This window comes from Hemiscyllium ocellatum, chromosome 12, assembly GCF_020745735.1.
Source record: "Hemiscyllium ocellatum isolate sHemOce1 chromosome 12, sHemOce1.pat.X.cur, whole genome shotgun sequence".
NCBI lineage: Eukaryota > Metazoa > Chordata > Chondrichthyes > Orectolobiformes > Hemiscylliidae > Hemiscyllium > Hemiscyllium ocellatum.
In genome coordinates, this window is record NC_083412.1 from 39,560,105 (window position 1) to 39,704,283 (window position 144,179).

A 144,179-nucleotide genomic window follows, 5' to 3' on the forward strand; every position below is an offset into this window, starting at 1 on the left:
TCTACTCCATCTTGCCCACTTACTCAACGAAGGCCACAGGTTAGATTCCTGCAGGATTCATCCGATCTCACTCACTTACCCCGTTTATATTACTTTGCAAGAAAATAGCGAGGACTGCAGATGCTGGAGATCAGAGTTGAGAGTGAGGTACTGGAAAAGCAGACAGGTCTTCATCCTGATGAAGGGTTTATGCCCGAAACGTCAATTCTCCTGCTCTTTGGATGCTGCCTGACCTGCTGTGTTTTTCCAGCACCACACTCTTGACTATATTGCTCTGCACTCCACTCATTAGGTCGGCACGGTGGCACAGTGGTTAGCACTGTGCCAGAGACCCGTGTTCAATTCCCGCCTCAGGTGACTCTCTGTGTGCAGTTTGCACATTCTCCCCGTGTCTGCATGGGTTTCCTCCGGGTGCTCCAGTTTCCTCCAACAATCCAAAAAAAAATGTGCAGGTTAGCTGAATTGGCCATGCTAAATTGCTTGTAGTGTTAGGTGTAGGGGCATGGGTCTAGGTGGGTTGCGCTTTAGCAGGTCGGTGTGGACGTGTTGGGCCGAAGGGCCTGCTTCCACACTAAGTAATCTAATCTAATCCTCACTACTTGCCTTTCCAGCAATTTTGTGTCATCCACAAAGTTGGTTATGGTACGTTTCACTTTCCACATCCAAGTCAGTAGTATATATTGTAAATTATGCCCATTGATTCTTGTGACATTCCACTCGTTGCAGGGTTTGATTCCTGGAAATGCCTTCCTTATTCCAATTCTTTGTCTTCTACTAATTAGCCAATCCTCTAATCATGTTGATATACTAAATCCAACATTATCTTATCAAATACCTTATCAAACACCTTCTGAAAATTCAAAATATATTCCATCCACTTCTTTCTCTTTATCTATCCTGTTTGCTCCCTGGAACCAGCTGAGGTGCATTTGATAGATTTACTGCCATCAATTCTTCTTCTTGGTATTAATTCGAGCTGACATCAAATGCGGAAGGATGTCCACAAGAGGTCTTCAGCAAACGTTAGGCTCAGTCTTAATTAACCAGTAATATTTCTACAAGCTATTTAATATTATGTCAGACATTGGCCTCAAATTAAGTAAGCATATAGTACTATTCCTGAGACTTTTAGGTACACACGAGACTATACTCAATCATGAGTTATCTGCTCCCTGCAACAGTTGTTCATGTTGGAAGGCAGTTATAGGGATGTCACTGAGTCAGTCTTGGCAGACAAAATGTTTTGTCCAAATGTAGAAAATGAATCAATTCAATTTCTCCAAATTACATTTAACATCAGTTCAGATAAATGGATAGCTTAGAGTATCTAAGGTAGAGTTAAATTTCCTTTGTTACTAGTTGCAGCACCCATGGGTTTCTTGAATGATACAAATGTAAACTTTTTGCAAGATAGCACAATCTTTGTGCGTGTGGAGGAACGCTTTAACCCTGCTACATTCATTATAAATTAACATACTGGCACAATTCAATTAAAAAAAAAATCTAATCATGAGGACAATAAAATACTTCAGAAAACAATGAGCACATAGACAAAATTTTAAAAAGCCTATCTGTTGTGGCATTGTATACAAGGTATACAAGAATGAAGTACACTGGAATATTTTATTTTGATTCCAAAATGAGCTGTTAAAACAACACAGCAGAAACTGACAGTATAATGAAACTTTAGCTGAAATGAAATAAAGAAATTAAATTACAACTTGCTGCTTTGATTTGGAGAATAAACAAAATATACAAAATAAAAAACATAACACTGACAGAAAGGAATTCATAATTCTCCTTGTGACAAAGTTTATGGAAATGAAATATTTAATAATATTATGAACATAAATGTCAAAATCTATGAAGACAAATTAAGCCAGATTTTAAGTAGCACATTTGCTTTTACAGCCACAGAAATGTGCCTTTTCATCCATGTTGAGTAGAGATTATGATTTCCATTAACAGCAAAATTGTTAAATGAATAGCACAGAATTGAAGAACTACATTTTTATTAAATATTTCATGAAATTAATCAATACAAGCTTAAAATAAAATATTTGTACATTGAAATCAGCATCTCAAATAAACATTTAAGATCAATGTAACTATTTTAACTAATAATTACATTTTCCTCTTTAAAAATTAATCTCCCCCATTTTCACTTAGGTTTATTTCAGAATAGGTAATTTAAATGAATATTTTGTTTTGAGTAATCCCTATTCTACTCATTCCTTTAAAGCGTTTTGAAAAAAGCATGCTAATTCACACCTCTCAACACTGCATCATTCGTATGTATTCATAGTTACCATATTCATTGGATAATCCTGACTGTAGATTCACTTGAATTATGAGACTCAGTTGCACAGTACCATATCATGCATGTAGAGTACTGACTCTGGGTACATTGAAATATACTGTTGGATAATTTTATAGCAGCTTAAGCAATTCCAGAAGGAAATTCAATGAAATATTCTTAAAGCAAACTTGTACTCCTGAGAAGTAGCATCAGTTCGATTAATTCATTTCTAATTTGTTGTGAAGTCATAAGGCTAAATGTAAATCTTTAAATATATAATGAACTGTCCTGTCCCAAGATTCAACTTCCAGCAAGCAGGATTCTTTCATTCTAAAGTGATGCTAGGGTTCTGGCATGAGAATGCTGTTGATAAAATTTGAAGTTTCTGACCACTCACTAGAAGTTTGAAAAACAAACAATGAGAAAAAAATGCATCTTAGTGTTTGACTGGATTTGTAATTGCACTGTGAAGCACAGAGAGGTGAAAAGGATACATTCCTTTTTGGCACCTGACAAGATATATCAAAGGATTTTTCTCATCAAACCTATACTAATTGTATAGGTAACACATACACTATTACTTTATGACTGCAGGAAGTAAAGTTACTTTGTTATCATAGGTTTTGCTGTTTGTGGCAATTCCAGATTCAATTGGGATTCTAAAACGGCCGCCCAGTCAGTGTCAGCCTAACTGCTATTTAATATTTTTAGTCAGACACAATTTTACCTGTGCAATTGATTGCCAACATGAAGCTTTTCAGCAGTGTGCAGTTATATATAAAAGTAAAGGTAAAATTGTCATTATCCCAGAAGACCACAGGGCTACTCTCACATAGAGAGAGACAATCAGTGATGAGTTTAACCTGAGGGTCACCTTAGGTGAGGTGGAGAAAGTGAAACCTTCATAATGACATCAGCTGGTGTGAGAATTTAACCCACCCTGTTGCTGTCACTCTTCAACACAAACCAGCCAAATGAGCTAACTAATTCCCTGCAATTAGAGGTAAAGTTTGAAGCAGTTAAGTATTTCACATTTTGTATATTTACTATTTTATTCACTTTGTGGGGAGGATTTTTAGAAGTATGATAATCTGTGTTTTCATCACAAATCAATTATTATTGTATCTTCTGCCATAATTGGTCAAAAGTCCTATAATCCAAAATAAATTAAATCTGTACTACATAATTATAACTTCATGTTCTTGAGGTCTTTGTTAGATTTCAGGTTCACTGTTGAGATTAAAGAATTCTAATTTGCTGGCATTATATGACCTGCAAATATAGTTTGTTGAACTGTTTTTAACAGTAAAAGACAATCCTGAAAATAAAGGTAATTAACTCTTTGCATAGACTTTGATGACTTTCCCGTTGCTGTTTAATTAAAGTTTGGAGAGAATAAGGTGAAACCAAATGTGCAATTTTCTAAAACCCATCAGATTGTTGTTAACATGTTTTTATAGTCATTTAAGTACTTAGAAAGTCAGTAACTTGGATTATCTGGTTCAGGGTCCCTCAAACCTTTGTGTTTCTGAACATCATCTATACCCCCATCCCAACTCCAACCCTGAATTAAGACATTCCACCTGTAAGAAATTATTATGTTTCAATCTAAAAAATTAAAAATATATATTACTTTTTGTTTTATTTACAACCTGTTATCCTCCAGTCTTTCCCTTTTTGGGATTGCAATTCTGTCTTCTTCATTTGCTGACTAACCAGAAACATTTCATGTAATCATCCTTCCAATGTGCAAGTTCTTTGCACCTAAATAAGCATTTTTCAAAAATGTACATACTGTATAAATATGACTGATCACAATTTTAATTTCCAATTGCAGGGCAGACAGTTAATCTACTGTATTGCTCCCACTCTTACAAATTAACTGATGGAATTATAAAGTCATATAGTACATTTCAGAATCTGCAACAATGACTTAATCTATTGAGTTGCACAGCAATTATGACAAGCTCTGTCTTGACCAGTGTTAAATGACAGTTGCACATAGAAATTCCATGCACACTTACAAAAAAATTGTGGTATTTTGTGGAATAGCTTTAATCATCCAGCACAAGCTTAGCCTTTGCTAATTTCTGCTTCTGAAACATCCTAAGTAACCATTTTACAAAATGGCCATGATGTTTTAAGTTCCAGATCCACACATGCCCCACAATCAATCTCTCTGTCTGTGTATCCAACACCAATTGCCTCTGCTGTCTTCCCTTATGCTCTCTCTTTACACTTCAGCCAATCTGTGCAACTACAGAGAAACTGCCAGCTTTGATACACAATCATTGGACAACATTCCTTCATAGAAAATGCATCCCGGCCATTTGTCCCAACTTGGATTTTGATTGGCATGATTTTTATATTTGTAAGATGTACAGGATTTTCTTTGAAACCTGCATACCATAGAAATCTGGTTGAGAACCCCCAATTGAGTAAATTGTCTCAATTCGGCTCAAAAGTAAATGCTTAATTTGTATTCAGAAAGAGTAACCTGTTCCAATTATATAGCCATGCGTCGCCACTTACACTCTCTGCAATCAAAAACAGACCCAATTATATATGTGCCAATTAACAAGATTTTTATCTACATTTTGAAAGAAAATTAATTTGTTCCGAATCACATTACTTTTTAATAGTCTCAGAAGTAACTGTGGTAGCATGTTCCTGCCTTTAAATTAATCCTGTAGATAATTTCAAGATATACTTTAATTTTACAGTCAGCATCTATACTATTCTTTTGTCTTGCCCATTCTATCTTTCCATCTAGTTTTTAAAAATTCATTTGTGGAAAGTGGGTATTACTGAGTATCTCCATATTCTTACTTCCAAACTGGCCTTTTATTGAACTGGCATTTAATGCTATCCTTATGCCTTATCCTTTTAAGCAAGGGTGCTTTAGCAAATCAAGAAAATAATCTACTGCTGCAGTATAATCCAATTACAATCAATAGCTTCTGGAAAGAATCAGGCACCAAAACAGTCAGTGAAGTACAGTCACAGTTTGTATGTGCAAAATTGCAAATCCTGAACGTTAAAGAATAGACAGTACATTTGGTAACTCCATAATAAGGTTCTTTGAATTTGCTTCACCACATTTGATTTTCCATTGCAATTCCTATTTCAATAACTTTTTTTTGTGTGTTCTGAAATATGTACTTATATTATTGTGTTGTGATCATACTGAAAAAGGCACTTTCAATTAAAGCTGTATGCCCAGACACCACAAGGCATACTTTTAATAAGGAAATAATGCTGGTAATTCATTTTTTAAATGTAGAATTCTCAAGCATTTCTAGCACTACACTGTATCTTTTTATCCAGTTATGTTGCTTCTATCAGCATTCTCCAGTGCCTGGAAAGAAAAGAAAAACAGTGAATTACATAGTGAATGTGTTTTGGACTCAGATATAATTACACACCTTTGGAACACATAGTACTTGAACTCGGATTTCTAGGCTCAGGGTTAGGGACATTACCTCTGCGCCACAAGAGGATCCCAAGCTGACTGATAAATGTAGATATTCATCATTATGTTGAGTCCTCAATCAAGCCATTAAATTATCTATATTAGAGTTTTATCAGCACAATATGAAACATGCATGCTTCCCTAATCCAGATTGTTTTGTTGCAGAGGGTCAAGTCAATTTCTCCAGCACTTACAAAAACAGAGTTATGATGAATGTTTAACCACCTAAAACCAACAGCATATGCTTAAAGGTGAGGTTTCACCATCTCTGATAAGGTAATAATATGCAGAGTTGACTCAAGCACTGTGGAAGAATTATGGCCTGAGTTTTGCCCCTCAGAGTTCAATTAATAATACAGACAGACTAGTTAATTAATACTCCTTTGGAACATTACAAAATTTCCAGCATAGCTACTCACTACCGAAACTATCAGACAGTTTACTGTACTAACACGACTGGGATGTAATGTTCTTACAGAGATTATGTGCTCTCTCTACAACCCAAATCAGATGTGTAGGAAACCCCAAATGCAGAAGCATATGTTCCCTTAAGAGTTATCTGGGTTATATTTTCTAGCATTGTCACCTTGAGCATTAAATACTCTATCTTCCTCTGGGGCACAGACATTTTGGGCGATAATAAAATACATACTATAACAGAAACATCCACCCACCAGAAAACACATTAGCAAAACATAGAAATAAAATTAGGAAGTCAGAAATTAAGACCCAAAAATATTAAATGACCACCAAATTGCTATCACAGATCATAAACCAGAGCAGAAGCTAATCATTTCACAATCCATCTTACTGAATTAAAAAATCTGGGTTACTTTGTAAATAGCGATTGCTGGTATTATTACAAAAATTCAAAACAGTGGCCCATTCATTTTTCAATTTATCTCCAGTTGATTGCAGCTAACCACACATCACTTTGCCACCTACTTCCACTATGACTTGAATGTGGCTCTTCATTAGCAACAATTTGTACTATCACCAATACATTGGTAGACATCCTGAATAGCATTTAATTCCATGGGCTTGCAAGATAACATCCGTGTGGACAATATATTATGTGGGATATTTTTGCCCTCGTCATGTTACATTTGATTTCACAGGGAATGGGGACATTGGATTTTGGGCCAGGTGGAAGCTATTTGATCCTTTGAGCTTGCTCTCCTATTCAACAACATCATGGCTCATCTGTATGTGGGTCTGCAGCAAGCAAATTGGTGAGGATGAGGTCAAGTATTCTTTCCTTCTTGTTAGCTCTCTCATCGCATATTGCAGACCCACACTTGTACATAGAACATAGAACATAGAAAGATACAGCGCAGTACAGGCCCTTCGGCCCTCGATGTTGCGCCGACCGAATCCTACCTAACCTACACTAGCCCAATAACTTCCAAATGCCTATCCAATGCCCGCTTAAATGACCATAAAGAAGGAGAGTTCACCACTGCTACTGGCAGGGCATTCCATGAACTCACAACCCACTGTGTAAAGAATCTACCCCTAACATCTGTCCTATACCTACCACCCCTTGATTTAAAGCTGTGTCCCCTAGTAACACCTGACTCCATTAGCGGTAAAAGGTTCTCAGTGTCGACCCTATCTAAACCCCTAATCATCTTATACACCTCTATCAAATCTCCCCTAAACCTTCTCTTCTCCAATGAGAACAGCCCCAAGTGCCTCAGCCTTTCCTCATAAGATTTTCCTACCATTCCAGGCAACATCCTGGTAAACCTCCTCTGCACTCGTTCCAATGCCTCCACATCCTTCCTATAGTATGGCGACCAAAACTGCACACAATACTCCAGATGAGGCCGCACCAGAGTCTTATACAGTTGCAACATGACCTCAGGACTCCGGAACTCAATTCCTCTACCAATAAAGCCCAGTACACCATATGCCTTCCTCACAGCACTATTTACCTGGGTGGCAACTTTCAGAGATCTGTGTACATGGACACCAAGATCCCTCTGCTCATCCACACTACCAAATAGCCTACCATTAGCCCAGTAATCCATCTTCTTGTTACTCCTACCAAAGTGAATGACTTCACACTTAGCTACGTTGAATTCTATTTGCCACATTTCTGCCCAGCTCTGCAACTTATCTATATCCCGCTGTAACCTACCACTTCCTTCCTCACTATCCACAACTCCACCGACTTTTGTGTCATCCGCAAACTTGCTTACCCAGCTTTCAAGCCCTTCCTCTAGATCATTTATAAAGATAACAAAAAGCAATGGTCCCAAAACAGATCCTTGTGGTACACCGCTAGTAACTGCACTCCAAGATGAACATAGTCCATCAACTACTACCCTCTGTCTCCTTCCAGCCAGCCAATTCCTAATCCAAACCTCAAATGTATCCTCAATGCCATACCTCCGTAGTTTTAGCATTAGCCTACCATGGGGAACCTTATCGAACGCCTTACTAAAATCCATATACACAACATCTACTGCTTTACCCACGTCCACTTCCTTAGTCACCTTCTCAAAGAACTCAATAAGGTTTGTGAGGCACGACCTGTCCTTCACAAAACCATGCTGGCTATCCTTGATCACGTTATTCCTATCCAGATGTTCATAAATCTTATCCCTTGCCATTCTCTCTAAGACTTTGCCCACCACTGAAGTCAGACTCACTGGCCTATAGTTACTAGGGCTATCCCTACTCCCTTTCTTGAACAAGGGGACCACATTCGCTATCCTCCAGTCCTCTGGTACTATTCCCGTTGACAATGACGACATAAAAATCCAGGCCAATGGCTCTGCTATCTCCTCCCTAGCTTCCCATAGGATCCTAGGGTAAATGCCATCAGGCCCAGGAGACTTATCTATTTTCATCCTCTCCAATATTCCCAGAACCTCTTCCCTGCATATTTCCAGGCCATCCATTCTAAAAATGTAACTATGCCCTTGAGAACTTTGCAGTCCAGTCAGTACTGGTGCTAATATGCCACATCTTGGTGATTGACAATGACGTTCCCCATCCAGAATACATTCTGCACCCTTGCCATTGCTTCGTCCAAGTGGTGGAGCAATGATTCATCAGCTGGGGAGGGTGAGGTGTGGTAACCAACAGGTTCTCTTGCCTATGTTTGATTTAATGCCATAAGATTTCATGGTATCTGCAGTCAATATTGAGGATTCCCATGGTAACCCCTTCCCAACAGTAGACAATGTGCTATCACCTTTGGTGGGTCTGTCCTGCTGATGACGCAGCACATGGCTAGGGACTGTGATGGTGGTGTCAGGGACATAGTCATATTCACAGAATAACACCTTACAGACAATGTCAGGCTGTGCTTGACCTGTCTGTGCTATAGCTGGCCTAATTTTGATGCTAGCTCTCAGATGTTAGTGAGAAGGACTTTGCAGGATTGACAGAGCTGAGTTTGCGATTGTCGTCTTTGGTGCTTGGGTCAGTGTCAGATGATAGGTCTGATTTCATTCCTTTTTTCAGATTTCTTAGCAGTTTGGTATAATTGAGTATGCTCAGTGTTTTCAGAGGGGAGTTAAGAGTTGACCACATTGTTTTGGGCCTGAAGTCATATGTTGGTCAGACCAAGGAAGGCTTGCAGATTCCCTTCCCTCAAGGGCATAACAGAACCAGATGGATCAAGGCATATATTTTCATGATTCCTTCCCACAGAGACAAGTACAGCATAAAAGGGGAAGCTCTTTTTGAAGTGCTTTCTAAAGGTTGCTACCTGTAGGGAGTTCGATAGTATGCCCCACCAAGAAATAGGTGATGATTTACACCAACTATCCCATTCCTGCTAGTCTTTCAGCTGTAACAACAGTGAAATTTGCTAATTTGTCACTATTGTAAATATAAAATCTGAGCCTATGCTTACTATAGGAATAGATTTGAACAAATTACTTTATGAGGAATTAGTCACTACATCTTGACATTCTCATAGCTTCAGGTGTAGAAACACCATTAAAGTTTGTGTTTATGCAAAACATCATCAACAGATATGAACATGAATGATAGGAAGGTCAATAGGCTGGCAATTTACTTGTTACAGTGTAAGTTTTTTTTTCTGGAACTGGGTGCAAAAATAGACATTGTCCATTTATTACACCACATTGTATTTACTTTGTATACAACTCTATACATTAAAGGTAATGACTTTCATTCTGTTATATTGCAAACTCAATACAGGAAGAACTTGATTCAACAAGTGCTCCTTTTCTAAATTCCAAAAGCAAACCTGTTTGAGGTGTAAAGTACATACATTGCTGGAGTGAAAGGAAGTAGAAAACAAAAAAAGACACCCAAACACATACCGATGAATTAAAAACACATCAATAATATGGACCAACAATTCAGTACATATAAAATAAACAAAAATCACAGAATTCTAGGATACAAGATTCCTCACTTTCTTGAAGATAATGTTGGTCAATGGATTAAAAACTGCTGCTCTGGTGGTGAAGTCGGGTGTCGGGGATTGGAGTTTCAGGTCAACGGTTGTATTGAGTGTGGGGGCGGGTGCTGGGTGTCAATACGTTGGGGACACAGTTTAATAGTTACTGAACAATTACAGTAGGTTTTTAAATTTTCTCAAGTTTCTTGGGTGATTATTAAGTTTAAATGGATTGAAACATTGAATTCTCCAACTTTTAAGAGCTTTGTCAGAAGGTTCCAGACAGGAGAATTGTCCACTGGATATTTCAGTTTCCAAGGTAATTTCCTGGAGTCAGCTGCATCAGGATTTCTGTATAGTCCCACTGCAAAATGCAGTGGGAATATTTGACCATGTCAATGTCTTTGTGTGTTTTGCCACAATCTTGCTCAGTGTTCACCATAACCATTATAAAATTAATTCTTACCATTGCCATCACTTTCTGTGTTTTCCCAGCCTCGTGATTTTTCAACAGCTAGCTTCCACTTTGCAAAACGTTGGTTACTTTCTGAAGATTTAAAAATATGCTCATTAGGTAATTTAAATATTATTTTTAAATGATTACTTGCAGACGCTAGATCATAGGACAAGCCAAATAGTGAACAGCCAGAGAATTTCTAGAAACATGACACTCCTGCACGGATTCCATCAACAAGCACATAAAACTAGACCCAATATACCAGCCAGTACAATGAACAACTGGAAGTAATAGGAACTGAACCAAATAAATTCCAGAAGACACAATACATCAGCATTTCACAGGAGGTTCTAAAGCACTGACGATGTTACCTAGACAGAGAACAAAACATTTGCAAATCAACTTCCCAGTTTGGTGAACATACTCAAAACTATGATAGAAATTTTTATTAGGATTCCCAAATCAATTATGGAATGAAGTGATCATTTTTTGACTAGTTGACCTCTATCCAGCTCAGTAAAAATACATTAAACAAATTGACCTTTTAAGTTCTGGGTGGTAATCAATGATCATCACCTATCAAGATGTCCCCCTATAATTACTGAAAACCACCAAATGAAGACAGTGTCATTATGTTGCAACTTTCTGTGGATTTTACTACAAAATTAAACAAAATCAATACCAATCAATTGAATTAATGGGAAATAGTACTTCAAAATAAATTTAACTTTAAATAATTGATATAACAAAAATACATTTACCTAATCACATGCATTCCCATTCAGCATATGTAGCATTATGCAACCAAAAAGTTTCAAACATACATTGTTCTTTACTCATACGGGTAGATTGGGTGTCCTATTAGACAACAACTTTCACATTCAAGATCATGGGGGTACCATCATTATTAACATGGTACAGAACACAAATCTTTTCTCCATCATGTTACAACAGACCTGAGGGTGTAGTTTTCCAGTTTCTTTTCCACCAACTGACAAATACCCCATTTTGACCACTTCTGAAAAAACATCCAGCTCTTTAACGTCTTCAAGATATTCACTCAGCTTTCCAGGTTTTGAACCTTGTTAGCCATACAGAAAAACTGACCTGTGCCTGAGAGTGACTTGCTTCCTATCCTCAAGAATTTTCTGTCTATATCCTTGCTTTCATCCTCTAACTCTTCTGCTTGTAGCTCTTTGTGCCTGGCTACATTTACTTCCTGTGAGCTCTGGTTACATGGACCAGCATTTCTTCTTCTTAAAGAAAATTGCAATTGATCCCTTTGCAATTGTGAAAATTCTTCAGTGCTTCTCAAAGATGTTACATATTTTCTTGATCATATACTTTGCATTTCCTTGGAAAAAGAGAGCTTTACTCTGATAAGGATTCTCTTATGACTGTGTTTGAAATAGGTTCTTAACATTATTCCTGATGAAGGGCTTATGCCTGAAACATCAACTCTCCTGCTCCTTGGAAGCTACCTGACCTGCTGTGCTTTTCCAGCGCCACCCTTTTCGATTTTTAACATTATTAACACAGCATACAACATTATGATATTTTACATAGACAACAGATGTGTATCGTATTTACAAAACAAGTTTAATCACAAATATATAAAGTTATTTCAAAATTTAACAAAACTTAATCTGTTTCTCTGACTTTAAGACATTGTTGCTGGCTTTTATTCTTTAAGCTTTTGACAAGGGAACTGCAGTCACATTCGGTAGGATTTAATACCCTTCCTCATCGTGAACTGGTGGTTAAGAAGGCAATTCATTAGACAGAAGTGAGGACGCTACCTTCTTTCCACACCATCCCAATTTAGTCCATGATGGTAATGCCCACGGTCACTATTCCCACTTTGCTGCTAATTTATATCAACTTAAGAGCTTTATCCCACCTTTACTGGTATTAACCCAGTGGCTGGCAAGAATAACAAATATTCAAATTAAGAAAAATGGTAGATCTTTAGCACCTTAAGTTTTTTTCCACATTAAATAAGGTCATGGCTGATCTGACTGAGGTTGCAACTCTATTTTCCTTTGACTCTATATTTTAACTAAATCGGAGTCTGTTTGTTTGCCCTCTCTCATTCAAAGACAGTACGTGCTTGACTGAGGGAACAGGCATTCAGATGGGAGCAACCGCTGCTGTCCCTGCTACTGTACCAATCAGCTCTTCCACCATAGCTCACCCAGAGTAAAACCACTCTATCTTCATTCATCTTTGGCTTTTGACAATCCATGATCTTATTTCTTAGTTGGCTGTCTCTCCCTAGTGCTACCATTGTTCAATAGAACATCTGGCCTCTAACTGGCTGGCAGCCCTTGACAGCTGGCACATGACGTGGCAGGCCTCTACTAAATGGAGTGACATGGGGCTGCCATAGGATCTCTAGCTGCCAAGTGAGATTGCTCTCCAGCCATTAAATATTTTGGACAATGCCAACATGCACATTTTTTAGTGTGATGGCTATACCAACAAATTCCACCAAATACATCTTTAGTATTTGATTAGCAGATGGTGCCAGAGTTTTTAATTCTTCATATTGTCTTTAAAAATCTACTTTGGATTGTGTATAGACTTGACCCTTGTGATGGAAACAAATGTATTGGATGAACTTTTTTTAATGGTTAATTTTGCAAAATACAACATCGCTGAATGAAAGAAGCCATTTACTTTCTGGGTGTTGTTGGTTTTGAATTGGAATTCAAGAAAAAATTCCATGTCACACTGCTTTTTACCCTCTGGTTACAGCAGTTTCCTTTAAAGGTTCAGAGTAAATTGTCTACAGGAATTTCACTTTTTGAAGCAGGCCGTGAAATACTTATACAGTCATACAGATGTACAGCACAGAAACAAACCCTTTGGTCCAACTAATCTATGCCTACCAGATATCCCAACCTAATCTAGTCTTATTTGCCAGCACTTGGCCCATTTCCCTTTAAACCCTTCCCATTCATACAGCTATCTAGATGCCTTTTAAATGTTGCAATTGTACCAGCCTCCATCACTTCCTCTGGCAGCTCATTCCATACATGTACCACCTTTTGCATGAAAAGGTTGCCCGTTAGGTCCCTTTTATATCTTTCCCCTCTCACCTAAAACCTATGTCCTCTAGTTCTGGGCTCCTCGACCCTAGGGAAAAGATTTTGTCTATTTACCCTATCCATCCGCCTCATGATTTTTATAAACCTCTAGAAGGTCACCCCTCCGCTTCCAATGCTTCAGGGAAAACAGACCCAGCTTATTCAGCCTCTCCCCATAGCTCAAATCCTCCAACCCTGGCAACACCTTCGTAAATCTATTCTGATGCTTTCAAGTTTCACAACATCTTTCCGATAGGAAGGAAACCAGAATTGACGCAATATTCTAAAAGTGGCCTAAACAATATCCTGTACAGCTGCAACATGACGTCCCAACTCCTGTACTCAATACTCTGAACAATAAAGGAAAGCATACCAAACGCCTTCTTCACTATCCTATTTACCTGCGACTCTACTTTCAAGGAACTATGAATCTGCACTCCATGGTCTCTTTGTTCAGTAACACACCCTAGGACCTTACTATTAAGTGTACAGGTCCTACTCTGATTTGCTTTTCCAAAATGCAGCAGCTCACATTTATCTAAATTAAACTCTATATGTCACTCCTTAGCGCATTGGCCCATCTGATCAAGATTGCATTGGAATCTGAGGTAATGTTCTTCGCTGTCCAATTTTGGTGTCATCTGCAAACTTACTAATTATATGTTCTACGTTCACATCCAAATCTTTTATTAAATGACGAAAAGTAGTGGACCCAGCACCGATCCTTGTGGCACTCCATTAGCCACAAGCCTCCAGTCTGAAAAACAACCCTCCACCACCCTTTGTCTTCTATCTTCGAGCCAGTTCTGTATCAAAATAGTTAGTTTTCCTTGTATTCCATGAGATCTAATCTTGCTAACTAGTTTCCCACAGGCAACCTTATTGAATGCCTTACTGAAGTCCTTATAGATCACGTCCACTGCTCTGCCCTCATCAATCCTTTGTTACTTCTTCAAAAAGTTCAATCAAGTTTGTGAGACATGATTTCCCATGCATAAAACCATGTTGACTATCTCTAATCAGTCCTTGCCTTTTTCCAAATATGTGTAAATCCTGTCCGTAAGGATCCTCTCCAACAACTTGCCCACTACTAACCTCAGGCTCACTGGTCTACAGTTCCCTAGCTTGTCCTTACCACCTTTCTTAAATAGAGGTATCACATTAGCCCACCTCCAGTCTTTCAGCACCTCACCTGTGTCTATCAATGATACAAATATCTCAGCAACGGGCCCAGCAATAGTTTCCCTAGCTTCCCACAGAGTACTTGATTTGGTTTTGAACTTTTGATCTTCATCTTCTTCCAACAATGCATTTTTAATGTTTCAGATTTGAAAAATTGAATTTACCTCAACTTGTATAAATTCAGAATCATTCTTAACTTTGAAATCTTCTCCATGATTTAACTTTTTAGATTTCTTTATCAAGAGACACATTTAATATGATTGCCTTTTATGCACGCAATTCATTTTTCTGTCAAGTAAAATCTGTTTTAGCTACTTTAAAAACTCCATTAAGAAAAAGGATTTGACATTTCTTTTTATGTGATTCACAATTTTCTCAATTGATTATTTAGCCTAATTCCTTTCTAGGAATTTCATTTTGAAGTTTTCATATTTAGCTACACAGCCCCTTCTTTGTAGCTGTACAGTTTCAGCACTGAACACAGTTGTTCCACTCTCCCTCAAAGCATGTTTTTCCTTTTTTTTTCATCATTAATGTTTACTGCCAGTATTGCTAGCTTTTCATTCCCTTGTTCACACCTTTTTCTTTGAATTTTTAATTTTGTTTTCTTTCTTTCATTTCCAACTACCATGAGGTTTTCCTGTTTAATTTTATGCTCCAATATCATTTTTTAAATTAAATGGCTGAGTTTCTGACTGTGGATACACTACATCTTTAATTAAAACATCAAGTAGTATGAAAAGAAAAGAAAAATTGGTTAATCAGGTTAGCTAGTTTTTCCAGTAATTTTTCAGTTTCACCACCCTTCACAAGCTTTCCTGAAACCACTGGAGAGAGAACAGTAAAGTGGTAATGTCAGTAATCCAATAACCAGTCAAATAGTGGTAATATCAAGTAATCCAGAGGCTCATGCTAATCTCTGGGGTCAGGGTTTCAAATCCCACAATGGCAAATGGTTCAATTTAAATTCAATTAATAATTATGCAGTTTTAAAGTTAGACTAACAAAGGTTACCAATGCCAGCTATTCCTGACTTGTAAAAATCTATTTGGTGGACCATTGTTGCTAATTCTTGTCTTTACCTGGTCTTCCAACTACTGAAGGTTAGCAGTGTGAATTGGAACAATGCACTATACCTCACTGAGAAGACAATCATTACCTAAATTTGCCTGTTCTTTCACCTGGGAGGCAGAAATGAGAAACAAACACAGGACTCCTTGCTGAAAATGGGCTTGAGAGGTCTGAAGGAGCATGGGGTCAAATGCTCTGTACCACTGACCTCAACCAACTATTAAGGACCCCATCTGGGAAATCCTTACCTCCATACTCTTTCTTTCAGGGAAAAAGAATTGCTTTATCCACTCTCATGGTGCTCCTTACACCTGTCCGTAACCCTTGAACAGATTGGCACAAAGAAGCCAAAATGAGACTATGTGGTTGAGTAGGTCCTGGTATTTTTCGATGTAGGGTGGGAGATTCTACTGCAAACTTCATCAATTCAGGTATGATATTCAGAGTTTTCATACTTATGATATCGGGGGGCAAGTGAAGTTTGACCTGTGGGGAGCACCTTACCTGAGCTACGAATAAAGAATGGCTGAGGCTCCAGGCCTGTAAATGGAGTTGTACCTGCATGCTAGTATGTTTCCTGAGCAATAACTCGGGAATCTTTTACTTAACTTCTGAAGTGGGTGGAGTCAGACTGTGTAGGAGAACACATCCTAAACTGCTTGGCTAAGTTGGAAAGGAATTGTAAGAGTGGTATCACAGAAAGTTGAGAACTGACTGGTTGTTGAACAGCTTTGGTTAGGCACGGTGTTTAAATCCCAGAAATTATTAAAAAGTGTAAATGTTAAAACCAGTACAAGGAAAATAAGAATTCATCGGCACAGGCCAGGAAGCTGATGTTAGTCAGGGTGAAAAGTTTATGGAATTCTACTCATCTACAATTTAGAGTTAATACTGCAAGAAACTTAAAAACTTTTCTTTCTCTTTTTACTTGGCTTAATCTTTTAGTTAAGTATAAATTAACTTCAGATATGGCAAATAAGCTCAAGTCCAGTGTATTGCATTTGTGAAAGGTTTTATTTGCTCTTGGCAGTCTGGATGACCATATTTGCAGGAAATACCATCAGTTTGAACAGCTTTAGTGCTGAGTATCAGAATTTGAATGTCAAGGGTAGGCACAATGATGCACTGAAGAGGCTGGGAGTCAAACGGATAGCATGTTTAAGATGGGGACACTCTATTGTTTAAGGAAGTGAAATCAGAGAAAGAATGGGTGATCACCAGATAAAAAAGAAAGGTAAAGTCTCAGAGTGCATCTGCCTCAGTAATACCTTTGTTGGAAAATGGTCATGGTTCCTCTGAGGACTGAAGCGAGAGACAAGGTACACAAGCCAAAGGTGGGGACAAACAGAGAAACAGCAATAATAATAGAGGTGACTCAGTGTAAGGGGTAGAATGTAGCTGTTTGTTGCATTCTTGGAGCTCGAGTCAAGGATGTCACTGAAAGCTGCATGGCATTCTAAAGGGGTATAGCAAACAGTCAGAGATCATGGTAAACCTTCGTACAATGATGTAGGGAAAAAAAACAGGGATGGTGATCTGCAACAAGAATTCACTGAGTTGACTAGTATAGGAATAGGCAGCTAGACCAGTGAGAGTTATACAGAAATAATGTAGCCAGAGTGCAGGGTGAACAAGTTCCCACAAAAGCAAAGGGTGGGAACCAACAAATCCAGTGAACTCTGATTATCGAGGAATAAACATGAATGGATAATTTAAAAAAAAGGCAGCTTATGGCAGACACAAAGAACTAAAAAAAGAATGTGGGCTTGAGGTACATAAAAAGTGCAAAGACCTACTTAAAAAAGAAATTAGGAGAGTGAAGAACAGGTATGCAAAAAAACACTAATGGGTAAAATACAGAAGGCCATTTACAAATATATTTTGTGCAAGAGAATAATCAAGGAAAGAATAAGACCATTAAGGTCTAAACTGGCAAGTTGTATATGAAACCAGAAGATGGTTTGAATGAGTACTTTGCATCAGTATTTATAATCAAGAACAATGGTGCAGGTATAGAAATCAGGGAGGTGAAAAATTTCAAAAAATTAGCATTGAAAGGGAAAAGATATTAGCTGTTTTAGCAGACTTAAAACTGGAGAAACTTTCAGGCCCTGATGAAATGTATCCCAGGCTATTGCGGTAAGCAAGGAAGGAGATTTCAGGGGACCTAATGTTAATTTTCAAATCTTCTATGACCATAAGAAAAATGTCAGATAACTGGAAAAGAGATGAAGTGACACCATTATTCAAGGCTAGTCATAAAAGAACTGCAGGTCAGTGAGTCTAACATCAATGGCAGGGAAATTTTTGGAAAAATGTTTTTGAGTGACAGAATTAATATCCACTTGGAAATTGTTTCTTGGACTTTAAGATTTTATAAAAATTTAGATTTTGGTGGAATACTATTTTAATTTTACTTTACCATGGTACTAAACTCTTAAATATTATTTGTTTTCTTTCATTGTTCAAGTAAATGCACCCTGCACAAGTCAGTAAGAATAAGTCTGAGAAACTGACCATTTGGTATTATATATTGTAAAAGGTCTTTATTGTTAACAGTTTCTTGTTTTTTCTTTTGGTATGCCAGATAAGGAATACAATGGCCCAAATATTTCAATGGATAGATAGACATGGGAGCAGTGCGAACTAAATTGCCTGTTGGGGCCTTTTGGAATTCCAGTAGCAGGAGACTCCATGGGTAATGCCCAGGAAATTAAGATTCTGCTTAGCCATGTCCCTGCATTTATAATGCTGCAAAGAAAACCATTTGAAATGGGAGAATTCAAAGGGTTTGATTCCATTAAGTTACTAGTTACCAGGAAGATAATAAAATAGCAAGTATAACTCTCGGGTAAACATCAAGTTGAATCCCCAATTTACCACACTTCCCCAAACTACACCTTGCCCATCCTCTTACATCTCCCAGGCCCCACTAGCACCCCAACCTCATCCCACAAACAGCGAAACACCAACTTAAGAGAAGTCCACCCCCAACCCCCTGGAGCTGACCACCAATCCACAACATCAACCTCAACTCCCCATTTGATGTCATACCTTCCCACCGCTTCAGAACAACAGCGACCCACTCACTCACTGATACTGTCATCTCACCTTTGGCCAGTTTGAAAACCTGCTGTTCATCTCAACATGCCCTAACCACTTTTCCCCACCTGGTACCAATTCGCACCCCAGCTGCCAAGAAAACCTTAAAGCACAACCATCCACACCCCTGAAATAGAGTCATAGAGATGTACAACATGGATACAGACCCTTCAGTCCAACCCATCCACGCCAACCATATATCCCAACCTGTCAGCACCCGGCCCATACTCCTCCAAACCTTTCCTATTCACGTACCCTTCCTATTCATTTACCCATCCAAATGCCTTTTAAATGTCGCAATTGTACCAGCCTCCACCACTTCCTCTGGCAGCTCATTCCATTCACATGCCATCCTCTGTGTGAAAAGGTTGCCTCTTCGGTCTGTTTTATATCTTTCCCCTCTCACCCTAAACCTATGCCCTCTTGTTCTGGACACCTCAACCCGAGGGAAAATACTTTGTCTATTTATCCTATCCATGCCCCTCATAATTTTGTAAACCTCTGTAAGATCACTCCTCAACCTCCGATGCTCCAGGGAAAACAGCCCCAGCCTGTTCAGCCTCTCCCTATAACTCAAATCCTCCAACCCTGGGAACATCCTTGTAGATCTTTTCTGAACTCTTTCAAGTTTCACAACATCTTTCAGATAGGAAGGAGACTAGAATTGCACACAATATTCCATTAGTGGTCTAACCAATGTCCTGTACAGCCGCAACATGACCTCCCAACTCCTGTACTCAATACTCTGACCAAGAAAATAAAGCATATCAAACGCCTTCTTTACAACCCTATCTACCTGCATCTGCTCTTTCAAGGAGCTATGAACCTGCACTCCAAGGTCTCTTTGTTCAGCAACACTCCCCAGGACCTTACCATTAAGTGTATAAGTCCTGCTAAGATTTGCTTTCCCAAAATGCAGCACCTCACATTTATCTGAATTAAACTCCATCTGCCACTTCTCAGCCCATTGGCCCATCTGGTCAAGATCCTGTTGTAATATGAGGTAACCCTTTTCACTGTCCACTACACCTCCAATTTTGGTGTCTTCTGCAAACTTACTAACTGTACCTCTTATGCTCGCATCCAAATCATTTATGTTAATGACAAAAAGTAGAGGACTCAGCAGTGATCCTTGCGGCACTCCACTGTTCACAGGCCTCCAGTCTGAAAAACAACCTCCACCAACACCCTCTGTCTTCTACCTTTGGGCCAGTTCTGTATCCAAATGGCTAGTTCTCCCTGTATTCCATGAGATCTAACCTTTCTAACCAGTCTCCCATGGGGAACCTTGTCGAACGCCTTACTGAAGTCCATATAGATCACATCCACCGCTCTGCCCTCATCAATCCTCTGTTAGTTCTTCAAAAAACTCAATCAATTTCCCACGCACAAAGCCATGTTGACTATCCCTAATCAGTCCTTGCCTTTCCAAATACATGTACATCCTGTCCCTCAGGATTCCCTCCAAAACGTTGCCCACCACCGATGTCAGGCTCGCTGGACTATAGTTCCCTGGCTTGTCCTTACCACCCTTCTTAAACAATGGCACCATGTTAGCCAACTTCCAGTCTTCTGGCACCTCACCTGTGACTATAGATGATACAAATATCTCAGCAAGAGGCTCAGCAATCACTTCTCTAGCTTCCCACAGAGTTCCAGGGTACATCTGATCAGGTCCTGGGGATTTATCCACCTTTATGCGTTTCAAGATATCCAGCACTTCCTCCTCTGTAATATGGCCATTTTGCAAGGTGTCATCATCTATTTCCCTACATTCTATATCTTCCATATCCTTTTCCACAATAAATACTGATGCAAAATACTCGTTTATATCTACCCCATTTTCTGCAGCTCAATGCAAAGGCCGCCTTGCTGATCTTTGAGGGGCCCTATTCTCTCCCTAGTTACGCTTTTGTCCTTAATGTATTTGTAAAAACTCTTTGGATTCTCCTTAATTCTATTTGTCAAAGCTATCTCCTGTCCCCTTTTGCCTTCCTGATTTCCCTCTTAAATATACTCCTACTGCCTCTATACTCTCTAAGGATTCACTCGATCTATCCTGTCTATACCTGACATATGCTTCATAGAACATAGAACAATACAGCACAGAACAGGCCCTTCGGCCCACGATATTGTGCCGAACATTTGTCCTAGCTTAAGCACCTATTCATGTACCTATCCAATTACCGCTTAAACGTCACCAATGAAAGGCTTCCTTCTTTTTCTTAACCAAACCCTTAGTTTCTTTAGTTGAAAATGTGTTGCTGGTTAAAGCACAGCAGGTTAGGCAGCATCCAAGGAATAGGAAATTCGACGTTTCGGACATAAGCCCTGATGAAGGGCTTATGCCCGAAACGTCGAATTTCCTATTCCTTGGATGCTGCCTAACCTGCTGTGCTTTAACCAGCAACACATTTTCAACTGTGATCTCCAGCATCTGCAGACCTCACTTTTTACCCTTAGTTTCTTTAGTCATCCAGCATTCTCTATACCCACCAGCCTTCCCTTTCACCCTAACAGGAATATACTTTCTTTGGATTCTCGTTATCTCATTCCTGAAGGCTTCCCATTTTCCAGCTGACCCTTTACCTGTGAACATCTGCGCCCAATCAGCTTTTGAATGTTCTTGGTAAAAACAATGACTGCAGATGCTGGAAACCAGATTCTGGATCAGTGGTACTGGAAGAGCACAGTAGTTCAGGCAGCATTCAAAGTGCAGCGAAGTCGACGTTTTGGGCAAAAGCTCTTCATCAGGTTTATTCCTTGAAGGGCTTTTGCCCGAAACGTCAATTTCGCTGCACTTTGGATGTTACCTGAACTGATGTGCTCTTCCAGCACCACTAATCCAGAATTTTGAATGTTCTTGCCTAATACCGTCAAAATGAGCCTTTCTCCAATTTAGAATTCAACTTTTAGATCTGGTCTATCCTTTTCCATCACTATTTTAAATCTAATGGAATTATGGTCACTGGCCTCAAAGTGCTCCCCCACTGACACCTCAGTCACCTGCTCTTCCTTATTTCCTAACAGCAGATCAAGTTTTGCACCTTCTCTAGTCGGAACATCCAAATACTGAATCAGAAAATTTTCTTGTACACACTTAATAAATTCCTCTCCATCTAACCCCTTAACACTATTAAAAATCACACAACACCAGGTTATAGTTCAACAGGTTTAATTGGAAGCACACCAGCTTTCGGAGCGACGCTCCTTCATCAGGTGAAAGCTAGTGTGCTTCCAATTAAACCTGTTGGACTATAGCCTGGTGTTGTGTGATTTTTTAACTTTGTACATCCCAGTCCAACACCGGCATCTCCAAATCTTAACACTATGGCAGTCCCAATCGATGTTTGGAAAGTTAAAATCCCCTACCATAACCACCCTACTATTCTTACAGATAGTAAGATCTCCTTACAAGTTTGTTTCTCAATTTCACTCTGACTATTAGGATGTCTATAATACAATCCCAATAAGGTGAACATCCCTTTCTTATTTCTCAGTTCCACCCAATAACTTCCCTGGATATATTTCCAGGAATATCCTCCTTCAGTACAGCTGTAATACTATCCCTTGTCAAAAACGCCACTCTCCCTCCTCTCTTGCATCCCTTTCTATCCTTCCTGTAGCATTTGTATCCTGGAACATTAAGCTGCCAGTCCTGCCCATCCCTGAGCCATGCTCCTGTAATTGCTATGATATCCCAGTCCCATGTTCCTAACCATGCCCCGAGTTCATCTGCCTTCCTTGTTAGGCCCCTTGCATTGAAATAAATGTAGTTTATTAGTCCTACCCTGTCCCTGCCTGCCCTGACTGTTTGACTCTCTACTGCTCTCAACTGTACCAGTATCAGATTGATCTCTTTCGTCACTGTCTCCCCACCCCCCCCATCTTACTAGTCTAAATCCTCCCAAGCAGCTCTAGCAAATCTCCATGGCAGTATACTGGTCTCCTTCCAATTAAGGTGCAATCTGTCCTTCTTGTACAGGTCACTTCTACCCCAAAAGAGATTCCAATGATCCAAAAATGTGAACCTTCTCCCATACACCAGTTCTTCAACCACGCATTCATCTGTTCTATTCTCCTATTCCTGCCCTCACTAGCTCATAGCACTGGGATTAATCCAGATGTTACTACTCTCAAGGACCTCCTTTTTAAATTCCTGCCTAACTCTCTGTAATCATCCTTCAGCATCTCAACCTTTTCCTTTTCTAGATCATTGGTTCCAATGTGGACAATGACTTCTTCTGGTCCCTCTCCCCCTTGAGAACATTCTGCACCCTCTCTGAGACATCCTTGATCCTGGCACCAGGGAAGCAACACACCATTCTGATTTTTTGCTGCTGGCCACAGAAACGTCTATCTGTACCTTGGACTAGAGAATCCCCTAGAACACAATTGATGACTTGGAATCTGACGTGTCCCTCGTTGCATTCGAGCCAGTCTCAATACCAAACACTTGGCTGTTCATGCTACGTTCCCCTGAGAATCCATCACCCCCTACATTTTCCAAAACAGCATACTTGTTTGAAGTTGGTATAGCCACAGAACACACCTGCAGTAGGCATCTACCTCTCTTACCTTTCCTGGAGTTAACCCACCTAGGTGACTGTATCTGAGACTTCCCCCCCCCCCCTACTTCCTATAACTTCCATCCATCACATACTGTTGCTGTTGCAAATTCCTCATTGCTTCTGTCTCTCCAACCGATCCATTCAATCTGTTAAGATTAGCAACCTACCATTTATTGCAGGTATAACCCGCAGAAACCCTTAAACTCTCTTTTAACTCCCACATCTGCCAAGAAACACATATCACTCTACTAAAGGCCATTTTTGCTCCTTCACAATCTGAAAATAACACCATCTTATTCCTCTACTAAACATTGCCCCAGGTTAGATTAATAGTTACGACTTATATTTTAAGTTTAATCAAGAGACATATCTCAAAAAACATATCATCAAAAAAAAAACCCACTCTACTCACTACTGCAGAGTTTCTGTAGGCCACTTAAAACAATTAACTTATCTGATTCTGTGCTGTGAACTTCGCCCAAATAGTTCCTCCAAGATCAGTTGTGAATTTCACTGTTTGTTAATTTTCCCAGACGCACTCCGATGTCCAGCGATACATGAATTCAAACAGCAAAGGCAGTAACTGCGCAGGTTCATTTTGGTGTCAGTTTCTTTTTTTTTCTCTCTCTCTCTCTCTCTCTCTCCTGCACTGACCTCACCATCTGCTTCCTTTGTCTGTTCTTATAAAACTGTTGTTGTTTTGATTTTTTTTTTCTGAAGTTCCAAGACAATGCAATTGCATGTAAAACAGTAATTGCTGCTCCTTGAATTTGAGGAAATCACCTCCAACACCTAAGATACCTCAAAAAAGGAGCAGCTGTTACAGCCAGAAATTTTTCCCATCCTCCATCTTGGAAATCCCAAACCTTGCACTAATCTAAAGTCCCACTGGTCCTGACACCTAACTTCTCGCATTTAGCCTGAAGCCCCAAGACTCAAAAAGCCTCCAGCCGCGCAAATGGCCTGGACACTACCTTCACTCGTCTGTTCTGACAAGTCCTTACCCCCAACTGTTGATATGCCCCCAACCCCCACCTCTGCCAGCCCTGACACACACATCCCCAAACTACCCTAAACACCCCATCCCTTATCTGCCACCATTACCCACCCTACTCTCACACTACTGCCACCCTAGGCCCGCACTTAGCTTTACCCTTTCCCAGCGGCTATCAAAGTTTCTGGATCTGCTATTAGGCATTAAAATCCGAGAACAGGGTACAGCAAACTTTTTATTAACCAACATCTATGGGACCAGGAGTGTGCTGACTGATCAAACATTGTGGTTGATCAAAAGATTCACATACTACCTAATAGAAATAAAATGCAGGAGTATACACATCACAGTTATACTTTATTTACAGCATAAATCACTTAAATAATAATGCAACTTTGCCTTAAATAAAACTTAGACCAGAAGACATAGGAGCAGAAATTAGACCATTCAATCATGCCTTGATCCCTTTGATACTCAAGACCTAGCTATCTCATCTTAAATATACTCAATGACCTAGCTTCCACTGTCTTCTGTAGCAATGAATTCCATTGCTTCACCACTCTCTCGCTGAAGTTTCTCCTTATCTCAGTTCTGAAAGGTCTTCCCTTTACTCAAAGGCTGTGCCCTCAGGATCTAGTCTCTCCTACCAATGGAAACTCTGTCCAGGCCATTCAGTATTCTGTATGTTTCAATTAGATTCCCGCTCATCCTTCTAAACTCTGAGTATAGACCCAGAGTCCTCAAATGTCCTTACTGGTTAAAGCTTTATATCACTGGGACCATTCTTGTGCACCTCCTCTGAACACACTCTTGGGCAAGTGCATCCTTCCTGAGATATGGGGCCAAAAACTACGTATAATACTCCAAATGTGATCTGATAAAAACCTTTAAAGAGGCTCAGAAGTACATCCCTGCTTTTATATTCAAGTCCTCTCAAAATAAATGCCATCATTGCATTTGCTTTCATAACTACTGACTCAACCTGCAAGTTTACCTTGAGAGAATCCTTGGCTAGAACTTTTAAATCTCTTTGTACTTCAGACTTCTGAATTTTCTCACCATTTAGAAAATAGTCCATGCCTCTATTCTTCCTACCAAAGTGCATGACCGCACACTTTCTCACATTGTACTCCGTCTGCCACTTCTTTGCTATCCAAATCCTCTGCAGCCTCCCTGCCTCCACAATGCTACTTGACCCTCTACCTATCTTTGTATCATCTGCAAACCTAGCCACAATGCCCTCAGTTCCTTCATCTAAATCATTAATGTATGAAGTGAAAAGTTGTGGTCCCAACACTGAGCCTTGTGGAACACCACTTGTCACTGGATGCCATCCTGAAAAGAACCCTTCTATTCCCACCCTCTGCTTTCTGCCAGACAGCTAAGCTTCTATCCATGTCAGCACCTTGCCTCTAACACCATGGTCCCTTATCTTATGTAATAGCCTCTTGTGTGGCACCTTGTCTAAGGCCTTCTTGAAGTCTAGGTATATAACATCCATTGGTCTCCTTGGTCTAACCTGCTCATTAGTTCTTCAAAGAATTCTAGCAGATTTGTCAGGCATGACCTCTCCTTGCCTACTTTGCCCTATTCAGAAATCTCATCCTTTACAATGGATTCCAGGATCTTACCTATGACTGAGGTTAGGCTCATTGGTCTGTAATTTCCTATCTTGTGCCTTACTCCCTTTTTAGGGAGTGTCACATTAGAAATTTTCCAGTCCTCCGGGACCCTCCCTGATTCAAGCGATTCCTGAAAGATCACCACAAATGCATTCAGCTATCTCCCTTAGAACTCTGGGTTGTATTTCTTCTGGTCCAGGTAATTTATCCATCTTCAGGCCATTCTACTTGGTGATGGCCACCATATGTAACTGTGCTCCCTCACTCTCTTGAATTTTTGGGATATTAATCATGTTTTCCACTGTGAAGACTGATATGAAGTAATTATTCAAATCCTCAGCCATTTTCCAGTGACCCAATGTCCACTTTTGCCTTTCTGTTGCCCTTTATGTATCTAAAGAAACTCTTACAGTCTTCCTTTATATTACTGGCTAGCTTACCCTCATATTTAATCTTCTCCTTCTTTATTTCTTTTTTTTTGTTCCTCTGTTGATCTTTGTAAGATTTTGGTTTTCCACTGCCAGTCGCACACTACGTGCTTTCATTTACTTTTATGCTATCCTTGACTTCTCTCATTAGTCATGATTGCCTCACCTTCCCTGTACCATGCTTCTTTCTCCTTGGGATTAATCTCTGCTGTATCTCCTGAATTACTCCCAGAAACTCCTGCCATTGCTGTTCCACTGTCTTTCCTGCTAGGTTCCTCTCTCCGTCATTTCTACCCAGCTCCTCCCTTATGCCTCTGTAGTTGCTTTATTCAGCTGTAATACCATCTTCTCCCTCTCTAATTGCAGAGTAAATTCAATCATATTATGATCACTGTTCATAAGGGTTCCTTCACGTTAAGCTTCCTTATCAAATCTGCCTCACTGCACAACACTAAACCCAGCTAGTAGGCTCCACAAACTACTCCAAAAAGCCATCTCATCGATATTCCACACATTCCTTTTCTTGCAATCCACTTTCCCAGTCCACCTGCATATAGAAATCCCTCATGATTACTGTAACTTTGTCTTTCTTACACATCTTTTCTATCTTCTAGTCCATCTTGCGTTCCAGCTCCTGAATACTGTTTGGAGACCTGTACATAACTCCAACAATGTTTTTTTTTAACCTTTTTTGCGGTTCCTCAATTCTACCCACACACATTCAACACCATCTGACCTACTTTGTTTCTTTCTATTGATTTAATTGCATTTCTTACTAAGAAGTCAACCCCACCCCCCTCTACCCACCTGCCTTTTTGGTAGGATGTATATCCTTGAATATTCAGCTCCCAATCCTGATCTCCTTGCAGCTATGTCTCTGTGATGCCCACTATGTCATACTTGCCAATTTTGATCTGTGCCGCAAGCTCATTTACCAGCAGACAGCATTCTCACTTGCATCCTCATCTGATTATTCAGACATTGTGGGGGTCATGATACTACAGTAAACTTCTGGTATTTGGTGTACATAATCTTTGCCAGTTTATTCAGAGTGCTGGTTCAAACAAAGTTTGCTGTACGGTGATTACTGCAGTAGGTTAGACTTCCCCAGACTACCCTGCAATATTATCAGGGAACTGTGTTGATTTTCACTATGTTTCCTATTTCTGAAGGAGCTGGGATCAAATTTTCAGTTTGAAATGTAGATCTTAATTCTAACATAAAAAAAAGCGTGAACTGGCAATCCAACTGTGACTGTCAATCTTCAGAATATCCAGTCCACTATGTTGCTGGTTACATTTAAGGAACAATGATGGGATTATAACTCTCTCACTTTTTGTTAAATGAAAAACCAAAAAAAAATTCAACACATTGAATTTTCTGACAAGTATTTCATAATAAATATTTTCTTACCAGCAGGTTCTATCTGAGGTTCAAATGTCTCCCATACTACTGCTGAGAGATCATCAGGAGATAGACTCCACACGCCAACACCATCTGCAGCGCCAGCTGCCATAGCAGCACCTAAAGCAGTTGTTTCTGCCATAGCTGGCTTTACTGAAACAAACAAAACATCAAATATGTTGCACATGCTTTCTGTATGCTTAGATTACTGCTACATTGTTTGTAAATGTAAGTGCAATCACAAAAGTTATCAGACTTTATTACTATGTGCAGTATATTTTGCATATAGATATCACAAACACTCCTTGTCCAAACAAAAACATAACTTGCAGTGCTTTTCACTGTATTTCAGTATGAATTTAGCACTGTTGGAGTCATTGACCCTCTATCACCACATTCATGTGAAAAAAAAATCTGCTTGAAAAGAGGCAAATTATGTTAACTTTGCAACCCTTAAAAGGGAAACACCACAATATGCCAAGTTCTAATTATTAAGTATGAATTCTGTTTTCAAAATGGGTTAAACCATGTCAATTCTCATACATCCATTAACCCTTTGCTCAATCAGTTACAGTGGTTCCAGTCAAAAATACACCCATCTTCTGATCAGCAGCCAATCAGGAGATCACTTTCCACTGTCACCCATTGAAAATTCTCATTCTCCTCCTTGAAACAGTGACAAAGCTTACCTTTTACCCAGTCCATTTCAATGATCACCTTCCACACACATCCCCCAACAATACATATTACTTCCTTCACATCAAACAATGCTCTTTTGCCCTCACCCCACATGAAAATTCTGCCCCTTCCTGACAATACTTCCACTAGCCCCCTCACGATAGTGATTCCTCTTCACTCCCTTGACAATGCTGCCCCTTTAACCTTTAAATAATGCTTCTCCTTCTTCCTGACAATGTAGCCCCTTCCCCTCCAGGTGATTGAGCTTTATCAGGGCTGGGAAGACTGCTGAGTGCTATATTGGAGAATAGGAAGGATGGTGCTGTGTCGATAGGTGGCTAAAAACTGTCAGGTTGAAGCTCTGGGTAGGTAGGCAAGTTCTGTCCTCAAATGGTTCACTTTTAGACAGAACAAAAGCGCTGAGATTTTATGCTTCTGGAGGAATATTATTCAGTATTTGAGATCAGTTTTTTTTTAAAGGTTTGGAATAGTGCACCCTTACCTACTGGTATACAAAGAACATCTGATTGGAGTTGCATCATTATTTTGTTAGCAGTCATTCCTCCATCTACCTGGAGACTGCTCTGATCGATTCCAGATTCTTTATTCATGGCCTCAAGAAGCTAAAAAAAGCACACACAATGACTAAGCAGTCACAAAAAGTAGTAATAAAAGCACAATTAAGTTAATATTTGTTTTTGTTGTCCTTCCAATGTACTCTTTGTTAGCCTCATGCAATAAAAAATGTTATGAAATAAATGAAACTTCAACAGTATTAGTGTGCACATTATACATAATCTAAATTAAATTTGATTGGAAATGGTAATTTTTAAGATTAAATGGTCATTCCCAATATTGAGTTTACAACAGAATGCAGTTTAGACAACTAAGTGCTAATTTCACCATCCACACTTCATTCAAGTATGGCTTCCATTGTTAACATGGAATGACTCCAATTACCTTGTCGTGTTTAAAATTTTAACACCGTTTTAAGAACTGGTTTCATTACAAATGCCAGAAAAGTATGGAACTAATGCACAGGAGCTAAAATACATATGGGGAGCAAATTGTAAAATATTTGGGATAAGAAGGAATCGGGAGTGACAATAATTTTCAGAAACTTGGCTTCATTTCTTTGGGAGTTGGAGGTAAACTTTCCCTTTTTTTTCCAACTAAAAAGACCCAGTTATTTTTTGAAGTTCTGCCAGGATATTGTAAACTGAGGTGTCTTCAATCCAATTGAGATCAATTATAAATACTTTTATGTGGTGAACCATAGACACTTGCTGTCATTATACTTTCTTCGTTTCTTACAGACTTGACCTGTGCCAGAAAGTGATAGTGATACTTCTTTAAGAAAATGCTTTGCAAGCTGATTCGGTTATGATTTCTATGGACTCTCCACTCTATTAAAGTCCATTAATATAAATTACACAGACTATGGATTCATGAATAAAGGCCAAATAGCTATTCTTTAAATTCTCAACTTCAGTCTATCTCAAAACTAAACAAACAACTTAAAACAGAACTTTATAAAACTTGACGTTCCTAAGCTTTTCTGGGTTTGGATACTTCAGACTAACATTTGTCACCATCAGCACTGATGCTTTGGTCTTGGACTATAGGTGTGAATTCATTGCATTTTCTCTCCAATAAAATTACCTGCTTTCTCCCTTTACTCACTATTGCCTAAACTACCCGCTCGTCTGGCAAAAGAATTCTGAACAGGATATACAATCCCTTCATTCAATTTTCCCCTAAATGATAGTCCCAAAACATAACAGTCTCACAAAAGGCTTTTCTCATCAGTGATGGAAGAACTTATCAGCAGAACTATAAAACAGCAGTTAGCAAAAACCCCTCAACTACATTTAATGATTCTGACCACGACAATTTTGTAAAATAAAGTTAAACTTCAATCTAGAGTACCCATTAGCTTACCTCACGGGTTTGAAAGGCAACAGCTTCTAGTGCAGCAAATGCAATATGATTTCTATTTGTATACTGGGTAATGCCACATATTATTCTACAGGAAAGGAAAAATAAGGTAAAGTAAATATGCAGATACTATTTGCATGGCATAAAAGGTATCAATATTCTACGATTTAGAAGAAATTATTATTGAATAGATTTATTTATCAACATTTACCATTAATTATTAAGGAGTCTGTTCCCTATGTAAATCAACATATTTTGAGGTGGTGAACAATTTTCACCTCAATACCTAATCACTTTGTGTATTTACTAGATAACTGCAGTTGGGGTACAGCAAACTATTTTAGCAACAGAACTAACTACTTGAAATTCTATGACGTATTTCAAAGCTGAAAATCTGTCTATAATATTGGATAACAAGCAGGAGGAGAAGAGGATGCCTGAGAATTTGTGCAAAGTTAGAAGGTTAACGTGGTCAGCTAGGGCATACTGGGGATTAGTTTACCAAGTTTCAAGATATTTACATTTTAATATTCTTACTGTTGAACAATTAGATTTTTGACAGCATATGATTTAGCTAGTCACTTTACTATTAGTATTACTGTACAACTCCAGTATAGTCAATTTGCTTATTCAAAAAAGCGAGAGATTTAAGAAATCATTGTTGATATTACATATTTTTATATTTAAAATAGTGAAATAAGTAGCTATTGTCTTTGGCTAACAAAATAAAAGTTATTAAACAGTGATTACAGATTTAAATCAGAATCAACAAAGCATGTAAATCTGATTTAAAATTATAGATTAGACATTTTTAAAAAGTGAGCACTTAATAGAGAATGCCAAAATAACATTCAAAATCATGTACAACTACAGGATCAGAATGTGAAATGTTGCGTACAATCGCACAACAGTATAGGTTCTACAGTACTGAGTACTGACCACAGAAACAGCCAGTGCTTTTCAGAGATCATGACATTGCATTTGCTATTATGTTAAGACTGCTACTGCATACTGAAACCAAATCAATTTACAATGTTTTATGACATTGGTGAAAAAATAAGTTCTTACCCTCTTGCAGTAGTATCCCAATATGGTGCGTATAACCCTGAGAAGGCCGGCACAAAATAGCAACCATGGGAGGAACCCACAGAAGCAGCAAGTTTCTCTGTAAGAAATTGGATAAAAGGTAGCAATAGTTCACGTTGAATAAAAGCAAAAATACAGTTTTCAAATGAAAAATTGAAACTATTTGCTCAAAGTAAGGTTTAAAAATTACTGCCTGTTAAAAGTAATGCTTTGTGATCCTACATTCCTGTGCATTTTCACACCTTTTATTTAGTGTAATAATATCCATATGAAAAATATGCTTCTCTCAAAAATTAGAATCAGCATTAAGCAGAGGCAAGCAATGTGTTCACAAAATTTTCAGTTAGCAGTTCCATTTCATAAGACAAAGGTTTGTGTTTAGAGGTCAATTCTAAAAAAAATTGCTTGTTGTAGGTCAGGGGCCCCACTCCAGAAATTTGGATTTGAAATTGCATGAGCTGTAAACACTTGGCACTGATTTGTGTGCTCCTGCATATAACACAAAACCTGCCACCTCCAGAATAGTTTATTTAACTTATTATTTAAATTATTAAATTATCTGTCAAAGAGAGAATAAATCACAAGATAATGATGGTAGTAAAGGAGGCAGCACATTAGTTATGGGTGACTTTAGTTTTCAAGTAGATTGGGATAATCAAATAGGCAAAGGTATCCATGTGGAAGAATTCAGAGTGTCTACTGGATAATTTCTAGAACAATGTGTTATTGATCCATACAGGGATCAGGCTATTTTGGATGTGGTAATGTAGATGGTAACATTCAAATAAACTATTTCAGAGCAAATGATTCCCCAAAGGATCAGTAACCAAAGAATAGAGAATATAGAAATTTAACATTCAATTTAAGAGGGAGAAATCTGGGTGGGAAACAACAGTGTTAAGTAAGAGTAATTCCATTGATAAAAGCAAATTTGGCTGGATTAGTCTGGGAAAACAAGATTAGCAGAAAAAACAGTTGAGGAACAATTGTAGATACTTGAGAAAATAGTTCATGACTCAAAGTAAAGATATACCACAACAGAAAGGAGGAAAGATTCTATAGAAAGGGGATAGACCGATCATAGTTAACCATGGAAGTTAAGGAAGTAAAAACAAATTGAAAGAAAAAAAAACAACGGACAATGTAGCAGATTAGTGGTAAACCAGAAGATGGACAGTGTTTGCAAAGATTGCCAAACCATAATAAAGGGGGAGTAAAAAGGGAGAAACTAAACAATGAAAGCTAACTAGCAAGTCAGAAAAAATGGACAGATACAGCATCTAAGGAGGAAAAGAGACCAACAAGAACAGAAGCCCCTGAGAGAATGAGGCTGGGAATTTGAAATGGGAGCTAAGAAATGATACTTTGCATCAGCCAGCACAATAGAAGATACTGATAACATTCCAAAAATACTAAATAATCAAGGGGCAAAGAAAGGTAGGAGAGAAAATAAATACAATAATTACTACTGGAGAAAAAAGTGCTAACAAAACTAATGGGGCTAAAGACTGATAAGTCCCCTGGATCTAATGAGATGCATCCAAATATATTAAAGGAAATAACTACATACAGAGTGAACATATTGGTAGCAATCTTCCAGGAATCCTTAGGTTCTGAAAATATTCTGGGGCAGCATGGTGGCTCAGTGATTAGCACTGCTGCCTCACAGCGCCAGGGTTTGATTCCAGCTTTGGGTGACTGTCTATGTGGAGTTTGCACATTCTCCTCATGTCTGCATGGGTTTCCTTTGGGTGCTCCTATTTATTCCCAAAATCCAAAGATGTGCACGTTAGGTGAATTGGCCATGATAAACTGCCCGTAGTTTTCATGAATATGTAGGTTGGGTGCATCAGTCAGGGGTTAAATATCAGGGAATGGGTCTGTGTGGGTTACTCCTTAAAGGATTGGTGTGGACACTTTGGGCGAAGGGCCTGTTCCCACACTGTAGGCATTCTAATTCTAATTCTGATTGCAAAACTGATCATTTAACACGTTTACTTAAAAAGGGAAGGAGATAAAAAACAGTATCTGAGAGACCAGATAGCTTAACAACTGTAATTGGGAAAATGCTACAGTCTCTTATAAAAGGGGGCGGGGGGTAATAGTAAATCATTTGGGAATGTCGAATGTGATCAAGCACAGTCAGCATGGCATTTCAGGGAGAATTAATGCCTGACAAATTTATGATAATTTATTGAAGAGATAAGAAAAAGATAAATAAAGGGGAGCAGTGGATGTAATACATCTAGTTTTTCAGAAGGTATTTAAGAAGGTACCACACATTTGGCGACTTAAGATAAAAGCTCATTCTGTTGGAGATAGTATATTAGCATAGTTAAATTGGCTAACAATTAGAAGATAAAGATAAGGGGGCATTTTCAGGCTGGCAACCTGTAATAGTGGAGTGCCACAGGAATTTGTGCTGGGATCACAATTAGGACAACTAAGAACAGGCAATAAATTCTGGACCAGCTGGCCACATCCATGGTCCATGAGTAAATAAAAAATAAAAACTGACTTTGGATGCTGGAAGCGAATGTACTATGATCAAGCTTTTGGATGACATAAAAATAGATGGGAAGACAAATAGTTCAGGATGACATAAAGAGACTACAGGGGGATAGAGCCAAGTTATTTGCTCAGATATTTGTATCATCAATAGTCACAGGTGAGGTACCAGAAGACTGGAGCCTAGCTAACATGGTACGATTATTTAAGAAAGGTGGTATGGACAAGACAGGGAAACTAGAGACCGCTGAGCCTGAATTGATAACTGAATTATTAGCTAATAAACCATAAATAGACAATTTATCAGGTATTCTTTTGAAACATACTCAGCTGGGGGAAAAGGAAGCAAGAAGTAAAACAGTAATCTAACAGAGACCTTTATAATTATGAATTTTAAACAATCTGGATGCAGGCAGAATGTTTTCACTTTTAGTGAAGACCATAATTATATAGCATGATTAAAAGATAGTCATCAAGAAATTCAATAGGAAATTCAGAAGAAACATGTTCCCCAAAAGGTGCGAATGCCGAACTCATTATCACAGGAAAGTGGTTAAAGTAAGGTAAAGCTATACAAGGCAGTGAGGGATAAGGATATGGAGGATTATGAGGAAAAACTGGAGACTCAATTACAGCATAAATGTTGGTTTGGACTGGTTGGACAGAACTGCCCCTTTTTGTGTTGTTTGTCCCACATAAACATATGGTCCGGAATCTTTCCCATTTCCACACCCCAGCACATAATGGAGTCTTCCTTATGCTTTCCAAACTCACATTTCAGCTTTAATTCTCTTCCTGATCACTTATCTTTCTGCATCTTTTCATGGGGAACTGCTGGCATAATATTGCTCATATGAATTTCTCTTCACCCCTCACTCATTTTAACAAATCTCTCTTTTAGTTTTCTATAATCTCTATCGACCAATACTCTTCTTTATGTTGCTAAATATGTCTCACCTTGGACAACTTCTTAACTCAAACTGCTCTCACCAAATAAAACATGTCGCTGTGGGAATACTTTGGGTCCTTATATTTGGCTTTTGTGGGATGTGTGGAATTGTCTTTGTTGTATTCATAGGTAAAGACCCTCTCTATAACAGAGATTAAGATTTTTTCACAAATACTTGGAATAAATGAAGTGCAGATAAGAGAAACTAAAGCTCCATACAGGGTATAAGTGGAGAGTGTATGAAGCGATAAGGAATACTTGCCAACTTCCTCTGCTGTGGTAATGATATGAAGGTTGTCTCGAAGCCAGCGAACCAAAGCACCACCTATGGCAACTGATCCCTGAACAGACATGAAAATAAAGCAATTGTCAGTGGAGTAACTATGCATTTATGGGATTTAACCTCACTATTTGTGTGAATGATCTCTTAAAAATAACACCACTGGGAAAGATGTGATTTTGTCCATATATCAATTATATTGTACACACAAATTAGAAAGTGATCACTCATCAAATAGAGTAATGAGTGTTGCTTTCTGTCTTGGTCAAGATGAAAAAATAAATTAACTTGCTACCTTGCAACAAAGGCCATTCTTGTAAAGCCCATTAATTTCTATTTAGCTATAATGTCTAATATTTAGTAAACATTCTCTTCAATGACAACAGGAAACCACTGTGGGTAGTCCATTATCCTCTAAATTATTTGAAAAGATATTGTTTTTAACACAGCACATTTTTCAGCAGCCATGTCCTGTGCTCAGTCCAAGGTCACAATAAATATACACACTTAACACATTCCAGACAGTCCAATATTTTGCACATTATATAACATATTACACATGATATTTAATAAAATATTGAATGCAACATGGCAATGAATGCTTGAAATCTGGAAGACAAGAGGCAGTAGTATAATGATTATGGTACAAGAACTTAATGGAGTGGAGTAGAATTGGACCAACACATTTATGGGCTATTTTATTTGAAAATGCAACAAAGTAAATCGAATTAATAAAAGACTTACGTAACAACAAACATAAGACTACCTCTACTGATATATTGACAAACCTTCTGTTCTTGAAATATTTTCACAGTTATAGAGTCACAGAGTCATAGAGATGTACAGCACGGAAACAGACCCTTCGGTCCAACCCATCCATGCCGACCAGATATCCCAACCCAATCTAGTCCCAACTGCCTGCACCTAGCCCATATCCCTCCAAACCTTTCCCATTTTTATACCCATCCAAAAGCCTCTTAAATGTTGCAATTGTACCAGCCTCCACCACTTCCTCTGGCAGCTCATTCCATACACATACCACCCTCTGCATGAAAATGTTGCCCCTTAGGTCTCTTTTATATCTTTCTCCTCTCACTCTAAACCTATGCCTGCTAGTTCTGAACTCCCCGACCCCAGGGAAAAGACTTTACCTATTGACCCTATCCATGCCCCTCATAATTTTGTAAACCTCTATAAGGTCACCCCCCAGCCTCCGACGCTCCAGGGAAAACAGCTCCAGCCTGTTCAGCCTTTTCTGAATTCTAACCCTCATGGATCAACAGTGCTCTGATAGGGTGAATCTCACTGGAGTCAGCCAATTAGGGAATTATATACTGGGTGAGTTACAAAGGCAAGGGTGCCTAAATTGAGGGTCATCAGTAATGGAAGAATAGCATCCCCAATTCCTTAGTGGACATTGCTGAGTGGGCTTGGGGAGCATGAAAATTGAGGTAGTCTTGGAGACTTGCTGAAGATTTAAACATAAGGAGGGATGACAGGTCTTAATGCTGCTGTTTTGTTGGCATGTTTCTCCAAGCCAACTGCTGTGGCCTGGGCCACATCATTTGGACTGTGTGAAAAGATCTGCCACCCTGCCAACCCAAAAAAGGCCCACAAAAGCTAAACTGGCCAACAGCAGACGGCACGGTGGCACAATGGTTAGCACTGCTGCCTCACAGCGCCAGAGACTCAGGCTCAATTCCCACCTCAGTTGACTGACTGTGTGGAGTTTGCACATTCTCCCCGTGTCTGCGTGGGTTTCCTCCGGGTGCTCCGGTTTCCTCCCACAGTCCAAAAATGTGCAGGTTAGGTGAATTGGCCATGCTAAATTGCCCGAAGTGTTGGGGCAGGGATAAATGTTGGGGAATAGGTCTGGGTGGGTTGCGCTTCGGTGGGTCGGTGTGGACTTGTTGGGCCGAAGGGCCTGTTTCCGCACTGTAAGTAATCTAATCTAACAAAAAAGCACCAAAAAAGCACCCAGAATGCCTCAGCAGGGACCAAGCAGACTGACAAGGCAAACTAGACAGTACTTGCAGCAATTCAAACTCCCACTAACAATGTCAGAACATCACAGCTATCCCAAAGCCCTGAGGACAGTTTCACAACCCAGCAATACCAAGCCACACAAAGAGCAGGTCAGACAGAAAGCACAGGCAAGAGCATTGCTCCCAGGACAAGACAATGGAAGCACCTCACCAATTCAGAGGAGACATTAACACCTACTTGTGAAGAGGAAAGGAATCATCGATACTGTCAGGATGTTGCATTGTGTGAAGGAACAGGACATTCATCCGATAACTGTTTTCCAATTAGCATCCTTGTAACTAGATTACTCCATTTCCAGATACGTTGTATTTTCCCCATTTCTAATTAGCCTTACTGTACAAGATTATTATAAAAACTGGTCTCATCCTCAGCTCTGAGCAGAGAATCCTCGATTGCCTGGGCAGACTGTCTGTACTGTTTCAGCTTAGTCAGTTTCTCTTCAGTGATATTGCCGTACTAATCAACTGTTTGTCAATTTCACTTTGAACTTTGCTTTGTGATCTCTAACTTATTTGGAAATTTGTCTGACAGTTTGGCATTAGTCAGCAGGCCCTTTTCTTCCTCTCTCAACAAGGTAAGCGAATCTCACATTTTAAATTTAATCTGATTCATACCTGGCGGCCAGCCCTGCCCAGCGGGTCAGACCAGAGAAAGGTTGGACGACTGCGGAGGGTGACCACAATTCTGACCTGCAGCGAATTGGCTTCAGCTACTGCAGTTTGGAAATTGAGTAATGACTTGGCCTGTGAAGGCAGTCACTTGGCTCTTATAGTGCTGCCAGGACTTGGCCTGTGGAGGTAGTCTGGTAAGCGAATAAATTAATCACCAAATTTAACTATTTGGCAGCCGGCTGCGGCTGCAATTTGGAAATTGAGTAGTGGCTTGGCCTTTTCCCCCATTCTTATTGTACAAGATTATAATAAAAACTGGTCTCATCCTGAACTTTGGGAAGATAATTCTCAACTGCCTGTGCAGACTGTACTGTTTCAGCTTAGTCAGTTTCTCTTCTGCGATATCTCCGTACTGTTAAATGGTTTGTCAATTTCACTTTGAACTGTGCTTTGTGATCTCTAACTTATTTGACAAACTTCTCCGACATGAACTCATGTGGTTCGATAACAGGACGTGAAATTAAGAACTGTTATTTCAGTTACTGCCAGCCTCCATTCTCAGCAAGGTGTCAGTCTGATGCTGAAAGAATCCTAATAGTGTTTGCATCTTGAAACTAAACATGCCCTTAATTGACTATTATTCTTGATGCACAAAACAGTTACATAATTAGCAAATTAATTTCGATATAACTAATTGTGAAGTGACATATTTTGATTGGAAAAATGACAAATCTCCATGACCATCTGAAAAAAAAATGAAATTTTAACTAGACAGATAAGCAAAGGGATCTGGGGATACAGATAAACAATCATTAGAAATAATGATACAGATTAATGAGGCTATAAGAAAGCAAACAAAGCTTTGGGCTGTTTAGAACATAACCAAATGCTGACATTGATCTGTTGGTCAAACGACCTGTTTCTGTGCTGTAATTTCTATGAATGTTATGTATGTAAAAAGGCAAAACTGGAGTTGCATAACGATAAGCTTAACAAAAAGAAAACTTGCCTCTAGAGCATAGATTGCAGGGTTGTTCTTGCCCAGTTTATATGCTAATGTTGTAAGAAGGCCATGTTTGGATATAATAGGCTGTAAAGAATACACTTGTTAGTTCAATCATAAAATAATGTATGGAATTTGTAAAGAAAATTATACATAGGAATGCTTAATTATATTGTCCCACAAACTGAATACATCAGATTTTAGCCACTGAAGTTATTAACATAGAACACTTAGGTTAACATTTTATTCAGTTTCTTGCTCACAATTTTACAAAGGAAACAATGCACTTTACTTCCGCCCAAAACTGAGATAGTAAACAGGGACAGACTCACCTTCTCGCCTGTATTACTAAGGAGGAAACAACCTGTTCCATATCTGGAATGAAACAGACGATATACTTGCAACAAATTAAATAAGTAAGTACATTTGAACAGTGCCAATATGAAGGAACATGTTGATATCATATAACATAATCATCAACTGTTCTTTATTTCAATGGTAAGAGAACATTCTGCTCTTCTTTGAATTGTTAACAAGACTTCAATTTAACATCTCATTGAAAAGATAGCAACTCTAACAAGAGAATGCATCCCGGAAATTCTGATATCTTTTGTGCATGTGATAAAGCCAAATAGCAGTCAGCATGGAAGAAGAATAAGTTTTCTGTAACACAAGTGTTTTACTACAACATAGTTTGTAAGAAAATGAAAATTGTGAATAGATATTGAGAAACGATGAAAAAGCAGAAATCTAGGTAGATTAATGAGAAGGTAAAAGATAATTAACCAATGGGAATGTGTTCTGATCATCAAGATTACAGAAGCATTGCACGATACAAACACAGGAAATGCAGGGAAAGGTCTTGTTGAAAATATATAAATTCCATTATTTTGCAAATCAGCCAGCAAGTTGAAGAAATTAAGATGCACATCTTGAGGTGCGAATCTCTGGAATGAGTTATTGATTTATAGTGCTTGGTTGCTTGCTTTGTGCAAACAGCATCTGGCTCTTCAGATTAATTTCAAGAACTTGTTGGATTTTGGCAGCACAAGTACCTTTATTAAAAAGTGATAAATGTTAGCACAATACTAATCATCATCATAGTCCAAAAAAGGAACTATATTAATGTTGAACATCTGGCATTTAATTGATTGCTGTTGAATGTTACTGAAATAGTTATCTTACTTTGTCTTTCTGCCTCTCTTTTTCTCCCTTAATTCAAATTTTCTTTCCTTCTTTTTCTTTGTCAACCTATGTAGTTTGACTTGTAATAAGTCGCAAATAACTTTTGTACCACGTAAGTGTCAGGCAATGATCATTTACAACAGAAGGAATGAAATCTAGCTGTTATCCCTTGAATCACCATTACCATCACTGAATCTTCCACATAAATAACATTCTGGCCTAGAGTCTGAAATTGACCAGCCAAATAAATACTGTAGTTACAAGGGCAGATCAGAGATTAGATTACTTACAGTGTGGAAACAGGCCCTTCGGCCCAACAAGTCCACACCGACCCGCCAAAGCGCAACCCACCCATACCCCTACATTTACCCCTTACCTAACACTATGGGCAATTTAGCATGGCCAATTCACCTGACCCGCACATCTTTGGACTATGGGAGGAAACCGGAGCACCCGGAGGAAACCCACGCAGACACAGGGAGAATGTGCAAACTCCACACAGTCAGTCGCCTGAGTTGGGAATTGAACCCGGGTCTCAGGTGCTGTGAGGCAGCAGTGCTAACCACTGTGCCACCGTGCCACCCACATGGGAAGTCTGCAGTAAGTAATTCATTCTCTGGCTCTCCACTATCAGTCCATTATCTACAAGACACCTATCAGAATTATGATGGAATGCCGTATACTTGCCTGGACAAAGGTAGCTCCAAAGCCACTCAAGAAGCTCAACACCATCCAGTACCATGATTGGCAACCTCATCACCAACTTAAACATTCATTCCTGACATACAGGGAAGAGGGAGCACTGCATACCACACATAAGATGTACTGCAGCAATTCCCCATGTCTTCTTCGCCTTCAATTAAAATCTGCAACCAACTTGAAGGACAGTTGGCAAATGAAAGGGAACATTAACAGCCAAGAATTCTTCTCAAGGCACAGGTCATCCTGACTTGGAAGTAAAGTGCTGTCTGTCACTGTGCTGGATTGAAATCCCAGAACTCCTTTCCTAACAGCACCATGGACAAGCTTGCACCAAATGGACTGCAGCAGTTCGAAGCAATCATGTGCCACACTGTCTTAAGGGCAATTAAAAATGGGCAACAAATGCTGATCTCCTTCTCCTTCAATTCTTTCTTAATCATTACATTTATTATTTAGAACATAAAACAGTACAGCACAGGAATGAGCCCTCTGGCCCACAGTGTTGTCCTGAACATGACGACAAATTAAACTAATCTCTTTTGCCTGCGTTGGTCCATTTCCTTCATTCCTTGCATATTCAAAAAGTTCCTTAAATGCCCCTATCATACCTGTCCCCACCACCATCCCTGGCAGCCTTTTCCATACACCCCTCGCATCTCGTTTGAACTTTCCCACTTCACATTAAATGCTTGCCTCCTAGTTTTCAACATTTCATTATTGGGAAAAAGCTTCTGTCGTCAACTCTATCTATGCATCTCATAATTTTATAGACTTATACCAAGTCTCCCCTCAACTTTCCTTGCTCCAGAGAAAACAACCTGAGTTTTTCTAGCCTCTCCTTGTAGTTCATACTTTCTAATCCAGACAACATCCTGGTAAACCTCTTCTGCACCCTCTCCAAATCCTCCACATCCTTCCTGTAATGTGGTGACCAGAATTGAATGCAATACACTAAGTTTGACCTAACCAAAATCTTATAAAGCTGTAACATGACATCCTGACTATTGTACTCAATTCCCTGACCAATAAAGTTAAGCACGCCATATGCTTTCTTTACCAACCTATCTACTTGAGTGGCCACTTTCAAGGAGCTATGGACTTGAACTCCAAGATTCCTCTTGTACAACAATGCTGTTCAGCGTCCTGCCATTAACCGTATACTTTTCCTTAACATTTGATCTTCCAAACTGCAGCACCTCACACTTACCCAGATTAAACTCCATCTGCCATTTCTCCACCCATAACTGCAACTGATTTATACCCTGCTGTATCCTTTCATAACTTTCCACAGGACCCATAACTCCATCGATTTTTGTATTGTCTATAAGTTTACTAACCCACCCATGTACATTTTCATCTAAATCATTTAAGGTGATACTCTGATAGTCCCATTGTTTACTGAGACCAGAGGTGCCCTTTTGCCTTTGCCATTATCTGACTGAAAACCCAGTCACATCACAAAAACTGATGAGCTGAAGAATGCAGAAGATTCAAACTAATGGCATACCAAATAATATGTTGAATAGTCTCGCTCAATACAAGCATTTATTGTACATATTCATTTCAATAAAAAGGCAGCTAGAGCAGAGAATACCTCTTCTATGTAAATGTATTCAAAGATTATCTATCACTAACTAGTGTTGAAATGCAAAATATTTCCGCAAAGGTGCAAACTTACGTGTTTTTTGATTGTCCCGGCTTAAAACACATTTGTCCAACTAAAGCAGCATGTTGGTCACCTAAACACTGAAAAAGATAGCATGTAAATGTAAGTGCAATTACATTCTCTGAATGGTACTAAATTGCAAAAATAAAATGTTTGGAGTGGAGCATAAAATGGTTAACACAAATTAAGGTTTTCTCAGCTATGAAATTATGTTACAACTTGATTGTATACAAGGACAACCACCCATAATTTATAGGAATTGCCGTGTAATTTCTCTTCATCTAATTCTAAATAGAGTCATAGGGATGTACAGCATGCCGACCAGATATCCCAACCCAATCTAGTCCCACCTGCCAGCACCCGACCCATATCCTTCCAAAGCCTTCCTATTCATATACCCATCCAAATGCGTCTTAAATGTTGCAATTGTACCAGTCTCCACCACATCCTCTGGCAGCTCATTCCACACACGTACCACCCTCTGCATTAAAAAGTTGCCCCTTAGGTCTCTTTTATATCTTTCCCCTAATCTTGTCATTCAAGTACATATTCACTTGGAATATTTACCATATTTATCTGCATAAATAGAAATACATGACAAGGAATAGGAGGATAGAAAAGGAATTGGCTAACTAGCCCAATTAGTCTATCCTGCCATTGAATAACATCATGGCCAATCTGTGATTCGAGAGTGTGGTGCTGGAAAAACATAAGCAGGAGAATCGACATTTCAGGCATAAGCCCCTCATCGGTATCAACCTTTGAAACCATTCAATGGACTATTCTTCAATGAGCCAAAAAACAAGCTGTTTACAGTTTTGCACAATTCCTGATGAAGGACTTATGCCCGAAATCTTGATTCTTTTGCTCCTTGTATGCTGCCTTATCTGCTGTTCTTTTCCAGCACCACACTCTGGACTCTGATCTCTAGCATCTGCAGTTCTCACTTTCTCCTCCTCCATGGCCAATCTGTGATCCAGATTCATGTATACACCTTTGCTATATCTCCCATAATATCCTTAGTTAATCAACATCCTTCAGCGTCACGTGTAAAATTAACAATTTATCAAACAATAACTAGCATTTACAGAAGAGTTCTTTGCTTCTATCATTTCCTGTGTGAAAGATCTAACTTCAATATGTGCAATATTCTCCAGTCCTACGCTGACCAATTAACGAGGTAATATTACTTTTACTATCTAACCAAATAATTTCAATATTTCAATTAAAATCCTGCCTCAGTCTTCTAAATTTCAGGAAAAAAAACCTAGTTAGTCTAACTGCTCCATGTGGTTCAGGTACTGTTCTGATTAATCTGCAGTGCGCTTCCTCCAAGGCCGATACAGATCCTTCCAAAGATGTAATGCACATAAGTGAACACAATACTCTATTGTGATTTAACTAGGACTTTGTTCAGCTACTATAATACCTGCCGTTGTAAATATTAGCCAAGTCTATAATTGAGGATAGAATGACTGAGCACCTTGAAACCTTGCAATATCCAGCTGATCTGAGTGACAATGTGGAGTTGTGAAAAGACTGGGGGTCATAGCAGCCAAACCTGAAATTGTTTGTGAACATAACTAAAATCCTAGACAGGGGAACATTGATGGACATTATTTATATGGCATTCAATAAAAGCCCTCATAAGATACATGGACTGAGTGTGAGGAGACCAAGAAGAACATCTGATAGATACACAAACTGGCAGGATACAATTAGAAGTGGCCTGCACGACTTCATTTTGCTTTTTTCATAATTTGGATGGTCAGATAATAAGCCATATATTCAATTTGACAATGATACATTCTGACCTTGGCAACTGAAATGATGATTGCACAAACGCTGTTGTTGATGCTAAAAAGTCCTCCTTCCTAATTTTGGCTTAAGCTAAAATTAGAAGAACTACCCCAGAGATTAGTCAAGCATCAGATTGACAAAGTCACATTCACTCACATACCTTATAACCTACGGCCTAGACATTGCCATCCTAGACACTGGATATGGCCTGTTTCACCAGCAGGATATACCCAGGGGCAGAATTTAAATGGTATATAGGTGGGAATCTTCAACATTGGCTGTGGATCTCGTGAAGTCTCATGACAACGGCGGCACGGTGGCACAGTGGTTAGCACTGCTGCCTCACAGCGCCAGAGGCCCGGGTTCAATTCCCACCTCAGGCGATTGTGTGGAGTTTGCACGTTCTCCCCGTGTCTGCGTGGGTTTCCTTCGGGTGCTCCGGTTTCTTCCCATAGTCCGAAGATGTGCAGGTCAGATGAATTGGCCATGCTAAATTGCCCGTAGTGTTAGGTAAGGGGTAAATGTAGGGGTATGGGTGGGTAAATAATCGTACTCCTTCACATTGAACATTACTTGGCACTGAGGGAAGCAAGGGCACAACAACGACCTGCTTAATGATACTCAGCTTGGTTTCTCCATGGCCGTACAATTCCTGACCCCATCATACCCTTGTATGTGGATAGAAGAGCTGAACTCAATGCAAGGTGAGACTGACTGTCCTTGACATCAAGGCAGCATTTGAATAAACGTGACATAAAAGAACATCAGCAAAATTTAAGTAAATGAGAATTAGGGTTGAAGTCCGAGAAGAATTGGAAGATGATTCTTGTTCGAAGCCAATTATCTCATTCCTAGGGCATCTCTGCAGGATTTCCTCAGGGTGGTGTACAAGGCCCAATTATCTTCAGCTGCTTCATCAATGAAGTTGGGATGTACACTCAAGATTATGCAATGTTCTGTACAATTTGTAACCTCATATGTTAACAAGACCTTGACAACATGTGGACTTAGGTTGATAACTGACAAATACTTGTACAACATGTGCCAGTCAATGACCATGTCCAACAAGAAAAAATCTATTTCCCCATGACATTCAACGATATTATCATCATTTGATTTCCCACCATCAATATCCAAGGGATTATCATTGAGAAGCAAAAGAACAGATCATCCATATAAACACTGGGGCTATAAGAACAGATCAAAGGCTTTGAATTCTGTGGCAAATAGTTTATTCCTTAAGATCTGTTCACTATCTGTAAGGTAATATTTAGATCTGGGATGACGAAGTAGGAAAGGTAAGCCACAATCCTCAATTTTAGAGATTGCCAAAAACATCTCAAAAAATGCCAAGAAATTTCAAATTGCCAGTTTAAGAAATCTGAAAAGAAGAACATAGAACATAGAACAATACAGCACAGAACAGGCCCTTCGGCCCACGATGTTGTGTCAAACATTTGTCCTAGCTTAAGCACCTATCCATGTACTTATCCAATTGCCACTTAAACGTCACTAATGATTCTGACTCTGCCACTCCCACAGGCAGCACATTCCATGCCCCCACCACTCTCTGGGTAAAGAACCTACCCCTGACATCCTCCCTATACTTTCCACCCTTCACCTTAAAGAGCCATAGAACAGCAGATAGAGTTACTTATGGAAAGAAGTGGAGATGCGACATCTCCTCAATCCTTGCAGGAAATGTATTCTAGAAAGAAGCACGTTTCAGAAAGTTTTTTTGGGATTATAGCTAAACTAATTTCAAAGCATTTAGTGACCCCTGAAAAGTTGTAACATCTTATCGGGTCTTATGCTGTCAGCTAGCAATAACCCTTCACAGCAAATGTTGTAAGAGAGAAACAAACAGGAACCATTTCTGAGGTCACTCGATGACATTCTAGAAGAAATCTGCCTAAAAGGAGTCATACTATATCCTGAATGTCCAATGTAATATTGCATCCTGTCATTGTTCAAATTGGAGCATAACACGTTGGAAAACCTTAAAACATTTGAAAATGTTAACATCTATTATACAACAGGAGAAATGATGAAAAACAAGCAGAAAAAAACCTGTATTTGCTTACAAAAATAATTAGGGGCTGTTTTTTTTTGACCAAAAAGTCAATATTTTGTCAATGATTGCTCACTTCCCCCAACTCACGTCTCTTTGAAGTGGGTGTCAATACATTCACTATAATTTACTTTTCACTGCTCTGTAAACCTCTGAGGTGCATGCATTACAAAGACATGCATGAACAGAAGACTTTCATCAGCATTCCAAACAACAGTATGAAGCTTCCCACCAGCTGGATAGCCATGCAGCTTAGTAGGAATATTGGTGTCAATTGAGTCCTGTGTCTTGTTGCGATTGGTGTTGTACTAATCTATCATGCTGAGTGCAATAGTCACACTGTTTAACGTCCTTATTTCCTTCTTGGAAGACTGCTGTCATTCTCCCAGTTCTTCAGCATCCTATCATTTCCCGTTTGCTTGCTCCAGTTGTGCAGGACACAGAAAGCAAGGAATATGCAGTATATTCAGTATGCAGTGTACCACAAAGGCCACCCGGACCGATCCAAGCATCAGAATCTCATCTTCAGGAGGCCAACTGTCTGCTCCACCATGGTGCTGATGAAAGAATAGGTTGCATTGCATCTACACTCAGCCTCAGGCAAATGGTTGTGTTACAATGTTTTCAACAATGAATGCAGAGGGTAGCTAGGCCTCCCAGTAACCATACTGTAAAATATTTAACCTTTGAAATGAAACAGGAATATGAAAGTGCTTCAAGTATATGGCCATTGTCACAACTTCGAGATGTGGTACCGATGATCACAGACGATGTGCACATTGATGGAATGGCATTGTTTTCTGTTGAAGTAGGTTGTTTTGATAAGGAGTTCTCAATGCAATACAACAGTCTATAGCACCCTGCAACTGGGGAGTGCTAGTTATGTCAGCAAAGTCTCCTGTCCAGGCAGCACTGACATCACCACAGGGGAAATGATCTGCGATAAATTGCATAAGTATTATACTTGATACGTTTATGAGTTGGGAATTAAGCAATACCAGAGGTATCCAATGGATCTTTCTTTGGAAGCATAAAAATTTACTGCAGTTATCATCTTGACAGACACAACGATCAGATGGCCACCCATCCCATCGGTTTGCAAGTTCTGTTGCAGCAGATGGCATAATTCAATGATGGTTTTCCAGGACATCCAACTCTGAGGTGACAATCCAACCCGCTCAACTGGAGGAAATGACTAGATAATAGACTCTTTTCTTTCTGTATCTCTGCTGCATCCTGAGGGAACATACAGTTGTAATATTTTCACACTGAGGCTGTTCAGCAGTCTCTGGAGATTGCTGCTAGTCCCAGGTTTGCTGGCACATTTGTTTCTCTTCTGTGCCTCTATGGCACAATGGCCACAGTAATGATAATTGCTTTAATGTTGGATTCATTGATTTCAGTTCCAATAAGCTTACATTTAGAATGTTAGGAACAAAGTTATTTATTATGTGAGCACACAAATGATGATTTCGCATAATCCTTGATATAGTGGGAAATGAAGGACTTTAACAAGGATGGCTGTGGGATGTCTCTAAATAGACTTCGACATAGTGGACCTTATTCCAATGCACATAACTCAAGCCATCCATGCAACTACACCAGATGTTAAGTGTGACATAATTGTTAAAATCTATCCACCTTCTCATCTGCCCATCAGCATAAAAGGCAACATTGCACACAACAGCATGTTGGCTCATACTTACAGGTCAAGGTGAGAGGATATTAGCTCCATGCCCTTGTGAGCCTAAGAGACCTTTGTGAAGTGTGGCCTGCAAGTGACAATTTTATGGTTGTCTGTGATATTCCTGTTTCATAAAGATGACTATGGTCATTTTGTAATGACCAACGATATGGTCAACATTTCTTGTGTCCAGGAATTGTACCCCACTTAGTTGGTCACTGCATGCATTTTGCAGGTAGGATTCTATGATTTCAGATGTCTTTAACCAGTGCTGTGTGAGTACTTGACTAATACATTTGCCTTGAAGGCCTCATATCATTTATAAATAAAACTGATGCTTTCAAACAGAATATCCATTTACTCTACCTATTTGAAGTGTGGTGGCAGCCATTTTTCATTTCCATTGTACATCAGCTGAGAATGGAAAGGGTCACAGAACATGCTTAGACCATAAGACATAGGAGTGGAAGTAAGGCCATTCGGCCCATCGAGTCCAATCCGTCATTCAATCATGGCTGATGGGCATTTCAACTCCACTTACCCGCACTCCCCCCATAGCCTTTAATTCCTCGAGACATCAAAAATCTATCAATCTCTGAGATTGATAGTCATCTCTGCTTAATAGAGAGTGAATCACAGCCTCAGCATGGTAATCTAAGGGACCTTTTCAAACCTCTATGTTCCTCTCTTCCTTGTACTTTCTGTCATCTCCATCAGCTATAAGCTTCCACATGTTTTCACCCTACTCTTTAATTAATGCATTCATTTCCTAACATTACCCTCTGAACGCTGTACGCACGGGTTAGTCATGCCAACAACTGTGCTGCACTGTCACCAACACCCCCCCACCCCCCATCGAAGCCAGGGTGCTGGTGACTATTGATGACACTCCTTCCCACAGTAACCTGTATCCCCCACTGCACCATTGTCTCCCATCCTTAATTGATTGCACTGGATCTGCAGGACTGACCATGATTCACTCTCTAAATTGTTAAGATATGGAACCTGTAACTGTCCCAAATGGCCAAATGATCATGGGCAGGGTGTTTGAAAAAAGGAAGAAATGCAGTTCTCTTGTAAAAAGCTGGGCTTTCATTATGTGGTAATAGAGTTTAGAAAAATAAGTCCTGTGGAAATGAGCAGCAATTTAGTTATAGTGAAAATAGACGGAAACTTGTGAGGAATCCATTGTTTCGAATGTTTTAACTGTGGGAGTAGCTAGAGAGGCAAAGCTTTAAATATAAATCTAATATAAAGGGAGGTTTTTCAATTTTTGTCCAAGAAGAAACTAAAAGATTGTTATTCTGCACAAATCATTCAGCTCAAAGCTTGATGTTCACACAGAGAAAGAGACTTTTCACAGAATGAAAGAATCCTTACAATCCACACCGACCCTCTAAAAAGCATCCTACCCATACCCGAACCCCTACCTTATCCCTGTAACCCTGCATTTCCCATGGCTAATCCACCCAGCATGCACATCTCTGGACACTATGGACAAGTTAGCACAGACTGTCCCCAAGGTTAGAATCAAACCCCGGTCCTTCGTACTGTGAGGCAGCAGGGCTAATCAATGAGATACCATGCCACCCATAAGTGGTAGTATAATATCAGTGTAATAACTGTTTTCAAACAATTCCCTGAATAAAGTTATATTAGTAAGGAGTATTAATGTGAAATGCATTTCATTGTATACAGCAAATTTAAATTGTACTGTGATAAAGGGGTCTATTGTGGTTGACATCGTACTAAATTGTCCATTAAAAACATAAATCTTTTATTTAAAATGATTGGGCATAAATAATAGTGCCTGCAATATCTGGGACAATAAATGAGTTCTGGAATAATTCCTGTGAGTAAAAACATATTGTTTATCTGTAATACATTTCTGTAACAAAGTAATGTAAGAAAACAAATACTCAGAAAATACAAAGGTAAAATAACTCCAGTAACAGACACATCATAGGGAGAACTGTCTACAGAATTTCAAAATAAAACAAAATATACTTACACCTGAAATTGGTACTTGAGCTAATGACCCACATCTCTATTAAAAACAGAAAAGAAATATATAAGAAATACATGTCAGTAGTAGGTCAAATTTTAAATAATTTATGTATTTAAAAAAGTCAGTAACAATATTTAAAAACTATATTGAGTCAGAGTTTTTACATCACAGAAAGAGACCCTTCAGCCCATCAGGTCACTGCTGGTTGTCAAACCTTCATCTATTCTAATCTCATTTTATGACATTTGGCCTGTCGCCTTGCATTCTGTGGCAGTTCTTAAGAGTCTTGAGGGTTCGCTTTCCTTAAATAATTTTTGAATGCCTTATACTATAGCAAACCTATCAACAAAGTTTCTTTTCAAGCCTTTTCTCTATGATAATCTTGAAATAATGTAGCTGATCTTACTCTTAGATGTTATTAATGTAGTTCCATTTGGTGAATTCATAGTCATATACTTTATTGCTTGTCATTAGTCACAATGTTAAGATCATTTGCATTTCTAACAATGAGTAAATTAAAAGTTTATGAACTAATGTTCAAATCTCACCTGCTCCAGAGGCATGTAATAACATCTCTGAACAGGCCGCTACAAGTCTTTGAGTAGTGTATTTAAAGTGCATTTTACTTCAAACTTTATTTGGTTTTGCTGAGTTGTCTTCAACTGTTTTGTACTATTTTTGTCAATACATTCCACCATAAACTTTGTTGTGTAAATCATACAAAATGATGAGAATCATTGTTCCTTTGCAGGATCAATATATGCTGTATAATTTAGATAGAGAAAATTTAGATGCAAATAGAAGATTGCATCAGCAATAATGCCCAACACATTTTGTCTACACCAGTTGTTCTCATGGAACTTGTGTTTTTAGATTCCTTTACAACTACAAAACAGCTTGAAACCTATCTTTGTTAGTTCATAAGACAAGTGAGTAGAGCTAAAATATTTGCTGTAAGGCAATTCAGAGACGACAGAGGTTTGTAGAAAATTCAAGCTATTTTAAATGGGTAGTAAATATGCTCTGTGCACATCAACAGACTAATCACCCAATTGGTGTTGAGTGACAATTCTTGATATGCAATAGAGTTAGGATCCACATTTTGACCCAGACATTGATGGACAGACTTTTCCATTCAATCAGTGCATGTAACAGAAGTCTCTCATCCCTACCACTCCTTTGAAAATTGTTTCTACATCCTTTTCAAACTTTGACATCCTTTCTAAAGTACGTTGCACTGATTTGGACATAATGGGGCAATTTTCACATGGGACAGTTCATTCGATTGAATGTGGGTGAGGTTTAGAGTTGGAAAGATTCCATGCGTCTGGAAGACAGCTCTAATTCACCAGCCTCAGGCTTTACAGGAAAGTAAAAGGGATGAGCAGCCAACCTGTTCCACAAGACATAGCATTATTCTGTTTGCTCTGTGTGTCTGGTTGCAATATGTGAGAATACCATTTATTGATGAAGTTTTCCCCACAATTTGGGTAAAGTTTACAATAATAATAAAATATAGTAAAGCATGTGAATAATGTTGCGAGGAGCTCATATTTATCATGATGAATTAGCAACTTATATTACTACTAATTAGACCTTGGTTTTTAGTAATTTGAATTGGCTCACCATTAATCCGTAAATTTCTGATGAACTTCTCACTTCTGGGAGAATACTCATTGGAATGTCAAAGAATCTAGAATAGCACACAAATTAATTACATGCGAGAAGAATCACCACTCCAATTAATTATATACATGGATGTTGCCAGGGTTGGAGGATCTGAGCTACAGGGAGAGGCTGGGGCTGTTTTTCGTGGAGCTTCGGAGGCTGAGGGGTGACCTTATAGAGGTTTACAAAATTATGAGGGGCATGGATAGGATAAATAGGCAAAGTATTTTCTCTGGGGTTGGGGAGTCCAGAACTAGAGGGCATAGGTTTAGGGTGAGAGTGGAAAGATATAAAAGAGACCTAAGGGGCAACTTTTTCAAGCAGAGGGTGGTACGTGTATGGAATGAGCTGCCAGAGGATGTGGTGGAGGCTGGTACAATTGAATATGAATTATGAGGTATATGAATAGGGAGGGTTTGGAGGGATATGGGCCAGGTGCTGGCAGGTGGGACTAGATTGGGTTGGGAAATCTGGTCGGCATGGATGGGTTGGACCGAAGAGTCTGTTTCCATGCTGTGCATCTCTATGACTCTATTTGATCTTTGATATTTAATGCTGCATCCAACAAAGGACAACACAGAAATTTCCAAATTCTAATATTTAAAGATAATCCAGATGCTCTGTGGCTATCTCTACTTCCTCTTTAAACATTTTGTTCAAAAATTCACTGTTGTAGCAATAATGAATGCATCTTTCACAACCTACAAAGGATATCAAATGAAAAATTATTCCTATGGATTCAACCATTATTGCTGAAAAAAAGTACACATTTTATTGAAAGGTTTTGTCTTACACTCATTAGGATAATTTGGGGAAAAAAAAATCAATGTAAAGGGAAAACAATGCTCAATCTGTCTGACAGGAGAGAGCTGATTGATTGGGAAGTGGACTTTAATTAGTAGAGGCATTATCATGGAGAATGCACCAGTTAGATAATGATCAACAGCTAATAGGTAAACATTAATTTTAAACAAAGCAGGTTGACTCTGATTCAAGAAGATATTGCCCTGCAACTGTACTAGAGAAAAGCTGTCACTTATTTCAGTTGAGAAAAAGTGCAGTGTGTTTGAATATTCATTCTGTGGCAAAGAACAGAGCCCTACACTAAAATATGTACCTTCCAGTTTTGCAAATGATTGAGATTCATATACAATATTATTATATTTTCTGGTAGGCAAAATAGCTGAGTATGTGAAAAATTATGCAAAAAAAACAAATTAGAATTTTCAGCTGTGAGCGCAGTGAACACCTCCTCATATGTATTGTAACACACTATCCTGGGGCCATAACAGATCCAATTTCCATGTATCAGCATGAGGAGACACAGCTAAGTAGCCTCTTCATGCCATTGACTTCTATTTATTGTTTATGTGAAAATGGAAACCTGTACATATGAAGTGTGGTTTATAAGTACTCATTTAACAATACTTAAAACCTTCATTTCAATTGTTAAATTCAACTCACTATAAATGGCATATAATTAAAATTCAACATTAAAGTTTGTTCAACTTAACTTTGATAATTTTGATCAATTTCTTTATATGAAGATTGGTCATATTTCATCATATATAACTTACTGACAAAGTTCAGGATCCCACTTCAAGGTATGGATGTTGAACAGCATAGTTCTGCTAGCATTGGTCACATCTGTACAATGAACACCACCCTCATGTGCACCTGTCAAACACTAGAGCCATAGACAGCACCATATATTATCAAAACAGATGAAATAACATTACAAGCCTAATGACACAATAAATAGACCAATATTTTTGTGACAGAACTTTCTACGGTGGATACTTTGGTAGGAATATTTGTTCATACCTTCTTGTTAAAAAAAAAGTTCCAACATGTACATATTTTGTGGGGGTTTTTTGCACTACTTCAGATCAGGCTTCAAGATTACAGTTTTGAGTAACTGCAGCAGGGATTGATATGGAGCATTCATTACTCAATTTACAACAGACATTAGCACTTTTGTCTGAACAGACCAACACTTCTATTGGTTTTATTCACGGTGCACTGCATTATAAATATTAAACATTTTTTCAGGACGAGACGGTATTGTGCAATGAAGGATTCTCAAAGCAGCCTGGTGTAACACTGGAGAGACAGGGTAAGAACTTTAGAAATGGCCTGAGCTCCAATGAGCAAGTTCTCAATCAACTTTGTTTTTCTGCCCATGATTCCCTTCATTTTGAATATCTGTCAAATTCCATCTGGAATGTATCAAGTAACCGAGCATCCACAGAGTTCTACAGGAGAGAATTCAAGATTCAAGATATTTTGAGTGAAGAAAGTTTCCTCATCTGAGCCCTAAATGATTGTGACACTTAGTCTTGACTCTGTAACTAGGGAAAACAGCTTCTCTGTATCTACCCTCATATAATTCCTAGAGAGTTAGATATGTCAATCTCCCCACCACATGGGACAATTCTCTCAGTCAGCAATCAATGTGATGGATTTTCATTGTGATCCCCAAGGCAATTAATAGCTGATTCTAACCTTTTAAACTGTTACTAATGTTAGATCTATGGTTCCCTCTTTTTCCGCTCCTCCTTTCTTGAATAGAGGGGTCCATTTTGCTACTTTTCAACCCACATGAACTGTTTTAAAATTTAGGCAATTCTGGAATATCAACTAATACATTAATACATGAGTGGCATGGTAGCAATGGGCGACATGGTGGTACAGTGGTTATTACTGCTGCCTCACAGCGCCAGAGACCTGGGTTCAATTCCTGCCTCAGGTGACTGACCGTGTGGAGTTTGCACATTCTCCCTGTGTCTGCGTGGGTTTCCGCCGGGTGCTCCGGTTTCCTCCCACAGTCCAAAGATGTGCAAGTCAGGTGAATTGGCCATGCTAAATTGCCCGTAGTGTTAGGTGAAGGGGTAAATGTAAGGGTATGGGTGGGTTGCGCTTCAGCAGAAAGGCCTTTTCCACACTGTAAGTAATCTAATCTAATCTGCTATCACTGCAGTCACATCTCTCAAAATCCTTGGGTAGAGGACTTTGGTACAGGGACCATCAACTTCTAATCTCAGTAGTTTTTGACTACTGTCTACGAAGACAATTTTTTTTTATTAGTATTTACACCTACTTTAAGCTCCTCATGTAATTTGATCTATGGATCCCCACAATTTAAGTTTTTTTGTGTCTTTGATTTCGAAGATCGACACAAACCAAGTGTTCAATATCTCTCAAGTTCACTTATCACAATATATTTTATCCAGTCACTGACTCTAAGGCATCCACATTTACCTTTGTCAACCTTTTCATTTTCTACACACTTATAAAAACTGTCACAATTCCATTTTTATATTTCCTGCTACTTTACTTCCAATCTACCTAGGAGGAAGGTATGCCTATTGCCAAACTGTACTTCGAAAGACATTTGACAAGGTATCGCCTAAACAATACTGCACAAAGTAGGAGTTCAGGATGGCAGGAGAGAAGATAGCATGTAGAGAAGATTAACTAACTGGCAGAAAACAGCATTCATATAAATAGGTTTGTTCCGACTGGCAGGATGTGACAAGTGGAATACTTCAGGGGTCTATGCCGAAGACTCAGCTTTTCACAATTTATATCAATAACTTGAATGAATGAAGTGAAGGCATCATAGCTATATTTTCAGGTAACACTGAGTGATTGGGGAAAACATTGGCAGATGGAGTATAATGTGTTGGTCATTTTGAAAGGAAGAATAAAAAGTAAAATGTTACTTAAATGGAAAATTCCAAGGTATACAGGTAGAAAAGGTAATTAAGAATGCTAATGGAATTCTATCCATTTATTATGAGGGGATTTGAATATAAAATTGTGCTATGCTTCAGTTATATAGAGCAATAATGAGACCATATATTGAATACTGTGTGCAGTATTGATCTCCTGGTTTAAGAACATAAATATGTTGGAAGCAGTTCAGAAGAGATTTACTGCCTTGATTGAAAGAACTGTGGATGCTGGAAATCAGAAACAAAAACAGAAATTACTGAAAAACTTGAGCAGATCTGGCAACATGTGTGGACAGAAAGCCCAGTAACCGTACGTCAACAATTTTTGTTTACTAGATTGATATTTGGAATTAATGGATTATTTTATGAGGGAAGTTGTACAGACTGAAGTTTAGAAGAGTAAGGGGTGGGTTGATTGAAGTCTAGAAATTTCTAATGGTCTTAACAAGGTGGATATGGGAAAAGGGGAAATCTTTTCTTTCAGATGGCCGTGTGACTTTGGGAATTTCTATTCAGAAGGCTGCATAGGCAGAATCATTGAGTGTTTTAAGGTGGAAATAATTAGATTTTTTTAAGACAATGGAATCAAAGATTGTTAGGGGTAGATGGGAATGTGGAATTCAAAACAAACAGATCACCCATCATTTTATTGAATAGTGGAGCAGGTATGAGGAGCTGTATGGATTACTTATGCTTCTAATTTTCACATTTGTAAAAGAAAAGCTTGAAAAGAAACTTTTTCATAACACTGCAAAAGATAAGATAAGTAAGTAATAATTAATAAATACATTTCTTAACAATTTTGCAAAGAAAGTATCATTTTCTGGCAAATTAATTCTTATAAGAATTCATATTCATCATGAGTGGAATCAGTTGCAGAAAGACATTTCTATTACTTCAGCTTATTACACATTTTAAGTCAAAGTTGGTACTGCAAAGCAACAAGAATCAAAATCTAAGGCCTGCATGCAAATGTTAGATAAAAGCTATCATCTGAACCACAATTTTATCCTTTTTCTACTTTATTGTTCATTTTTCTATTGTTACTTATGTCCTATGCAACAAACCACTATACGAGCATTTAAAGGTAGTTGATTAATTCATCAGAATGTCTTCCTGAAACATCTGGATTTTAAGTATCAGTAGCTTTACCCATATAAGCCAAGAATCAACCGTTCCAAACATAGCCCGACCATCTGCGACAGCCTTCCTAACTTTCTCCACATTATCTAGAAGCCAACGTAATTTCACAGCACTGAAATAGGTGCTAATTGGTAGGCCAGTTTTTTCCTATAAGAGAAATAAAAACCAGAAGCTAGCCAAAAACATTAGTCATTCAAAGTTTAAAATGTTCATCAAAGTTTTGTACATTGCTAAGTTTGTGAATAAAACTACAAATCACATCTGCAATTGTCTTACTTGGAGCAAAAACAAGAAATATTTTAAAGCTGATTAAACCACATTTTGGGGCTGCTTTAAATTGATTAGGATTGCTGAAAGAGAAAGGAAATTGGAGACCAAAAGACAGACAAAGAGCAGGGAGGCAGCGCAGGTGTCCCCTGTGGCCATCTCCCTCCAAAGCAAGTATACCTGTGATGGCTCACCAAGGAAAGGCAGCAGTAGCCAGGGTCAAGGCACTGTGGCTGGAAAATGAGTGGAAGGGCTTTAGTCAAAGGGGAGTAGATAGGATGTTCTGTGGTCAAAAACAAGACTGCCGAATGGTATGTTGCCTCCCGGGTGCACAGGTGAAGGATGTCTCAGATCAGCTACAGGACTTACTGAAGGGGGAGGGTGATCAGCCAGTTATTGTGGTGCATATAGGCAACAAACTGGTCAGGTGCTTCAAGTTTCATTCGGAGATTAATTTGCGAATAGTGATCACAATTCTGTAAGTTTTAGAATACCGATGGACAAAGACGAGAGTGGTCCTAAAGGAAGAGTACTAAATTGGGGGAAGGCCAGGTAAAGCAAAATTTGGCAGGAGCTGGGGAATGTGAATTGGAAGCAGCTGTTTGAGAGTAAATCCATTTTTGATATATGGGAGGTTTTTAAAGAGAGGTTGATTAGAGTGCAGGACAGACATGTCCCTTGAAAATGAGGGATAGAAATGGCAAGATTAAGGAATCATGGATGACAGGTGATATCTTTGCAGCATTCTTGATGACAGATGAGGTCCCAGAGGGCTAGAAAATCGTGAATATTGTCTCCTTGTTTAAGAAGGATAGTGGGGATAATCCAGGTAATTATAGATCGGTGAGCCGCGACAGTGGCAGGGAAGCTGCTGGAGAAGATACTGATGGTTAGGATCTATTTATATTTGCAAGGAAATTGGCTCATCAGTGATAGGCAGCATGGTTTTGTGCAGGAAAGGTCATGTCTTACCAACTTAATAGAATTCTTTGAGGAAGTGACAAAGTTGATTGATGAGACAAGGGCTGTAGATGTCATATACATGGACTTCAGTAAGGTATTTGATAAGGTTCCCCATGGTAGGGTTATGGAGAAAGTGAAGTTGCAATGAAGTCCAGCGTGAACTAGCTAGATGGATAGAGAACTGGTTGGGCAACAGGAGATAGAGGGTAGTAGTGGAAGGGAGTTTCTCAAAATGGAGAATAATGACCAGTGGTGTTCCACAGGGATCTGTGTTAGGACCACTGTTGTTTGTGATATACATAAATGTTTTGGAGGAAAGTAAAGGTAGTCTGATTAGCAAGTTTTCAGACGAAACTAAGATTGATGGAGTAGCAGATAGTGAAGAGGACTGTCAGAGATACAGCAGAATATAAATAAATTGGAGAGTTGGGCAGAGAAGTTGCAGATGGAGTTTAATCCAGGCAAATGCGAGGTGATGCATATTGGAAGATCCAGTTCAAGAGCGAACATATGGTAAATGGAAAAAACCTTGGAAACATTGGTGTACAGAGAGATCTGGGTATTCAGGTCCTGAAGCAATTCAATAGAGTGGTCAAAAAGGCATACGGCATCCTTTCCTTCATCGGACAGGGTATTGTGTATGAGTGTTGGCAGGTCATGTTACAGTTTTATAGGTCTTTGGTTCAGCCATATTTGGAATACTGCGTACGGTCTGATCACCACATTACCAAAAGGATGAAGAGGAGGTTACCACAATGTTGCCTAGTATGGAGGGAGCTAGCTATGAAGAGAGGTTGAAGTTGATTAGAAAGACGGAGGTTAAGGAGGGACCTAACTGCGATCTACAAACTCATGAGAAGTTTAGACAGGATGGATAGCAAGAAGCCTTTTTCCCCAGAGTGGAAGACTCAATTATTTAGGGTCATGACTTCAAGGTGAGACGGGAAAAGTTTAAGGGAGATATGCATGGAAAGTTCTTTACGCAGAGGGTGGTGGGTGCCTGGAACGCATTGCCAGCGAAGGTTGTAGAGGTAAGCATGAAAGTCTCATTTAAGATGTATTTAGACAGATAAATGAATGGGTAGGGAGCAGAGGGATACAAATCCTCAGAAAATAGGCGACAGGTTTAGATAGAGGATCTGGATTGGCACAGGCTTGGAGGGTTGAAGGGCCAGTTCCTGTGCTATAATTTTCTTTGTTCTTTGTATAGGTACAAATTTCCATCGAAACAGCAACTTCTGTATTTAGATTGCTCAATGCATCCATGCAGTTGTGAAAGCACTTTTCTTGTATCACTATTAACATATCTAAATAATTATGACTAGACAAATATAAAGTTTATTCCCATGTGTAAATTTTATGGAGAACAGTCTATCCATGTATCAAAATTGTTCTTTATCTTGCAAGTAGAATAGGGGCAAAATGTACAGGATTAACAAGGATAATTTTAATCATTAAACCTACAAAACAAGTCAGCGTAAAACCTAAATGGGGGTCAATCACAAATCTTTCACCTGAAGAATATTTTTGTCTTTGTTTGGTGCATTGTTGATCAGCTTTTCCACAGTTGACTGTGTCCTGAGATCAAGCCACACTGATGGGTAAAAGATACAAATAACAAACTAAGTGCAAAGTTATTGCAAACAACAGTAAGGCAGTTGAAATAAGAATAATAATAGTCATTGCACCCTTGTCTAGGAGCAGATTATTTTGGCAAATAAACTGCGCCTCTGCCTCATGAACCATTGTAAAACAAAAGTATTTTAATTTACTCAATTATTAATAATCTAGTGGTAATGAAGCTTGTTATAATGAATGAATGGTGAAAATGATCTACTTAAATCAAATGCATAAAACAGAACACTAATCTTTCTAAGAATAGACTATACAGTACCTTAATTTAGTGATATTTAGATATTTATTACTTTCACCACCCCTCTCAAGTAATAAAAGTTTCAACTTTCCTGATTAAAGATGATGCAAATAATTCAGAATTAATGCAAGATTGACATAAGGAGCTTAATGACTCTTCCTTCAGCAACATGCTTGGAATGCTACCTTGGTAAAGGAGTTTATATAGGCCCCTAATAATTGTGGACAGTCTGCAGACTAGTGAGATATGATATGAATTAATGTGCAACACTAATTTGATGTCATTATTGCCATTTTCCAACTTCACAGTCCAATCAATGCCAATCTTAATCTTGCATATCTGAAGATGTAATTAAATGAAATGCAAAACCCCTCACCATCAAGTAAACATGTTTTACTTGTATGTTAAATACTAGATTTTTTCTTTTCACTGCTTGTGCAAATCTAAGTGCTTTGAACCTCCTAGGCCCTCTTACATGCTTAGTCATCTTCAATACATTTTAACATCAATTCAGTTTGCAAAGGGCTCCAGGCACATTCTTCAGAATGTACCTTTTTTTTCCAGAGTTTCAGGCTGCTTTTTGATTAAGGTTAGCTGCATGCAATATGAGGTCTTCCTTTTAAGTATACTGCTGAAGAAGAGTATGGGTAACCCAGACTACCCACAGCAATCATGTAAAACAGCAGGCAGCAAAATGTTAACATTCTGTATGTAAAGCAATGAGTAGACCCAGGTTAATCAGGTCTCAGATTCCTCATTCCTGTTTTGGAGATTTGCAGGATTAGGGTGTGACCTTGCAAACTTCATTCACTGAAATAGGATTCCAGTTTAACTCATCAATGCTGCAAAGAATCAAACTAGACATAAATAGGATTTCCATGAATGAAACTGCTCCTTAGTGCCTTAGCTCATACCAAACATATCAGTCACCAGGGCTTGCTGCCACCTTGGTTCCCACTTCAGCAACAATGTAAGTTCATAACTCTCATCCTAGCAGATCTTGTGGTAGTGTCAATGTACAGTGTCTGGCCAGAAGCTTTAGGTTCAACTCACACCTCAGAATGTGGTGGCCACAAGGTGTGATATGGCAAAGGTGTGAAGCCCACGAAATAACAGCACTTTTCCAATTTTGGTTTCTTTAAGATTCTTGGTTTTAAACATTCCAACGTTGGTAGCTGTGCATTCAGCTACCTAGGCCCTCAGCTCTGTAAACTCCCTCCCTAAATCTCTTCAAGATGCCAATATCAAAATAAAATTTAGACAGAAATGTTTCAATTATGCCATCCATCCATGGGCTACTCCAAACACAGCTCAGTAAGATTAAAAAGCATTAACCATAGTGGAATATAAATACTGGGCCAAGTAAGAGTCTGTAATTCTCTTCCTTTTACATAGTACTGTGGTTGAGGTATGAGTTTCCACATGTCAATCTCAGTTTAGACAATTAACAATCTAAAATAGTAAAAGAATTATCACCATAGGCATAAAAATAAATGCAATTACCAAAATGAAAACTAAGTTTTTGGGTCTACTCATTGTCATTTTTAAGCTGATTAATGCCGCATAGTATTGGTGCAAATAGTTAAGTTGGGGTTGTCAAATTTAGCAGATGAGAAATTGACACGGACAACTGAAAGAATCGTGGTTTATATTATAAAACTTAATATGTTTAATTGCATTAAGCTTAAAAACAAGAAAGTACATCTAAAATTATTCTTCTTTATAAAATTAGGATCTCATGATTCCTGCATAGTTTTATGTGATATGTTCATGGTTTCATGTTAAATTTTTGACGTATCCTTTCAGAAGATCAAGATGTGTTTTGAGTAATAAGTCTATTTTATTTCCTAACAGCAAGAAACAACAGATCGCATCAACAAATACTAAATTCATGACATTTGTCAAGGCTATACAGATAAAGTAAGTTAATATTTAATTCAATGAAACACAAACAATTACAAAAATGTGACCATTCAAAAATATATCCACCTTTTTCCTTTTAAAAAAAAGGAGTTGGGAGTTATGGACTGCTCTCAAAATCGATACAACTGGCATAGAGTTTGACAAAGGTTTGTATTAGGAAACTAACTATATACCAACACATGGGTTTCTGCTCATTTTCTATCTATCCAAACCCCACATATGTAGCTTCATTCTTTTCCTTTGATAAAATTATCCTCTAGCCTCAAGCCACTAAACATAACACAATATGTAGTGCTGATAAATTATCAAGCACTGAGAATCAATGTCTTCATATTTGCGCTTAAAGACAAAATTTATTTTTCAAAAATGTCTAATAAAAATCAAAAATGAGTAAGCTTTGGATGAGCAGTTGAGAGAGCATATCCAGAGTGAGAGGCAGCCAAAGTAAGTGTGTGTTTCTGGAAATTCGGTGCAGAGTTGAATAGATGCTTTTTGCTTTTAGTTTGTAAGGACAATATTCTATAGCAATAAGGATCTGGGAACAAGGACCACGGAGCATTTGATATTATTTCATATTACGTATCTTCAAATAGGATAATTCTAAAAGAAGTAGGTTGTGGCAGGAAGTCTCAGTGCCATTATGTACCTGGCCTACTCAATGTAGGAAGCTGGGAATGTTTCCAGCACGTGTGTAGGCAGTGTCTCCAGCTGCAGCTCTTAGAAGCCCAGATTTGGAAACTGGAGCACCACTTGGGACACTGTGGAACATCAGAGAGGTGGAGGGTATCTGGATAGCGCATATTGGGAAATGGTCACACTACAGGCTAAGACTCTACAGGCAGGAAGCAAATGGGTGACCACCAGCCAGAGTACGAGGACCAGACAGACCACACAGGAGTCTCCTGTGGTTATTCCCCTGAAAAATATATATCGTTCTTTAGATACTATTGAGGGGAATGGCCTCTCAGGGGAAAGCAGCAACAACCAAATTCATTGCACCACAGTTGGCTCTGCTGTACAGAGGAGTAGTAATAGGTGTGGGAATGCAATAGTTATAGGGGATTAAATTATAAGGGGATTTGCTAGGTGTTGCTGTGGCTGCAAATGAGGATGGAATATTGCCTCCCTGGTGCCAGGATTGAGAATGATTTAGAGCAGCTGAGGGACAATCTTGGTGGTCAGGGAGCAGCCAGCGGTTATAGTACACAAACAACACAGGTTATATAAAACAGATGAGCTCCTAAAAGCCAAAGATATCAAGTTAGGATACAAGTTGAAAGTAGGATCGCAAAGGTAGTGATCTCAGGATTACTGCCAGTGCCACATGCTAGTTGGAGTAGCAGGATATATCGATGAGCACTCAGCTGAAGAGATGGTGTAAGAGGAGGGTGTCAGATTCTTGGGGCATTGACGCTGGGAGGTGGGACCAGTACAAACCCGAAGGGTTACACATGGGCAATACAGGGACTAATGCCCTCAGAGGAGTATTTATTAGATGGTTGTGAAAGATTAAACCTAAAATGGGAAAGGGATGTCAAGGAGTCAGATAAAGCCAAGGACAAGAATAAAAGACACAAAGTGTAATTAGAAAAGTGAAAGGCAGGGAAATCAAAGGCCAGAATCAAACAGGGACACTATGAAAAATACTGGGAACAGGACAACTACTGTTAAAATGATAAGTCTTAAGGTTTACGCTTTAATGCAAGAAGCATTTGTAATGCATTTGAAGCATTTGAATTAATCGTGTAAGTAGATGAAAACTGGTGTGATATAGTCAGGATTCTGGAGACATAGTTGCACAGATGAGAACTAAATGTCTAAGGGTATCCAGCATTTGGGAAGGATCAAGCAGAAAGGAAATGGTGCAGCATTGCTGGTTAAAGAGGAGGTAACATTAGATCCAAGGAAGAGGCATACAAATTGGCCACACAAAAAAAAACAGACCCAAGGTATGGGAGTAGTTTAGAATTTAGCAAAGAAAGTTAAAAGGATTGATTAAGTAAGGGAAAATAGAATATGAAAGTAAGCTTCTGGGGAGCACAAAAAAAAACTATAAAAGTTTCTTTAGGTATGTGGAGGGAAAAGGATTGGTGAAGACAAATGTAGGTCCTTTGCAGTTAGAAACAGAGGAATTTATAATGGGGAACAAAGAAATTGCTGAAAAACTAAATGTGCTATGTTCACATGAGGTGGACACAATATTCCAAAAATATTGGAGAATTCAGGGTTTGGTGAGGGGGAGATTCTGAAAGAAACCAGTATTAGTACAGAAACAGTATTGGGGAAATTGATGAGATTGAACGTTGATAAATTCATCAGCCCTAATAATTTACATCCCACTGAAGTGTGAAACCAGGCACATGGACACACAAGATGACTGCTGAGCCATAAGTTGGCTACTTGACACACAAGATGGCCACCGGACCATAATATGGACAGAGACAGCAGAGCAAACACAGACACTGCCTGGGGCCACCAGAATGCCAGCACGATGCATTCACAACTTCGTTGATTAATTTAAGGCGGGTGGGGGAGAGAATACACATGAGTAGCGAAATGTCTGGGTCCAGCCAACATCTTTGATAGAAATGCTAACAGTTTGATACGGACTCAATACAGAGTGATAATAGCCAGGGCTGCAGTAATCATCCTTCTCAGGAAGAACAATTAGTGTCCATTACTACAGCAATGGACTTCCATGCAGACATTGAAACTGACAATTTTCAACAAAGTCCCACATACGCGACTAGTTTGTAAAATTAAAGTGTGTGGGATTGTGGGTGATGTATTGAGATGGATAGCAAACTGGTTTACAAAAAAAGAGCCAAATTGTAGGTTTTTTTTCAGAATTCCCAGCAGTAACTAGTGGGTACTGGAGAGATCAGTGCGAGTGCCCTAGCGATTCACAATATATATTAATGATTTGAATGACGGAACTAAATGTAATACCACCATATTTGCAGATGACACAAAAGCTGGGTGGAGTGTGAACTATGTGGAGGTTGCTGAATGCTTCTGTGTGATTTGGACAGGCTGACTGAATGGGCAAATAAATGTCAATGCAGTACAAGTGGACAACTGAGAGCTTCTCTTATACTGGTAACTAAAACAGGAAGGCAGAATATGAATGGCTAAAAACTGACACAGGAAAATGTGCAATGAGATCTGGGTGTCCTTGTACACTAGTTGTTGAAGATAAACATACAGGTGCACCAGGCCATAAAGAAGGCAAATAGCTTGTTGGCCTTCATAGCAAGTGAGTTCAAGTACAGGAGCAGAGATATCTTGCTGCAATTATACAGTGCCTTGGTGAGACTACACCTGGAATATTGTGTGCATTTCTGATCTCCTTATCTGAGGAAAGATGCTCTTGTTAAAAAGGGAGTGCAGTGAAGTTTTACCAGACTAATTCTTGCAATAGCGTGACAGACGTATGAGTTGGAACCCAACTCTTATTAACCATACAGCAAGAAATATTTCATCACCATAGCATCCAACGTAAGCTATTCAGACAGTAGCTCTTCTTTGTCATGTTTGTTATATGGTAGTCCTTCATTCATTATTAGCAAAATACTACTGGAATCATTCAAAAGTGGACTCTGCTAGTGGGGGAATAGAGACTCTACAGATATCTCAGACCCCAAATGTGCATTCTTATCTCTGAGCTCTTGATTTGAAAAGAAGGAATAATGAATGAACTTTCTGTTGTAATGGGGGCATTGCACAATATCAGGCTCCCATGCCATGTGAGTAATAGAGAAAGATTTAACATTTTTGTGGTGGAGAAGCTACTATCGTAGTTAATGTGAATGTTTTTGCCACTAGCCATCAGACCTTTGGGGACCTTTTCAGAAGAAAATGAGGGATAGCAACAGTCAGTTTGTGAGCAAGATCTTTCTGTGACTGTAAAATCAAGTTGATGCAAATACGCTTTGCCCTCTTGCCGATCCAGAATCAAAAACAAATGTTATTGTCAAAGTCCAACTTCAAGCCACCTCTTCAATCCTGATGACAGCTACGTAATTTTTTTTTGCAAGATGATTTGAATTCTTGTTATTGTAGGTGTTGAGCTAAGCAAACCAGACTGACTACTAACCTGGTCAGGTAATACAGTCGTGAACAGTCCACTGATAATTCAGAAACCCTGAAGTGACGACCAGCACTGTCCACAAATTTCAAAAATTAGTACAGATAAGCCTTGCTGACATCCCCAGTATCCAGCAAAAACTCTGGCACAGTATTTAGATTGGAGTATTTGTGAAAATTGAAAAAAAATCAAGAAGCACTCCTATGACATTTATTTCTAATATTGGTGTCAGAAATGTCCAACAACTCTCAATTTAGTAAACAATCTACAACTTTATGATGCAAGCAAATGAAGAGAACAACTTACAAATTGCATTATAGAGTGGTTGTCCTGTCTTTTTGTCCCATAAGATTGTTGTTTCTCTCTGATTGCTCACTCCAATTGCTACAATTGAATAAATTTAACCTGTTAACTTTTTGTTCAATAAAAATAAGCAATCTTAAATATATTTTAAAATTATCTCTACATTTATTACATAATGTCTCTTCAGCCATTAGTCAAGGCTTAGATAAAGATTTCCAGTTAGAGGGAACAGAGATGTAAATAGCAGCACCATTAAATGAGAATGAGTCTGAAGTACCAATGTACACTGAGTGCAACAGCTTGTTCACCGAGCTGATACATGGCATGTCCAATAACTTAGAACCCAATGTAATCCAGCTGACAGGAGCTCAGAAAGAATTCATTAAATTGTATGGAGTGGTCAAATCAAATCAAATTTACAGAAAGGGTTTGTTGCTAAGACATAGCGTTTGTAGCATTCTATGATTAGTGACATGAGATAATGTAAGTTACATCAGGAAAAAAAATCGTTTGGCGCCTTAGCAAGAATGTCAACACTTGCTATTGTGTCAATCGCATTTGCAGGTCCTGACATATCTCTGTGGCAGTGACAAAAGAACCTTTCACCACTAGATTCTAGATCAGGTCAACTCAGTGACAGTTTCAGAGCTGTGAAACTGTCCTGCTAAAACAATTTAGAGCTAATCTGACAATGATAACATAGCCAAACACAATTCATGTACATACATGGAGAGAGGCTAGCATGCCCCAGTGCAGACCCCTGGGGAATGCTACATGGTAACATCTTACTGTGGCATCTTTTTGATCCTGCCTTTCTATCCTTTGTCTCGCAGCTAATTACCAAGTTATGTCACAATGCTTCATCTGGTTCTCTGCATTTGTATTATTTTGCTAACATTCTCTGAGGATCAACAAAATGTGTGATGAAAAAAGGCAATGCCCCAACCTAAGTTGGCCTCTGCTATTCTGATAGTTACAGCATGCAACAGCACAATAACACAACTAGGAGCATAAGTAGACCATATGAGGTGATGGCTCTGCTCTGTAATTCAAATGATCACGCTGATCTTAACTGATCCTGGACTTCAACTCCACTTTTCTGCCTCCCCGCATATCAATCAATTCCCTGAGAAAAGAAACATCTGGCTACTCTAGCCTTAAAAGTATTTAATGATGGGTAGTCACAATCCTCTGAGATAGAGAATTCCCAAGATTCACAATGTTTTGATATGCCATATTTAACATTTGTCTGATTTGTCATATACTATACCCAGAAGTATTATTTTCTGAAAACAACTTTTTGCAGAAGATCAACTGTTGTTTGGAAAGTTTACAAAGATAATATGCATGGATATTATTTAATGTCAATGACATACTGACCTCACAAAATTAATCTACATTAGTTAGAAATTATCTATCATCCACAAATCCATGAATATTATTCTCGAGCAGTCCAAACTGATGCCAGCAGTTATAGGCCTTAGGTTCTTTCCAGTACAGTTTCACAGCTCTGAAATAGCCTCTTAGCTGACCTAGTGTAGTGGAAAAAGTTTCGTTGCTGCACAGGTATGCCAGAATCTACATATATAATTGATATAATGCCAAGTGTTTAGTCACTCTTGCACTGATGCTATATCCAGTTATGCTTCTATTACTAATATTAAAAATAACAGGTTTGGAGCCACTTAGTTTCACCTTCCGAACCATCTTCAATAATAGTGACATAACTCGTCTTCCAATTGGGGCCAAATTCAGAACTGAATGTGTTTTGGTAAATTGCAACTAACATTGCTGCCATTTCCTTGTTAATCACTTTTATTTGACAAGTGAAGGAGGTATTAGGCACAAAGTCAGTCAGCTGTCTTAGCTTTTAATATTTTCTCCAGCATCATTCATTTCTTCCTTATACAAAATGCATTAATTTTTACTTTTAACTTTCCACATAGTGCTGAGAGTTTACCTTTTTTAGTCATTGTGAAAACAGACACAAAGTACTCACTTAACAAATATGATCATTCCTAAATGTTCACCATACTAGTAAAAGATGGTGGCACTCTAGCCTTGTGGTCAGATGTTTGTGGGTTCATGTTTGACACCAGAACTTGAGCACAAACTTCGAGACTGACATTTCAGTGTGATGTTGAGGAGGCATTGCACTCTTAAAGGTAGCAATAAAGGATTAAATTGTGGCCCTGACCACTCCCTCAGATGTAAACAAGCTCTTGGCATTATTTCAAAGAAGAACAGGGAAGTTATTCTTAATAGCCTGGCCAGTTGCTCCATCAATTAGTAGCATAAAGAGAAATTATCTGGTCATTATTCACATTGTTGTTTGTGGGAATATGCGGTGGATAAATTGGTTGCCATGTTTCTTACATTGCAACAGCAACCTGAACATTCAAAACTGATTTGATGATTTAACACTTCTAAAGTACTTCATTGCAGCAAATGTTTTAAGTTTCAAAGGCACTATATAAATGCAAATCTTTCTTTCCCTTTAAAGTCTTGCCTTCAATGCTTTTTAATGGATACACGTTCCTTATTACCATTCTCTTGCTTGGAAGTTATTTCAGAAATTTTTACTGTTAGCTTCAACCTTTTTTATACCTTATTATTTTCTTTTTTTTTATTGTGGTTCTATTTTACTGGATATTTTCTTGAATTCACACAAATTTTTCCTGTATGCTTAAAACTGGCTCTTATACATTGAGTAACAATGGTCAGAAAAGTCGTTAGAACATAGAACATAGAACAATACAGCACAGAACAGGCCCTTCGGCCCACGATGTTGTACCGAACATTTGTCCTAGCTTAAGCATCTATCCATGTACCTATCCAATTGCCGCTTAAAGGTCACCAATGATTCTGACTCTCCCACTCCCACAGGCAGCGCATTCCATGCCCTCACCACTCTCTGGGTAAAGAACTTACCCCTGACATCCCCCCTATACCTTCCACCCTTCATCTTAAATTTATGTCCCCTTATGACACTCTGTTGTACCCAGGGAAAAAGTCTCTGACTGTCTACTCTATCTATTCCCCTGATTATCTTATAAACCTCTATCAAGTCACCCCTCATCCTTCGTCATTCCAATGAGAAAAGGCCGAGCACTCTCAACCTATCCTTGTACGACCTATTCTCCATTCCAGGCAACAGCCTGGTAAATCTCCTCTGCACTCTCTCCAAAGCTTCCACTTCTTTCCTAAAGTGAGGCGGCCAGAACTGCACACAGTACTCCAAATGTGGTCTTACCAAGGTCCTGTACAGCTGCAACATCACCTCACGACTCTTGAATTCAATCCCTCCGCTAATGAACACTAATACACCATAGGCCTTCTTACAAGCTCTATCCACCTGAGTGGCAACTTTCAAAGAGCTGTGAACATAGACCCCGAGATCCCTCTGCTCCTCCACCTTACTAAGAACCCTACCGTTAACCCTGTATTCCGCATTCTTATTTGTCCTTCCAAAATGGACAACCTCACACTTGACAGGGGTGAATTCCATTTGCCACTCCTCAGCCCAGATAGGATGCAGAGCTAAGTCCCTTTGCAGCTGACAACAGCCCTCCTCATTATCCGCAACTCCACCTATCTTCGTATCGTTTGCAAATTTACTGACCCACCCTTCGACTCCCTCTTCCAAGTCATTAATAAAAATTACAAACAGCAGAGGACCCAGAACTGATCCCTGCAGAACTCCACTTGTAACTGGATAACTTTAATAGAATCTTTAATTTTTAGGGGTATTTTTTGATTTTGTATTTTATTAATTCATTACATATATATTTCTAATTATCCACAGGTATATTCATTAAATGTTCAGAACAGTTTAATGTGGTCATTTAGGTTCGATCACTTTGAAACCCAGTTTCATGATGCGACTTTCTCACACTCAAACCTCATACCAAATTCAATTACATTGTGGTTACTTGCCAAAGATGATCCTTTGTCATCAAATCATTGACTAACTCTCTCACTTACTTGTCACTATACCTGGCATGTCTACTCAACAACCATTTTAAAAACATTTTTTGAGCATTCTAGAAATTAATTGACTTTGAAAATTGCTCAGCTTCTCCCAGTTTATGTTAAAACAGAATCTCCTGATGCAAGTGCATTCTTTTTTCTGAGTACCTCAATAATCTCTGGTTTAACATACCTCTCCTTCCTATTACAATTGAGGATTGCATACTTAAGGACAACTGGAGTTTCATTTTCATGGTAAAAACTGACTGTAGATATTGGAAAACAGATTCCGGATTAGTGGTGCTGGAAGAGCACAGCAGTTCAGGCAGCACCTGGGGAGCAGTAAAATCGACGTTTAGGGCAAAAATCCTTCATCAGGAATAAAGGCAGAGAGCCTGAAGCGTGGAGAGATAAGATAGAGGAGGGTGGGGGTGGGGAGAAAGTAGCATAGAATACAATAGGTGAGTGGGGGAGGGGATGAAGGTTATAGGTCAAGGAGGGTGGTGGAGTGGATAGGTGGAAAAGAAGATAGGCAGGTAGGACAAGTCATGGGGACAGTGCTGAGCTGGAAGCTTGGAACTAGGGTGAGGTGGGGGAAGGGAAAATGAGGAAACTGTTGAAGTCCACATTGATGCCCTGGGGTTGAAGTGTTCCGAGGAGGAAGATGAGGCGTTCTTCCTCCAGGCATCTGGTGGTGAGCGAGTGGCGGTGAATGAGCCCCAGGACCTCCATGTCCTCGGCAGAGTGGGAGGGGGAGTTGAAGTGTTGGGCCACAGGGCGGTGTGGTTGATTGGTGTGGGTGTCCCAGAGATGTTCCCTAAAGCGCTCTGCTAGGAGGCGTCCAGGCTCCCCAATGTAGAAGAGACCGCATAGGGAGCAACGGATACAATAAATGATATTGATGGATGTGCAGGTAAAACACTGATGGATGTGGAAGGCTGCTTTAGGGCCTTGGATGGAGGTCATGAGGGAGGAGGTGTGGGTGCAGGTTTTGCAATTCCTGCAGTGGCAGGGGAAGGTGCCAGGATGGGTGGGTGAGTTGTAGGGGTGCGTGGACCTGACCAGGTAGTCACGGAGGCAACAGTCTTTGTGGAAGGCGGAAAGGGGTGGGGAGGGAAATATATCCCTGGTGGTGGGGTCTTTTTTGGAGGTGGCAGAAATGTCGATGGATGATTTGGTTTATGCGAAGGTTGGTAGGGTGGAAGGTGAGCACCAGGGGCGTTCTGTCCTTGTTACAGTTGGAGGGGTGGTGACTAAGGACGGAGGTGTGGGATGTGGACGAGATGCGTTGGAGGGCATCTTTAACCAAGTGGGAAGGGAAATTGTGGTCTCTAAAGAAGGAGGCCATCTGGTGTGTTCTGTGGTGGAACTGGTCCTCCTGGGAGCAATTACGGCGGAGGCGGAGGAATTGGGAATACAGGATGGCATTTTTGCAAGAGATAGGGTGGGAAGAGGTGTAATCCAGGTAGCTCTAGGAGTCGGTGGGTTTGTAAAAAAAATGTCAGTGTCAAGTCGGTCGTGTGCCTATGGCTACCCCTTTGGTCTGGAGGAAGTGGGAGGACTCGAAGGAGAAATTGTTAAGGGTGAGGACCGGTTCGGCCAAACGAATGAGAGTATCGGTGGAAGGGTACTGCTGGGGACGTCGGGAGAGGAAAAAAAAACGGAGGGCTTGGAGGCCCTGGTCATGGTGGATAGAGGTGTAGAGGGATTGGATATCCATGGTGAAGGTGAGGCATTGGGGGCCGGGTGAAACGGACGTCCAGCAACAACAAAGGTATGGGTATATAGAGAGTCAGAATCATAGAGATGTACAGCATGGAAACAGAACCTTTGGTCCAATGCCAAACATATATCCCAACCCAATCTAGTCCCACCTGCCAGCACCGGTCCATATCCCTTCAAACCCTTCCTATTCATATACCTATCCAAATGCCTGTTAAATGTTGCAATTGTACCAGACTCCACCACATCCTCTGGCAGCTCATTCCAAACACGTATCACCCTCTGTGTGAAAACGTTGCCTCTTAGGTCTCTTTTATTTCTTTCCCCTCTCACCCCAAACCTATGCCCTTTAGTTCTGGACTTCCCGACCTCAGGGAAAACTATTTGTCTATTTATCCTATCCATGCCCCTCATAATTTTGTAAACCTCTATAAGGTCACCCCTCAGCCTCCGATGCTCCGGGGAAAACAGCTCCAGCCTTTTCAGCTTCTCCCTGTAGCTCAGATCCTCCAACCTTGACAACATCCTTGTAAATCTTTTCTGAACCATTTCAAGTTTCACAACATCTTTCCGATAGGAAGGAGACCAGAATTGCATGCAATATTCCAACAGTAGCCTAACCAATGTCTGTACATCCGCAACACGACTTCCCAACGCCTGTAATCAATAGTCTGACCAATAAAGGAAAGCATACCAAGCGCCTTCTTCACTATCCTATCTACCTGTGACTCCACTTTCAAGGAGCTATGAACCTGCACTCCAAGGTCTCTTTGTTCAGCAACACTCTCTAGGACCTTACCATTAAGTCCTGCTAAGTTTTGCTTTCCCAAAACGCAGTACCTCACATTTATCTGAATTAAACTCCATCTGCCACTTCTCAGCCCATTGGCCCATCTGGTCCAGATCCTGTTGTAATCTGTCTTCACTGTCCACTACACCTCCAATTTTGGTGTCATCTGCAAACTTACTAAATGTACCTCTTATGCTCGCATCCAAATCATTTATGTTAATGACAAAAAGTAGAGGACCCAGCACCGATCTTTGTGGCACTCCACTGGTCACAAGCCTCCAGTCAAAAAAACAACCCTACACCACCACCCTCTATCTTCTACCTTTGAGCCAGTTCTGTATCCAAATGGCTAGTTCTCCCTGTATTCCATGAGATCAAACCTTGGTAATCAGTCTCCCATGAGGAGCCTTGTCGAATGCCTTACTGAAGTCCATAAAGATCACATCTACTACTCTGCCCTCATCAATCTTCTTTGTTACTTCTTCAAAAAACTCAATCAAGTTTGAGACATGATTTCCCATGCACAAAACCATGCTGACTATCCCAAATCAGTCCTTGCCTTTCCAAATACATGTACATCCTGTCCCTCAGGATTCCCTCCAACAACTTGCCCACCACCAAGGTTAGGCTCACTGGTCTATAGTTCCCTGGCTTGTCTTTATCGCCTTTCTTAAACAGTGGCACCACGTTTTCCAACCTCTAGTCTTCAGGCATCTCACCTGTAACTATTGATATACAAATATCTCAGCAAGAGGCCCAGCAATCAGTTCTCTAGCTTCCCACAGAGTTCTCGGGTACACCTGATCAGGTCCTGGAGATTTATCCATCTTTCACAGTTTCAAGACATCCAGCACTTCCTCCTCTGTCATCTGGACATTTTGCAAGATGTCACCACCTATTTCCTCCAGTCTATATCTTCCATATGCTTTTCCATAGTAAATACTGATACAAAATGTTCATTTAGTATCTTCCCCATTTTCTGTGGCTCCACACAAGGCCACCTTGCTGATCTATGCGGGGACCTATTCTCTCCTTAGTTACCCTTTTGTCCTTAATATATTTGTAAAAACCCTTTGGATTCTCCTTAATTCTATTTGCCAAAGCTATCTCATGTCCCCGTTTTGCCCTCCTGATTTCTTAAGTATACTCCTACTTTCTTTATACTCTTCTAAGGATTCACTCGATCTATCCTGTCTATACCTGACATATGCTTCCTTCTTTTTCTTAACCAAACCATTAATTTCTTTTGTCATCCAGCATTCCCTTTCACCCTGACAGGAATATACTTTCTCTGGGTTATTGTTATATCATTTCTGAAGGCTTCCCATTTTCCAGCCGTCCCTTTACCTGCGAACATCTGCCTCCAATCAGCTTTTGAAAGTTCTTGCCTAATACCGTCAAAATTGGCCTTTCTCCAAATTAGAACTTCAACTTTTAGATCTGGTCTATCCTTTTCTATCACTATTTTAAAATGAACAGAATTATGGTCGCTGGCCCCAAAGTGCTCCCCCACTGAAACCTCAGTCACCTGCCCTGCGTTATTTCCCAAGAGTAGGTCAAATTTTGCACCTTCTCTTGTAGGAACATCCACACACTGAATCAGAAAATTGTCTTGTACACACTTAAGAAATTCCTCTCCATCTAAACCTTTAACACTATGGCGGTCCCAATCGATGTTTGGAAAGTTAAAAATCCCCTCCCATAACTACCCTATTATTCTTACAGATAGCTGAGATCTCCTTACAAGTTTGTTTCTCAATTTCCCTCTGACTATTGGGGGGGTCTTGAGAGGCTGGTAGTTTGCAACCTTCTTAATCCTCTGCAGTCCATGTGACAGTCAGGACCAGAGAGTGTAGCATCATTTTATATGGAGAGGAAGTCTTTGGACCTGTGCTACAGAGAGGGAGGGCAGGATCCTTATGCATATAGAAGGCTGAGATAGACAGAATTCTCAGATTCTAGGGGAATCAAGGGTCATGGGGAAAATGCTGGGAAGTGGATGTGAAGAATGTTAAATCAGCCATGAATCTACCGTAGGCCTCCGAGGTAAACTGGCCTACTCCTGTTCTTATTTCTTACGGTCTCACTGTCTGTTCCAAAAATGTAGGGACAAAACTTTTAAGATGGTGAATAGGATTGCTTTGTATTAGATGGTGTTGAACTCATGCAGGATCCATCCCTTATGTTTTGTCAATGGTAAATACACTTTTGTGGAATCTGGAGTTGAGTTAAATGCCACAGAATTCACAGGCTTTGACCTGCTGTTATAGCCAGCGTATTTATTTGGTTGATCAAGTTAAGTTTCTGGTCAATAGTACCTCCAGGGGTGTTAATGGTGGGAGGTTCCACTATAGTAGTGGAATTGAATGCTAAGGTCAGACTGATACGTGCGGCACAGATATTTAGTTAATCCACTTATTACACAAATTCATTTAGTTTTGTTATCAATGCTTCCTTACTTTAAAAACAGCAAGAAACTTGACAGATCTGGCAGCATCTATGGAGAGTGTGACGAGAAACATTAAGTCCAAAATAAGTATTAATTTTGAAACAACTGAACTTGAATTGTTTCTCTCTCCACAGATGCTACCAGATCTGCTGATTTTTGTGAGAACTTTGTTTTTATTTCATAATTCTGGAGTACTTTATTTTTGTTTTTGCATACTTGCATTGATTGTTTTCTAAGATGCTAATAAATCACATTATGTTCATAACCACAAACATTTACAAGTTAAATACCTTTAACACTGGAAATATCAATCTTCTGTTGTTTCAATTTATCACATGCTTTCTCAACACATTCAAAAACTGAACGCAAAATCTCTCTGGGATCCTCTTCTGCCCATCTATAGAATAAAATGAAAACTGTTGATTATTAAACTTGATCAATATGTAAGAAAGGACAGGGAACAACAAATTAGCCACTGAAGGGCAAGTTGTAGCTGTTAGATTTACCGTAAGAAATAAGAACTGTTAGATTTTGTATGCAGAGGTAAGATTTGATGTCATGACATTACCCATTTCAAAATATCACATAACATTCACAATTATCTCATGCTAATTTGTCTATACTGAAAGAAACACAAGGCAGAGGCTCCTTTCCCATCCCATTTAGATCTACCTTATTTCTCATCAATGTCGATTTACATCCTCACACATACTCACACTGTCTGACTTGAAATTGTTACAATTCAATTGTTACGAAGACCCACTAACATTCACACCAAATAAAACCTGGTCAGTATTACTGGAAGATATAGCCTGCCTGTTGAGAAAGAATGTCTAGTATAAGGAACAGTGATCAGTCTGACAATTCATCATTCAAAATTAGCAGAAGAGTCTGCAAGACTAGCATAGAGTCCAACAGAACTGCTTCAATGTTCACCAACTCTCCAGACTGGAAAACAAGAGGAAGACATTCATGACATCAAGCTCCAGTAAAATGCAGACTATTCCGTCTTCAGTTGTCCTGTACATGACACTCCGTGTTAGACAGCTCCATAAGCAAGAGGGGCATTGCTGATTGGTGCCCTTCAGCAGTATATTCATTGTTGAGGCCAACCACTTTAATACTTTATTTTCCCCATGAGTGATAACTTTCATGCATTGGATATTGTCCTTTCTAAAAAGACAAAGAGCTCTTAGCAATAATCCCAAATCTGCACCAAAATTGGAGGTGTAGTGGACAGCAAAGAAGGTTACCTCAGATTACAATGGGATCTTGATCAGATGGGCTAATGCGCAGAGGAGTGGCAGATAAATTTAGATAAACCTGAGTTGCGGCATTCTGGGAAGGCAAATCTTAGCAGGACTTAATACACTTAATGGTAAGGTCCTAAGGAATGTTGCTAAACAAAGAGACTTGGCATGCAGTTTCATAGCTCCTTGAAAGTAGAGTCACAGGTGAATAGGATAGTGAAGAAGGCTTTTGGTATGATTTCCTTTATTGGTAAGAGTATTGAGGACAGGAGTTGGGAGGTTGTGTTGCGGCTGTACAAGACATTGGTTTGACTACTTTTGGAATATTACTTGCAATTCTGGTCTCCATCCTATCGGAAGGATGTTGTGAAACTTGAAAGGGTTCAGAAAAGATTTACAAGAATATTGCCATGGTTGGTCGATTTAAGCTATAGGGAGAGATTGAGTAGGCTGGGGCTGTTTCCCCTGGAGCTTTGGAGGTTGAGGGGTGACCTTATAGAGATTTATAAAATCTTGAGGGGCATGGATAGGAAAAATAGGCAAAGTTTTGTTTTCCCTGGGGTGGGGGAATCCAGAACTAGAGGGCATAGGTTTAGGGTCAGAGTAGAAAGATATAAAAGAGACCTATGGGGCAACCTTTTCACGCAGAGAGTGGTATGTGTATGGAATGAGCTGCCAGAGAAAGTGTGGAGCATAGTACAATTCAAACATTTAAAATATATCTGGATGGGTATATGAATGGGAAGGGTTTGGAGGGATATAGGCCGGGTGCTGTCAAGGGGGTCTTGATTAGGTTGGGATATCTGGTCGGCATGGACGAGTTGGACTGAAGGGTCTGTTTCTGTGCTATAAATCTCTATGACTCTGTGATAAGATTAAAAAAAGATGCAAGAAAAAAGGTATCAAAAATCATCAGAACTTGAGCAGGTGTAAGCAAACCAGTCAATTGAGACTGATCTGCCATTCAATAAGCTTACAACTGCTCTTCTATCTCAAGTTCATATTCCCACCTTATCCCCAGAATCCATTTATTTGCTTACTATTTCTATTGATGATTTTCTGTTGATCTGTCTTCAATATGCTTAATTATTGAGCACCCACAAGTTCCCAAATGGCAATAATTCTAAAGATTCACAGCCATTTGAGTGAAGAAATATTACCTCATCTCAGAGTCTTAAATGGTCATCTCTTTATTCTGATACTATAAACCTTTGCTCTAAACAGGTGAGGGAATCATGCCAACAGTCAGTTACTCTAAATACTCAAGCTTTCTGTACAATGATTAAATTAATGTAAACCCATTATTATTCAGGTTACAAATTAGGACTAGTCAGAAGGATATTTGAAACATTTTTGAACTCAATCAAACCCGTAGTCAATAAAACTTGCCATAATACCATCCAAAAAAGAAACAGAAGAGATTTCAAAATGCCAGGCGTGAAGTGCCTCCTGCTTGATTTCCACACTGCAATAAGGAATTCATTACTACACTGAAAGTGGAGGGTTGGAAGGCTGCATAAAAGCAGCATTTTCAACATAAACATGTTTTAAAAGGATATTATTCCTTCATATTCCCCTTTTGAAATTCTAACAGCATTTGGAAAATTACAGCATATTTGAACTTCAAACTATCAATCAATTTAAGGAAATTTCAATCTTCCTCAATCAACTGATTCAGTACCTTCTTGATTACACGTGGTTTTGGAAATAGTGCTATTATAAAAATGAACTTTAACATCACATTTACACAATGTAGATATAAAGTGTAAAAAATGTACATCACTAAATTTTAATAAACATACCATTAAAAAAAGTTAAGGAATAGGTAGTCACAAATTATATGAACGCTAGTCTGAGTAGAAGAAAATCAAGGATCTTTATAGCAGCATATGATGCAGAGAACAGTTAAGAATGTTAGTCAATTTTATAGACAAAGGAAATAATACGACACTGGTGATGGATTGAATTGAATTGAATTTATTGTCACATGTACCGAGGCACAGTGGAACTGAGGATGATGATGATGATGATGCAGATAAAATAGCTAGGGTGATGTGTGGTAATGGCAGTTTACCAACTAGTGAGTTAAAATAACCTAATGTGTGAAAATGGGAGATAATTGATAATTTGGTTCAGTATACTACATAATATCAATCTGAAACACTCAAACAGTTCCAGAAAAAGATGAGTGCACTTGGAAGGATATCTTCTCGCAAAATTACTGATGCTTCATAAAATAAGTGGCAAATTGGTATATTATACTTTCAATACTGAATAAATTGGATTTAAAAAATTGTATTAATTGTATTAATGAACTTTGTAACAGTGTTAACACAATAGGATCACAGATCTGGAAGTCAAGCTGAACCTGTACTGGAACGTCATAAAATGTATCAATTTGTTTAATGTTATAATGAGTGATAAAATGTGTTCTAATTACCAATGAGTTTTAAGAATTCTCCCTGCCCCTTTCACTCCACCATGTCACCAGGTAAGTCTACCAGCAAGGTAAACAGTCAAGGGAATTGTAATGAGCTTACCCTGCTTGTGGAAGTTTCTGCAAAATTTCCACTTGGTGTTGAACAATGATTTCAGCTGTCTTCGGATTAAAGACCTGTAAAGTGGTTGTAAATCGTCAGTTTCTTCACGCAGTAAAAACGATAATAAATCAACATCAGAAAAAAGTTGTATTTATCTACTATAATATTATACTATCCACAACTATAGTGAAAGTCAACATCAATGAAAAATGACAAATGGTATGCTCTATATGATGAATGTTTTAAAATAACGCCACAATGGTATAAAACACAGACTAATGATTATCATATTCAATTGTCTAATTTGATACTGAAATTACTTTAAAAAGTGACCAAAAACACTAAGTTACAATGGCGACAGCAATCACCTGGCCCACTGGTTGGTCAAATTTCATGAAACCAAGATAGATTAAGCAAGAGACAGCAGAACTGAAGCTAACACTTTTAGTCAGAACAATTAAACTAGCCAGGATGTCCCTGCCAGGGAGGCATAAATTGGCCCTCATTTCCTATATTAAGATGTAACTTAATGAGAATGTTCACATGTTGAGGATGAAAGTTTGTCTACAATTAACAAACCTAAAATCATTATTTCCACATCCAGAAGAGACAATCATTTTATATTTGAAGGAACTCATTTTAATTGAGCTGGAGAAATTGACATTTGAATGTAGAACTTCCATGCTGAAAAAGGCTCCCTTGTGTATCTGAAGAAGAAAAGTCTGTCGCAACATTGACTGGAAAGAAACACCAAGAAACCAAGAATATTATTTAGATAAATGTGAGGAGCTGCATTTAGGAAAGGAAACTCAGGCCAGAGCTTATACAATTAATGGTGAGATCCTGGGAGTGTTGCTGAACAAAGAGGCCTTGGAGGGCAAGTTCATAGTTCCTTGAAAGTGGAGTTGCAGGTAGACAGTATAGAGATGATGGCGTTTGGTATGTTGCCTTTATTGGTCAGTACACTGAGTACAGGAGTTGGGAGGTCATGTTGCTGCTCTACAGGAGATTGGTTAGATCACTTTTGGAATACTGTGCGCAGTTCTGGTCTCCCTGCAATAGGAATGATATTGTAAAACTTGAAAGGATTCAGAAAAGGTTTACAAGGATGTTGCTAGGGTTGGAGGGTTTGAGCTATAGGGAGAGGATGAAAAGATTGTGGTTATTTTCCTTGGAGTGTCAGAGGCTGAGAGGTGGCCTTAAAGAGGTTTATAAAATCATGGGGCATGGATAGGGTGAATAGCCAAGGTCTTTTCCCTGGGGTGAGGGAGCCAAAACCAGAGGGCATAGGTTTAAGGTGAGAGGGGAAAGATTGATAAGGGACCTAAGGGGCAACTTTTTCAAGCATAGGATGGTGCATGGCTAGAATGAGCTGCCAGAGGAAGTGGTGTAGGCTGGTACAATTACAACATTTAAAAGACAGCTGATGAGTATATCAATAGAAAGGATTTAGAGGGATATGGGCCATATGCTGGAAAATGAGACTAGATTAATTTAGGATATCTGGCATGGATTTGAGTTGGACCAAACTGGATGTTTCCATGCCATACAGCTCTATGACTCTATAACTTAAAATTAAAAGCAACCTTCACTGATGGCCAGAAATCAATAAGCCAACCAAAGTCTTAGGTTAAATCCTCTCTCAAGTACTCTCAAAAGATTTTCCTTTTATACTGGACATTATTCACTTTTATTTTTGTACCTGTATCTGTGAGACTCACCAAGGCCATATACTTGACATTGTGTCTTTATCATATTCCTCAGGGTTAGCAAATAACAGATCTGCTCCTTTTTCCAACTCTGAAAAACCTTGTCAGTTGGAAAGAGTTACAGTTTTGCACCAAAACAAAATTAAATCTTTGTTGCAAACAATGAGAAAGCTAAAAAGAGGGGAGCGGATTCACCCAAACCTGGTCATAACAAAAACAAAATTAAATATTCAAACATACATGCAAATAATATTTTCTGAGCAATCATTACAGGGACACTAGTTGAACTATTACCACCTGTATGTGATTGCTGACATAAGAATTTGTGGAGATTTACTGAGAATGTCACCAAATGACCATATGATCCATTGTTTTCTGGGCATGAATTTAAGAGAAAATTACCAGGTTTATCAAATCGAACATCATCATCAGTTAACAAGCACTTGAGAGTCGCCCGAACCTTACACCAGTTAGAATAGAAGGCTGAGAACAGAGAAAAAAGGCCATCTGGTTCATTGTGCCTGCACCAGCAGAAGAATGAGTCACCCAGTCTAATCCTACTTAACATTTGGTTTGTAGGCCTGTAGATTACAGCACTTTAGGTACATATCCAGACATTTTTAAAATGAGTTAAGGGTTTATGCCTATGTTACCTTTTCAGGCAGTGATCTCCAGGCACTACCAGCCTTTGGGTGAAAAATGTTTTCTCAGCTCTTTCCACCAATCCCTTTAAATCTAATCAACTCAGTCACTAGTCTCTCTTTCACAGAGAGGTGGAGTCACTCAGCATGGAAACAGACCCTTCGGACCAATTCATCTATACTGATCAAGTTTCCCAAACTAAACTAAACTAGTCTCACTTGCCTGTGTTTGGCCTATATCCCTCTAAACTTTTCCAATTCATGTACCTGTTCAAATGTCTTTTAAATGATATATCTTCATCTACTACTGCCAGTTCATTCTGCATACAAACTATCCTCTGTATAAAAAGGTTGCCCTGCCCCTCAGGTTCTTTTAAATCCTTCTCCTCTCACCTTAAAAATATGGCCCCCTAGTTTTGAACTCCCCCACCCGAGAGAAAATACCTTAGCTATTCACCTTATCTATGCCCCTTATGATTTTAAGAACCTCGATAAGGTCACCCCATAACGTTCTATGCTACAGTGAAAAATGTTCCAGCCTATCTTATAGCTCAAACCCACTAGTCCCATCAACATCCTTAGGTCAACAGACCTTTCTCATCCTCCATATCCCAGGCTCCTCTTTTTTCTACACTTCAAATGAAATCTCCCTTCAGTCTCCTCTGTTGCAGGGAGAACAACCCACAACATCCATCTTTCCTTACAGCTGCATTTTTCAGTCCTGGAAACACCCTTAATCTCCTTTGCACCCTTTCTTGTGTAACAACATCTTATCTGTAATCAGGTGACCAGAGCTGCACGCTGTAATAAAACTTTGGCCTAACAAATTACTTATAGATTCAAGCATAAACTCCTTGGCTCTTAGGTTATATACCTTGGATAATAAAGGAAAAAATTCCACGTGACTTATGTATGTTACAGTCAAAAAAAGTTTTATACGTGCATTTGTAAACTATAAAACAATGAAAGAAAGAATTTCAGTGTTGTCTTTGTGAACTACAATATTTATAAAACTATTCAGTTTTAATCAACAAAAGATAAATCAGCTTATGTGTTTTCAGAAGGTGATAACTAAAGTAATCTAAGTTTCTAAATAAAATGAGGACTAAGATTTGTAGGCTTCAAATTATATCTATTTCACACAGCCCTCTCTCACTGTAACCACACTCAATTATTCACATTAAACATCCTGCCAATTAAATTGGTGAACATCAGAATTTTGACAATTTAGTCGACAGGGCTTTTATGTTTGAGAAATAATACGGTTTAACATTTAAAATCATGCAATCTTGAACTTATCTATGAAATGATAAAGTCCAGAATATTTTTTCCGAGTAGCCCCACAAAAAGAAAATATCATAGCGATTAAAAAGTTATTTGGAAATGTTAAGGACGCCTCTCAAAAAGCTAATAAAAATATTATCCATACCTACTTGAGACAATGCCCTGCTTTTAATTCTTGATATCTGAATAGCAGGTGAGTGTTCGCGTTAAAATTTAAAAATTCCACTTCTTGACTCCAACTAGACTTTCTGTTCTAAGCTTGTACAACTTGAAACTAGCTCAAAGTTCTTTAAACAGAAGAAAGTACGAGAAAGAGGAAATGAAGCAGATTTAAATTCATTGACTGTATCATTCTATTTGTTCAGAAGGCAGAATAAAGTTAGTGAGTTGGCTTACATTTGCTTCCTCTTATTAGAGCCAGTTTGCCTCCAGAAGATAAAGTAAATGTATACAGGAGGAACACATCTGGTTACAGTATCTATTTCTCTCAAGCAGTTCCACTATAGCTCGAGTTATACTATGCTTTAATTAGACACAGGATTCTTGACCTGTAGCATTAAAGTACAGAGAATGTCCAGTGTCAGCTCAAGATATGTGAAGAAATGTATAACTTGATGAGAACTTGAAGATGCAGCATTTGAAATGGCTGAAAGTCATATGTTCAAATTTACAAGAAATCCAAATACATATATTTACCAGCACATCTTTACATTATCAACAAGTAAAAGGTCGTTATTCCTACTTTGATTTTAAAGGTAAATATTTTAATGCTACACAACAAAGTTAAACACTATTTAAAATTATGATAACAAAAAGGACTCTGACAGGAAATCAAAATTAAAAGAAAAAAGCTATTTTACCAGTCCACAATTTTTCTGATACTGGGCAATTATTTGAAATGACTTAGACTTAAAAATTGCATGGAAGTAAGTGCTTACATATGAAAAAGAGCATGTAGCTAACCAGTAGTATAGTTATTTCGGATTGAAATTGTTTCCCCTCAGAAAATTAATCTGTATTGGGGAAACTCCCATCTGCCAGTGATTCTCAAAGAATAAGGATTTTTTTTCTGAATATACTCATCAATATCTAATATCATCCGCCGTCATTTCCACCAACCTCCGCATACAACGTATCATCCGCTTTCATTTCTGCCACCTCCAAACGGACCCCACCACCAAGGATATATTTCCCTCCCCTCCCCTATCAGCGTTCCACAAGGACCACTCCCTTCGTGACTCCCTCGTTAGATCCACACCCCCCACCAACCCAACCTCCACCCCCGGCACCTTCCCCTGCAACCGCAGGAAATGTAAAACTTGCGCCCACACCTCCACACTCACTTCCCTTCAAGGCCCCAAGGGATCCTTCCATATCCGCCACAAGTTCACCTGTACCTCCACACACATCATCTATTGCATCCGCTGCACCCGATGTGGCCTCCTCTATATTGGGGAGACAGGCCGCTTACTTGCGGAACGCTTCAGAGAACTCCTCTGGGCCGCCCGGACCAACCAACCCAACCACCCCGTGGCTCAACACTTTAACTCTCCCTCCCACTCCACCGAGGACATGCAGGTCCTTGGACTCCTCCACCGGCAGAACATAACAACACGACGGCTGGAGGAGGAGCGCCTGGGAACCCTCCAACCACAAGGTATGAATTCAGATTTCTCCAGTTTCCTCATTTCCCCTCCCCCCACCTTGTCTCAGTCGGTTCCCTCAACTCAGCACCGCCCTCCTAACCTGCAATCTCCTTACTGACCTCTCCGCCCCCACCCCACTCCGGCCTATCACCCTCACCTTGACCTCCTTCCACCTATCCCACCTCCATCGCCCCTCCCCCAAGTCCCTCCTCCCTACCTTTTATCTTAGCCTGCTTGGCTACTCTCTCTCATTCCTGATGAAGGGCTTATGCTCGAAACGTCGAATTCCCTATTCCTGAGATGCTGCCTAACCTGCTGTGCTTTAACCAGCAACACGTTTTCAGCTGTGATCTCCAGCATCTGCAGACCTCATTTTTTACTCGAATATCTTCAGGTTCCATAGCATTTCACAAATCAGTGAATTATTTTGGAAGTGGAGCCATTATTATGTTGGCAAATACTATATGCAATTTGAATACTGAAAAGTCATGAAAATAGCAAATAATTTGAATGAATATTAGAAGTTTTTTTTCAAGGTGGAATGAATAGCAAACAACTTGTATGAAACACTGATATCTTTTTGAAGGTTGAATGAATTCTCAATTTTGTATAGTAAAACAAGACCTTTTATATTCAGCTGAAGCAAGGAACAGGCAGTTGGGGCTGCAATTTAATGTTTCATCTAAAAGGCACAACCTCCAATAATGCAGCATGCTCTCACTATTGAAACAAAAAGCCAATTAGTGCTCTATTGGGACAAGCAACTGTGGAACAATATATTTAGTTTCCTCTCTTACATAACATTCAATGACCTAATTGAGGAACTCTCCAACCTCACAAGCCTGGACCTCATTAATGTGCCACCCTTTCACGCCATTGATTGCAAGAAGCTAATTTTATGATTACTGTATTCAGTTCTTATTCTTGAGTAGGAAGCATGCTGAAAAATCACAAAATTTAATCGGGAGGTTTGCACCCAAAAGTAAAGGTGAGAATTTTGCTCCTGGGTTGGAATAATTCCTGGCTTTGCAAACCTGATCAAGGGAAGGTGCCCTGGAAGTTTTGTCCCAGTGGCTGGACTTGGTGGGAGTCATGGTGGGAGGTTCAGAGTACTGAGGCAGTCAGAGCAAAAGGCTAGATTTAGTGCTCCAGCACTGTCAAAAATAAGATAAAACACAAAATTAGGCTCTCCTTCCGCACATTCATACCTACGTTTATCAATCACTCAACCACTTCCATAGGCGTCCCAGGATGTATCCAAACAGGTATCTTTGGCAGCTTAGATCTATTCTCTTACCAGATCTAAAGTAGATAAATAAAATCTTGGACATTTCACGAACAAAAAAACAGATCTGACCAAAACATCTATTCTTTATTTGTGTCTACATGAACAATAAACTGCAACTTAGAACCTCTCATCACTCCCCCACCTGCGAAAACGGTATGTGCTGAATTTGGGGCAGGACTCCCAGATTTGGGCCCCACCACGAGTTTTGTAATAATGGTGAGATTCTCCATCTGTGTGAAATTTCAAGCCTAAATGTGTTATCACCTAACAGTTTGTGTTTTTTAAAAATACATAGATATCATTTGTATCTAGACTCTAATTTGTGGGACAGAGTGTGCCTCTATTGGGGCAAGAATGACTCCCAAGTCCTGCTCTGTTGTTTGTCTATCAATTTTCATGGGGCTGGATTGAGGACAGACTGAGTTTTGAAAGTGCCCACTTCCTAAAGGTAACTGGCTACTTAATTGATCAAGTGCTTCTTTTGAAAGGGGATTTTGGAGCCCCCTGAATGTGGAAATTAGACCAGATAGAAGTGTCACTGGACTCGAAACAGTAAGTCTACTTTCTGTCCACAGATGCTGTCAAACCTGCTGAACTTCTCCAGCAACTTCTGTTTTTCTTTCAGAAAGTATCTTTCCTTTGGATAGCTAGAGTAATACTTTGGAGAGATGTAGATTTAGATGCAGGACCTTTTAGGATTAGGGGTTAGAGATCATTTGACGGAGGGCATCTAGTAATCCTGGGAGAATGGGTCAAATATACTGGGGGGGGGGGGCGTTCAGCAGGAATTAGCTGAGATGTCTTTTGAAATTGTTAACTGTGAAGGAAATTGTTTATAAATGTGCACTTTATAAAAATACAGTACTTTTCTCAGTTGGAGTGTTGTCTGCATGGGTTATTTGTGTGTGTTCTGTAATCTGCTTTTAATTCACAACAGAGGAGCCTGTGGATTGATAGCTCCACCTACTAACTGAATAGAAATGCCTATTGCCTCAGTTTTTTAAGTATTGACCACAAATTAAATGTCTATTTAGACAAGACATTGACCATTTAAGTGAGATGTTTCTTTTCATAAGTAATCTGTTCTTGCAATCTCTCTGTCTTGGGTGTTTACTTTTTTAAATCAATGAGAGCCTTTTTTTTTCCAGTAGTGGCATAACCAAAAGACTGGGAGCTTTTATTTCTGTCATGATGCTTCTTGCCTCCTGACTCAAGCTAATGCTGGATGACAGGCGAGTTGGTATAGATAAGAAAGGGCAAAGGGCGGTGAGTGGGAGATGAATTGGCATAGGACAATTAAGGGTCCTAGAGACAGACACATGGCAGTTAAAGGAACCAAGGTATATGGGTATTGGTTAGAATAGGAAGTATGAGGGGCCATGGTGGATGTGGGTTCAAAGGCATAGTATGTCGGTTCAGAGGCACTGAGTTTGACAGGCCATGGAGAATAGGTAAATGGGAATGGGGCCGTGGGTATGGATAGGTAGGCATAGGATGACACATATAGCATGAGGATTAATAAGGAGAGTAGATGTGCAAAGGATAGCACAGGAGGTATAGGGTAAATGGGGTTGGGTTAATGGGAAGAGGATGGCAAAAAGCCAAAGAAAGATCGTAGAGTTGCTGGCATGGATGGGGATTGGAAGTTTATGGGATGAGAGCAGGAGGAATATTTCTGGTTTTAATCTTTATTTTTAAATTTTGCTTCAGGTGCTGGCTCCTGAGGCAGGCTTGAGGAACTGTGCATCCTCTGAGACTCTTCCCAGGTCACTGGGCATGATTCTCAATTCAGCATGCAGCTCCACACTGAAAATCCAAAGTGCAGGTAGTCATTTAAAAAAAAATGGTTTTACAGAGCCAAAATTTCTCGCTCCTGCGTTTCCAACCCAAACATGGACAAAAATCAGGCTGAATATATTACTGTAATAGCAATCTTTTTGAAAACAAATTTATGGTAAAATAGTAATGTTATCAGATATCAATGGCTTCCCTTCTACCACAATGCTTCCTTAACCCAAAACCTTTGATTAGGATGCATTCTAGTCCACAATGGAAATGCCTTCCTGCCAGTCACATTTTCATATTCAACACCATCTCCAATTCCCCGAATCCTGCTTGACTACAGCTCGAACCTGGAATGTTTATGCAACAGGATCAAAGTCCATATTTTAAACCATTTGCCGATGAATGACACTTCAAAATTCATTTGAATCACTGACGTCATTATACGTAGCCTTGTCCTCATCTGGTAACAGTGTATTGCTTTACAACACTTGAAAATACTCAGTACTACAAGATTAAAATGCTACTTTTGAACAGCAAAATTAGTTCCATGCCATTTTTCTTTCAGTTAACTTATTTTAGATTTGAACATGTCCTGTTGGCATTGCTTAAAGATCAGTAACTCCAATGTTATAAAGGTACAGTATTTTGCAAGAGGTTAGCCTGTTGCTTTCCATGTCTCAGAATTATGTACTGATCCAAATGGTTGTGATCACGAGTTACGCAGGCATATAACACAGAAGTGTCCATTTTTCAGCATTAGGAAGCGCATTTATAGAAAATGAATTAATGCCTAATGTAGAAATTAATTCTCTTAAAGGATCGTTAAATCTCTGGAATTCAGCACAAGTCTGCTGGATGGTTACACATTGAATAATTTTGTTGAGGAGGAGATAGACAGGATTTTAATTAGCAATGGGTTGAAGGATTATGGAGAGCGAGCAGTAAACTAGAGCGGAGACTGAGTTGAGGTCATCCATGAACATGTCAAATGGTGAAGCAGGTTTGAGGGGCTGAATTGCCTTCTGCTCTTGGTTCTTCAGTTCTTATTTCTTTATTTCACTGGCATAGAAAGAGGTTAGATGAAGAAACTGATAACAACAAAGGCCAATCGTTATACTTAGTAATTGAAGCCAATAAGCACACTTAAATTTAATTGTGATGAACATATAAACTGCAAACGTTGCATGGGCACATTTAGTTGAAATATGCTGCGTTCATTTTCTTAATATGTGTTCACTGAGCAGGTTTTTAATGGCAACTGACCAAATTTCTAGAGCCTCATCAGGACTTGAAAAGACTCAGTTTCACTTTGAGAGAATTTGTAGATAAAGTCAATGTAGAAAATATTTAAATCCATGCAGATTTTTATTAATATTGTTTTAACAATATATAAAAGGGGGATTTGTAGAAAGACAGCACAAAAAGGTGTCTTGTGACACTTTGTGTCTGTGCCAGGTTTTTGGTAGAGCTTTCTAATTAATCCTACTCCTTGCTTTTTTTTCATTCAAGTATTATGAACATCTATTTAAATTAGGAGCAGGAGCAGGCCCTTTGAGCCCCTTGAGCCCATCCCACCATTTGTGGGCGGCACGGTGGCACAGTGGTTAGCACTGCTGCCTCACAGCACCTGAGACCCGGGTTCAATTCCCGACTCAGGTGACTGACTGTGTGGAGTTTGCACGTTCTCCCCGTGTCTGCGTGGGTTTCCTCTGGGTGCTCCGGTTTCCTCCCACAGTCCAAAGATGTGCGGGTCAGGTGAATTGGCCATGCTAAATTGCCCGTAGTGTTAGGTAGGGATAAATGTAGGGGTATGGGTGGGTTTCGCTTCGGCGGGTCGGTGTGGACTTGTTGGGCCGAAGGGCCTGTTTCCACACTGTAAGTCTAATCTAATTCAAGACAATCACAGTTAATCTGATTAATCTATTATCCTGGTTATCCTATACCTTTGATCACCATGCTTATCATAATTCTAGCACCTCTGCCTTAAAATTACTAAGGCTCTGCTTTCTCTCTTAAGAAAGAATAAAGACCTTCAATCCCAGAGAGTTAAAAATCGCACAATACTTGGTTACAATCCAACAGGTTTAATTGGAAGCACTAGCTTTTGGAGCGCAGCTCCTTCATCAGGTGGTTGAAGGCTATGTTGAAGGCATCTTGAAACCTATTGTACAGGGGATTCCCAGCTTCTGTCGCGACACTACGGATTTCTTACAGAAACTCAGCACCCATGGACCAGTTGAACCGGGAACATTCCTTGTCACAATGGATATTTCTGCACTCTACACCAGCACCCCTCACAATGATGGCATCGTAGCAACAGCCTCAGTACTTCAACACCAACAACTGCCAATCTCCAAACATCATCCTACAACTCATCCGCTTTAGCCTCGATCACGTATTCATCTTTGACAACCAGCTCTTCATCCAGACATATGGAACAGCCATGAGAACCAAATTTGCACCCCAATATACCAACAACTTCATGCACAGATTTGAGCAAGACTTCTTCTCTACGCAGGATCTCCAACCAACATTGTACATCAGATACATTAATAACATTTTCTTTCTCTGGACCCATGGCAAGGAGTCACTGATAAAACTACACAGTGATATCAACAAGTTTCATCCCACCATCAAACTCACCATGGACTGCTCTCAACTATCTGTCTCATTCTTGGACACTTGCATCTCCATCAAGGATGGACACCTCAGCACCACATTCTACCACAAACCCACAGACAATCTCACATTGCTCCACGTCTCCAGCTTCCATCCAAAACATATTAAAACAGCCCTCCCCTATGGACAAGCCCTATGCGTACACTGGAGGAACGTGATGGGTACCTTGAGGTACTGAGGGATGCCTTCATAAGAACAGGGTACGATGCTCAACTCATTGACCACCGGTTCTGACGTGCAACAGCATGGAACCGTAATGACCTCCCTAGGAGACAGACACGTGCTGCAAATGACCGGGTACCCTTTGTTGTCCCGTATTTCCCAGGAGCCAAATAATTACGCCATATTATTCACGAACTGAAACACATCATCAATGAGGATGAGCACCTCACCAAGATGTTCCACACACCTCCAATGGTCGGCATTAAATAATCACCAAACCTCAAACAGATCATTGTTCGTAGCAAGCTGCCTGGCTCTCAGGACAACTCCATACATGTTGCAGTAGGCGCTGCAAGACGTGTCAGAGCATGGACATGGACGCCACCATTACACGCGGGACACCTCCCACATGTATGTGGCAGGTACTCATGTGACTCAACCAATGTTGTCTATCTCATACGCTGCAGGTAAGGATGCCCTCAGGCCTGGTACACTGGTGAAACCAAGCAAAGACTACAGCAACGGATGAATGGCACCGCACCACAATCAACAGACAGAAGTGTTTCCTCCCAGTTGGGGAACACTTCAGTGGTCCAGGACATTCGACCTCGGACCTTACACTCCTATACACACACATACATACAGACACAGTATACACAGACACTCACACACACTCCTACAGACAGACACTCCTACACTCACGCATGCATCCTCTCACAGACTTAGACCACTTTACAATCATATACTCTCTCACACTCACAAACCCTTCACCCCAGACACACACACACACACACACACACACACATATGCATTCTCTCACAGACTTAGACATATAATACATACACACACACACACATTCTCTCTCACACACAGACTCACAACCCTCCATCCCAAACAGACAGACATACGCACACACACACAAACCCACATGCACACATATACATATACGTTTGTGGGGTGAATTTGTAATTGCAGAGTTACGTTGTACTTTGCTCAAAAACTGCACTCATCCATATAAGACTATGTTAACTCACTTTAAGATTAGAATCAGTCTCAACATTATGGCACAGATAGGGAACACAGGGGGCTAACACCTTCAACATATTATCGGGCTGACACTAATTATTACAGTTAACCTGAGAATGTAACTTTTAAAAAAAAGTTTTGTGACTTACATAAGAAAGAAGTGAAACTATTATGGTCATTCTAATAGATGAAAGACTCAACAAACAATCAAGGTATTTTTCAATGTATAATTTCAGTTACATCACACTTTAAACTTTTGCTATAAATTCTGTGTCTTACAATTGTGTATTCCACAACCACCTGATTAATGACTTGGAGGAAGTCATTAACTGTTGTTGCCAAATTTGCAGACAATACAAAAATGGGTGGAAAGGCAAGTTGTGAGAGGGATTTAAACAGTTTACAGAGAAATATTGATAGGTTACGTAAGTGAGTAAAATGTTGAAAAATGGAATATAACATGAAAACATATGCAGTGTTCATTTTGGGAAAATTCACAAAAGAACAGAGTACTATTTAAATGGAAAGAAACTGCAGAAAGCTGCAACTCAAAGGGAGTTGGGGATATTTGTGCACAAAATACAGAAAGATAGCACACAGACACAGCAGGTAATCAAGAAGGCTAATGGAATGTTGGCCCTTATTTCAAGGAGTTGGAGGAAAATGAGTAATGAAGTCTTATTGCCTGTCACTAACCTCAAACAATTAGCTGTTCTCTCTCGACACAAGCTGCCAGGCCTGCTAAGTTTCAACAGCAAGTTCTGTTTTTGTATATTTCAAATCTCCAGCATCCACAGTTCTGTTTTATTATCCACAACAAGTATACCATGTGGTGTTTCAGCATTCGCTTTTTGAAAGCCCATATGCACAAAACCATAGTTACCTCAGCGCTTTCTCCATTTTTTAAAAAAAACTTAATCATGTTTGATTAACTTGATCTTTTTCAATAAATAAGTGCTCACTTGCATAAATGAACTCTTCTTTTTAAATGCCTTTTATGTCCTACACAATTTGTTCTAAGTGTTTTGCTGACACTAAGTTGACATCCTATAGTTGTCTGCAATGTTTCCTCTTAACTCCCAACTTCATGGCTGCACATCAGTCAAGAAGATACACAGAGGCTGCTCACAAGCTGTGTCCTTTAAGATATAGCATGTACTCAGTCACACTAAAAACTTTAACCATACCATATGTTGAAGTGAACAGACAACACTCAACAATAATTTTCAAAGGATCATTTGCTCCAAGTTTATCCTTTCCATATTTTGTTTTGAAACAGAAGTGTAACATTTGCAATCTTGCAGCCCTCTGGCAACTTACACATTTAGGGAAGATTGGAAGTTTAAGGCCAAGGTCTACACAATGTCCAGCCTTACATCCCTCAGCAATCAAAAATGCATTCCAACTGTTCGACTTTTCTCCTTTAAATCTTACCAAAATATTGAAATATCTCCTCTTTATCTATTTTTATTTTATCTCAGATCACTGTTGCTATAAAATCAGCAACACAAAGTACAAATTTGTACCTCAGCCATGTCCTCAGTTTCCAAAAGAAAATCTCCTTTTGGTCGCTAATCAGCTGCATCCTTCCTTTGACAATGCTTTTACCACTTATCTTTCCAAAAGTTACTTGGCTTCCATTTTATGTTAACTGGGTGTTAATCTACTTTCAATTTACTCTTAGCTTCTTGTGTTTCCTTCTTCAGGCTTCCTCTGTAATTTGTACATTCAACCGAGCTTTCTATTATATTGTGAAATTTACAATTGTCTTACAATGTTTATTGCCTTATAGAAAGAAATCATTGCATGTACATAACCTTTCTACATCACCCACAAACATTTCAAAGCACGTTACAGTCAATAAGGTAAGTTTGAAGTGTAGTCAATTTTGTTAGAGGAAATACAACAGCTAATCATCTTCATCATCACTGGTGACTTGGGTCAAGTATGATTGTCCTCCATTAGGGCGTCCATTTGAACGTGTTCGAATGGCTGAAGAGGCCAATCCGGGATCTACAGATTCTATTGCAGTATGGGCATTGGTGGGTAGTAATGGTAGTTGGAGATGAAGGTGGGTGGGCCTTCCTGATGTTCTGACTCTCCTTGTTCAAGGATCACTTCTGCTCAGTGGCGTGGTGGGGATCGATTTCATGGTATATAGCTCCCTACTGGATGATGTTTCTCCAGTGATTCTGGTTTGATAATAGACAACAGACAATAGGTGCAGAAGTAGGCTATTCTGCCCTACGAGCCAGCACCACCATTCAATATGTTCATGGCTGATCATCCTCAATCAGTATCCTGTTCCTGCCTTAACCCCATAACCCTGTAGCCATGTCCTCCCAGTTATTGATGTTGGAATTTCTTGATGTTGGTCCAGATATTATCCTTGAAACGTTCCTTTTGGCCACTCAGAGGCATGCTGACCTTCCTTCAGCTGGGAGTACATAATCTGTTTTGGGAGACATGAGTTGGGCATTTGGACAACAAGGCCGGTCCATTGGAGTTGCTGCAGAATTATGGTGGTAGTGATGCTGGCTATGTTGGCCTCCTCCAAGATGCTGATGTTAGTGCGTTTTCCCAAGTGATCTGAAGGATTTTGTGTCTGGATCTCTGGTGGTGTTGTTCCAGTACTTTAAAGGTGCCTACTATAGGTAGGCATGTTTCAAATTCACAATGGGAAGAACAACGGCTTTTTTAGCCAATATGTATGTCAAGTGGTCTGACAATGAGCAATGTAATAACGAATGATGATATGTTTTCTGATGTAAACTAAGGAATAAATATTTCCCAAAGGATTCGGGTAGCTCCTATTTTCTTCTTGAAATAACGTCATGGGACCTTTTATGTTAAAGATGTTCAACTGATTGGGGAGCTAGAGCCTCAGTTTAACACCTGACTTGAAAGACAGCATCTTCAACAGTGCAGAGCTTCCTCTGAGATCAAAATGTGTCTACCTTTTGAAGATGTCTCATGTGTAAGTATTGTTTGTCTGGCAATGTTTGAATTTAATCCACTTGAGTCAGATATCTTTTCAATTCACCTTTTACTGTGAAGCCTTTCTATATTTGATTGTAAATCGTCTTTCTCCATGACTATTTTAAATTATTGGTGACACACCAATTATTTTGCTTCATGGGTGACGTATTTTTTCAGGATGTGCACTAAACCCTTCTGAGGATAATACCAATGTGAAACCATATTTGGAGTGACAATAAAAGCTTGAGAGACAGATAGCTCAGAATGGAAATACATGATTTTAAAGTGATCAGTTTCTTTTCAAACATTTAAGCCTTAGCTATATAAGCCATGTAACAATGTGTTGCACAATTCTAAAATAGGAGACAGAAGTAAGATTCCTCTTGGCTCATACTTATCATCAGTAAATGTACTGTGAACCAATTTAAAATTTGTTAATAGTGTTTTATACCATAATCAACAAAATAATGAAATCTGATATACAAGGCACTGGCTTAATAACATACTTAGTTGTGTTGTTTTAAGTTTAAAACTGTAACATATGATGCCTTGTACAATTCTACCTTTTATGCTTTAATCATTCCCAGCTCCACTCTTAACCTTCTGGCAATTATGCCAATTGCACATATTCCTGATAAAGGACATGCTCCACCTAGTAATTTGGGTCAACATAAAACAATATAGTCAAGATTACAATGTTGCTGGAAAAGCACAGCAGGTCAGGCAGCATCCGAGGAGCAGGAAAATCGACGTTTCGGGCAAAAAAATCCTGTACAGAATTCCATTTTTGCATATATTTTTGTGGCCGCATAAATCGGCTATTTCTTTCACCTCACCTCCCCGACCTGATTCCACATTGACCCCAATGCCTTACTGGTGTCTGGCACTGTCTGCTCCATGTTCTTTCACATTTTTTTCTTTGCTTGTCATCCCAGCCCCACTGATTCATCTGCAGCAAAATTGCTGTTTGGAGAGTTAGTTTCTCTTGGCCCATTGCTCAGTTCTGTTTCCATACCAAACCCTCAGATTTAATATCATGTCATCAATATTTAGAGGAAAACACGTGAAAGCACTTCAGTTTTCCATGTCTGGATAGCTGAATGATTGGGCAAAGGGAGATAGGCCTATAGTCAGTCAGTCAGAAGAAGCAAAAGTTTCATTTTGGTCAAAGTAAGGAAGGTACAGGAGCTGGAGAATGTGGTAGAAACTGTATAAGGAAAGATCATGAATGGATTTAAATGTGAGACTGAACATTGAAGAGCTTGGAAACAATAGCGATCAGGACATGGAAGATATGAAGCTGACTCTATTTCCCATCCCTACTTCCTCTACTCAAGGCTTGACAGACAACTTCTGAGACTAGTTAAGAGATATTGCTGTGTTGCCATCTCATTTCTGCCAGAATGAGCAAGGAGAGTTCAATCAGACAGAAAAGAATCTCTCAAAAGAATTTAGTGAGCTAGTATAATTGCTTTTACAATTTAAGAAGCTAGTTGGTTTTTAGATCTTTTTAGATAATCAATCCATTCAGTTGCACTGAAGACACCTCTGGAGCAGATGTGACCTGAACCCAGGCCTTCCGGTTTTGAGATAGGGATACCACCACAGTGCCACAAGACCTCAATGGTCTGTTTTGCTGATTGCAGCCTTTTATGGCAAGTTGTGAAACCAAATTCAAATTATCAGCTGCCATTGTGGAATCTGAACTAATGGTATTTAAATTACAATCTGAACACTGACACTTTCTTTTATATTGTGCATTTTGGAAGGAATTGATGAAATTCTTTTAAGCAATATGTTTTGTAAAACATTAGATTGAGAAATATACATTACCCTTCCCAATGTAACAAACTTTATACTTTTTACACAACATGCATAATATTTACAATATAAGGGTTAAATTAAATTATAAAATTGTTTAAACTTGAAAGCCCCAAAGCAGTGAAAAACAGTCATGCACAAGATAACAATAGGTGTCCCACAACAGAGAGAAAACATTGGGAATAATTTTTCAAAATATCAGATAACATGCATTCCTCATGTTTTTAATTACAGTTAATGCATTTTTAACCTCAGTGGCTCATCATTTCTGTTGCTGTTATTTTTAAAATCCAACTATAATAGTTAATATTGAATGACTTTATGAGACCTTCAACATCAGTTTTTACAGAAGATCCCAAAATCAACAACTTCATAGCATAGATCCCTTACAAAGAAGGAAGTTGTCAATGATCTATCAGCAATAAGAAAGTAAAGGAGCTGTCCCAACATGTACTAGGAGTAAGGCAGGGACAGAAATGGTTTAAATCTACCAAAGAAACATATAATAATTTTCCAGACTTTCAGCTGCAAAAAGCAGATTAATCCGGCAGAGTTGCTTCCCTGCAATAGGATTGACAACTTTTAAAAACAAAATGACATATGGAGAGTTTATAATGGATCCTCAAAACATTCTTTTTACCATCAAAGAGGTGCTCAAACATATTCAAGCATAAGAGTGATAGATTCACAGCCCACCTCAGAACAGCTGACAGAGCAAACTGGAAGTTGGGCAATGCTATGAAAGAGAAGGCTCTGTATCAACGTCTGCATGTCTGAGTATCAATGTGTGTTGCCTGTGTCAATCTGTGTTTATCTCTATCAGTGCCTAGTTATGTCTCAGTGTCAGTCTGAGAGTGTTTGTCAGGGTATGTATGTCTTTGTGTCAGGGTTTTTGTTTCTGCATCAGCATGAGTGAGTGTCTCAGTGTCAGTGTCACAGCATCTGTATCAGTATGTGTACACCCCTGCATTAGTATGTCTCTGTGTCAATACGTGAGAGGGTGTCTGTCAGTGTATGCATGTATCAAAGGCAGCTTGTGCTTCGGTTAGTGTCAGCATATGTCAGTGTGTGTGAATGCCTCAGTGTATGTCAATATCAGTATGTCAGTGTCTCTGTCACTGGGTGAATATCTCAGTGTCAATATTAGTGTGTGTCTCAGTCAATATCAGTGTGACAGTATCTGTACGTCAGTCTGTGTGTGAATGCCTGTGTCAGCTTCAATAGCATTATCTCTACGTCAGGGTATCAATGCCTGTATCAGTGTCTATCTATCAAACTCAGTTTGTGAATGTCTGTGTCAGTGTGTTTACAGACACTGACATACTGATATTTAAGTCTCAGTGTCAATATTAGTGTGGCAGTGTCTCTGTGACAATGTGTGAATGTCTCAGTGTCAATATCAGTGTCTCAGTCTCTGTGTCAGTGCGTGAATGTCAGCGGAGATGTGTGAATCAGTGTCAGTATGTGAATGTCAGTGTCTGAATGTCTCAGTGTCAGTGTGCGAATGTCAGTGCCAGTGTGTGAATGTCAGTGTGTGAATGTCTCACTGTCAGTGTGTGAACGGCTCAGTGTCAGTGTGTGAATGTCAGCAGAATTGTGTGAATGTCTCAGTGTCAATGTGTGTATGTCAGAGTGTGAATGTCTCAGTGTCAGCGTGTGAATGTCAGTGGAGCCTTTGAATGTCAGTGTCAGTGTGTGAATGTCAGTGGAGGTGTCTGAATGTCAATATCAGTGTGTGAATGTATCAATGTCAGTGTGTGAATGTCTCAGTGGAGGTGTGCGAATGTCAGTGGACGTGTGTGAATGACAGTGGACGTGTGTGTATATCTCATTGTCAGCGTGTGAATGTTTCAATGTCAGTGTGTGTATATCAGTGTCAGTGTGTAAATGTCAGTGGAGATGTGTGAATCAGTGTCAGTGTGGGAATGTCTCAATTCAGTGTGTGAATGTCTCAGTGTCAGCGTGAGAATGTCAGTGGAAGTGTCTGAATGTCAGTGTCAGTGTGTGAACATCAATGTAAGGGTGTGAATGTTTCAGTGTCAGTGTGTGATCGTCTTAGTGTCAGTGTGTGAATGCCAGTGGAGGTGTGGGAATGTCTCAATGTCAATGTGTGAATGTCAGTGGAGGTGTGTGTATGTCGGTAGCAGTGTGTGAATGTCTCAGTGTCAGTGTGTGAATGACAGTGGATGTGTGTGAATGTCTCAATGTTAGTGTGTGAATGACAGTGGAGGTGTGTGAATGTCTCAGTGTCGGTGTGTGAATGTCTCAGTGCCGGTGTGTGAATGTCTCAGTGCCGGTGTGTGAATGTCTCAGTGTCGGTGTGTGAATGTCTCAGTGCCGGTGTGTGAATGTCTCAGTGAAGGTGTGTGAATGTCTCAGTGAAGGTGTGTGAATGTCTCAGTGCCGGTGTGTGAATGTCTCAGTGAAGGTGTGTGAATGTCTCAGTGAAGGTGTGTGAATGTCTCAGTGTCGGTGTGTGAATGTCTCAGTGTCGGTGTGTGAATGTCTCAGTGAAGGTGTGTGAATGTCTCAGTGAAGGTGTGTGAATGTCTCAGTGAAGGTGTGTGAATGTCTCAGTGCCGGTGTGTGAATGTCTCAGTGTCGGTGTGTGAATGTCTCAGTGTCGGTGTGTGAATGTCTCAGTGCCGGTGTGTGAATGTCTCAGTGCCGGTGTGTGAATGTCTCAGTGTCGGTGTGTGAATGTCTCAGTGTCGGTGTGTGAATGTCTCAGTGAAGGTGTGTGAATGTCAGTGAAGGTGTGTGAATGTCTCAGTGTCAGTGTGTGAATGAATCAGTGTCAGTGTGTGAATGTCTCAGTGTCGGTGTGTGAATGTCTCAGTGTCGGTGTGTGAATGTCTCAGTGTCGGTGTGTGAATGTCTCAGTGTCGGTGTGTGAATGTCTCAGCGTCAGTGTGTGTATATCATTGTCAGTGTGTGAATGTCTCAGTGTCAGTGTGTGAATGTCTCAGCGTCAGTGTGTGTATATCATTGTCAGTGTGTGAATGTCTCAGTGCCGGTGTGTGAATGTCTCAGTATCAGTGTGTGAATGACAGTGGAGGTGTGTGATTGTCTCAGTGTCAGTGTGTGAATGACAGTGGAGGTATATGAATGTCTCAGTGTCAGTGTGTGAATGTCTCAGTGTCAGTGTGTCAATGTCTCAGTGTCAGTGTGAGATTGTCTCAGTGTCAGTGTGTCAATGTCTCAGTGCCGGTGTGTGAATGTCTCAGTGTCAGTGTGTGTATATCATTGTCAGTGTGTGAATGTCTCAGCGTCAGTGTGAGATTGTCTCAGTGTCAGTGTGTGATTGTCTCAGTGTCAGTGTGTCAATGTCTCAGTGTCAGTGTGTGAATGACAGTGGAGGTGTGTGAAGGTCTCAGTGTCAGTGTGTGAATGTCTCAGTGCCGGTGAGTGAATGTCTCAGTGTCGGTGTGTGATTGTCACAGTGTCGGTGTGTGATTGTCACAGTGTCGGTGTGTCAATGTCTCAGTGCCGGTGTGTGAATGTCTCAGTGTTAGTGTGTGAATGACAGTGGAGGTGTGTGAAGGTCTCAGTGCCGGTGAGTGAATGTCTCAGTGTCGGTGTGTGATTGTCACAGTGTCGGTGTGTGATTGTCACAGTGTCGGTGTGTCAATGTCTCAGTGTCGGTGTGTGATTGTCTCAGTGTTAGTGTGTGATTGTCTCAGCGTCAGTGTGTGAATGTCTCAGTGTCAGTGTGTGAATGACAGTGGAGGTGTGTGAATGTCTCAGTGTCAGTGTGTGAATGTCTCAGTGTTAGTGTGTGAATGACAGTGGAGGTGTGTGAAGGTCTCAGTGTCTCTGCGTCAGCGTGTGCATGTCTGTGGTAGCTTCACAGTGTTCTTGTGAAAATCTGTGTTAGTATGTGTGCCAGGGTGAACTCCGGGCGACTGTCTGTGAGGGCTGAGTGGGGGTTCAGCTGGGTTGACAGGCATTGATGGAAATGTACTTACGAGGAACCGAGATGAGCTGGTGCCCTGATCAATAGCACCAACCAGGGGTCCTGTGGCCATCCTCGATGAGCACCTCCTCCCGCTCTCGCGCTCTCCGATCAACCAACTGCCTCCGGGTGCCCAAGCAAATCAAGCGCGCCTGCCGTCTCCAGAGTGACCGCTTTGTGACGCGCTTACTCCCATTGTCTCGTCTCTCTGGCGCCCCGCGCCCCGCGCTGCGCCTGCCTCGCCCACTCCCTCAGCCTCACCCCTTCCACGCTCACGGCCTTACCCATTGCACGCCCACGGCCCCACCCCCTCCACGCTCACGGCCAATCCGCTAACAAAGGTGTGGACCCAGACAACCAATGAACAGGAAGAGGAAGTCGACCTCTGGCCACCAGCAGCCTCGGTACCAGAGGAAGTATGTGGGACTATGCTTTTGGATTTAGTGACTTACTTCTCAGACTGGTCACAATTCCTATACGATCGACTAAATGGTAACATGAAGCTGAAGCTTGTCAATGTGCCCTCATTAGGTCTGGGGTGCAAGAAATTGGCAAAGGATTAATACAGCGTGAAATGAGGGTGCTAATTGTTCGGGTCATTGTTGGCATGGAGATGAGACAGCAACTATTAACCATCAATCTTATTTCTCACACTTGACAGGTAGACCCTAATTGATCAGTATATTAAAGTGGAAATGCAGTGGAGATGGGCACTATCTGTAACCTTTCTCAATTTAAAAAAAAGTATAATCTATGCATGATTTCTGTTTGTTTTCATAAAACAGGGTGCTGTATCTTAAAAATGAGCGTGTAGCACACGCAAATTGACAAATCATTTTAAATATTTCAAGTGTTATTGCTGGTGTGCCTTCTGTGCTCCTTGGTGAACCAGGATTGATACCCTAGTTTGTTGATAATGGCAGAATTTCCTTTCTAAAAGGTCTTCACTTCTCTCTAAGCCAACACCCTCAGGTCCTAGTCTCCTATCAGTGGAAACATCATCCCAACATCCACTCTATCCAAGCTATTCAATGTTCTGTCTGTTTCAATTAGATCTCCCCTCATCCTTCTAAACTCCATCAAGGATAAACCCAGAGTCCTCAAATGTTCCTCATATGTTAAGCTTTTCATTCCTGGGACCACTCCTCTGAACAAGCTCCAAGGCCAGTATTTCCTTCCTCAGATATGGGGTCCAAAATTGTGCACAGTACTCCAAATGTGGTCTGACCAGAGCCTTATAAAGCCTCTGAAGCACATCCCTGTTTTTATATTCGAGTCCTCAAAATAAATGACATCATTGAATTTGCCTTCTTAATTACTGACTCAACCTGCAAGTTGAAGTGTTGTGTACCCTTAGCATAATGCTGTTGATGGAATAGGTTATTGCTGTGCAACAATGGCTAGTTCCATTAATGCATCATTAAGGTAGTTCCAGAGCTGTGAAGATTACAGAGAAATGTGAAAGTATGGGAATCTTCTCAGCACTCCCATCTTTGTCCAACTCCCCAGTCTCTCTCCAAACCATTGTTTACTCCAAATGTGTTTGGGACCAATGCTGCCCATTCAGAAATGCAGAGGTTGCAACCTGAAGTATGTCCCCAAAAGGTGCCCATGCATAGAAACAAGTCAACAACGTGCTTTATTGTGGTGTTGACCAAAAAGTGAGCAGCCTGCCTCCATCTCCTCCAAGGCAACATGAGAGATACATTCTATAAGTGTATGCAAACATTGGATGCTGTCTTTGTATTTACCACATTTATAGTTTATTTGTGCACTTCTTGAATAAATGTGTTGATTTTTTTACATGATTTGGTATATGTATATACACAAAATAGCTAAAAAAAAACTATGTGCTTGTTAGGGTGGCCATCTCAGAGTCTTGGTCCCCAGAGCAGGGATATGGTCTGATTTGTGAAGCATAGATCTGTCTTTCACCTCTGTGCTGTATTACAGAAGAATGCAGAGGTCAAAGACGCAGCCTTCAAGATTTTCATTGTACCTTTCAATGTCCATTTAAGTTGACTTTTGGGGGGCTCAATGATCAGAGCACAAAGAGCAATTTGCTTGAGTGCTGCATCTAAGGCACTCGTCCACACAGCACTTTTTATACATTGGTCTAAGCATAAATATCACCATGTATTCATTATTTTGCTTGTATGAGGTACCTGCTATATTATTTGCATTTGCATTCATGTTTCACAAGATGTACAATAGCTACCCTGATGAAGGAGCAGCACTCTGAAAGTTTGTACTTCCAAATAAACCTGTTGGCCTATAACCTGGTGTTGTGTGATCTTTAACTTTGTGAAGGAGGCGGAGGTACATGAAAGTCAGGAATGTTGAATGTGCCAGCTACAGGACAGCTGGCTTGAATTGATCCTGTAAAACATTTTTCAAGACTGATGTGGCACAATTGTGGGAATATTGTATGTAAAATGACATATCTGAATGTATGCTACAACATATATTTCAGCATGTGAGCAAGATTTCAACTTTTAAGACAAAATTCTATGTGTGCTTACAATGAGGTTCTGATTTATGTTAATAAGGGTTGCAGCAAATGAGTGTGGTTCCATCTAATTAATTAATGTTCAATCCTTCTTTGTGAGGGGCCAGTCAGTCGTATAATTGTAATTACAATCTGCAGCCTTATTAGCTGAATATCACCAAGGATGGCTGATGGTAATTCTTATATATAGGGCTCTATAAAAATCTATCTTGCACAAGACAATGATATCTGCACCATGTTGGCATTGGCTATACAGCCTTCACACATGAAAACCATTCGACATGGACACTGCCAACACATGGGAACACCACCCACCATGTACATGGCAGGCACTTATATGACTCGGCCAATGTTATCTAGCTCATATGCAGCCGGAAAGGATGCCTCAAGGCATGGTATATTGGTGAGACCATGCAGACACTATTACAATGGATGAATGGACACCACACAACAATTGTCAGACAGGAATGTTCCCTCCCTTTTGGAGAATGCTTCAAGGATATTAACCTCCGATGTTTGGGTAAGCATCCTTCAAGGTAGGCCTTGATACACAACAATGCAGAATCGCTGAGGAGAAAGTGATAGCCAAGTTCCATACCCATGAAGATGGCCTCAATCATGAGGGTTCATGTCACACTACGTGTAACCCCACTGTACTGTTCTGTATTTGTAAAATCTTCCTTACTGTTCTGTTTTGATTCCATCACCTTGATAACTTATTATGATATCTCTATCTTAATTAGTTTGTACAGTTTTGGATTACTTGTTACTTTGGTTAAACCCTTGGCATCTGACTCTTAAACCAAGCCATTTGGCTTGGCTCCAGCACCATTTGATTTTTAATTTTTTGTAATTATCTCTCTCAATTAATTGGATCATAGGTCATCCCTTCACTCGCTATTCAGCTGTTGACACTTTACTTACACCATCTGACACTTTTGATCACCCGCAAAGACTTGCTGTTCAGCCTGTCGATGCTCCACTCACACTGTTACCATTTATATTATCTTTTGATCTCTGTGCCTGTGTGCTTCTCTCCACTTCACCTGACGAAAAAACAGCACTCTGAAGACTTGTGATTTTAAACGTGTTGGACTGTAACCTGGTGTCTTGTGATTTTTGACCTTGTTTACCCAGTCCAATATCAGCATATCTACATCAATAATACAACTGAGGGAATCCTGTTAATTGGACAAAGGCTGTGGCTCTGTGTGTCCAAGTCATCAAATCTCTAGAGGAATTACTGTGTTCTTCCATACAAGCAGGCAAGATTTTAGTCACAAATTTAAAACAGCTTTGAGGTGCTGAATGTAATATACCAAACCTGACTCCAGATAGCCCTGGAAAGCTTGAGTCATAGAAGTCGAGTGTGACGGGCACCTTCACAGGGAAGCATTGAGATCAATAGTTTGTGGCTTGAGTTACTGCTGGACAATGCAACATACATCTGTCACAATGTATGGAAGTTAATTTGGCAGTTATGTAGCTAACTTAAGTGTTGTAATACATGCACAGTATCATATTATAGAGCTCCAGTAACAGATCTTGGTAATGCAATGTGATAGGCTAGTTAAATCACTGATCGATGAGCTAGTACTGAAGACAATGGCATTGTAATGTGATAGGTTAAGTGTAATGTGGTGAACCAATGAGGCAGAAGGTTAGGAAGACAAAGCAAGTCAGGATGATTGGGTATGCGAATACTATCAGATAAGCACAGGAACCTAAGAATGTATAAACTGCAGAGAAACAAAGGTCACATAGGCAACAGGGAAGACATTTTGTGACTGTCACAGCTCTGATTTTGCAAGATTAAAGTTTAACTTCATGAAGGATTTTCTGCGTCTCCTGGAAATTTTTTTTACAGAATATTGAGTGATTCTTCCACAACACATTTCATTGCATAACCTAATTCTCCTTTGACACCAGTTCTCTGTCATATTGAAGAATTATATTCTCCATCTGTATATGCTTTCCACAGGGTGGAATCCTCTCCTCCTCCCTTCCTGGCATGCAGCCTCTTCCATCTGACCTTTTGCACTCTTTCTCGGTTGCTTGCATTGACGCTATGGCCTCTATGTGAAAGGGTGCCATGTGCAATATCTATTCTTCCTACACACTAGGCTCAATGGGCCCTTCTGAAGCACACAGTTCTTTCTGGCATCTGGGAACAAGAATTGCTAGGAGGAGCAAAATATTACTCTGTGAGACAAGCGACCCAGCCTCCTCCTCCTCCTTTGTTAAAGGAATGAGAGTTGGAAATAAATTTGTGCCAATTCTGGGGCAGTGAATGCAAGTTTAAGGTTAATTCCACACGATGATCTTATGTCCGCATGTATGGACAAGCGTATAAGGTTCAGACCTGGTCTCATAAAGTCCACCCTGCACACTTCAGGATTCACATTTCTGGACTACTAAAATCTGTTTTGGTCTGAGGCGGCTGATGAATTAAGTGACTAGCCACTGTACATGAGCATATCTTGACCCACCCCTTTGAAAATGGGAAATGCTGTGAGCAGGGTTTGGACTTATGATTTTCAGCTCATTTGCCATTTTTTTCATGGCGGATTTCTGTCTTGGCAAAAACCCAGGCAAAAGGAAGAGTCAGTGATATGGTGGCAGACAAAGGTGGTTAAATCACAGAAATATTGGAATTCGAGGAGCAAGGTGGTGATAAGGGAACTGAAACAAAACAAAAAAAGCTGCATAAAAGAGAGGTATGAATGGCTAATCAACAGCTGCTATCCAAAAGCAGAAACGGGAGAAGAATGTGAACCATGCAAAGCTTCGTTTGTTATCTGCATCCTAATTTGCACCAGGTACCATTCACACAGACCTAGCCCTTTGCTTACTCTCTTGCATCTCCTACCAGAGTGGCAAAGCCCCAGATTTAAGCTTTTCATCAATTGTGAAGGTAGAAAAACAGGAAGTTAGGGTTAGGTTACAGTTAATTCAGCTCTGATCTTATTGAACGGTGGAACTGGCTTGATAGGCCAACTAACTACTTCTGTTCCTGTTTCTTATGATCTTGTGATAATTGTGATTTTAAAAAATTGTAAAACACTAGATTTTGATTTGTGCTGATTCGTCACAAAAGTTATGATTTTAAGTGGCTTGTTAGAAAATAGGCAGGAATGAAAATGAATTTATGTAAATTTGCTAAGTTCACTTGTGGAAATTTGGCCTCAAAGAATGACTCAACTTGAAGTACTTGGTAGTGAATTTTGACTCCAGAATGCATTCCATATCATTTCTGCATGACTGTGATTACCACTGTTCCAACCTTGTTGCCAAATTTGTATCATATTTGAGGTACTGAAACATTAGCTGAGTAGTATGCCCGATATTTGCAAGTGTGGTTTGGAAATGTTGTAGGCATTGTGTTGGACGTGGTGTTACAAGATGTAGCAATAGTTGTTGACAACCGATGCAGTCTTTCTGCAACTAAACACCTCCAGAAGAGAAGAATAACCCAAAAGAATTGTTTTTAGAAGAAGTGCTTGCAGTGCCAGCTCCCAATTTAGAGCTTGCTCAGTGTAAATTTGCCAGGTAAAGATGCAGTTTTTAAAAAAAATTACTTAGCAGCTGGACGGTGCGTTGGAAAACCACAACCCTTTAAAAGCAAAATTAAACAGGAAAAATCAAATGAAAAATTAGGCATGTTATTCTGTAATTAATTTTTGCACATACTTCAAAGGAGGTGAGGCAATGTAATGCTTTTGATGTCACCCTAGAGCCAGTTGACTCTCTTTGAAACCTGCTGAGAAATCTTAACTTCAATTTTGGTGGAGCAGACACCATGCAATGTGTCCCATTTGTTTTATTTATTTGTAAATGTTTAGGCTATTGCCCACAAAGTTGCTGGAAATATGAACAGTTATTACACAGGAACAGGCTGACCCTGACTCTAGTGATGGCCTGATGGACCATAACTGCTCTCCTGTGATCTAATGCAGACCAGCAGACAGCCATTCAGAATACTTTTTGTACCTGTTGATCGGCAGCAAGTTGGCAAACCAGCAATCTAATGGGAGACTTGTTTACATAGTTTCAATGACAAAAGTCCATGATTATTAGCAAGGTCTCTGTACAAACCATCTGTTTTGAAAGAAAAAAAGACATCAAATATTTGTGTTCAACTGTAATCTTTACAGAAGTGCACATAATGTCCAGATAATTAAAATGTAATTTATTTTGTGCTTTTTCATAGTTCAGCTGTGTATACTTGAAATCACAGTGGGTATATTTTTTTGCTACATTTAGAAAGTCAGTGTATAAACAGTATTTGCCATTTTAAATCTATTCTAATGTATTTCCAGATTTGTTCATTATTAAAGCAACATGAAGGGCTTTTGCCCGAAACGTCGATTTCGCTGCTCGTTGGATGCTGCCTGAACTTCTGTGCTCTTCCAGCACCACTGATCCAGAATCTGATTGATTATGTTGGTAAAAACAATAGACCTAATCCTAATTTCTTTTGTGTAAGAAAACAGCATAAGCTCAAATTCTTTCAAATTTAATGTGGGACAATCAGGAAGTGGGGTTCCAAACTTTATCATATTAATTCATCTGATCAGCTGTACTGTATGCACAAGTCACAATCAGTCACTGATTCAGATTTGTTTCTGATCACAACTTCATGTGCAACATTCTCCTCTTTTTCAGTATAGAGGGAATTTCAGATCCATCTTTCAGAAAAGACTTACATGGTCTGTCCTCTCATGTCAACACGAGAGATCTCATGAACTAGGATAAAGATCATCCTAGGTGTCCCTCTCACTATCTATCCCTGTACCAGCATCTCATAAAAAATCAATTGATGATTATGTATTTACTGTTTCTGGGATCTTGCAGTGCAGATATTAGCTGACTTGTCATCTGCATTACAATGATAGATGTACAGCACGAAACAGACCCTTCGGTCCAACTCATTCATTCTGGCCAGATATTGCAACCTAATAAGTCCCATTCGCCAGCATTTGGCCCATATCCCTCTAAACCCTTCCTATTCATATACCCATCCAGATGCCTTTTAAATATTGCAATCTTACCAGCCTCCACTACTTACTTTGGTAGCTCATTCCATACATGCAGCACACTCTGTGTGAAAAAGTTGCCCCTTAGGTCCCTTTTATACCTTTCGCCTCTCACCCTCTAGTTCAGGACTCGACCGCCCCAGGGAAAATACTTCGTCTATTTATCCTATCCATGTCTCTCTTGATTTTATAAACCTCTATAAGGTCACCCCTCAGCCTCTGATGCTCCAGGAAAAACAGCCCCATCTATTTAACCTCTCCCTATAGCTCAAATCCTCCAATCCTGACAACATCCTTGCAAATCTATTCTGAACCCTTTCAAGTTTCACAACATCCTTCCGATAGGAAGGAGACCAATATTCCAAAAGTGGCCTAACCAATATCCTGTACAGCACAACATGATCTCCCAACTCCTATCCTCAAACTCTGACCAATAAAGAAAGCACACCAAATGCCTTCTTCACTATCCTATCTACCTGTGACTCTACTTTTAAGGAACTATGGACCTGCACTCCAAGGTCTCTTTGTTCAGCAACATACCCTAGGACCTTACCATTAAGTGTATAATCCTGCTAAGATTTGCTTTCCCAAAATGCAGCATCTCATGTTTATCTAAATTAAACTCCATCTAGCACTTCTCAGCCCATTGGCCCATCTGATCAAGATCTCGTTGTAATCTGAGGTAACCTTCTTTGCTGTCTACTACACCTCCAATTTTGGTGTCATTTGCAAACTTACTAACTATATCTTTTATGCTCACGTCCAAATCATTTATACAAAATGATGAAAAGTAGTGGACCCATCACCGATCCTTGTGGCACTCCACTGGTCACAGGCCTCCAGTCTGAAAAACAATTCTCCACCACCATCCTCTGTCTTCTACCCTTGAGCCAGTTCTGTTTCCAAATGGTTAGTTCTCCCTGTATTCCATGAGATCTAACCTTGCTAACCAGTCTCCCATGGGGAACCTTGTCAAACACTTTACTGAAGTCCATATAGATCACGTCCACTGCTCTGCCCTCATCAATCCTCTTTATTACTTTTTCAAAAACTCTGAATGTTGTAGCTATTTATATGTTTAAGTGTGGCACATATGAGAAGTGCTAATATTGTTGTGATGCTACATTGGTAACTGTGATGAAATGACAGACATTAATTACACATGCAGCATCAGATTGAGATTCCTAGCAATAAACCTCCTTTATGGCAAACTTTTGCTGGGGCAGATTCACGATGCTAACTCACAGCTCATAAGAGAAAGAAAGTTTGAGTAGACAGTGCTACATACTTTGGCAAAATGCAAAAAATCATCTTGTGGAATTGAAGCAAGGTCCTCTTGATCTGCCCACATATGCTTCCCGGCCATCAGGTCCCTATCACAGCATCCTCTGACCTTTATCAATTAGAGTGGCAGTTGTTGAGGAAAGAGAAAAGAGAAAAGAACTTCATTTCTTTCCTAAAATACCCACATGGTAGGCATCACCAAACATGTGGCCATACTTTGCTTCACATCTACAACTTCAAGGGTTGGTAGGGGTGATAAGAAACTCTTCAATGATCTTCCTGGGTTGGAGAGAATGAAATGCTGTCTGGTTGGCTTCGAAGTACATGTCGTTCTCCTTTAATGTGCATTGCGTCAACACAATTTGTCTATAATGCAATTGGTGAGATCTTTTGAAAACACGAACATCCCTTGGCTATTACACGCTTCTGTGAGATCACAGAACAAAGGAACTTGAGGAGATGGAGCAGCTTCGCAGGATGTGGATAGAAGATCAATTGAAAAAGTGATCTGGAGCCACTTTTCTCACCATAAAACAAAAGGCCTTATTACTTAATGAGGACCTAAGAAAAAAGCTGAAAATCCTGCAGACATGCCTGACTTCAGTGCTAGTAGTGGCTGGTTTGCCAGATTTAAGAACTGGGATGCTTTTCATAATGTGAAGATATGTGGTGAAGTTGCCAGTGCAGACAAGGGATGTGCCCTGTCATTTCAACCCATCGTGAAAAAAGTGATTGAGGAAGAAAGCTACACCTTATATCAAATCTTCAATTTCTCGACACAGGTTTGTACTGGAAGTGAATGCTATCCAGAACCTACATTTCTAAGGATCAAGCATATGCTCCAGGTTTTAAAGTCACAAATGATTGTATGACTGTGTTGTTGGGTGCCAATGCTAGTGGAGACTTAAAGCTTAAGACTGTCGTGGTGTACCACTCTGCCACCAGTGAACCTTGAAAAATTACCTTAAGTCTACTCTAGGTGTTTACTTCAGGTCAAGCAAAAGAGGTTGGGTGATGGAGCAATTTTTTTCTGACATTATTGTTGATGTTTTTGAGGATGTTTTTAGAAGTTATTGCAAGAGAAAAAAATTTAGATTTCAAGATTCTCCTTGTTCTGGACAATGCACCAAGCCATCCTCCCACCACTGCTGAGTTTTCTGAAACCATTAAAGTGCTATTTCTATCTCTGAACACAACCTCCCTCATTCAATCCATGGGCAAGGTGCAATAGCAGCTTTTAAAGTTTATAATTTAAGGCACACATTCAAGAAGCTGATTGCAGCTACTGAGAAGGATAATGAGGACCATGTTCTTGATTTAGGAAGAGCATTAATATTAAGAATGGTATTGACACCATTGTGAAGGCACGGGGTGATATCAGTAAGGACTGCTTGCATGCAGTTTGGTGGAAGCTGCTCTGAGATTTTCTTCACGATTTTAAAGGCATTGAAGCATCAGAGGAGCTTCCAGCAATCAAAGAACATTGTCTTGCTCTCGCAAAGCAAGTTGGATTTGAACAAGTGGAGGCTGAGGATATCAAGGAGCTGCTTGAGCCCCATTGTGAAGATCTCTCTACAGCTGATCTACAACTTGTTGCTGCGGGGGAAACCGAAGATCCAGATGAAGACGATGAAGTCCAGGATGCAGCATCACGAGAGCTTTCTACCTTTCTTTTGTTTTCTGTCCTGAGGGGGGTTGAGAAGCAGTTGCAGCTCTTAGAAGACAATGATCACAATGCAGAATGCAGCTGGATAGCAGTTCGTGGCATAAAATCTTATGTAGCCCCCTATGAGTAAAAAGTGAGGTCTGCAGATGCTGGAGATCAGAGCTGAAAATGTGTTGCTGGTCATTCCTGATGAAGGGCTCTGGCCCGAAACATCGAATTTCCTGTTCCTTGGTTGCTTTAACCAGCAACACATTTTCAGCTCTGTAGCACCCTATGATCAACTTCTTCATGTAAGAAGAAAAATAGCAAAGCAATAAAATCAAGATGCCTTTTTTAAACCAACCCCCAAGAAACAGTCTAAGGTCGATGAACCACAGTGATCCACTTCTAGACAAAATATTTTCTTTAATCATAAACCTGCATCCAAAGCTGCATCTGAAAGTAATGATGATGCTGATGCTGATCCTCAGCCCCTGTTTTAATACTTATCTCAACCGCAACTCAGTAAACTCTGAAACCCCTTATTTCAGTATTTCATTAAAATAAATGATTTAAAATTTTACTTAGACTGTGCAATTGTTTGTGTCAGGCTAACTACTATTTTTGTTTTGATTTTTGCTGATGTTATTGGTGGTCTGCCCCAACCCAATTTTATCCATAGGCCCTATTATTTCTATTGTATGATTTTCTACAACACGAGGTCACTCGGAAACACAACTCCACATTATAGGAGAATAGACGGTATGGTACTTAGCATTTGGAGCTCAGAAAGTCCTGGCAAGCTTCAGAACTTCCTATTGCCCATGAACTTTGGTGCTTAACCAACAAGTGCATCTGTAATGAACTGAGAAGAAATAATCTCATGGGAAAGCTTACTTGTGAGCATTGTCTCTCCTGATTTGCTGTCCACCTCTACACTTAACCAAAAAAAAGAAACATTCTACCAAAAAGGTGAGGAGAAGGTCATTTAGCCCCCTTAGCGTGTTCAGCCATTCATTATGGGGATCATAGCTGAAAATGTGTTGCTGGTTAAAGCACAGCAGGTCAGGCAGCATCCAAGGAACAGGAAATTCGACGTTTCGGGCCAGAGCCCTTCATCAGGAATGAGGAGAGTGTGCCAGGCAGGCTAAGATAAAAAGTAGGGAGGAGGGACTTGAGGGAGGACCGATGGAGATGTGATAGGTGGAAGGAGGTCAAGGTGAGGGTGATAGGCCGGAGTGAGGTGGGGGCGGAGAGGTCAGGAAGAGGATTGCAGGTTAGGAGGGCGGTGCTGAGTTCAAGGGAATCGACTGAGACAAGGTGGGAGGAGGGGAAATGAGGAAACTGGAGAAATCTGAGTTCATCCCTTGTGGTTGGAGGGTTCCCAGCCGGAAGATGAGGCGCTCTTCCTCCAACCGTCGTGTTGTTATGTTCTGGCGATGGAGGAGTCCAAGGACCTGCATGTCTTCAGTGGAGTGGGAGGGAGAGTTAAAGTGTTGAGCCACGGGGTGGTTGGGTTGGTTGGTCCGAGTGTCCCAGAGGTGTTCCCTGAACGTTCCGCAAATAGGCGGCCCATCTCCCCAATATAGAGGAGGCCACATCGGGTGCAGCAGATGCAAAAGATGATATGTGTGGAGGTGCAGGTGAATTTGTGGTGGATATGGAAGGATCCCTTGGGGCCTTGGAGAGAAGTAAGGGAGGAGGTGTGGGCGCAAGTTTTGCATTTCCTGCGGTTGCAGGGGAAGGTGCCGGGAGTGGAGGTTGGGTTGGTGGGGGGTGTGGACCTGACGAGGGAGTCACGGAGGGAGTGGTCTTTGCGGAATGCTGATAGGGGAGGGGAGGGAAATATATCCCTGGTGGTGGGGTCCGTTTGGAGTTGGCGGAAATGACGGCGGACGATACGCTGGATACGGAGATTGGAGGGGTGGTAGGTGAGAACCAGTGGGGTTCTGACCTGGTGGCGGTTGGAGTGGCGGGGCTCAAGGGCGGAGGAGCGGGAAGTGGAGGAGATGCGGTGGAGGGCATCGTCGATCACGTCTGGGGGGAATCTGCGGTCCTTGAAGAAGGAGGCCATCTGGGCTGTACGGTATTGGAACTGGTCCTCCTGGGAGCAGATGTGGCGGAGACGAAGGAATTGGGAATATGGGATGGAGTTTTTACAGGGGGCAGGGTGGGAGGAGGTGTAGTCCAGGTAGCTGTGTGAGTCAGTCGGTTTATAGTAGATGACTGTGTTGAGTCGGTCGTCCGAGATAGAAATGGAAAGGTCTAGGAAGGGGAGGGAGGAGTCTGAGACAGTCCAGGTGGGCGGAAATGATGGCAGATGATATGCTGTATACGGAGGTTGGTGGGGTGGTAGGTGAGAACCAGTGGGGTTCTGTCTTGGTGGCAATACCGTACAGCCCAGATGGCCTCCTTCTTCAAGGACCGCAGATTCCCCCCAGACGTGATCGACGATGCCCTCCACCGCATCTCCTCCACTTCCCGCTCCTCCGCCCTTGAGCCCCGCCCCTCCAACTGCCACCAAGACAGAACCCCACTGGTTCTCACCTACCACCCCACCAACCTCCGTATACAGCGTATCATCCGCCGTCATTTCCGCCAACTCCAAACGGACCCCACCACCAGGGATATATTTCCCTCCCCTCCCCTATCAGCATTCCACAAAGACCACTCCCTTCGTGACTCCCTTGTCAGGTCCACACCCCCCACCAACCCAACCTCCACTCCCGGCACCTTCCCCTGCAACCGCAGGAAATGCAAAACTTGCACCCACACCTCCTCCCTTACTTCTCTCCAAGGCCCCAAGGGGTCCTTCCATATCCGCCACAAATTCACCTGCACCTCCACACACATCATCTATTGCATCCGCTGCACCCGATGTGGCTTCCTCTATATTGGGGAGACGGGCCGCCTATTTGCGGAACGCTTCAGGGAACACTTCTGGGACGCCCGGACCAACCAACCCAACCACCCCGTGGCTCAACACTTTAACTCTCCCTCCCACTCCACTGAAGACATGCAGGTCCTTGGACTCCTCCATCGCCAGAACATAACAACACGACGGTTGGAGGAAGAGCGCCTCATCTTCCGGCTGGGAACCCTCCAACCACAAGGGATGAACTCAGATTTCTCCAGTTTCCTCATTTCCCCTCCCCCCACCTTGTCTCAGTCGATTCCCTTGAACTCAGCACCACCCTCCTAACCTGCAATCCTCTTCCTGACCTCTTCGCTCCCACCCCACTCCGGCCTATCACCCTCACCTTGACCTCCTTCCACCTATCACATCTCCATCGCCCCTCTCCCAAGTCCCTCCTCCCTACCTTTTATCTTAGCCTGCCTGGCACCCTCTCCTAATTCCTGAGGAAGGGCTCTGGCCCGAAACGTCGAATTTCCTGTTCCTTGGATGCTGCCTGACCTGCTGTGCTTTAACCAGCAACACATTTTCAGCGATTATGGGGATCATGACTAATTTGCAATCTAACGCTATATACGTGTCTTTGCCCCATATCCTTTAGTACCTTTGAATGACAAATATTTACGAATTTTTGAAAGGAACTAATGGCGTGAAAGTTCGATGCCATTGTGAACTTCAGTGCGACAAGCCTAACATTGCCTCACAATCCTAGTAACTGCAAATCTGCCTACAGGACTGTGTATTCATGTAACTTGGCTTCTTCACATTCACTCATCTACAGGTACCTGTAAGTCCTTCTGAACCAGCTTGCTCTAGGTCATTGAAAACCCTGATTCCTTTCTGTCCATTTTGGTTATTAGTCCACAGCTGGAGCCTCACGTCTTTTCTGATGTTTTTGCTCTTTTCTTCTTCGTCTTCTCCTCCTCTTCCTCTCCTCCTTTTTCAATTTCTTAGACTTTTCAATGTGAAGAATGTTGCTGGGTTCAACAGTTCCAACATCTGTTATGGAATTACAGATCAATGAATACATGGCTGGAATTAGATTTGTGCCTTGCATTACAAATCTTGTAATGGACAAGGCAACATTGGATATTTGTCAGGCTGCTCCTGACACAAGATTGTACCTATGAACATAACTCCAGTGAGCAGGCGTGTTATGAGACTGGTTCCACGGATGAGATATTTCCGTTATTAATAAAGATTGGAGAATTTGAGACTGTTTTACTTAGAGAACAGAATTCCACGAGAAGATTTATTAGAACTTTTCAATATCATGAAGGATCTAGACAAAGTAGTTGGGTGAACAGGGTGGAGGAAAGGGGGGGGGGGTATAGTTTTAAAGTATTTTACAAAAGGAGCAAATGTGATGTGAGGAAAAAAATACTTTCATAATAGTGAGTAGTCAAAGTCTGGATGTGTGTTGAAGACAGGTCTAATTGAGGCATTAAAGAGGACATTGGATGACTACTTAAATTGAAACAATGTTTGAGGTTACAAAGAAAAATGTACAGACTGGTTAAAACACTCAGACTGCATACATGATGGGCCAAATGATCTCATTCTGTAATAATTCTGTGATTTAGTGATTGTTTATGACATGATAGCGAATGCAAAACACTTTCCCAACCATTGGGAAACTCGACCCAACAGATACATTTTGAGATTCTGGATCAGTGGTGCTGGAAGAAACACCAATTTCGCTGCACTTTGGATGCTGCCTGAACTGCTGTGCTCTTCCAGCACCACTGATCCAGAATCTGGTTTCCAGCATCTGCAGTCATTGTTTTTACCTAGATACGTTTTGAGAACTAGCACCAAAAGCTTTATTGAGAAACACAAAGAAAATTTTCTCCTCTCCTACTAAGTTATCAACTATCCTTCTGAAACCTTCAGGTAGATTCTGATCATCTGCTAGGAAAAATCAATGACTGCAGGTGCTGGAAACCAGATTCTGGATTAGTGGTGCTGGAAGAGCACAGCAGTTCAGGCAGCATCCAAGGAGCAGTGAAATCGACGTTTCAGGCAAAAGCCCTTCATCAGGAATAAAGGCAGATAGCCTGAAGCGTGGAGAGATAAGCTAGAGGAGGGTGGGGTGGGGAGAAAGTAGCATAGAGTATAATAGGTGAATGGGGGAGGGGATGAAGGTGATAGGTCAGGGAGGAGAGGGTGGAGTGGATAGATGGAAAAAGAGATAGGCAGGTAGGACAAGTCCGGACAAGTCATGGGGACAGTGCTGAGCTGGAAGTTTGAAACTACGGTGAAATGGAGGAAGGGGAAATGAGGAAACTGTTGAAGTCCACATTGATGCCCTGGGGTTGAAGTGCTCCGAGGCAGAAGATGAGGCGTTCTTCCTCCAGGCATGTGGTGGTGAGGGAGCGGCGGTGAAGGAGGCCCAGGACCTCCATGTCCTCAGCAGAGTGGGAGGGGGAGTTGAAATGTTGGGCCACGGTGCGGTGTGGTTGATTGGTGTGAGTGTCTCGGAGATGTTCCCTAAAGCGCTCTGCTAGGAGGCGCCCAGTCTCCCCAATGTAGAGGAGACCGCATCGGGAGCAATGGATACAATGCTTCCAGGAGGACCAGTTCCACCACAGAACACACCAGATGGCCTCCTTATTTAGAGACCGCAATTTCCCTTCCCACATGGTTAAAGATGCCCTCCAACGCATCTCGTCCACATCCCGCATCTCCGCCCTCAGACCTCACCCCTCCAACCGTAACAAGGACAGAATGCCCCTGGTGCTCACTTTCCACCCTACCAACCTTCACATTAACCAAATCATCCACCGACATTTCCGCCACCTCCAAAAAGACCCCACCACCAGGGATATATTTCCCTCTCCACTCCTTTCCACCTTCTGCAAAGACCGTTCCCTCCGTGACTACCTGGTCAGGTACACACCCCCCCCTACAACCCACCCTCCCATCCTGGCACTTTCCCCTGCCACCGCAGGCCCTGTAAAACCTGCGCCCACACCTCCTCCTTTACCTCTATCCAAGGCCCAAAGGAGCCTTCCACATCCATCAAGGTTTTACCTGCACATCCACTAATATCATTTATTGTATCCGTTGCTCCCGATGCGGTCTCCTCTACATTGGGGAGACTGGACAGGGCGCTTTAGGGAACATCTCCGGGACACTCGCACCAATCAACCACACCGCCCTGTGGACCAACATTTCAACTCCCTCTCTCACTCTGCTGAGGACATGGAAGTCCTGGGCCTCCTTCACTGCTGCTCCCTCACCACCAGACGCCTGGAGGAAGAACGCCTCATCTTCCGCCTCGAACTCTTCAACCCCAGGGCATCAATGTGGACTTCAACAGTTTCCTCATTTCCCCTTCCCCCACCTCACCCTAGTTCCAAACTTGCAGCTCAGCACTGTCCCCATGACTTGTCCGGACTTGTCCTACCTGCTTATCTCCTTTTCCACCTATCCACTCCACCCTCTCCTTCCTGACCTATCACCTTCATTCCCTCCCCCACTCACCTATTATACTCTATGGTACTTTCTCCCCACCCCCACCCTCCTCTAGCTTATCTCTCCACGCTTCAGGCTCTCTGCCTTTATTCCTGATGAAGGGCTTTTGCCCGAAACGTCGATTTCGCTGCTCCTTGGATGCTGCCTGAACTGCTGTGCTCTTCCAGCACCACTAATCCAGAATCTGATTATCTGCTGCGTGTTCAAAGTTTGTTGTGAAGCAGTTAGTCAACTTGGATGGAAACCTCCTGATTTCTGCAATTACTAGTGCATGTATGAAGTACTGGACATTGCAGTCTGATTTACTCCTTAATAACCAGAGACAGCTGTGAGTGTTACTGATATATCAACAGCATAATCTTGCCTGATATTTTTCTTTGTTTACAGAAGCTGTCTGATGTGATTGTACTGTGTTGGGTGCTTCCCTCCAGTGGCACAAGGTGGTACACTCTCCATATCAGGATTTTAAAACATACATTTACAATTTTGCAGGTTATGGCATGGAAGACATCCAGGTCAACTATGCCCAAGTTAGCCCCAGGATACAATTCAATTCTGTGGCAGCTCCAGTGGCTGCTAAATCACAAGTAGATTTCAAATTTAGCAAACAGCAAGGATGCTGGGTATGGGACACATTAACTAAGTAAAGCTCTGCAAGTTGCATGCTCAGAAACTAGACACAGTGCAAACACAGCAGCCAGCTGATAATGACATTAGTACAGCGTAAAATGACCCATCTCATCAGCAGTTCAACCAAACAAAGGAGGAATGCATACTTTCAACCAAAAACTAGACAGAAGGGCACCCAGACCATGCTACACAAAGAAACAAATATTGACAAGCTACCCAAATGATTGACAATGTTTCAAACTATTAAGCAAGTCTCGCTGATTGGATAGAACTATAGAAAGTTCCAGAAAACTAAATCTAAAAAGGTATTAAAACACATCTCTTAGAACTCTGAAGTTGAAGAAGAAGCAACTGGCATGTCAAAGGCAAAAACCAACTGACCATCCAGAGTAGAGACAAAGAGACAAACGTTTACTAACCTAACTAAAGTTACAAGAGACTCTGGAAAGTATTGTAATAATGAAGGGGATTGGGCATGATTAGGTATCGTATTGTTAGTATTACAGTCTAGCCATTACTTGTTTTCAATAAAGTTGCGAGAGTTTGCATAGGTGAAAATGTGTTGCTGGTTAAAGCACAGAAGGTTAGGCAGCATCCAAGGAACAGGAAATTCAACGTTTCGGGCCAGAGCCCTTCATCAGGAAGATGTCTCATCAGAGTTTGCATAGGTACCAACTTGTGTCTGTAGTGATTTAACCGATCTAGTGTAGTGGAACACCTGTGTAAATTCATTTTTAACATATTGATCAAAATGTCTGATGGGTTCTAAAGGGCTCAGACAACAATTCTAATGAATTTATATATTTATGAAATTGTAGTGATCCAATCTGAAAGGAAAATTCCAAGAGAATCATCCGTGGTAAACAAAAGTTAAAGACATCATTAAACTTAAAAAACAATGCAATTACTCGAAGGTGGAACATCTGACATAATATCAAAAGTAGCAAATCATTCCAAAATCTAAAAAAACAGCTAAAAATATAACAAAAAAGTAAGAGTTCCAATAGATACTTTTATAAAAATAAAAGAGTTAACAAAATAAGCATTGGTCCTATAGAAAGTAGGTCTAAGGAATTAATAATGAAAAATGAAGAGTTGGCAAATGAATTGAACAGATTTCTTGCAGTGATTTTCATCATATAGGATTTCACGTACACCCATGGACCTGAAAATTATGATCTTAAAGTAGATGGCTAGTGAGGCAATTGATTTTTTTTGTTGGTTTTAATTTTGCAGCACAGATTTGGAAAAGGTTTCGTCAGATTGGAAAATAGTCAGCGCATGATCTTTATTCAAAAACGGCAGGAGACAGAAAGCTGGATAGGCCGGTTAGCTAAGCGTCAGTCACAGGGTAGATGTTTGAAACTATTATTAAAGATGTTATAGCGCTTTGAAAAGTTCAAGTTTATCAAAAAGAGTTAATGTAGTTTTGTGAAAAGAAATGTTCAACCAGTTGACGTTCTTTGAGGAAGTAAAGTGCTGTAAAGGCGAACGGGTGGAAATATTGTACCTAAGATTTCCAGGAGGCATTTGATAATATGTCACATATAAAACTGATGTGGAAGCTGAAATTTCATAGTGAAGGGAATATAATATTGGGAATAGACAGAAGATTGGCCATCCAATAGAAAACAGATTAGCATAACTGGCTTATTTTTGGTTGGCATATAATGAGTGGTGTGCTACAGGGATCAGTGCTGGAGCCTCAACTTTATACAATTCGTGTAAACGATTTGGGTGGAGAGAGCTAAATTTGCTATTGACACAAGGTTGAATAGGGTAGAATTATATCCACTGGAGGTTAGAAAACTAAACTTAGAAATGTCATAACAAAGACAATAGGAGCAGGTGTAGGCCTTTTGGCATTTTGAGCGTGCTCCATTCAATATGATCATGGCTAGTCAACCAACTCAGTACCTTGTTAATGAGGAATACTAAGAGGCAACCTAATTTAAACATATAAATTCTCCAGAGAATCCTGTCAAGGTGGCTGTGGAAATAAACCTAGAATGTGGGGTCACTTTTTCTCAAAATAAGAGGTCGCTAATTGAGGCAGAAAGAAGGAGAAATTTTTATCATAGTTTCCATCGTCTTTGGAATTCTCATTTTCAAAAGGCAGGGCAAGAAGTTATCCTCGAATAATTTTAAAGAAGGGTTAGAAAGGGACTTAGTAAGCAAGGGAATATAAGTGCAAATATGGAGTAATCAGATTAGCCATGGTACAGCAGACTTAAGTGGCTGAGTCTCTTGCTCTTGCTTCTACCTAACCTGTTTTTATGTCTTTATTACATTGTGACAATATCTGATACAATTTACCTAGAGGATTATTTCCTTCCTGGAAAATATAAATTTATTATTATGTTAGTATGAATCATACACCTTCAGTTCTATTTATTGTCATCTTTGATCTTTCAGTATATCACACTACTTTCATTGTATGTTGTAAAGATACAGAAAACAATGATAATTTTGAAAATGATGAGTCAACTGAATGGGAAATGCAGGGCTACAGGGATGGCGTGAGTTCGTCTACACCAACCTTTTTGGAGGGTGGTGTAGACTTGGGCCAAGTGGCTTGCTCACATACTGTAGGGATTTTATGAAGCATCCAATTGAATGAAAATATATAGTGTCAAAACCAGTTTTACTCGTTGGTGTTTATGTTATTTAAAATTCCATTTGTTTTAAAAATCTATACAGCCTGAATTCTCAGTCCAAAGTACTGTGGAGTGCAACAGTCGAGCCCAAACTCCTAGATTCGTAACCCTGTCAAAAATTTCAAAGTCAGTTTGTTTTAACAATGCTGAACAGGATTAGGGATGCAAATCCTCCTTGCAATGATTGACTCCTAACTTCAAGGCTCAAAACAAATGTGGGGCGAAAGAGAACTCAGTTCGAAGAGCACAAAATGCTGAACTGGCCTTAAAAATAAAACTAACACTTAGCAAGGTGTAAACAATTACAGACTTCACTCTAAAATTATAATGTCACAAAACAAAGTATGTCCGTGAACTAAATAAATTATCATTCAGGTGGAGCGTTTAAATTACATCAATGGGGAAATTCATACAGAGTCAATAACAGTACTATGACCTCTCCAGTAGTAATCAAAATAATCAGTATTTGATCTTTTTAGGTTTCTGCATCTGAAACAGCAATTAGATTTGTTCTGGTGCTTCCTTCTGCTCCTGATCTTCATCCTTTCCAACCAACAAATACTTTAAAGTGGAATCCTGCTTATTCTAATGAAATTCCCTATGCAAAATCAGTCTGAAGAAAATTCCTCATCTAAATAAAAAAACAAAGGTCTAATTGAAGCCTAATTATGAACCAGTACCAGATCAGCACAATGATATATACCTTTATACCATTCATGCTAAATGCCCAAGTAGATCCCATCTGAATGCCACGTATCAAACCTCAGGCATTGTTATATTCAAATCAACAAATTAAATTGAGACTAATACAGATATCAAAATCTTAAAACTTCAATTGTATAAATAATACATAAAGTATTCTAATATTTCAGGCCTGTACTTTAGATACATGTTTCCACACAAGATTCTACTTAAGCCTCTATTTAATCAATGCACTGCAAAGTTCCCAAAGTGAGTCAGGACCCCAAGTGGGGTCACAAGCTAATATTTTGGGTTTGCAAAATCCAAGGCAATAATAACTGCCATACGTTTGACCAAGTTACAAAACCTGTGCTCCTACGCTGAGAGGCCGATGCTTCAAAATTCCTGCCAAAGGATGACAACGATTTTGAACCTTGAAATGGAGTCTTTTAGATAAAGCTTGAGAGGCACTAATTCAGGATATCCTCTGACTTTATATGAGCGAGCTGGGCCTATCTCTCTCTTTGTTCTCTGGATCTTTAAAACTTGCCTTGCATTCCTTGGGAATCTGATGGTTGATCAGATAGAGAACAACGAATGAAAGTCCTTTCACCAAGTTTGGAGGTGACACAAAAAATTGGGAAGGCAAATAGTGAGGGTGACACAAAGAACCTGAAGAGGGCTATAGGTGGGTTAAGTGTCTGCCCAAAAACTTGGCAGATGGAATGTAAATTGGGGAAGGTTTTGCACTTTAGCAAGAAGAGTGGAGCAACTCAGTGTTATTCACATGGAGAAGGACTGCTGAAAGCAACAGAACAGGGGGATTTTGGAGTCCTCATCCAAGTATCACAAAAAGCTAGCATCCAAGTTCAAAGTGTAGTAGGAAAGGCAAATGGAATGTGAGCATTTATTTCAAAGGGAATAGAGTATAAAAATAAGGAGGTTTTGCCAAAGCCATACGAGGGACTAGTCAGATCACAACTGGCACACTGTGATCAGTTTTGGGTCCCTTATTTTAGAAAATGTACATTGGCACTCGATACCATCTAGAAAAAGTTCACTAAGCAGAAACTACATATGGAGGGACTGTTTTATGAGGTGTTGTCTAAATTTGGCTTGTATTCATTGGAATATAGAAGAATGAGAGGTGACCTTGTTGAAAATATATGATTTTTTAGAGGACTTGCCAGGATGGATGCAGAAAGATTGTTATTCCCTTGTGGGAGAGTCTGGAACCATTGGACACAGTCTCAGATTAAGGATCATTAACAACACTAAAGAAAGAGATGAGGAGGAATTCCTTCTTTCAGAGGTTTGTGAATCTGCGGAATTCTTTATCGTATAGGACAGTTGAAGCTGGGTCATTTAGTACCTTCAAGGCTGAAATAAAGAGATTTTTAGTCAGTCAGGGAATGAAATGTTATGGGGTAAAGGGAAGAAAGTGGAGTTGAAGATAATCAGATCAGCGATGTTCTTATTGAATGGCAGAACAGACTCAAAGGGCCCACATCTGCTCCCATGTCTTACGGTCTTAGAGTTTAACTCTCTGACTGCATCAACATTATTCAAGGATTCAATTATGCTTGCTAGGAGTGGTGGGCTATGGAATATTCTGTGAAGAGCTATCCTCCCTATCAATTAGTTAAAAATAATAGAGCTTTAACAACTTCTTTGAAATCTTTGAAGTGCAGGTATGCATGCTGGAATGGATAGAGATAGAGGAAGCTGATGTGCTGAAAATTTTGTCAAACATAAAGATTGACAAGTCCCCAGGCCCAGACCAGATTTGTCCTCAGCTGCTTTGGGAAACGAGAAATGCAATTGTTTCGCCACTTGCGAAGATCTTTGCATCCTCGCTCTCCACTGGAGTCGTACCTGAGGCTGGAGAGAGGCAAATGTAATTCCTCCCTTCAAGAAAGGAAATAGGGAAATCCCCGGCAATTACAGACCAGTAAGTTCACGTCTGTCATCTGCAAGGTGTTAGAAAGGATTCTGAGGGATAGGATTTATGACCATCTGGAAGAGTATGGTTTGATTAAATGCAGTCCACACGGCTTTGTGAGGGACAGGTCATGTCTCACAAACCTTATCGAGTTCTTTGAGGATGTGACTAGAAAAGTTGATGAGGGCCGAGCTGTGGATGTGATGTATATGGGCTTCAGCAAGGCATTTGATAAGGTTCCCCATGGTAGGCTCATTCAGAAGGTTAGGAGGAATGGGATACAGGGGAACTTAGCTGTCTGGGTACAGAATTGGCTGGCCAACCGAAGACAGCGAGTGGTAATAGAAGGAAAATATCCTGCCTGGAAGTCAGTGGTGAGTGGTGTTCCATAGGGCTCTGTCCTTGGGCCTCTGCTGTTTGTAATTTTTATTAATAACTTGGATGAGGGGATTGAAGGATGGTCAGCAAGTTTGCAGATGACACAAACGTTGGAGGTGTCGTTGACAGTATAGAGGGCTGTTGTAGGCTGCAGCGGGACATTGACAGGATGCAGAGATGGGTTGAGAGGTGGCAGATGGAGTTCAACCTGTATAAATGCGAGGTGATGCATTTTGGAAGGTCGAATTTGAAAGCTGAGTACAGGATTAAGGATAGGATTCTTGGCAGTGTGGACGAATAGAGGGATCTTGGTGTGCAGGTACGTAGATCCCTTAAAATGGCCACCCAAATGGACAGGGTTGTTAAGAAAGCATATGGTGTTTTGGCTTTCATTAACAGGGGGATTGAGTTTAAGAGTCGTGAGATCTTGTTGCAGCTCTATAAAACTTTGGTTAGACCGCACTTGGAATACTGCGTCCAGTTCTGGTTTCCCTATTATAGGAAAGATGTGGATGCTTTGGAGAGGGTTCAGAGGAGGGTTACCAGGATGCTGCCTGGACTGGAGGGCTTATCTTATGAAGAGAGGTTGACTGAGCTCAGACTGTTTTCAGGAGAAAAGGAGGAGGAGAGGGGACCTAATTGAGGTATACAAGATAATGAGAGGCATAGATAGAGTCGATAGCCAGAGACTATTACCCAGGGCAGAAATGGCTAACACGAGGGGTCATAGTTTTAAGCTAGTTGGAGGAAAGTATAGAGGGGATGTCAGAGGTGGGTTCTTTACTCAGAGAGTTGTGAGAGCATGGAATGCATTGCCAGCAGCAGTTGTGGAAGCAAGGTCACTGGGGACATTTAAGTGACTGCTGGATATGCATATGGTCAAATAAATTTGAGGGTGCATACATGAGGATCAATGGTCAGCACAACATCGTGGGCTGAAAGGCCTGTTCTGTGCTGTACTGTATTATGTTGTTGGTTTTCTGATTTAAAAACAAACCTCCAAGAATCATTTGATTGGACATTTGATCTAAGAAAATAAATTTGAATTGCCATCATTATGGAAAATATTAAATATATAGATATGGTAATAAATTCTTAGCAATTTTTATTAATCTGCATCTTTCCTGAAATTATTTTGGAATAATTTGGTTAGCAACATCTGGTATTTACTCCCAAGTGTGGCCCTTTGCTGAGTATATTACAATGTATACACTACTTTGAATTAACTTCAATGTTAGAGGAATGTATGGACATATAATGGACAACACTTCTTCCTCTCGAGTTCCTCAGGTTTTAAATTTAAGGTTCAATGCTTGCTCCCTAGTTCCACTGTATTCCATTCCCTAGTTTCTCTTTCCCATGGTATTATGCTGCACATCTCCCTCTGCTGGCCTAAAGTGGGACAGCGCCAAAAATAATTGTGAATTTCCTCTGAGGTTCCAGTAGTGGCTTCTATAATTTCACTAGAAATACAACCATAACTTTAGGTACTTGGGTGAACGTAATTTCTGCAAGTCTTCTGCTGCCGTTACAGTGTGTGCCATCAGGAGACCCCTCCCCCCAACCCTCACCCCACAAGAAAAGGTTTATTAAAGTCAGAAATTGTTGCACTGAAATGCAAACAGTGGTTTGAAATTATTCCCTCAAATGGAGCAATCAAGATCATAATCTTAAAGTTAGATTTTGGCAATTAAATTCATGGAATGAAAATTAGGTAGATTCTGTAACAGTTGGGCAAGCCACTCTGCCAGATTACTGAGCAAGTAGGACTTGAACCCAGGCCTCCCGGGCCATGGGTAGGGGGATGCCCATTCCACTACAAGACAGCCTATTACATAGACGCACTGGGTCCAGATTTAATCTCAAACACTGATCTCATCAATAAGGTTATAATCCTCAAATATTTACAGTTCTGACATAACTGAATAGACTTTGTGACTCCTTACTTCTTTTATGGTCATTAATTAATTGTGTGCCCACTGATTATATTCTGACAACAGGGGTTCCAGGGTTGGTAACCAATTGTTTTTGTCATGTTGTCTGACTGTCTTGTTTTGACACCTGGATAACTTGTTATGATCTCTCTACCTTAATGCGTTTGTATTGTTTTGGCATGCGACATTTACAACTATCATGTTATCCCAGTCATTTGCTTTGTCTCCAGCACCACCTTATTTTTAATTTTTTGTAATTATCTCTCTGTTTCAATTAATCGGATTGTAGGTTACCCCTTCACATGCTATTCAGCTGTTGACACTCCACTCACACCATTTGTTTGATCTCTCTGATTATAAATTCTGTGCCTGTATGTTTCTCTTCATTTAACCTGATGAAGGGGCAGCACACCAATAGCTTGTGATTTTAAATAAACCTGTTGGACTATAACCTGGTGTCTTGTGACTTCTGACCTTATGTACCCCAGTCCAACATTGGCACCACCACATCAAAAATAAGATAGCGTAGTGAGTCAAATTTGAGCATCATTTTACTGTCTGTTATAAAGTGGATGATAAATTCACATGGGGAGGTAAAGGAAAGGATTCAGTTCTGAAGAAGGGCCACTGGACCCAAAATGTTAACTTTGATTCCTCTCTATAGATGTAGCCAGATCTGCTAAGTTTCTCCAGCAATTTCTGTTTTGTTTCAGATCTTCAGTATCCACAATTCTTTCATTTATTTACTTAAAGAAAGATTTGTTGTGTAAACTTGATGAACATTTGTATCTGTTTTTTATCACAACTTGCTTGTACAATTTAATGGACTGCTCCCTTCATCAATATCTATCTTTATTCCATGATCAGGCAGAAATATTACATGGATTTAAAGAATATCACTGTTTCTCCTTCAAATTGTAAATAGAGTCCTGTTTCTTTTTTTTAAAAGTTCTTTCATGGAATGTGAGCCAGGCTGATGGGGCCAAAGTTTGTCACTCATCTCTAAGTGCTTTTGAACTGAGTGGTTTACTGGGTCATTTCAAAGGGCAATTAGCAGCCAGCCACATTTCTGTTAATCTTGAATCACACCGAAGCCTAAGTACATAAGAATGGCAAGTTTCCTTTCCAAAAGACATTTGTAGACCAGATGGGTTTTTACGATATTTGATAAGAGTCTCACTATCATCATTAATGAGATTACTTTCAGTTTCATTATTTATTAATTGAATTCAAATTCCAGCAGGTGCTGATATTTGAATCTGTGTCCCAGAGCTTGGGCCTACTTGACCAGTAGCAGTAACTTCAAACCTCAGTCCCCTTCCTGCTGCTAGTAGAGACCATTCAATACTTGGACAGACCTCAAAAATAATTTGGTGATATTCTTAATATCTTAGGTTGTTATGGTGCAGAAGGAGACCATTTGTCCTATTATGCCTCTCCAAGTGAACAATTTACTTAGTGTCGTTCTGCTGCTTTCCTAATTGTATCCCTGCTCATTTCTCATTTTCAGTTAACAGTTTGATTTCCTTTTGAATGCTTCAATTGAAATTACTTCCATCACACTCTCAGGCAGTACATTGCAGATGTTAACCACTTGCTGTGTGAGGTGAAAATATTCCTTATGTCATTACTGCTTCTTTAACCAATGACTTTTGTCCTCTTGTTCTTGATCCTTTTGGCATATTTTAAAAATAATTTAAGTAACAAATTTGTGGACAATCATGAAAAGGTGATACATATATTCCTTTACATTAAAAAGTTCTAGCATATGAAAAGTGAAGAAAATGGAATAATCTTCAATATTGACTGGTATTTCGCTATTTATACAGATATCTCTTTATAATTCGTAAGTAGTGAGTTGAGTTTTATTGACATTCTAGCTGGATAAGGAGACTCTATTCCCTCTCCCAACCCTACCACTTGTTGTGTATTTACTGTCCCTCCTGACTTTCCACTCCTTGATGCTAAATATTCTGTACACAGCAAAGGTCTCAGTTTTATCCCTCTGAAACCCCACCTTAATGAATTTTGGGCATGACATGACATTGAGCTCTTCTTCTGTCGCCTTCACCTCTGTGCCCATTTCTTTGGACAAGAATCTTCTCCCCATCCCACGGACCCTTTAACTTACCTCCCAAACTCTCATTCCACTTGGACTCCTCCCTTTGGCCTTTTACCTGAGCTTGATCTGTTCATTGAGAACTGTCAATGTGACATGGGTCGCCTTAATCTCTCTGCTCCTCTTCACCCATTCCAACCTGTCCTCCCATAAACTGACTGCACTCTGTGCTCTCAGATTCAACCCTGACTTGTGTGATTAAGTCAGCTCTGAGGAAGGGTCGTTGGACCCAAAATGTTAAGCTGATTTCTTCCCACAGATGCTGCCAGACCTGCTGAGCTTTTCCAGCAATTTCTGTTTGTGTTGCTTGTGAATAAAAAAGTTTTATTTTCCAGAGCACATTGCCGTATTCATTAGCACAGAAAGAAACAGTGATTAAGCTGATAGCACATCTGGCATTATATTATGCAAAGAGATTAGGGGCTTTTGCTTACAGGGTAGATTCTGAGAGGGTGCTTCTTTTTGTGAGAGAATCTAGAATACCAGGAAGTACAATGTGCACAGTGTGAAGGGTCTCCTGTTTAAGACTGAGAATTAGATACCTTTCTTGGAGGATGGTTCATCTTTGGAATTCTCTTTTCCGGAGACCAATGAAGGCTGAGTTATTGAATATTAATAAGGCTAAGTTAGAGAGATTTTATAGCTATAAGGGATGAAGGGTTATGTGGGACAAGAAGCAAAGTGGAATTAAAACTACAGCCACATCAGCCATGATGCCATTGAATGGAGGAGCAATGTCAATGAGTCAAATAGTCTTCTCTTGCTCCTATTTCTTATGTTGATGTTATGCATTCAGCAAAACCATCTTATAGTGGCCAATTCAGTAGCATTGTTATTTATTTGACATCACTGAGAAATGAGTTTGCATAATGATGACCTGGCAGTTCAAGCTCAGAGCAGGTTGGCTCAAGGTAAAGAGTTATAGGGCCTCAAGCATCAGAAATTATGTACACAACCTATGAATACATAAAAACATATGAAATAGGAACAAAAGTAGACAATCCTACATTCAATATGATCATAGTTTATGTGTTTATATTTTGAATCCCACATTCCCATTTATCGTATCATATTCCAATTATCATATTCCATGGCTGTTACATTCTCCCAGACATTATATTGGCCAAATGTTTATATATCAAGCTGTTCCTTTGCCTGCTTATTTAATTCCCAATTTTGACAGCAGCAAAAATTTGCATTTATAGTACACCTTCGGTTTTGTGAAATGCCTGAAGATGCTTCACAGGGGCAATACCAAAGAACATTGGACATGGAACTCTGTAAGGGATGTTAAGACAGATGACTGAAAACTTTGTCAAAATGGTAGCTTATCTGAAAGGAACTGATAGAGGTGGAGAGCTGGAGAAGTTTAGGGAGTGACTCTGAAAACTTAGGATATTCACAGCTAAAGTCAGAGCTAAAGGTCTGTGATTCAAACTCAACATGCTAGAAGTGGAGGAGTGCAAAAATCTCGTTTTATTTTCCCTGAGACAGGAAGGGAAAGACGATGGAGAGATTTGAACACAGGGATGGAAACTTTTAAATTGAGACATTACTCCACCAGGAGTCAGCAGAGGTCAACCAGTGCAAGTGTGTTGGTCCAAGATAAGATACTGATAGCAGGGATTTAAAGGAGCTTAATTCTATTGGTGATGAAAGATGTGAGTAGTATGTTTGTGCAAACAAGCTCAGGGTCACAAAGGAATGAAGAAGATGAAGATCTTATGAAATATTTATATATTTAGTGGCAGCACCATGTGCAGTGGTCTCTTTAAGGACCATCTTCTTTGGTTGCATGTAGATTTGGCCATAATTGCATTTAATGTGGGCATTAACAGTATGACTTGTGGCATAATTCTGCTGCAGCCAGTATATACACACATCACCAACCTTACCCTATGTTCAAGCATCATCTACACATCAAAAATGTTTGGTTTAAATTCATTTCTGAGTCTAACCTCTCCAGAACCTCTCTGTGATATCTCTCTCTCTCTGTTAACATTCGTTTCAGTGGGGTGCTGATGAACTCTGACAGTTTCACCATCATTACCACCACCAAATCTGGTACATTATAATTTTCACTTCCTCACAGCAGTTTTGTCTTCTTGAATTAAGGTAGCTTTAGAAGCTCAATCCTTTTCCATTTTCCATTTGCAGATCAAATAAAAAAAAGTTCATCTTTCACTTCTTATTTTATCATTGTAGATTCTTGCTCTCTATGATATTTAGTGAAGTAAAATTGGAAAAAAACAGTTTTGAAATGGTTCTGTTTTTGTCCAGGGGGAGTTATGTTTAGCTCTTTCTGTTCTCAAAATTTGGCCAATCACAGATTTTTGGCATGAACTAAAGAATTTCTAAAAATGTTTCACGTTATGATTCTGCTAAACAATGGACAGTAGTGCAGTTCATCAAAAATGAATGGAAATATTTCAAAATCACTGAAAGAAACAAAATATCTGACCTTTTGATGGAATGTGAGTTCATAATTAGCTGCTAATTTTGAGGAAATATTGGCCATTTAATTGATCTCAGGCTATGCTACATACAGAAATTATAATAGTGAAAGACTTGCATTTATGTTGCATCTGTCATTACCTCATGAGTTCCAAAAGCATTTCATCGCAAATGAAACCCTTTAAAATACAATTTCTATCATAGTATGAGAAACATAGATCATTATTTGTGTACAGGTGGACTTAAGGGGAGACAGACTTACTTTTTCAACAGAAAGCTTGTTGAGTATTGGTTGAAACTACACCCACCCAGGCAAGTGTTTGCACATTTGTTCACATTTTTGACTAATGATTTGTAGACAGTGGACAGACTTTGAGGAACTATTATAGATGAGTTATTTGCCCTAGGATTCCTAGCCTCTTGTTTGGCCTTGTAACCACAGTACCTATATGGCTGGTAAAGTTCTGTTTCTAACCAATGGTACCAAGGATGTCAATGGTGGGGGACTCAGTGATGGTAATCCTACCGAATGTCAAGGAGAGAGGGTTGGAATCTAGCTTATTAGAGATGGTTGTTGACTGGTAATTCTGTGGCATGTATATCCTTTGCCACTTTCAGTCTACATTTGAATTGAGTCATAGAGATGTACAGCACAACAAATCCTTCGGTCCAACTCATCCATGCCGACCAAATCCCAACCCGATTTAGTCCCATTTGCCAGCAACTGGCCCATTTCCCTCCAAACTCTTCCTATTCACATACCCATCCAGATGCCTTTTAAATGTTGCAATCGTACTAGCCTCTACTACTCCCTCTGGCAGCTTATTCCATACACGTACCACCCTCTATGTGAAAAGGTTGCCCCTTAGGTCTCTTTTATATCTTTCCCCTCTCACCCTAAACCTACGCCCTCTAGTTCTGGACTCTCCCACCTCAGGGAAGAGACTTTGTCTGTTTATCCTATCCATGCCCCTCACGATTTTATAAACCTCTATAAGGTCACCCCTCAGCCCCCAACGCTTTATGGAAAACAGCCCTTGCCTATTCAACCTCTCCCTATACCTCAATTCCTCCAACCCTGGCAACATCCTTGTAAATCTTTTCTGAACCCTTTCAAGTTTCACAATATCCTTCCAATAGGAAGAAGATCAGAAGTGCATGCAATATTCAAAAAGTGGCCTAACCAATGTCCTGTACAGCTGCAACATGACCACCCAACTCCTATACTCAATATTCTGACCAATAAAGGAAAGCATACCAAACGCCTTCTTCACTATCCTATCTATCTGTGACTCCACTTTTAAGGAGCTAAGATTTGCTTTCCCAAAATACAGCACCTCACATTTATCTAAATTAAACTCCATCTGGCACTTCTCAGCCCATTGGCCCATCTGATCAAGATTCCATTGTAATCTGAGGTAACCTTCTTCGTTGTCCACTATGCCTCCAATTTTGGTGTCATCTGCAAACTTCAAAGTTTGGGAGAAGATTTGTAGCTTGGGTGCTTGTTGTTGTGATTCTGTTCGCCGAGCTTGGCATTTGTGTTGCAGACGTTTCGTCTCCTGTCTAGGTGACATCCTCAGTACTTGGGAGCCTCCTATGAAGTCCTTCTGTGATGTTTCCTCCGGCATTTATAGCGATTTGTATCTGCCGCTTCCAGTTGTCAGTTCCAGCTGTCCGCTGCAGTGGCCGGTATATTGGGTCCAGGTCGATGTGCTTATTGATTGAATCAGTGGATGAGTGCCATGCCTCTAGGAATTCCCTGTCTGTTCTCTGTTTGGCTTGTCCTATAATAGTAGTGTTGTCCCAGTCAAACTCATGTTGCTTGTCATCTGAGTGTGTGGCTACAAAGGATAGCTGGTCGTGTCGTTTCGTGGCTAGTTGGTGTTCATGGCTGCAGATCGTTAGCTGTCTTCCTGTTTGTCCTATGTAGTGTTTCGTTCAGTCCTTGCATGGGATTTTGTACACTACGTTGGTTTTGTTCATGCTGGGTATCGGGTCCTTTGTCCCGGTGAGTTGTTGTCTGAGAGTGGCTGTTGGTTTGTGTGCTGTTATGAGTCCGCATCCATTAACACCAACTAGCCACGAAACGACACGACCAGCTATCCTTACTAACCACACACTCAGATGACAAGCAACATGAGTTAGACTGGGACAACACTACTATTATAGGACAAGCCAAACAGAGAACAGACAGGGAATTCCTAGAGGCATGGCACTCATCCACAGATTCAATCAATAAGCACATCGACCTGGACCCAATATACCAGCCACTGCAGCGGACAGCTAGAACTGACAACCGGAAGTAGCAGATACAAATCACTATAAATGCCGGAGGAAAGACCACAGAAGCACTTCACAGGAGGCTCCCAAACACTGAGGATGTCACCTAGACAGGGGACAAAACGTCTGCAACACAAATTCCCAGCTCTGCGAACAGAACCATAACATCTGCAAACTTATTAACTGTACCTCTTATGCTCACATTCAAATCATTTATATAAATGATGAAAGGTAGTGGAGCCAGCACCGATCCTTGTGGCACTCCACTGGTCACAGGCCTCCAGTCTGAAAACAACCCTCCACCACCACCCTCTGTCTTCTACCTTTGAGTCAGTTCTGTATCCAAATGGCTAGTTCTCCCTGTATTGCATGAGATTTAACCTCGCTAACCAGTCTCCCATGGGGAAACTTGTTGAACACCTTACTGAAATGTTGTTGAGATCCTACTCTCGTGGACTGTTTCAGTATCTATGGAGCTGTGAATGATGTTGAATATTGTGCAAACATAAGCGAGCATTCCCGCTTCTGAATTGGAGTGGAGGTTTTAGCAGTATAGAATTAAATGGTGCTATCAGGAGTCCATAAGGTCACAGATTCCAATGATGACCTTCTTGGTAGAATCAAGTATGATCATGTGAATGTAGGATCAATGCTCTGTAGAGTCTCAAGATCTTTCCTGTCCTTCCCACCTATGCCATCTCTTGTTATTGGCTTGAACTCAGCTCAAACACCAATTCCTTATGAAAACAAAAAGCTGCATCCTGAAAGATGTCCATGATAAAGCAGGCTTTTTCTTTTGGCACAGGAGGAGACTATTTAACTCACTAACTCTATTTACTTCTCTGTACAGCAATCCAATCAGGCTACCATTGTAGCTGTGGCATTTTAATTCCTTCAAATTTCCTATTTCTGAAATCTATGAAATCCTCATATGCAAAATTTCAGGTTATTACATATTTTTTAAATATCAGTCTTGGAAAGCCCCCATGTTTACCTTCTTCCATCTAAAAAAAATCCTTCACCGCATCTTGCTGGTTTCTCTGACCTCAAACCCACATTTTTAAAATTCCAAACTGGCCTTTATCCTTCTATTGCATGAATCTCAATGTAGTTAACCTGGCTTTAAAGTGGTACTTTGTCAAACATGTTCTTAAAATCTGTACAGATTTTATCCACTCTGTTCCCTTCATTAATTTTCTTTGTTACTTCGTCAAAGCCGTCAAGCACAACCAATCCTTTAGAAACTTGTCCTGGTTCTTCTAAATCAACATCAACTTCTTCAAGTACTTGTTGATTTCTTTAATTCACTGATGATTGCATCTAAAACACTACTAAAGTTAAATTCACTAGATTGTAGTTTCTAAAAACCAAAATCCCTTCATGGGATGAAGATATCATTAGTAAAGCAAGCATTTGTGGTTCATTGCTATTTACCCTTGAACTGAATGGCTTGTTAGACCATTTCAGAGGATAGTTTAGAGTCAACCACTCTGCTGTGGAACTGGAGTCTTATGTAAGCCAAATGAGATTTCATTCTCTAAAAGATGTTACTTAGATTACTTACAGTGTGGAAACAGGCCCTTTGGCCCAACAAGTACACACTGACCCTCCGAAGAGCAACCCACCCAGACCCATTCCCCTGCATTTACCCCTTTACCTAACACTATGGGCAATTTAGCGTGGCCAATTCACCTAACCAGCACATCTTTGGACTGTGGGAGGAAACCAGAGCACCCGGAGGAAACCCACACAGATACGGAGAGAATGTGCAAACTCCACACAGACAGTTGTCCAAGGCAGGAATCGAACCTGGGTCTCTGGCGGTGCTAACCACTGTGCCACCGTGCCACTCCCTAACGAGAAGTGTTTTTACAATTGATATGTTTCATGGTTTCCATTCCTGAGATGTGCTTTCAATTCCAGTTTTTTAAATTTAAATTCCTTCACTAGCTGCTATGGTGGGATTTGAAAGAAAATTTTCTTTCTACTAGCCTGTGTTTATGGGTTCCAAATCCAGTGCTATTACCACAACATCAGTGCCCTGCCTTTCGGTTATTTGGTTGTACCTACACAACATAAGAGAGTCTTACTTGCATTTCTATCATCTCAACTTTGATTTACTTTTGTCAGATTCCACTTCCTTAATAAACACCGAAGCAGACTACTCATCAAATATTGTGACCTTGCCTTAGACAATAAAAGTGTAATAAATAGGAACAGGAGCAAGCGTAAGAAATAGGAACAGGAGCAAGCCATTTGCCCCTTGAGCCTGCTCTGCAATTCAGTAGGATCATGGCTGATTCGGCATTCCTCATATCCACTTACCCCTCTTTCTTTATAACCCCGATTCCCCTCCTGATCAAGAATGGATGCTGTTAATAGAAAAACTTGCAATGTTATGGTCCATGAAGGCAATAATGACATAGGTAGAACTAGGAAAGAACTTCTTCATTGCCACTAAATTAAGAAGCAGAATATAAAAGCTACTAATCGCTTATTATTATTATTATTAATAATAATAATAATAAATATCATTTTTTAGCATTTGCATTTTGAAATACAGACATGGGGTTTTGGTCCGTGTGTATGAAAGGGTTTAATAATTAACTTGTTCATATTTCTGGGGAAATGATTTTAAAACAGTTTGTGTCAGAGAGCAGCTAACTTTGGAGCCCCTTCGGGAGTGAAAAGGTGAGATTTTTTTTATATTGTGAGTGTATTATGATTACAGAGAGCAAGCACAAAAAAACATTACCTTGCTTTTGGTTTGGAAGAATTGAGAATTTATTATTTTTGGCCTACAAAAAACATCATGGATTGGAAAACTTTTGTTTATAGTTCACAGAAGATCTAGCTGCGGTTACATGCAAGAAACTGTTTCTCATGGAGAAAGGAATAAATTCAGATCAATTAGGAAAGAGGTTACCTCATTGTAAGGGTTTTAGATTGAAAATTCCAGACCAGAGTGTTTGGTTAGAAGGCTGAATAAGTTCCTTGAAGGTTAAAAAAAACCTGTACCCTGTTGTGTAGATAATCATGGAAGCTCTTAAGACCTGGAATTGAAAGGAATGGCAAAGTCAAACCAATAGATATGATAAAGAAGTGAACTTTATTTGGCATTTGAGTGCTGTAAGCAATGGTGTTGGGAGTAGCATGGTGGCACAGTGGTTAGCACTGCTGCCTTATAATGCCAGGGGCCCAGGTTTGATTCCATCCTAATGTGACAGCTATGTGGAGTTTGCATGTTTTCCCCATGTCTGCGTGGGTTTCCACTGGGTGCTCCCACAGTCCAAAGATGTTCAAGGTAGGTAATTTGGCTATGCTAAGTTGTCCATAATGTCCAGGATGTGCAGGGTAGGTGGATTAGTAATAGCAAAATGCAGGGTTACAGGGGTAGGATCAGGGGTTGGGTCTGAGTGGGATGCTGTTTGGAGGGTTAATACACACTCAATGAGCCAAATGACCTCTTTCCACACTGAAGGGATTTCTATTGGATGGAATTTTGTTTCACCATGTGTTTTGCAATTTCAAATTATGTTATATATAAATATCTTAATAAATAAAAAAGAAGTTTCTTATTCATAAAGCCAAATCTGTAACATTGTGTGCTTATATTTCGTTGAGAGATCGCCTCATTAAAAGCAAAACTAAACAATCTGCGATCTATCTCACTAGATTTCAATCTGGGATTTGATTTATCTTTTCGTAAGGTCAGTTAGGATCATGACAGTGGAAACAGGAAACCAAGAGAGTCAAAAGTATGGCTTAAAGCATGGTGCAAGTAGGAGAACTTCAGATTTTTGGGAAATTGGGATCAGTTCAAATGAAACCATTGGGACTGGTAGCTATTAAAAATGGAAAACTTGCACCTCAGCAGGATTGGAGCAAATGCCCTCCTTGGTTAGTCCTTTAGTGCAGTTGGGGAGGATATTAACAAGATGAGTAGGTAGATAGATATTAATTTTGGTGAGTTTTATGGACATTACTCTCCATGACCTTTACCAAGACATTCTCAACCAATTCTGTTCTGCACACCTCATTATATGCACACCACACTTCTACAGTGCCACAGCACTAGTTATCTCACACTCACCAGCAGCAGTACTACTGTCATGGCAGGACAGAAATACTATAAAGCTATAAGTTCAGTATTGGCACGCAAAGAAGCAAGGCAGGACAGAAATGTACTATACATCCAAGTGGTTACAAAGTGAGTTTCTGCTAAAAGAATAAGATTAGAGCCCTGAAATGCACCCAATTCCAACAGATGAGATGGGTGCATGCAAAGTAGCATAGCAGCAGCAACATTACAATGAAAGATGTCAGTGAGGCATGGCAGCCTGGAGCGATGTCCCAGTCTCATGGTCCTCAAGGTGAAGCCCGGTGCAGTCTGGAGCCAGGATGGAATAGAGGCTAGGTGTTTATTGAGTGTTGGAAGACCACTGTTCTGGACTTTTATTTATGCAAAGCTGGTTATTTCATTTCTCTATTTTCTAAGATCTTGTAAATGAAGAAGCTGTACCTAGGTGCCTTTGTACCCAAGATGGTGCTGTAAGTGGCGATGTCTAAACTTTTCACTGTACTCTTTGAGTATATGTGACAATAAAGCTCATTAATTCATTCACTTGAAAGTGCAGTTTTAACATGATGAACTGTATTCTAATGAGTCAGAGATGTGCCATGATGAGGTGGTGAGCTGGTTCTTGTACAAATCAGAGCTCCAAGGATGAAAGATGCGGACAGGTACTACTATAAAGTGTGCTCTGAAATATTGAAGACTGTTGTTAAAGATGGAACCCCAGAGGAGCAAGTGGCGAGCAGGAGCCTCCAGGTATTGGCTTTCACTTTCACTTTCACTATCTAGTTTCTCTCCATTGACTTGTGAAGTGGTAAACCACATATAAATGAGGATTTATTAGGTAATAATGAAAGGAAAATTCATGCAAATAGACCTCTCGCCACTCACTCACATGATTCCCATTTTGCTGAAAAGGCTAAGATTGGACTTTTCTTTCACCGAAAAATTATTTTTCTAATCACGTCATATTTTCCCAACTGACTCATTACTGCCCACGTTTTCAAGGGCTAGAAAGATTATGCAAAAAGACTGAGTACGTTATTGATACCAACATAGAAAACAACGTCAGGCTCGTTGCAGTCCTCCTGCAGGATATCATCCTTTCCAAGATATCCTCACCCTGACATTAAGAGTCCACACACCAGATGGGATCATAGCGATAGCTACAGAAATGCTGTCTGTCAGCTTGTAAATTTTCTCACTGACCTGGTAGATTTGTTCTCAGACACTTCTGAGAATGCTGTCTGTGCTATTAAGTACAATATCTCATGTTTTCTCTTTGTCCCAACCATCAGGTAGAGTAATACAATACCTGCTCTTTTTAGAAGAAAGTATGTTTCTCATGCATGCTTCAAATCCTTTATCAAGATAATATCTTGCACTAACAGGGATTAAATCAGAGTTGTAGTCTGAAACCATTCCTCAGCTACCTCAGACTTATTTTAGTGTCTAATGCATCTGGGTAAATTGCCTCATAATATGAAATAGTTCATTTTTTTGCTTGGCAGTCAAATATATCAGATTAACATCTGGATTGCTTCATGCATTATTACCATTACACAATATTGAAGTCTATGTCTAATTCATTATTTTCTCCTTATGCTGTTGCATGACAAAAACGTACATCAGTTGACGTTACTGGCTACTTCCTCTTTGATGTGATCTGTAAAGATAAATAGACTTTCAACTTCCTCTAATTGAGCAGTTCCTCTCTGTTGTACGGTGTATGATGAATTAAATGTTTTTACTGCTACTGAAGGTAAGCATTTTGTTTGAGCTTCATAAAATATTAAATCACTTAGCAAAATTTAAAATGACTTTGCAGTTAACAACTGAAATGTTCAGAGATATTAAACAAGATTAAATATTTTAATGTAAGCATGAGACTGTGACAAGTATTAAATATGCAGTGAAGGATGGTCAAGTGCACCATGATATTAATTCTTAACTTTGTTATATAATGCATGATGAATATTTAGCAAAATAATAATTAGTAACTGAACATTGAACTAAACATTATGAGTTATCTGTCCTCTACATCTATGGCAGAAGCTGCACCCTGTTAAATTATGAAAGTAAAGGCCAATAAGGCTGCTCTCTCATTAGAGTAAGACAACTAATGGTGATTTAATCACTTCAGGCCAGGGGAGAGTTTGAGAAGGAGAGTCCGTCATGATAACCTCAGCCAGTGCAAGAATGAAACCCATGCTGTTGGCACCACTGAATTAGAAAGTTGTTGTCCAGCCAACTGAGCTACAACAGACCGTTGATATATATAAGATACATAATATATTTGAGATAATAGAAATGCAAACTTTATTACAAATTTATTGTAGGATGGCTTTCAGTATTCATATTTATGTTTAGCAGGAGGGTTTTAATGGGAGGAATCTGTTTCAGCTTCTTTATCCATCAGTAATAGTGTTATTCTCATTCAAATGGTAATAATTTTGATGCCAAACCCTCCCCACTGCCCTATTAACATAAAGTATATGCATTTTACGTTAGGATCGAGCTGAGGCGCTTCAGCCTTCCAATTCATGAATAGGGAGAAATGTCATCATCTGAAGAAATTTGTTAATAGCTATGGATTTCAATCCAATTAATAGGATGCAGAGTATATGTATGACATTTGTGTAAAACTAACCTTTAAATAAATTGCATTGTACATTTCAACACAATTTTTAAAATGAGTTTTGCCACTATCGCATATTGCAAATTTAACTTTTCTAAATAATTTTTAAAACTATTGTTATAAATATTAGGGTTTATCTTATTTATATCTTATGGATCATAATCTTTCAAATATTCTTTTATATCTCGTTTTATGGTCAGCATTTAGTTGCTGGTTGAACAATTGCTAAAAACGAAGTGTGGAAAATGTTTTGTGACACATTTGTTCTTACGTGCAGGAGGTTGTCTTACTATTATATCATGGAGCCCTTTATTTGCCATCCTAAAATGTGTTGAAGGATGCTGTTGAGTAATTAGATAACAGTGATCAAGATAGTCATGAGAAGCTCTCCTACTTCAGATTTGGACAGAACACTCAGATAAATTTGAAAAGGTACTTTCATTTAAGTAAAACTCTGTGGAGGCAGGAGGACTAAAGTGTTTGCCAACTTAATGGAAAGTGTTATCAACTCCATTCACAGCCAACTTCATTGCCTAGATTTACCTGAGGGCCACTACCAGTCTTCACTGTGGTAAGTTGCCTTTGCAGGTTTAATCTTTGAATAAATTGATGAAATCCATGGATCAGTTTCCTTCAATCCTCGGATCCCTAAAAATGTGCTGACGGTGCTGAAATTATCTTAATTTCAAATTCTTGACTTTGCTACCCAGATAGAAGCAAATAACTTTCATGGAATTATTTTATTTTAAAAATCATGGGATGTGGGCTTTGCTGGCTGGATTAGCATTTATTGCCCATCCCTAGTTGTCCTTGAGAAGGTGGTGCTGAGCTGCCTTTTGAACTGATGCATCCATTTGGTATAGGCACATCCACAATGCATTAGGAAATAAACCAGTTATGAATTTTTGAAGATGGGCCACTGGACCTGAAATGTTAACTCTGTTTTCTCTCCACAGATGCTGCCAGGCCCAGTGAGTTTTTCCAACAATTTCTGTCTTTGTAGGTTATGACAGTATTGGTTAGGAGTATGATCAAAGTTACAACATACCATTATGAGCAAGCTATGGGGGAGCTATACAAACAGGAGGCATTGTGCAGGTTTAGTTATCACATGAATTTTAATGCATGTAAATTACCAAAAACTACTGTTAATTTGCTTGCTTATTAAGAAATCTCAAAGACAATAAAATTGTTCCACTATGATTTAAACGTTATTGCATGTAGCAACAACAATAAAATACCTCAAGTAAGCAAGTTAACCATCACAACACAAGGTGTAGAGGTGCGGTGTTGGACTAGGTTCAACAAGGTCAAAAATTACATGACACCAGGTTATAGCCAACGGTTTATTTGAAAACACTAGCTTTTGGAGTGCTGCAAATGCAAATTCACCCCACAGATTTATATGTGCACGTGTGGGTGCGTGTGAGAAAGGTGAGAGTGTATATATGTGTTTGTGTGTGAGGGGGAGAGAGAGAGAGTGTGTGTGTGTCTGTGTGTTTGAGAGATAGTGTGTGCAAGTGTGAGGAGGTCTATGCATTTGACAGTGTGTTTGTGTGTTTGAGAAATACTTTGTGTGTGTATGTTTGAGAGGGAGAGCATGAGTGTGAGGGAGTAGATGTATCTGAGAGAGCGTCTGTGTGAGTGTGTGTGTGAGAGAGAGAGAAAGTGCATATATGAAAGAGGATCTGTGTGAGTGTGTTTGTGTGTATATCTCATATGTGGCAGGCAAGGATGCTCTGAGGCATGGTATGTTGATGAAACCACGCAGACACGACAACAACAGATGAACGGACACTGCGTGACAATTGCTAGACAGGAATGTTCCCTCCCAGTCAGGGAACACTTCAGCAGTCAAGGACATTCGACCTCAGATCTTTGGGTGACCATCCTCCAAGGTTGACTTCGGTATACACGGCAATGAAGAGTCGCTGAGCAGAGGCTGATAGCCAAGTTCAGTACCCATTAGGGCAGCCTCAACCATGATCATGGGTTAAAAATCATTTGCACACTCACATTGACCCTCTCTCAAACACACACTTTCTCTCATATACACACACACATGCACATACACTCTCTCAGATGCGTATATTCCCTCACATTCTCTCTCAAACTCACACACACACACACATTATCCCTCAAACATATACACATACTCAGATGCATAAACTCTCTCTCAATACACATAGACATACATTCTCTTTCTCCGCTCCCCCCCCCCCACACACACACACACACACACACACACACTCACACTCTCGCCACCTCTCACATGCACGCAAACACACATATAAGCATATATAAATCTGTGGGGTGAATTTGCATTTGCAGATTTGAGTTTGCAGAAACATTCTATGTTGTTCAAAAAACTCACAATTTGTAGACAGTCACCAATGTGGAACTTTGGAAATAAAAGACACAGACAGATTCCAAACAAGATCTCACGCCTAAAATACATTGTTTGACTGCAGGTGTCACCTCCTTTATATTGATTACACCTTACATTGTCTCAGGGCAGTGACTTGAAAGAAATTCAAATTAATCAATCAAAACGTTTACCTCCAATCTAACTGATTAAAGTTTTAAGAGCCATCTTGTATGTGTTCAATTTGTTTGCATGAGTTGTATGACTGTTGATCTTTCCTTATAAATTCTTACGCTCTCACTAACATCTGATGAAGGAGCAGCACTCCGAAAGCTATTTTTTCAAATAAACCCGTGGGACAATAACTTGGTGTTGTATGATTTTTGACATTGTCACAACTTAATTATTACCTGATTAATGGTGGAATTTAGCTATAATTCCAACCAACAGTGTCTGTCTCTGAATGTGTCCAGGGATCAATCCTGTCTAGTGTTGTTCTTTGAATTTCTGATGCTGAAGATGCCTGGAGTTGACTTATTATACAATTTTCTCTCTTTCAAGTTTATGATGTAGCATTAGCTTCTTTCATCAAAACTATTAACTAAATAACTTTCCTATTCCTTGTTACATTTGGCATTGACTGTCAGTTTGAAGACAATTGTTTCCTGCAATTAACCTTTTTACTGCAGGATGTTCCTTCTGCACACTGTCTTAATTTTCCATTTGTCATGATACAGCAGGTTATCAGGTAATGTTAGTCCCTCTCTCCCAGGAAACAGCTTGTTTATTTTGCTTCAACTCCTTCTTCCCAGGGATGGTTAATTAGTGCATTGTTTTAAATTCCTTTATAAAAGTTTTCAATAGTCTCTTAACAGTTATTTTTTCCAAAAAGAGTTATTGTTGATTCTCTCAATCTATGAACAATTATTAAAGTTCTGAAGTTTACAGTACCACATTGATAACACCTTGATCTATTTCACAAAAATCTCTCATGATTCTACATTAGATGAATTATCACTGCTTATCTGGTATTCAGTACTAGACAAACAATCCTTTGATTAATTATTGAAGAATGCATCCTTTGGTTTTAGACCCTGTTTCAAATTCCTTTCCCTAGGTGCTGTCTCCGATCTGCTTCCTGGTGTCAGTCTGAAATTTAGCATGTCTGTTCTTAACTATGGTGTCACATTTGATCATTTCTAATTTCATTTTAATGCCATTCCTAAAATCATTTATTTTCATCTCCAGATTTTTTTTAAATTTCAAAAATATACTTTATCATAAAACTTTGATCTATACAACTGGACATGCCGTACATAAGTAAACATTCCATTTCTTTGCATACCGAAACAGAGTAATCATTCCTATTTACAGGTCGGTATGATTACATTTTGAGCTGAGGTGCCAGCAGAGCCCAAATGACTACGTGAGCCCCCTGTTCTTCTTAGGCAGGCAGATGTTACATGGTGGTCTTTCCCCACCACGCCTTGGTGGCAGATGCCCCAAGCTTCAGTGCGTCCCTCCACACGTAGTCCTGGACCTTGGAATGTGCCAGTCTGCAACACTCAGTCAGGGTCAACTCCTTCAGCTGGAAGATCAACAGGTTTCGGACAGGCCAGAGAGCGTCCTTCACCGAGTTGATGATCCTCCAGGCGCAGTTGATGTTCGTCTTGGTGTGCGTCCCGGGGAACAGGCCGTAGGGCACGGAGTCCCGTGTCACGGCACTGCTCGGGACGAACCTCGACAAACACCATTGCATTCCTCTCCAGACTTCCTCTGCATAGGCACATTCCAGAAGGAGGTGTGTGACAGTCTCATCCCCCCGCAGCCGCTTCGAGGGCAGCGTGCTGTGTGGCAGAGAGTCCAGGCGTGCATAAAGGATCTCAGAGGCAGAGCCCTTCTCACCACCAGCCAAGCCATGTCTTGGTGCTTGTTGGAAAGTTCTGGCGATGAGGCATTCTGCCAAATAGCTTTGACAGTCTGCTCAGGGAACCACTCGACAGGATCCGCCCTCTCCTTTTCCCGAAGGGTCTCAAGGACACTACGTGCTGACCATTTCCTGATGGACTTGTGGTCAAAGTTGTTTTCTTCATAAATTTCTCCACGAAGGACAGGTGATATGGAATGGTCCAACTACTCGGAGCGTTCTGCGGCAGCGAGGCCAGGCCCATCCTTCGCAACACCGGGGACAGGTAGAACCTCAGTACGTAGTGACACTTGGTGTTTGTGTACCGGGGAACCACGCACAGCTTGATGCAGCCACACACAAAGGTGGCCATCAGGGTGAGGGTGGCATTGGGAGTGTTTTTTCCCCCATTGCACCGGTCTTTGTACATTGTGTCTCTTCGGACCCGGTCCATCTTTGATCTCCACATGAAGTGGAAGATGGTCCAGGTGACTTCGGCAGCACAGGTTCTGGGGATAGGCCAGATCTGCGCCACATATAACAATATAAAAAATATTGTACATCACACCTGATGACCAGGTTTTTTCCCGCGATGGAGAGCGACCATTGCTCCCATCTGCCTAGTTTCTGTCCATCTTCCTGATCCGCTCCTCCCAGGTCTTGGCGCACGCCCCAGCCCCCCGAACCAAATACCCAGCACCTTCAGGTGGTCAGTCCTGATGGTGAAGAGGATAGAGGATTGGTCGGCCCAGTTCCCGAAGAGCATGGCCTCGCTCTTGCCTCGGTTTACCTTGGCCCCTGAGGCACATTCAAACTGGTCACAGATGCACATGAGTCTGTGCACGGAAAACGGCGACGTCATCCATGTACAGGGAGGCCCCCGCTGCCAGGAATAGTCACCCCTCTCAGGCTCGCATCCTTCCTGATGGATTTGGCAAATGGCTCTATGCAACACACAAACAAGGCGGGTGAGAGGGGGCAGCGCTGCCTGACTCCAGATCTTACAGGGAAGCTATCTGATTCCCACCCATTGATTGAGACTGCACTGACAATGTTGGTGTAGAGCAGTCTGATCCAATTTCCGATTCCCTCCCCAAAGCCCATTTTGGAGAGGACATCCGTCATATATGTATGCGATATCCTGTCAAAGGCTTTCTCCTGGTCCTGGCTGATGAGGCAGGTGTCCACCCCCTGTCCTGCACGTAGGCGATCGTATCCCTGAAGAGTGCGAGACTCTCAGAGATCTTCCTGCCTGGTACAGCACAGGTTTGGTCAGGGTGGATCACCATTCCAGAGCAGA

At 40.1% G+C, this 144,179-nt stretch overlaps 2 protein-coding genes across 2 annotated transcripts in view; one reads left to right on the forward strand and one right to left on the reverse strand.

The window, feature by feature from the left end:
- Positions 1 to 1,793: 1,793 nt before the first annotated feature.
- Positions 1,794 to 100,200, reverse strand: gk (glycerol kinase). Its single transcript, XM_060833522.1, has 19 exons — positions 99,966 to 100,200; positions 78,978 to 79,051; positions 75,478 to 75,584; positions 66,261 to 66,338; positions 59,586 to 59,665; positions 56,851 to 56,988; positions 53,539 to 53,648; positions 51,920 to 51,986; positions 50,297 to 50,332; positions 42,743 to 42,810; positions 39,510 to 39,552; positions 39,184 to 39,264; positions 35,500 to 35,578; positions 31,763 to 31,859; positions 30,698 to 30,782; positions 29,259 to 29,379; positions 28,088 to 28,231; positions 10,625 to 10,705; positions 1,794 to 5,657 (listed from the first exon to the last, which is right to left on the reverse strand). The coding sequence occupies exons 1-19, from the start codon at positions 100,023 to 100,025 to the stop codon at positions 5,641 to 5,643; spliced, it is 1,566 nt and encodes a 521-aa protein (XP_060689505.1). The 5' UTR covers positions 100,026 to 100,200; the 3' UTR covers positions 1,794 to 5,640.
- Positions 100,201 to 137,699: 37,499 nt separating this feature from the next.
- The window catches only part of LOC132820730 (TLR adapter interacting with SLC15A4 on the lysosome-like), a 14,482-nt gene continuing 8,002 nt past the window's right edge, over positions 137,700 to 144,179 (forward strand). Inside the window, exon 1 of the mRNA XM_060833000.1 lies at positions 137,700 to 137,732. The gene's annotated coding sequence lies outside the window, so the exon portion shown is untranslated. The remainder of the gene's footprint in view (positions 137,733 to 144,179) is intronic.

Excerpts from the sequence above, each read along its gene's own strand:
- gk (XM_060833522.1), bottom strand. The coding sequence starts at position 100,025 with ATGGCCACAGGACCCCTGGTTGGTGCTATTGATCAGGGCACCAGCTCA. Across the intron at positions 66,339-75,477 it reads TGATATTTCCAGTGTTAAAG|CAATTGGAGTGAGCAATCAG; the intron begins GTATTTAACTTG and ends ATTCAATTGTAG. Across the intron at positions 39,553-42,742 it reads CCGGGACAATCAAAAAACAC|ATATGGAACAGGTTGTTTCC; the intron begins GTAAGTTTGCAC and ends GTTTCATTCCAG.